At 40.8% G+C, this 137,997-nt stretch overlaps 11 protein-coding genes and 2 long non-coding RNA genes across 33 annotated transcripts in view; 7 read left to right on the forward strand and 6 right to left on the reverse strand.

Moving 5' to 3' along the window:
- Positions 1 to 682: 682 nt before the first annotated feature.
- Positions 683 to 9,636, reverse strand: slc27a2 (solute carrier family 27 member 2). Its single transcript, XM_085462113.1, has 10 exons — positions 9,092 to 9,636; positions 6,970 to 7,179; positions 4,997 to 5,155; positions 4,757 to 4,881; positions 4,473 to 4,667; positions 3,608 to 3,698; positions 3,302 to 3,500; positions 2,943 to 3,040; positions 2,727 to 2,857; positions 683 to 1,328 (listed from the first exon to the last, which is right to left on the reverse strand). The coding sequence occupies exons 1-10, from the start codon at positions 9,567 to 9,569 to the stop codon at positions 1,152 to 1,154; spliced, it is 1,863 nt and encodes a 620-aa protein (XP_085318239.1). The 5' UTR covers positions 9,570 to 9,636; the 3' UTR covers positions 683 to 1,151.
- A 5,123-nt stretch (positions 9,637 to 14,759) lies between these two features.
- On the reverse strand, positions 14,760 to 21,928 carry LOC146704763 (long-chain fatty acid transport protein 2-like). Of its 6 annotated transcripts, none has more exons than XM_085462119.1 (12): positions 21,661 to 21,925; positions 19,985 to 20,121; positions 19,261 to 19,738; positions 18,908 to 19,117; positions 18,669 to 18,824; positions 18,333 to 18,457; positions 18,042 to 18,236; positions 17,864 to 17,954; positions 17,490 to 17,688; positions 17,314 to 17,411; positions 16,198 to 16,328; positions 14,760 to 16,081 (listed from the first exon to the last, which is right to left on the reverse strand). In XM_085462119.1, the coding sequence occupies exons 3-12, from the start codon at positions 19,718 to 19,720 to the stop codon at positions 15,905 to 15,907; spliced, it is 1,842 nt and encodes a 613-aa protein (XP_085318245.1). In that variant the 5' UTR covers positions 19,721 to 19,738; positions 19,985 to 20,121; positions 21,661 to 21,925; the 3' UTR covers positions 14,760 to 15,904. The 6 variants fall into 6 exon arrangements, with proteins under 6 accessions (XP_085318245.1, XP_085318244.1, XP_085318243.1 ...); XM_085462118.1 differs by having other exon boundaries at positions 19,261 to 19,741; XM_085462117.1 differs by having other exon boundaries at positions 19,879 to 20,121.
- A 673-nt stretch (positions 21,929 to 22,601) lies between these two features.
- Positions 22,602 to 43,679, reverse strand: LOC146704764 (long-chain fatty acid transport protein 2-like). 4 transcript variants are annotated; one of them, XM_085462122.1, is made up of 11 exons: positions 43,220 to 43,553; positions 40,779 to 40,988; positions 40,540 to 40,695; positions 39,320 to 39,444; positions 39,029 to 39,223; positions 38,829 to 38,919; positions 38,366 to 38,564; positions 38,194 to 38,291; positions 27,125 to 27,323; positions 25,159 to 25,280; positions 22,602 to 22,760 (listed from the first exon to the last, which is right to left on the reverse strand). In XM_085462122.1, the coding sequence occupies exons 1-11, from the start codon at positions 43,551 to 43,553 to the stop codon at positions 22,684 to 22,686; spliced, it is 1,806 nt and encodes a 601-aa protein (XP_085318248.1). In that variant the 3' UTR covers positions 22,602 to 22,683. The 4 variants fall into 4 exon arrangements, with proteins under 4 accessions (XP_085318248.1, XP_085318249.1, XP_085318247.1 ...); XM_085462123.1 differs by lacking the exon at positions 25,159 to 25,280 and having other exon boundaries at positions 43,220 to 43,679; XM_085462121.1 differs by lacking the exons at positions 22,602 to 22,760; positions 25,159 to 25,280; positions 27,125 to 27,323 and adding exons at positions 28,992 to 29,483; positions 29,596 to 29,726 and having other exon boundaries at positions 43,220 to 43,679.
- On the forward strand, positions 30,460 to 32,585 carry LOC146704765 (uncharacterized). Its single transcript, XR_014921214.1, has 3 exons — positions 30,460 to 31,703; positions 31,790 to 31,907; positions 32,039 to 32,585. It is a non-coding gene; the product is annotated as an uncharacterized LOC146704765 (long non-coding RNA).
- LOC146704766 (uncharacterized) lies at positions 37,286 to 46,494 on the forward strand. The gene is made up of 2 exons (XR_014921215.1): positions 37,286 to 37,525; positions 43,201 to 46,494. It is a non-coding gene; the product is annotated as an uncharacterized LOC146704766 (long non-coding RNA).
- A 383-nt stretch (positions 46,495 to 46,877) lies between these two features.
- Positions 46,878 to 59,528, reverse strand: cep152 (centrosomal protein 152). Of its 5 annotated transcripts, XM_085462128.1 has the most exons (28): positions 59,463 to 59,518; positions 59,278 to 59,338; positions 58,988 to 59,150; positions 58,761 to 58,878; positions 56,719 to 56,828; positions 56,529 to 56,589; positions 56,100 to 56,387; positions 55,595 to 55,742; positions 55,149 to 55,289; positions 54,673 to 54,812; positions 54,218 to 54,418; positions 53,938 to 54,085; positions 53,746 to 53,837; positions 53,486 to 53,649; positions 53,177 to 53,378; positions 52,960 to 53,064; positions 52,744 to 52,874; positions 52,522 to 52,650; positions 52,145 to 52,445; positions 51,795 to 52,052; positions 51,115 to 51,246; positions 50,383 to 51,036; positions 49,887 to 49,962; positions 49,569 to 49,736; positions 49,380 to 49,464; positions 48,708 to 48,790; positions 48,198 to 48,545; positions 46,878 to 47,795 (listed from the first exon to the last, which is right to left on the reverse strand). In XM_085462128.1, the coding sequence occupies exons 4-28, from the start codon at positions 58,848 to 58,850 to the stop codon at positions 46,978 to 46,980; spliced, it is 5,073 nt and encodes a 1,690-aa protein (XP_085318254.1). In that variant the 5' UTR covers positions 58,851 to 58,878; positions 58,988 to 59,150; positions 59,278 to 59,338; positions 59,463 to 59,518; the 3' UTR covers positions 46,878 to 46,977. The 5 variants fall into 5 exon arrangements, with proteins under 5 accessions (XP_085318254.1, XP_085318257.1, XP_085318255.1 ...); XM_085462131.1 differs by lacking the exon at positions 59,463 to 59,518 and having other exon boundaries at positions 48,198 to 48,301; positions 48,389 to 48,545; positions 58,988 to 59,284; XM_085462129.1 differs by lacking the exons at positions 58,988 to 59,150; positions 59,278 to 59,338 and having other exon boundaries at positions 59,463 to 59,528.
- galk2 (galactokinase 2) lies at positions 59,400 to 63,715 on the forward strand. Of its 3 annotated transcripts, none has more exons than XM_085462138.1 (11): positions 59,400 to 59,465; positions 60,126 to 60,362; positions 60,442 to 60,530; positions 60,815 to 60,938; positions 61,078 to 61,171; positions 61,293 to 61,439; positions 61,652 to 61,750; positions 61,868 to 62,020; positions 62,258 to 62,468; positions 62,726 to 62,927; positions 63,433 to 63,715. In XM_085462138.1, exons 2-11 carry the CDS (start codon positions 60,313 to 60,315, stop codon positions 63,638 to 63,640), a joined length of 1,377 nt encoding a protein of 458 aa, XP_085318264.1. In that variant the 5' UTR covers positions 59,400 to 59,465; positions 60,126 to 60,312; the 3' UTR covers positions 63,641 to 63,715. The 3 variants fall into 3 exon arrangements, with proteins under 3 accessions (XP_085318264.1, XP_085318263.1, XP_085318262.1); XM_085462137.1 differs by lacking the exon at positions 59,400 to 59,465 and adding an exon at positions 59,467 to 59,531; XM_085462136.1 differs by lacking the exon at positions 59,400 to 59,465 and adding an exon at positions 59,500 to 59,555.
- Positions 63,716 to 63,934: 219 nt separating this feature from the next.
- On the reverse strand, positions 63,935 to 85,554 carry atp8b4 (ATPase phospholipid transporting 8B4). 3 transcript variants are annotated; one of them, XM_085462133.1, is made up of 29 exons: positions 85,470 to 85,554; positions 85,118 to 85,242; positions 84,728 to 84,789; positions 80,747 to 80,805; positions 80,552 to 80,665; positions 80,365 to 80,463; positions 80,208 to 80,269; positions 78,561 to 78,633; positions 78,289 to 78,359; positions 78,064 to 78,143; positions 77,777 to 77,935; positions 77,545 to 77,633; positions 77,065 to 77,261; positions 76,753 to 76,961; positions 75,878 to 75,921; positions 75,624 to 75,789; positions 75,354 to 75,542; positions 75,056 to 75,171; positions 74,771 to 74,935; positions 74,576 to 74,687; positions 74,390 to 74,495; positions 74,092 to 74,233; positions 73,530 to 73,713; positions 72,620 to 72,843; positions 71,647 to 71,730; positions 69,373 to 69,606; positions 69,122 to 69,260; positions 68,912 to 69,042; positions 63,935 to 66,681 (listed from the first exon to the last, which is right to left on the reverse strand). In XM_085462133.1, the coding sequence occupies exons 3-29, from the start codon at positions 84,759 to 84,761 to the stop codon at positions 66,370 to 66,372; spliced, it is 3,594 nt and encodes a 1,197-aa protein (XP_085318259.1). In that variant the 5' UTR covers positions 84,762 to 84,789; positions 85,118 to 85,242; positions 85,470 to 85,554; the 3' UTR covers positions 63,935 to 66,369. The 3 variants fall into 3 exon arrangements, with proteins under 3 accessions (XP_085318259.1, XP_085318258.1, XP_085318260.1); XM_085462132.1 differs by having other exon boundaries at positions 69,361 to 69,606; XM_085462134.1 differs by lacking the exon at positions 71,647 to 71,730 and having other exon boundaries at positions 69,361 to 69,606.
- Positions 85,555 to 94,962: 9,408 nt separating this feature from the next.
- On the forward strand, positions 94,963 to 102,632 carry sqor (sulfide quinone oxidoreductase). Its single transcript, XM_085462139.1, has 10 exons — positions 94,963 to 95,134; positions 95,757 to 95,961; positions 96,140 to 96,310; positions 96,443 to 96,496; positions 96,601 to 96,795; positions 96,921 to 97,130; positions 97,326 to 97,509; positions 100,751 to 100,818; positions 100,938 to 101,116; positions 101,203 to 102,632. The coding sequence occupies exons 2-10, from the start codon at positions 95,764 to 95,766 to the stop codon at positions 101,258 to 101,260; spliced, it is 1,317 nt and encodes a 438-aa protein (XP_085318265.1). The 5' UTR covers positions 94,963 to 95,134; positions 95,757 to 95,763; the 3' UTR covers positions 101,261 to 102,632.
- Positions 102,633 to 103,033: 401 nt separating this feature from the next.
- Positions 103,034 to 115,797, forward strand: ctdspl2a (CTD (carboxy-terminal domain, RNA polymerase II, polypeptide A) small phosphatase like 2a). Of its 2 annotated transcripts, none has more exons than XM_085462140.1 (13): positions 103,034 to 103,364; positions 105,381 to 105,592; positions 107,838 to 107,973; positions 108,146 to 108,292; positions 108,480 to 108,719; positions 108,862 to 108,955; positions 109,465 to 109,576; positions 109,691 to 109,777; positions 109,881 to 109,943; positions 110,041 to 110,120; positions 111,912 to 112,038; positions 112,185 to 112,280; positions 114,542 to 115,797. In XM_085462140.1, the coding sequence occupies exons 2-13, from the start codon at positions 105,404 to 105,406 to the stop codon at positions 114,605 to 114,607; spliced, it is 1,437 nt and encodes a 478-aa protein (XP_085318266.1). In that variant the 5' UTR covers positions 103,034 to 103,364; positions 105,381 to 105,403; the 3' UTR covers positions 114,608 to 115,797. The 2 variants fall into 2 exon arrangements, with proteins under 2 accessions (XP_085318266.1, XP_085318267.1); XM_085462141.1 differs by lacking the exon at positions 103,034 to 103,364 and adding an exon at positions 103,474 to 104,202.
- Positions 115,798 to 117,367: 1,570 nt separating this feature from the next.
- On the forward strand, positions 117,368 to 119,320 carry LOC146704772 (uncharacterized). The gene is made up of 4 exons (XM_085465143.1): positions 117,368 to 117,847; positions 118,410 to 118,497; positions 118,576 to 118,771; positions 118,875 to 119,320. Exons 1-4 carry the CDS (start codon positions 117,433 to 117,435, stop codon positions 118,932 to 118,934), a joined length of 759 nt encoding a protein of 252 aa, XP_085321269.1. The 5' UTR covers positions 117,368 to 117,432; the 3' UTR covers positions 118,935 to 119,320.
- Positions 119,321 to 122,624: 3,304 nt separating this feature from the next.
- parp16 (poly (ADP-ribose) polymerase family, member 16) lies at positions 122,625 to 128,920 on the reverse strand. 2 transcript variants are annotated; one of them, XM_085462143.1, is made up of 7 exons: positions 128,635 to 128,920; positions 127,757 to 127,953; positions 126,891 to 127,028; positions 126,601 to 126,807; positions 126,291 to 126,462; positions 124,316 to 124,460; positions 122,625 to 123,483 (listed from the first exon to the last, which is right to left on the reverse strand). In XM_085462143.1, exons 2-7 carry the CDS (start codon positions 127,943 to 127,945, stop codon positions 123,348 to 123,350), a joined length of 987 nt encoding a protein of 328 aa, XP_085318269.1. In that variant the 5' UTR covers positions 127,946 to 127,953; positions 128,635 to 128,920; the 3' UTR covers positions 122,625 to 123,347. The 2 variants fall into 2 exon arrangements, with proteins under 2 accessions (XP_085318269.1, XP_085318268.1); XM_085462142.1 differs by lacking the exon at positions 128,635 to 128,920 and adding an exon at positions 128,418 to 128,606.
- scamp5a (secretory carrier membrane protein 5a) overlaps positions 128,008 to 137,997 on the forward strand; it is a 12,419-nt gene continuing 2,429 nt past the window's right edge. The window contains exons 1-8 of one of the 3 annotated variants that reach the window (XM_085462145.1): positions 128,008 to 128,143; positions 130,871 to 130,953; positions 132,000 to 132,078; positions 132,181 to 132,300; positions 133,403 to 133,559; positions 133,644 to 133,745; positions 134,835 to 134,952; positions 136,930 to 137,997. The exon at positions 136,930 to 137,997 is cut by the window's right edge and continues 2,429 nt beyond it. In XM_085462145.1, coding sequence (XP_085318271.1) covers positions 132,072 to 132,078; positions 132,181 to 132,300; positions 133,403 to 133,559; positions 133,644 to 133,745; positions 134,835 to 134,952; positions 136,930 to 137,118 — 693 coding nt within the window. In that variant the 5' untranslated portion in view covers positions 128,008 to 128,143; positions 130,871 to 130,953; positions 132,000 to 132,071 and the 3' untranslated portion in view covers positions 137,119 to 137,997. The other 2 variants (XM_085462146.1, XM_085462144.1) reach the window with 2 other exon arrangements.

Below are 137,997 nucleotides of genomic sequence, written 5' to 3' on the forward strand. Positions count from 1 at the left end.
TCTATATAAATTCAACTTGAACTGAATATTACTCTGAAGGCCTGAGTGATGGAGCTGTGGAGATGGCAGGGTTTTTTTTCCTGCAGCAGTTTAGCTGCAGTCAGGATGGAGTGAACGTTTGGTCTCCTCATTCAGTCAGCTTTCTGGATCCATCATAAACAGCAAATGTGGTGCTTTCACATCGTCTCCCCCCCCCCCAACTGAAATTCCTGTTAGGGCTCTACCAAAAACCAGTTCTAGTCTGTGGTGCTCTGTTTTAAATATTTTCTGATCAGAGTATCTGGGTGGAAAAGTTCATTGACCTTCTTAGAATTGCATCATTTAAAAATCCGTATTATACAAGTGTAACTATTCCACATAAAATGTTTTTGTCATATTGCTGTAGGCCCTGTGATTTGTACAAAATAAAGGTCAATAGGATGGAATAACCAAACTTGATTTTTTTCCTGTATAAATTCGATTGGTTTAACCTTTACTCTGCAGTAGCTCAAGGGAGTCATTTAAGACAAAGTTCAGTGTCAGACAACATTTAGAAATATCTTATCAGAGTTCACTGATCTCTGCCTGTTTGTCAGGTTAGTCACCCCGCAAGCCTGCCTGGAGGTTCCTCTTATTGTGCACATATGTGGTTATAAGGGCACAACGGCAGCTGCTACATTAACACTTCAGCACTTCAGGGCAGTGTTATGCAATAAAACTGTTAATTTACAGTGTGTGTCATCAGTACACAAACAGATAACGCAGTGTCTGCTTTTACCTCTGTACAAAAGTCCAGTTAGGTAACAACAAATCCCTACATAAGAGATACAGTAGATGTTGAAAAGTCAATATCCAGACTCTGATATCGGAATGGATTAAAAGAGCTTCAGTCCAATGTAAAAACAAAGGCGATTACAGTAAAATGTGCATGTTATGGTTAACTGTCCAAAGAATTAATTAACGAATTAAGAACACAGTGAGTAGCACATACTCTCTGTATCACATAGTGTCACTGTAAGAGGTGAAGGTAGCTGTGCTAAAGATGAGAACCATCTCTCCAAACGTGACTTGACGTTTCCGAGTCCGTCCCTGAGATTAGTATCTGTTAAGATCCATTATTGTTATTTCTTTGCAAACAAAGTGGCTCAGCAGTGACTACTTTAGCTTCTGTGTTAGAGTTTGACTTCCTTCGAGACGACTGCTCTGTAGATTTCTTCGGTCAAGGGCACATAAGTCTTTTTTTCAGGATCCAGGAAGTATAGAGGATCTTTGATGTGAGCTGGGTTGAATCCTTCCTCCACCAACTTCACTTTCTTCATCTTGAAGGTTCCCGTCATCTCCAGGCAGGGCTGCAAAACACAGTTTGAAAGATGTTTTTGTGTCAAGCTTTAGTGTAGAACAAAAAGCAAAGAAAACCAAAACATAATTAAGATAAACCACCAATAACAATGCTGTCAATCAGATCAGATATCAGCTACAAACTGCAAAGCAATATTACACAGTTATTATTAGAGGACGGCAACATTAACTCAAAAGAGATAAGAGATAAGAACATGCCGGTGCTTCTATCAGTCAAAAACGGGAAACTGAAGCTATAATTCACACTGACAGATCAAAGTTCACTTAGAAGATTGGGAAAAACATCTTCTGGTCTAACGAGCGTCTTATTCTGCTGCAACAGTCAGATGGTAGGGTCACAATTTTGGTGGAAAGAGCATGTAATCATTGCTCCTTCATGCGTTGGCTCAACAGTTAAGGATAGTTTTGGTGTAATAGAGTGGGGGATATTTTCTTGGCTCACTTTGGGACCCTTAGTATCAACTGAGCATCGTTTAAACACCACAGCCTATGTGAGCATTGTTTCTAATGTCCATCCCTGTATGACCGCAGTGTATGCATCTTCTGATGGCTTCTTCCAGCAGGATAACGCACCATGCCATGAAGCTCATATGATCTCAATCGGTTTCCTGAACGTGACAGTGAGTTCACTGTACTCAGATGGCCTCCACAGTCACCAGATCTCAATTGAGTAGTGTGTTTGAGATGTGGTGGAACGGGAGCAGCAGCTGTGTGATGCTGTCAGGTCAACATGGAGCAAAGTTCCTGACAAATGTTTCACCTTGTTGAATCTATGCCACAATAAATTAAGGCAGTTTTGGGGGTAAAAGGTATATTAGAGTAATTTCCTTGGTACATAAATCCAAATATTTCATAGTTAAAGTAGCTGTAGAACGGTCCTGTACTGCACTTTCTTGGGAACTTTCTTTTTAATCATCTCCAATAATTTTATCTGGAGGGCACATCCTCTACGGTTTTACCAAGTCATGAAAATATGTTGCCAGAGTCAGCATTTCTTGCAGCTGTCCCTAACCCTGAAGGAAGTGTTAGGGTTACATCACTGCACTGCCTTCCTGTTTGGTTCAAAGGAAAAATCTGAAATCCTTAATATTTGTCTAGAAAAAACAACATTGGGACCCAATGACACATCTGATTTCTGATCTGCATTATTGGTAATCTTACACAGTAAAAACTCGGGCTCAGACTCTGATCCACACACCGCTTCAGCCATCTGGATTTCAGACACCAAGCGTTTAGCACGTTTAGCCTTTGAGCATGCACTAATTAAAGGTGGAAAGGATGAACTCCGTGAGTACAGCAGAATCAGACCACAAATTAAAACAATATCTTTAAGCCATAGCGGCCCGTCTGGTCTGGATGTGCATGTATTATTTATTTATATTTATTACCTGAATCCTGATGAATCTGGGTCTCGCGTAAGCTGGGAGGTAGTTGACGACCTGCGTGTACGTGGCCGAGCAGTCGAACTTTTGTCCTTCTTCCAAAGTGAGAGCTGCCATGCCGACTCGCCCTTCATGACCTTGATTGAAAAATGAGAGAAATATGAAATGCAAAGTGCAGACAGCTCTGTAAGGTTTTAATATTTATGACCCGAGTGCGTTTACCTTCAACTTTCACACCGTAAACATTCGCCTCTAATATGCAGTGAACCATTGTGAGAATGTCTGCAACCTCCGATGTGGCGACATTCTCTCCTTTCCACCTGAAACAAAAAACACGAAAAGACTCCAATGAACAATTTCTGCAGCACAGTTTGAACCTGATCTGCAAGTAAACACCTGCACAAAAGAAAAAAAGCCATTTTCACACACACTATTCTAACCAGCTGTTAATTGCATATTTTTATACTTTTAATAGCTGAGAACTAAACCAGACCAAACGGTGACTCAGTCTAGACTCGATCATCTGGGCAGAACCACAAAAACAAAGCGACAGGTCAACACAAAAATGAGTCACAACTTGCCTGAAAGTGTCGCCGACTCGATCTTGAAAGTACACAAAGTTCTCTTTGTCGAACCGAAGCAAATCGCCGGTGTTGAAGTACAGGTCGCCCTTTTTCAGGACGTCTCGAAGCCGCTTCTTCTCCGTCTGCTCCTTGTTACCAGCGTAGCCAACAAAGGGGGACCTCTTTGTTACCCTTCCCACTAAAAGTCCCGTTTCACCTGGTAGAGACATCAGGAAACAAAATAAATCAAAACTCCTTTTTAATTTCACTTCTATCAAACTAAAACTCCTTTAAATTGAACCCGATTTCTCTTTACAGACTCACCTACGGCTGCTTGGATGCACAGACCCTGCGAGTCCCTGACAGGTTCCTCCTTCTCAATGTCAAACTTGATCAAAGTGTAGGGGAAGAAAAACTGGAAAAGGAAGAAGGAAAGAAAACCCACCAGTTAAAATTTTTAAAAGTAGTGGAACAGCCAGCATGGCAGCAACTCTGTGAGGACGCACAAACATCAACATGCTTGTTTCAGGATTTGATAAAAAAAATAGGATTTAGGCTTATCCATGTAACTTTTCTAAGTATTGCAAAGTTGGTTCACTTATTACAGGGTTACATCACCACTCTGACTTACACTATAAACCAAATCTGCTCTGGAACAGGTTATGAGATAAAGTCAGATATGTCCTGTGTATGCTGATCTTGCTTCATAGTACAAGGCCTATCTCTATCTGAGGTCCAGGTAAGTGATTGCGCCAAGAAATGAGGGTGATTTTTAACAGATAAAGTTTTAGAATGTAAAGTGCTTAGCCAAGAGAAGTGATTTGAATGATCTGATCATTTAAAAACACTGTACACATAATGGCCTTCATCATTTGTGTGTACAGAGAGTCTGAGACTCTTCTTCATGGGGGACAAACACAGTCAAGTTTTGCTTAAAATATCTGTATGCACTGTTTGTCCAATCAAACGGCCACCACAACTTTAAATGTAGTCGCCCTTTGCCCGTTTATCATTTTGTATCCAAGAATGCATGTGTGGGTGTTTATTTTCAAATTCAACTCACTCCTGTAGCTGTTGATGACATTTTGCTCCAATTTAATTTAGATGTGATCGACCAATGTAAGCTCCAGATATTAACACAGACATTGCACCACACTGTGAAAACATGCGACTTGCTTCCTTTTCCTACCCGGTGCACAAAGTTGACTCGTCCGACTGCGCCGATCTTGGACGTGTAGTTGATGAAGCCGATGTTTCCCTCTGTGGCAGCGTACAGCTCTCTAACTTTAATGTCTCCAAAGCGATGAAGAAACTCGGACCAAACGTCCGTTCGGACACCGTTGCCGATTGCAATTCTCACTTTGTGGTTCTTCTCATCGTCTTTCTGCCAAGAGCGGGATGGACACGGAGATATTCCACCATCAGGACAGCGGCTGACTGACGTAGCTGCAGACTGATTAGGTTTCCTCTTACCTTGGGCGTGTTGCAGAGATAGCGCAACGTTTCGCCGATGTGCTGCATCACCGTGATGTCATACTTCTTGCAATCATCCCAGAACTGAGAGGCAGAAAACTTTCTCTTCAGGACTATGGTAATACCTGCAAGTCAAATCATATTACACAACCTTTATCTTCCTTAACCGCTTAAGCTCCTGACCCAGGCGTGCAGATGCTTTTGCTCTTGTACTCTTGAGAGGATTAAGAGGATCATTACCTCTCTCGATGGCTCCAGTCATTCCGATCAAGAAGCCGGCGCTGTGATAGAGAGGCAGATTGATGTAGAAGATGTCCTCTGCTGTGACTCCACATATCGACTGGAGGAAGGAGGCGGCCCACACCCTCTCATGTGTGACAATGGCTGCTTTAGGCAAACCTTCTCAGGGAAAAGAATAACAGATTGTGCTTTTGAATTAAAGAGGAACAAAGTAGTATGATGCACTTCACTGTGGTTCATTCATTGATCCTGAATCTTCTAATGACTGCACAAAGCAACATTTAATCTTCTCAGCAACAAACAGTCCCAAGTAGATGGTGAATATAATGGACTCTCAGCAGCTATAGATGCTGAATTTTTCATAATGAACTGGTGCAGATAACTCTAAATGGTGAAAACTAAATAATCGATCAGGTGAATGATTCTTCTGTTTTTATCCATGCTGTGCCGAAGCCACATTTTGTTTAAATGGAAACACTGAAAAAAAGGTGTATTGAAGTCGAGGAGAAAATGACTCTACTTCTTCTTAAAGTTATGGTAAATGGACTTGTACCACGCCTTTCGACATATCTGCATAGGTTATCAGTCTAAGGAGCTACACGTAAAGGATAAAGGTCACTCTGGACTGAGAAAACAGCGCGAGCGAGGAGTGAAGAAGGACATCTATGTCCACTGTGAATGACCATCACGGAACAGCAGGTTTGGCTTGTGAAGCCAACTATTAGCAGCTTACAATTCAGCTTAAAAAAAAAAAAACAACAACAACAAAAAACATACAAAAAACTTAAAGACGTCCAGTTGCCTTCTTTTTTTCAAACTCCTGAGACCACGCCTTTTAACTCAAGTTTAGCACTCAGAGTGCTTCCTGCCACAGATCTCATTCACCCAATCACACACACATTAATACAGTGCTTTTTTCTAACATGCATACTCCACTGAATGCATCAGGAGAAACTTGGGTTCAGACCACCAGCTCCTGGTTGGTAGATGACCCACTCTACTACCTGAGGCACAGCAGGTTTATAGAGTCTATAGAGTGGTGTTCACCTTTACGATAATTGTATCTTTTAAAAGAATGAATATAAGGCAATAAAGGTAACAGAAGTTGCTAAAGAGTGGACTTATACATCCATCAGGTTTTCTGCAGATCCAAGCTTGTTCAGCACATCGTTGTAAAAGACCGTCTTAAGGACTCAACTGGGACTAAATTTTGATTTAAGCCTATTTTCCACCAGCTAAAACTAGTATACCATTTAAAATGACGGTGAATAACAGATGTTCCAGCTTGCATCATGTGCTACTCTTATCTGAAAAAGCTCTGTGGGACATACAGCATTTAATTTAGGCACATCCCTGTAATGCGCCTTGATGGAGCGAAGATCAGCAAGCCTGCATCAGAAAGAACAATTGTGCAGATTTTTTCCCCCTCACCCATTAGTCTGATCAAATTTAATTACCACAATTAAACATGTGTGCAGGCTTCACACAACCAGGACTTAAAGGTTCAGTGTTTATGTTTTCACTTGTGTTAGTGCTATGAAGTAGTGAGAGCATTCACAGTTTGTCTAAATCAGGCATGTGTAAGATGTGTAAGACACACAATCTGTCACTAACACTGGTACTGTGCCAAGACATTCTGCAGTGTGCCAATAAAGGCAGGAAAGAATAAAACTACTGGCTAGTAAACTGTGAAAACAATGCAGAGTGAGGGAAAAAAAATCCTGTAACAAGAAAACCCCAGGGTTCACTTTTTATCAGTTAGGAAGCTGTGAGTGTGTTTGCTTTTTGCCTTTCAGCAAATGTTATTGCCCACAGATGACCACGTTCAATTAACACCCCTCTCCAAGAACAGAAGGTGTGGCTGAGCACAGATCTAGTGTTTGAAGCTTGATGCACCTCATAAGCTTGACTGTTATCATTGCAATCTTATTTTGCGTGCCAGTGTTTGTTTCAGAGCAGTTTGCTGTTGTTACCTGTGGTCCCAGATGTGTAGATGTAGAGAGCGGTGCTCCTGATATGGATGTTGGCCCTGAGGTCCCGGGACAGTGGCTGATCTGAGGCCTTGGAGATCTTGTCAGACAAAGCGGTGATGCCCTGCACACTGCAGCTGTCCGACATGAGGTACACGCTGATACCCCGCTCCCTCAGCGTCGGCAGGACCTCCTCCACAGCATCCTGCAGCTCTACAATTAGACAGTAGCTTTCAGCTCAACACAGCCCGTCATAGCGCTGTGTTGCCAAATGTGGCACATGTGCACCTACACATGTCCCTGATCCCACTGGGGTGGGAAGTTCAGCTCTCATGCATGCATTTCTTAGTAAAGGCCTTTTAAGTTCTGTAATGAGAACGCAAAGAAACACGTTTGCAAGCTGAGATTGTTCTTCCGATGAAGTTGCTCTTCAGTGTGGAGCATAAAGAGCCCCCTTGTTCTTTAATCATTTCTGCTCATATGTGAAGTATTCGTTTTCCTTTTTGCAAATGTTCATCCGTTCAAAACTGCACTGCCACAGTTGGAACCACCAAAATAGCTTAAACACTGCTTCTCTTCTATGTCTAACCATTATAACCAAACACTGGCGTTCATGTAATTTGTATGAAACGTGCCGGCTCTCTCTTACCCTTTACCCGCCCCTGTTGCTTGTCTCGTGTTTCTATGGTGTATTGATAGTCATGTGCTTTTGTGCTGAGGTGTTTTTTCTTTTATCAAACTGTTCTCCCACTAGGAGCTCAGTCTGAGTGGAGTTTTTTTTCTCCCCCTCTTACCTCATGTAGTGTATTTTCGTTGTTTTTTTCCTATCAGCCTACCTTCTGACATGTCTGCCCAATGTGATGTTTGTGTAAAGTTGGTCAGAAGGTTCCTTTGTGAGTGCGCATGCGCCATTAGCGTGCTGCCTGCTGTAACCCCTAATTTCCCTCGGGATGAATAAAGTATTCTGATTCTGATTCTGATTCTGATTAATCAAGATCGTATCCCCTCCATATATGCAGATATAGAATAGCAATTAATCGATCCAGCAAAAATGCACTTCCTGCACTTTTTTTTTTAATCTATTTAAGTTTATCCTAACGTCTAACTTTTGGCCGCGACTAAAGCTGATCAATAATAACCTTTAAGCAGAGGTTATTGATTGGGACTGATCTCAAACAAACGTTTAGGTTTATGTCGCAATTTACTCAAAGACCGACTAGCTCAGTTTTTCCTTTGTGGAAGCACTGAGTTTCTAGCTGGAGGTTTTTATAATTAAGCTGGAAGTACAGCATTCATGTGGCAGGTGGTGCAAAGCAATTTATTTTTATTATTATCATCCATGCCTTCTAGTTTAATTTACAGACAAAAAAAAAAACGGGGAGAGAGTCCCTGACGCAGGTTCACCGTGCCAATAAAACTGCGATCATCTGAATAAGTGCACTTTTGTTTTGCATTATCGTTCATCACTAACAGATGATGGAAAAGGGCCAACACTGCACTGTATCTAATCTTAAGAGTGTGAGTCAGAATCTAGTCAGTCTAGTCCTTCCAGCATTTATAGACCACGTTATGATCTGATCTCATTATTGCATTATTCAACAATCATTACCTGCAAACTAAATACAGCTGTCAGAACAATCAGTGCATTTATCCATCTGCGATGCAGTGCGGAATAAAGCTTACTATAAATATAAGACACGAGGAAAGTGGCAGGACAGATGTGACGGGGTGAATTATATTGTCAAGTAGCCTGCAAAATCTGCACTGAGCAGTATCTGTTTGCATTCATTTATAGAATTAATATAAACTGTTGTTTATAAACTCTTTATTTTAACATCTTTGATGCGTAAAAGGGTTTAATTTAGGATTTTTATTCCCTGTTGGGTAAAACGCTGGAGACCCACGTTTCTCTTCTGCAATGAATTGCGTGGTCAAAATCATTTTACAAGAAGAATTAATAATATAATATCTGAGGATACTTTCCGTACTTGCACAAAAGCCGAGCATGAAGAGTTATCTCTCACTTGCTGTCGAACTTTGAACTTCGCAGTCCTGTGGGAGACGCGTCAAATAACGAGAGCCTCCTCTGGTCCGACGCAATAATTTATTTCTCGCTGTATCTCACCTGAGGAGGCGATGATCACTTTGGCCCCGCAGCAGGAGAAGCAGTGCAACAGGGACTTGGATCTGATGTTGAAGTTGAGCAGGGCAGCCGGGCAGCCCAGCTTCGCCAAACCGAGCCAAGTCCAAATGAAGCTGGGCTCGTTCGCAAGGAACAGGGCCACCGTGTCCCCCTCCTTCAGCCGGGCTTCAGCCTGCAGGGCTCGGGCCACCTTGTTGCTCTGTTTGTCCACTTCGCCATAAGTGTACGAGCGACCTTCGAAGTGTACAAAGATCCTTTTGGGGTGCCTCTTCGCTGCATCCAAGAAGCAGTCCAATATGCTGTAAAAGGGCTTGATTTTCTTGTATTTGGTTAGTCTGATGCCACATTTAATGCTCTTTAGGATGTACGCGAAATCTTCGCCAAAGTAGGGACAAAACGCGCTGATGTAAAAGAAACAGAGAAGTGCCAGTCCGGCCAAGACGCTGAAGCAGATGTACATTTTGCAGAGCGCTGAAAGAATAAGTGGGGAGAGGCAGAGGAGGCGCACACTGTGCTGCTCAGTCAAATTTGTGACAAAGTTCACCGTCTCGACCCGGGGCGGTGCTCGGATCTGCCCCGCTGACCCCTCCTTCATTTCGGGGAATATTTTTCAGTTGCTAAATCGAGAATTTCCACTTCCACTTACAACCTAACTGTTGATGTTATGTTGCATTTTCCCCCGATGTCATGAAAACGCCTTCTAGCGTGGTAAATAGTGGGAAAAGCGAGCAAACAAATCAGTTTGGCACTTTATTTTGAAGGGAGACTGAATGGATTGTGTTTCAGTACATCGGAATGATTTATGCGAATAATTTCCTCGTAATTATTTCTAAACACAAACAAGTGGGAGAAGACTGAAATCCACCCACGCATATTAACAAAAACAGTCATAAACGACGGACAGCGAGTCCGTAAATGGCAACCTTTATCATAAATCCGCAATCTGAGCGGTGGTGGGCGTGCGCCAGTGCGCCTTCTGTATTCGTCTGCTGATTTATGGGGAGGAGCTCCTCTGCGAGTTGCACAAACGCTCGCTTTTTACTCTCTGGGGGAGAAATAACACAAACATCTCGCCGCACCCTGCTACCAAGTCTGCGCTTTCGGGAAAGATTTGTGATTTTAGTGTCAGATATTACCACTGTCCTGCAGATTTGAGCGGTGTGTGAAATTGCTAAGGCTGTTTCAAAGTGTGAAACAGGGTAGTAAACAATGCTTGTTTCCAGTAACAGGCTTGTTTTTCCCAGTAAATCTCTATAATCTGTAATCTGTACTTAAAAAATAGAGAAAAGCAGCAACTCATTCAGTGAAAATAGGTCAGGCTTAAAGGGAACAAAATCTAACTTCACTTGATGTCTTTATAGTGTTTGAAACTAGAGACCGACACCAGAAATCAGAGGTGTGGACTCGAGTCACGTGACTTGGACTCGAGTCATTAATGTTATTAACATGTTATTAACAGAATAACATGCAGCTTATCTCAGAATTGTTGGTGAAAATTATTCTTGGAGCCAAGTGTAATTGAGCTGCATTTTATAGAGGTGCAATTTCACAATTTGTGTATATTTTCTAAGATCACTATTCCGTCATGTGTTGAGAAAAACAGAGATTTAAAAATCACATGGTCTAATATTTACATTTAGCATAACTGCAACATTTTATTTATTTATTTATTTTTTTAAAGACTCGAAAGGACTTGAAATTCAAAGTTTCAGACTTGTGACTTTACTCGGACTTTTACACCAGTGACTTGAGACTTGACTCTGACTTGCCTGACATTACTTGAGACTTAACTTGTGACTTGAGGGTAAAGACTTGAGACTTACTTGAGATTTGCAAGACAATGACTTGGTCCCACCTCTGCCAGAAATCCACCAGGAAAGCTTAATTTACTCATAAAATCAGACTTCTGTTAGCAACCAGAGGAGCCACCCCCTGTTGGCTATTATAAAGAATGCAGCTTTAAGGCCTTAACTTTTCAGATCTGAAGCTTCTCCATAACCAGCAATACTAGTTTGCCTGTTTGAACAGTAGTCATGGCTACTATTCATTGTGGTCAGCTTAGGTGATGTGTTTGGAAACAACAGGTATTACCAGCTGGTCTATTCAGTTACTTTCTATTTAATTCGTTTAATGTCATGTGTTGTGAAGACCCATATTTTAGCACATCCTAGCACACTCACTCACTTCACCAGATGCACCTTGTTTAGTTCTCTCACCTTTGATTGGGTGTAGTGCTTGTCCTTAATTGCACTCACCTGTCACATGTTATATAAGGACGGCATTTACTTTTGGCTCACTCTTTCTTCACTCCCACACGGGGCGGCAGCAGCGGTGAGGTTCTGTTTGGGTTTTTGATTTTATATATTGTTTAAGGTAATGAGTAACTTAAATCTCTATTTTCTTTCAGCATTGGCAGTCAATGCGTATCTTTCCTTCTTTCCTTTATTGATTTGAGAATAAAAGGAGAACTCTGTGAATGATTAGATGACTGCTTATTCTCATTCTAATCAGATGAGCCCATGATGCTGATTACTTAAACCCTGAGCCTTCCTTCATAACATCATGCAAAACAAAAATAAATAAATAACTAGTGACGTGGCCCATGTCATCCTGTCAGAAGTCACACAGATCCACACAACATTCTGCTCAGTGACGTCGCAAACTGTGCGCCAGTGCTGCTGACTACAAATGTTGATGTAGAAATAAAACACGTTTGCAAGATTATTCAGCCCCACACCCCCAGTCAGCCAGATCATCACATCAAATAAATATTGTTTGAAGTGACAACGAAAAAAATCCAGAAAATAAAATTGATATGATTGTTTTCTGAGGTTCAGGCCAGTAATGATGAAAGTGTATTATCAAATCCCAAGAAGGACCCCAAGCTCACAAAAGAAACCAACTTTTCTGATCCTCCAGCTCCAGCTGTTCCTGCTGAACTTGTGATTATTATTTCAGCACAGGGTGGCAGTCACACCACAGAGTAACATCAGGCACAGTCCTTTCCACTCTGACAGAGACGTGCCCAGGCAACAGTGCAAACTTTGCACCAGTGCCGCTCATTAGAATTGTTGATGTGACAGTGAAACACGTTTGCCTCATGTTTCAGCCTGTAAGTAAATAACTTTGACACAGTACAGCTTCTGCATCACCCCCTGCTGAAAGCTCATGCTTCACTGAGGTTCAGACCAGAGAAAATGTGATTATAATACCTAATCTGGAGAAGGACCCCTGACCCACAAAGGAAGCACTCTCTGTTATGGTTTCAGCTCCTTGTCCTCCTGTTGAACTCACAGAGCAGCCAACAACCATCTTACGCTTACTTATCCCCAGCTTAGATGAGTTCACCAAGGCCACCACAGTACAAGGCATTGCTGTGGTTTGATCTTTACTCCTCTTGAACCAGTTATCATTAATACAGATGAGAGTAGAACGAAGAAGAAAGCAAAGGGAAACTCCTCAAAACTCTGTCTATAAGAAAAAAAAATTGATTCTTAAGATCAGTTAAATTTGTACCATAACAAAGATTTTAAAACAAAATAGTCAATTACAAATAAAGATTAGTAAGTAACTGTCACGGTCGGGATGGTCGGTGTGTTTGCGGAGTGGACCCAGAGCAGACAAGGGAGAGAGAAAACTAAGGTATAACAAAAAGGGAGCCATTTATTTGGCTGATAGGGAAAAAACACAAAACAAAGGCAAGGTGAACTGGGGCAAAACTAAACTAGAAACTAAACTGGAAACAGCTAAGACTAACTATGAGAACTATGACATAAGAACATGAACATGAATCTGAGCAGGAACATGAAAAAAACAAGATTTGAGGCAGAGAAGACAAAGGCGTGAACATGAACATGGAGCAATGCAGACAATCTGACACTAAACAGAGGGAGACAGAGGACTTAAATACACAGAAGGGTAATGAGGGAAGTGGAAACACCTCGAGAAACACAGCTGACACAAATGAACGTGACGCCACAGGGGAAGCAAAATTAAACACGGTGAACATAAATAAAATCTAAATAAAAACAGGAAACATGGAGAGACAAGAGACAGAGAGAGGGAACGAGAGAGGCAGAGGGACAGAGGAGAGAGACACAAGGGGAACCTACATAGACGAGGAGATAATACGTGATAAACAGAAAACAAGGAGACATGGACGATAACATAAACCAGACTAAACTTCAACTAAGATGAACTAATAATAACCCCAGGACTCAACATTAACTCATAAGTAATCAAAAAATACAAAATAACTCAAAATGCTGGGTCACAGACTCAGCCCCCTGACAGTGACAGTATAGAAATAGAAAGCTTTCTGAAAGATCACAAGTTGTGCAAGAAGATCAGCATTTTCTTTAGGACAACCCGTCATCTAATAGGATTTTAAATCCTCTCCAACCGGTCATGGCAGATGGCTGCCCCTCCCTGATCCTGGCTCTTCTGGAGGTTTCTTCCTGTTGTAACAGGGTGTTCCCCTTCCTGCTGTTGCCAAGTGCTTGCACATAGGGGATCACCTGACTGCTGGGGTTTTCTCCCCCTCGTTCTAGTGTCCTTACCAAAAAATATAAAGTTGCTTGAGCTAACTGATACTGTGATTTGGCTTTATATTATAAGATAACTGAAATGTAATGGAATTAAACATCCTAACAACTTCTGAAATCATTTCCAGAAAAAAAATGGATAATTTGGCAAAAGTTATAGTTTAAAAAAAGTCCAAATATGAATTCTACAAACAAAAAAACAAACAAACAAATCTTTCTACACGCATTTCAGCTATTGTGTGTTTTTGCAACCTGGACACATTTGTTGTGGAAAGGAGGTCACTAAAGAAACTGTTATCTATCACAGATAATCCTGATTACCTTCTGCACCACTTACTGGACAGTTAGTGCAGGACTTTCTCCAACAGACCGGCTCAGCTTCGCTGTCACACACACAGGTTGAGGAAATCTTTCACAGCTTGTGCATTAACTCTCTACATTGTGACACTTAACAGAGAAATCTGTTCTTTCACATTAACTTTATAAATATATATTGTATATTCAGGCTGGAGCCTATCCCACCTCTCATCATTCTATAACATGGCTAAGACATAAGGACACAACCTTACATACCTATGGCCAATTTATAATCACCAGTAGAGCTAAAATCCATGTTTTGGTGGGGGTTGGGGGTGTTCGGCATTGGCTGCTTTTTATAAGGATATAAGGATATTGTGTGCTCACAGTCAGCTTTCTTAGAGTTTGGGAAGTTCATTGATCCATTTCTTAACCTGTGAAAATGTCTCCCGCATTCGCCTCCAGCTTTGGCTCTCAGATCTAAGATAATTATTTTTATGCTTTTGTCATGTCTACATTTCTGTGTGAGTGTACTATGGATGCATGGTTGTAATTATGCATCGTGTGAGTGAGTGTAAGTGCATATTTAAAAAATGGAATATTAAAATGACGTCAGCTCCTCCTGTAGCTCCAAACAATGAAGTAACTTATTTGGATCAAATAAATAAAAAATTAAAAATAATCTTTATCCAATAAAAAATTTGTGTGGAGATTTTAAAGTATTCACCTGGAAAAACTAGAGATCCGCCACCCCCCCTTCCCCCTCCACAAAAATATAGCGCAAGAGAGAGGCAAAGCACAACAGCACATCCGTCGGCACTTTTCATTTAATTATAAAATGTGATCAGATCGCTAATATTTTTTTAAAAAAGAAAGAAAAGACAGATTTGATATAAACATGTTCAAATGCCATGGTTACGTTTCTTCAAGGAGTTGAGAGTTATTACCAGCAGCAAACCAACTCTTGAGTAACCTGACATTTAACTGATGGGTGGCATCAGAAAGGAATTAATAATATAATGAATTTAAAGTGTTATACATTTTAATGCATTTCCTGGGTGTCTTACAGCTTATCTGATATGTGAGATGGAAAAAGGAGATGCTTTAAATCCTGACACTCAAATTTGAGCCAGATTCAGAACAATTGTGGTTTAATGCTGCCTAAAATGTGCGTGCATCCCTGTAAAATGCTGCACTACAGTTTGCTGTATGTTGACAAAATATCTTTCTGTGCATGTTCTCGAGGGCCGTGGTAATCCATCGACAGCAAGTCACTGGACAAAAGTGATGGATGGACTTGTGGACAGTGGCAGAAATAGCATAATATATTATACCACTGAAAGAAACATTTTTTATTCCCCCATTTATGATTCCCTTTTTAACATCAGTGACCCTGTGGTTAATGAGCTTGCTCTCCCCTGCCTGAGCTCCATGGCTTTAATCCAGGCCTCCTGAACACTACGAATCACTCAACCAGAGGGTGAAAAAAGAGCACCTACGCTGGGAGCTGGTGTGAGCTTCTGGGACATAAGACTAGATAAAGTTATTCAGGGTATACATTCTGCATGAAACCAGCTGTATGAGCTGAATTACGCCACTGAATAAATCCACTTACAAAAGCATAAACTTTTGGTGTGGAGGTTTTAAATGAATATTAAAGAGAGCAGAATGTGTGACAGAAAGATATGTTTGCTCCCACACTGCCAAAAGCCTACACGGACCAGAATGCAATGCAGGAAGGAGGTGTACAGCAATCCATTTAATAAACTAGTGAACCCATCACCACACTCACAGATTGGTACATCAAACTCAAACATGGGGGGTGTGCATGAAAGAACAAAAAATAAATTTATGCTTTACACCTTGTCATTAAAATGTGTAACCAGAAGTGACACAACAAATGATTCGCTTGTGTGTGAAAAGGTGGATTTTTTTCTTCAAAAGTAAAATCACTTTATATTTTGACGTCTCCTGCTATAATTGAATCAAATACATCTGGCGTGAGTGGAGTATAGTTCTTCTCTTTTTCATTCAGAAAGTAGAGTGGGTCTGTTATTTCATTTGGGTTGAAGCCCTGCTCCACTACTTTCGTCTTTATTAGCTTGAACGTGCCTGTAATGTCCAGTGACCTCTGTAATAAATCACAGTACAACCAATCATTAGTGGGCTAAATAAATCACTATGGCAACAAAGAGGCTTACCCACAAATGCATTTGTAAAAGTGTAAAATAACTGCAGTAAACATACTTGAATCCTCAGAAAGCGTGGCCTGGCGTAGGACGGCAGGAAGTCCTCGACATGTTTAAAAACAGCCGTGGAGTCAAACTTCAGTCCATCTCTCAAAGTAACAGCAGCCATCCCGGCTCTTCCCTCCTGGCCTGGAGACAAAAGTTAAACAGTCACAAAACAGGAGTTAACTGAAGTTCAGTATTGCTAATCTCACGATAGTGTGTCAAAAAAATCTCAGGAAGCTGGACAAGTGGAGGACAAAAGAAAAGGACAGGGCTAAGAAACCTACAGCAGATGAACAACATCTGAAAGTTATGTCCTTAAGAAATAGGAAAGTTGATCCATCTACTGTTCATAGAAGCCTCATCAGAAATCTCAATAGAAGAGTGGCTGTCAAGAAGCCATTCAAAGGATGTGAAACAGGGAGAAAAGGCTAAGGTATGCCACATTATACAAGAACTAGACTAAAAATCGGTGGTGACAGGTGTTATGGAGGGATGAATCTACATATGAAATTTCTGGTTCATGCCATCATGAACATATACGAAGGAGGTGAGGAGAGAAGCACAACATTGAGTGTTTACAGACACAATGGAGGCTGGTTTGGGGCTGCATTTCAGCCATTGTTTGGAAATTGATGGAATTATGAATGCAGAATAGTATGGTCTGATTTTAATCCACCATGCAGAAGTATTTGGAAAGCATTTGATTGACAAGAGCTTCATTTTTCTGCCTCACAATGACCCCAAACACACTGCCAATGTAGTAAAAACAAGTTGGATAGAAAAACATACAATGGATCACTATCAGTCATGAATTTGTATCCTCAGATCTTGGACTACAAAATTATTGAAGTAGTGCGGGATCATCTGGATGGAGCACAGAGCAACAAGCAGCAAACATTGCCCCCCCCCCCCCCCCCCCCTCCATATTTTGTACGGCTATATATAAAGATTCAAAGTTTGGTGAGGTTTGGTAATGCCATCTTAGAGCTCCTTTTTGTTTTAAAAAGAATTCATTTTTATGCATAGCGAAGAAAAAATGCTGGATATCATTGTTAAACAATTTGATCACTGATTCAGTAGCATGTGTTTCTTGGTTTTGGCACAAGCGCAGCAACAAAGCAACATGTACCTGGCACTTTGACTCCGTAAACATTGGCTTCTTTAATGCAGTCAGCCAGCGCGAGGATGTCGGCCACCTCAGCTGTAGCTACGTTCTCTCCTTTCCATCTGTTGGTAATTTTTGTATTTTTTCAGTGCTCTGTGTAAGCTCACATTTTTAAGCATTATTTCAAAACATGCGCTCACCTGAATGTGTCGCCAACACGATCGTGGAAGTACATGAAATTATCCTCATCGATGCACAGCAGGTCGCCAGTGTTGAAGTACAGATCACCTTTCTTGAAGACGTTACGCAGCTTCTTTTTCTCAGTTTGCTTCATGTCTCTCACATAACCAATGAATGGAGCTTTGGCTGTTATTTTAGTCACCAGAAGTCCAGGTTCACCTGATCAAAGTACAGGAGAAGTCATATTTGGGGTTGTTATATTTAAAGTCAATATTAATGAGATTTAAATAAATACTTATTTTTAAAGATGCATGGGTGAGAACTTTAGAAATATAAATAAAAGGACAGGAAACAAAGAATCTTTGGTTTTGTAAGCATCCTGCAAGTAACACACCTCTCTGAACCTCCATGCAAAAACCAGAAGAATCCCTCAAAGGTTCTTCTTTGTCTATGTTATATTTGATCACAGCATATGGAAAAAACATCTGTAAGTTTAAAAAAAAAAAGCTAAAACACTGCTTCATGAGTGACAGGTTTTACTTCTTAATGTGAGCTGAAACATGGACTTTTACCTTGTGCAGGAAGGTGTGTCGCCCAAGAGCTCCCATCTTGCTGCTATAATTCAACAGAGCAAAGTTTCCCTCAGTTGCTCCGTAAAATTCTCTGATTTGAATTTCCCCAAATCGTCTCACAAAGTCCCTCCAAACATCTGCTCTGATCCCGTTGCCTACTGCAAGTCTGACTTTGTGGTTTTTATCACTGAGTTTCTGTTTGAAGAGAAAAGAAGAGCATGCGTTTGTTAGTTTTTTAAAGCTTTCTGTGTGAGACAGTAGTATTAATGTTGGTGCTGTGTTGGCACAAACCTGTGGAGTGTTGCAGAGATAACGCATAATTTCACCTATGTACTGTATGACGGTGACATTATATTTTCTGCAGTCGTCCCAGAACTGGGAAGCAGAAAACTTACTCCTCAGAACAACAGGAATACCTGCACACAACAATAGATGACAACAGCACACTTTAAAGAGTAGCAGTGGAAGTAGTCCAAATTTTGGGTTTTTCAACAAATATGTAACATATAGTTACATATATGTAACTATGGTTTTTATATTACATTGGTTAAAAAAATAAATAAAATAAAGTCATACACCAATCATATATCTAAAAAACACAATATTATATATCCAAAGAGTTCATACCCCTCTCAATGGCCCCAGTGAAGACAAGGAAGCCGGTGCTGTGATAAAGAGGGAGGGTATCATAAATCACATCTTTGGAGTTCACTCCTGATGAAGGCAGAAGTAAAGACATGGTCCACACTCTGCCTTGAGTGATCAAAGCTGCTTTAGGGAGACCTGTTAAAGACAAGCCAGAGGCTCAGGTGGCGAATCTTCTGTTTCTTTCACTGATGCATCGTGAATCTCAGTAAGTAGTTTACCTGTTGTCCCTGAGGTGTATATGTAGGCTGCTGGACTCTGCATGGTTAAATGGGACCTTAACTCCTTGGGTATAGGCTCAGAGGAAGCCTGATTCATTTTATCAATGAAGCTTTTCACACCTGTAACTTCACATCTGTCAGCTAAGATGAAAACATTGATCTGCTGTTCGTGAAGATGGGGCAGCACCTCCTTCACTGCATCCAGCAAGTCTAGAAAATTGTTTCATACAATTGATGAACTCCAGGCCTGTCAGATTATTTATTTATGTATTTATCTGGTTATTTAATGTTGAGTAAATGAGCTCTCTACTGTCTCCATTGCTTGGAAAAGCAGACAGAAATGCAGGTACTACCTTCAGCTGCTACCAGAGTTGTGGCTCCGCTGCAGTTGAGGCAGTGTAGCAGAGACTTGGATCTGATGTTGGAGTTGAGCAAAGCTCCAGCACATCCAATCTTCACCAAACCCAACCAGAGCCACAGGAACATCGGCTGGTTCCCCAGGAACAGCGCCACCGTGTCTCCTTCTTTTACGCATCCAGCCTGCAGAAACGCTCTCGCAACTTTGTTGCTCAGGACGTCTGCGTCCCGGTAGGTGAACGTTTCATCTTTAAAATAAACGAAAGGCTTGTGCGGCTGCGTCTTCACCAGCTCTAAAAAGCGGTCCAGGATTGAGTAATTAGTCTGCACGCACTTTTTGATGAACCGCCTTACTTTTATTTTAGTGAGCACGAATTGGACATCCTGGAGGAAGGAAGAATGGCGGAGTAAAACGCCACATGCAATCAAAACCGCACACACTGTCCAGACCAACATGTTTGTCTCACAGCTGTCCTGCTGAAGACAAAGCAGAGGTATAAAAAGGCATGTGGAGCAGGAGGAGGAGCACTGAGAAATTCCAAAGGTTGAAAAGCATTTTGTATTGCTAGTGAACAACCAGATGAGCTGCATCAATGATTTACAGTATAACATACTGCTTTCACGTGTTTTAGGCCTTTCACTGGCTTTATACCGAGTGACCACTTTAGATTGTGCTAGTGGACCAAAATGAAGCCCAAACAGACAGTGAGAGGGTAGCACCTGATGACCTGAACGTGAAGACAGGCTGGAGATTGTCGGATCTCAGCTAAGCTTTTGCTGGGCTGTGTTCGCTCACACAGAAGGGCAGGTGCAAGTTAACCTTTAACTTGCAGTTTTGCCAAGAGCCACTGGTGAGTCTGTTGGGGCACAAGGCAAAAATTCAGAGGAACCCTTTAACTAGCACCAAATACTCTGACTATCAACAATAACTGTCTAGAAGGAAAGTGAAACCCTTTTCTGTGTCCGCTGCATCAGCCAGCAACATCGGGGAATTAGGCAGTCAAGGCCCCGATGTTTCTGACCTCACTGTTTATAATGAGATTACTAAGAAGACTCCTCATACCGAGACGTTTGTGCATACAAAGAGGAGTATGCACAGAGAGCCTACTCCTGGCTCTGAATGTGAGAAGCTGCAGGAAATCTGGTCGAGGCCTCTGTTTTATGACTTGAGGCAGCGCCAACAGGACAGCAGCTTTGACAGTCCCTCCTAACAGCAAAACATTCTAAACGTTATGATCCCCAGTTTATGTTTTTCCCAGTGGTCCTAAGTTTCAACTGTATAAATTCCAATTAACATGTATCTGTTGTGGAAATATTAGTAATAGTAACAAGAAGTTGTGTGCCAGAAAAGCCAGACAGCTGTTAATTATTGAGCTTCAAAGATGTCAGAGAGGATTTCGTAACCTGCTGCTGGCTGGAGTTTACATATTTACAAAGTATGTATAGAGGAGGTTCCTGATTAACTCTAGTGAATATGTATGTTTCTTACTGCTTTATTGCCTTGTGTAAACAAACGCAGGCTAAATTCCATATCAGGAGTAACACTTCAAAAGCTAAATTCAGTGCAGTTTTGGACCTCTCAGTCAGTTTTGAGTAAATCTGCTTCTGTCTAAAAGCTTTTAAGTGGTCTATTACTTTAGCAGTATAGTTTATTACTGTGTGTATGTGTGTGTATGTGTGTGTGTATGGTCAGATTTATAGTGTCACGGCTGCCGAGGCGAGCCGTGTGGTGTTGGGGGAAAGGAGGACCCAAAATGCAGGCAATGACTGATGATTCGAGTGACATTTATTTACAAGGTGGTGTAATGGCAAACAGGCAGTGAGGGATGACAAGTAACTAAAGAAACCTAAACTGGGAAAACTAAATAACAAACCTGAGAACACACGAAACGAGGTGCGGGGCAGAGAGGCGCAGTGAGAGGAACGAAACACCGTGGAACACAGACGAACCGGCAGCAGGCAGGAGAACACACAGGGCTTAAATACACACAGCAGTAATCAGGGGATGAGAAACAGGAGGGCAACACACCTGGGAGAAGTCGGAGCTGGTGGGACAGGGGAAACGTAAACTGAACACACTCACATGAGACGGGGACCTTCAGAATAAAACAGGAAACTCAGACACAGAGAACCAGATAAGACACTGAACTAAACAGACAGATTCACAAACAGACAGTGTGACACCATAGACAGACAGAACACAGACGTGGGACCAGGGCAAGCACAGAACAGAAACCTAACAAATGGCAAATCATAACAGAATACATACTCAGAATAAACAAAAGCATAAAGAGACACAAAACACTGAGTCGGCAGACTCAGGACCGTGACATATAGATGTTCAAACAAATCTTTAAACATGCATCAAAAGATTTGTTACTCTTGAGATGACTCACCCTCGAGTCAAAATTCACAAGTTGCAAACAACTTTGCACCTGTTTCAATATCTCTGCAGCAAAAAAAAGAAGAAGAAGAAAAATCAGATACAAAACAAAACAGTTTATATGTTGGGTTTATGTTATCCACAATTTATTGGAAGCTTAACTTCTGTTCACAACTTGCTGCTGTTGCCCAGGGATTACAGACGATCTCTATGGATATAGATATGGATATGGAGGGTGTGTGTATGAAATCACAGCTTTAATAAAATTATTATGAAGGCAAAGATCATTTAAAACACCTTGTCATTAAAATGTGCAGCCAGAAGTGCAACGCTGTCATCTCAATAATTTGCATCCCGGCTCTTCCCTCCTGACCTGAAGACAAAAGTTAAACAATGACAAAACATGTGAAACATGACAAACACACTACAGGACAAAGCATGATGTCATGGGCTGGGTTTTTTGACCTAGCATTTTAAATTTCATGTCCCTTTTGTATTATGATTACAGAAATGACGGAGCCAACTAATGTGTCAGAGTTGCGCAGTTTTCTGGGCATGGTGAATCAAGTGGGCAAGTTCATCCCCCATTTAGCTGAAAAAGACAAAGCCCTGCGAGATCTTCTTTCCACAAAGAATGCATGGTACTGGGGGAACTGACCAAGCGAGAGCTTTCAAAACATTAAGAGATGCCCTGACCTCACCCCCAGTGCTCGCAATGTATGACCCCAACAGAGACATTAAAGTATCAGCAGATGGTTCATCCTATGGTCTCGCAGGTGTTCTTTTGCAGCTGTAGGAAGAAGGATGGCGACCAGTGGCGTATGCATCGAGGTCCCTTTCTCCTACTGAACCACGATAGGCACAAGTAGAAAAAGAGGCACTGGCGTCTAGTCTACATGGGCGTTTGAGCGATTTCGTGATTTCCTGATTGGTAAACATTTTTGTCTCGAAACGGACCACAAACCTCTCGTTTCCTTACTGGGAGGACAAGCTCTGGATCTCTTGCCACCCAGGATCTAGCGATTCAGAATGAGACTCATGCGTTACTCGTACAATGTGCAGTACGCCCCAGGGAAATCGCTCTGGACAGCAGATACTTTGTCCCGCTCGCCTCTGAAAAAAACAGTGAACATGTCAGACAAAGAGCTAATGGAAAGCACAGACATACAGGGAGAGCAGAATTATTAGTCAAGTTGTATTTTTGAGGAATAATGTTATTATTGAACAACAACCATGTTCTCATTGAACCCAAAAAACTCATTAATATCAAAGCTGAATGTTTTTGGAAGTAGTTTTTAGTTTGTTTTTAGTTTTAGCTATTTTAGGGGGATATCTGTGTGTGCAGGTGACTATTACTGTGCATAATTATTAGGCAACTTAACAAAAAACAAATATATACCCATTTCAATTATTTATTTTTACCAGTGAAACCAATATAACATCTCCACATTCACAAATATACATTTCTGACATTCAAAAACAAAACAGCGACCAATATAGCCACCTTTCTTTGCAAGGACACTCAAAAGCCTGCCATCCATGGATTCTGTCAGTGTTTTGATCTGTTCACCATCAACATTGCGTGCAGCAGCAACCACAGCCTCCCAGACACTGTTCAGAGAGGTGTACTGTTTTCCCTCCTTGTAAATCTCACATTTGATGATGGACCACAGGTTCTCAATGGGGTTCAGATCAGGTGAACAAGGAGGCCATGTCATTAGTTTTTCTTCTTTTATACCCTTTCTTGCCAGCCACGCTGTGGAGTACTTGGACGCGTGTGATGGAGCATTGTCCTGCATGAAAATCATGTTTTTCTTGAAGGATGCAGACTTCTTCCTGTACCACTGCTTGAAGAAGGTGTCTTCCAGAAACTGGCAGTAGGACTGGGAGTTGAGCTTGACTCCATCCTCAACCCGAAAAGGCCCCACAAGCTCATCTTTGATGATACCAGCCCAAACCAGTACTCCACCTCCACCTTGCTGGCGTCTGAGTCGGACTGGAGCTCTCTGCCCTTTACCAATCCAGCCACGGGCCCATCCATCTGGCCCATCAAGACTCACTCTCATTTCATCAGTCCATAAAACCTTAGAAAAACCAGTCTTGAGATATTTCTTGGCCCAGTCTTGACGTTTCAGCTTGTGTGTCTTGTTCAGTGGTGGTCGTCTTTCAGCCTTTCTTACCTTGGCCATGTCTCTGAGTATTGCACACATTGTGCTTTTGGGCACTCCAGTGATGTTGCAGCTCTGAAATATGGCCAAACTGGTGGCAAGTGGCATCTTGGCAGCTGCACGCTTGACTTTTCTCAGTTCATGGGCAGTTATTTTGCGCCTTGGTTTTTCCACACGCTTCTTGCGACCCTGTTGACTATTTTGAATGAAACGCTTGATTGTTCGATGATCACGCTTCAGAAGCTTTGCAATTTTGAGACTGCTGCATCCCTCTGCAAGATATCTCACAATTTTTGACCTTTCTGAGCCTGTCAAGTCCTTCTTTTGACCCATTTTACCAAAGGAAAGGATGTTGCCTAATAATTATGCACACCTGATATAGGGTGTTGATGTCATTAGACCACACCCCTTCTCATTACAGAGATGCACATCACCTAATATGCTTAATTGGTAGTAGGCTTTCGAGCCTATACAGCTTGGAGTAAGACAACATGCATGAAGAGGATGATGTGGACAAAATACTCATTTGCCTAATAATTCTGCACTCCCTGTATAAGTGGACAGTATTGTAACAAACATGCCTGTCAGTTCCTCATATATGCAAACACTGAAGGAACAACTGAAAAGCGACAGTGTTTGTGCTCGCGTCATGGACATGTGCACCCAAGGCTGGCCAGAACATGCAAAACAAGAGCCTTTACTGAGAAATTACTGGCCTGACCGAGCCACGCTCACAAGACGGCCTTTTGCTAAAAGATACACGGCTTGTCATTCCTTCAGCGATGAGAAACAAGGTGCTGGAAAAACTACACGAAGGACATCAAGGTGTTGTAAAATGTAAAGCTTGTGCACGCCAAACAGTGTGGTGGCCCGGGCTGAGTCAACAAATCTCTGAGATGGTGCTCAGAAGCAGAACGTGCTGTACAGACTGTAAAAAATCTTCTGAAAAAAGCAGCTGATCCTTATCTAGCTCTTCTTGCCTATAGAGCTACACCACTCCAGGCCGGATACAGCTGACTGAGCTTTTAATGGGCAGACGTCTGCGAACCACACGGCCAACACTTCCATCGCAGCTGGAGCGTACACTGCCGGACGGCGCACTGCTTGCTCAAAAGGAAAGGGAGAAGAGGATGATGGACATGGCAATGTCTAACAGGCGCCACCGTGCAAAACCTTTATGCAGCCTGTCCCCTGGAGAGCAAGTTTGGGTGCCGATGTCAAAACTCCAGGCACTGTTATCTAAAATCACTCTATACCACGATCATACACAGTGGAGTTACCACAAGGGACTGTGAGGCGTAATCACATGCATTTGATTCCTTTAAGTTCACCAGTGCACGGACCTGCTAATGTGCCTGTGTTGCAGAAACCACAAACACCCAGTGTAATCCCTGCTACACCTGTTAACGCTGATGTTGTCTGAACCAAGTCAGGGAGGGCAATAGTTAAAGCTAAAAAGTTAGATCTATAAGAGAAAAAAAAAGGTTGTTGTTATATAACTGTGTTACAATGGTTTTGTAGAGCAGAGTAAAACAAATCAAAAAGAGTTGTCAAAAAAAGAAGAAGAGAGAAATGAAAAAAGGAAATAAAAACAAAAGGTTAAAAATGTGATGCAGTTTGTTTGCCAGATGTTTTTGTTTGGCTTTGAAAAAGAAAAAAATTATCAAAAGGTAGTCCACTCGAAGGTTCTGTCCTGAGAAAAGAAATATTCTGTTTTTGTTTAAAAGGGGAGATGTGGTGTATTCATAATTGTCCCTGGTACATTTGTTGTATGGGCAGTATGTGTTTATTGTTCGATTGTGTAATTACGTGTTACGCACTGGCAATGCATGCCAGGAGGCGGTAATACAGTGAGTAAAGAGTTGGTCTTACGGCACTCAGTGGTCCTGCATACTTATTCAGATTCAGAGTAAGAATCACACAGAAACTAGCAAGCTAACTCCCTGCTAACTTCTGACTCCGTTAAATTTCATAAATTTGGTTTTCGTGGATGCCTGGATGTTAAACTTAATTGTTACACCTGGTAGAGCAGCAACGCTGATCATTTTATTACAGATGAAAGGATTTAGACAGTTTTTAACTCCCAGTGATACTGCAGTGTTCGTTTGACTTTGGGACCTGAAGAGGAGTTTGGGCCCAAGCACGGCCAATGATGTCAGACTTAAAGACCGGATTCAGCCATCAATAAACGGCTCGCTCTTTGTTAAATCATAGATTTGGTACAAGTGTCTGCATTTGGGTCCACCTCCTCTCTCCACATGGTCTGCCAGCACAGACCCATGACAAATGGAAATGAGGTAGATGGTGCAGTTTTCTTGAATAGCCAGAAACAAGCAAGGGGGTTTGTCATAATCTATAGCAGCATTAAATTTAAAATAAAGTGAGTTTGGACCAAAAGCATTTTAACTCCGTTTAAAAATTACGGTGCTTTCAGATGTCTCATTTATTGTCACTGTCAGCTTTTATCTTCAATGTCACAATGTTGCATTCAGTCATCATGGTATGCTTTAAACTCTTTGCCTGTACACCCTTTGCCCCCTGTGATCACTGCTTCAGATAAGCTATACTGAAATATAGGGTACAATCCTCTGACTGACAAAGAAGGATAACCCTGCTGCACTCTAGTGTCACGAAGTCTAAAGTTAATAAAACTTGCGTACTTCTAAAGTCGAATCCATCAGTGAAAGTTCATGACCGCAGCACGACTTCAACTGACCTACCAAGTGCAAACACCACTGAGAAAATAGGGCAGGTTTTATGATCGATCACTACATTTCATAATCCTCTCATTGAAATTTTTAGAATGTCTGAAAATTTCTAGATTAGAACAAAAGAAGTGAATGTAGAGGAAGAGTCCAATTATTTTCTGTAGTGATATTTGGTGTAAAGCAAATATTTTTAATAAATGCACCAATATATAAAAGATTCAAAGTTTGGTGAGGTTTGTTAATACCATCTTGGAGCTAAAAGTTACCCATCTATTGAGAATGTGTTTTTACATTTTGCCAAGAAAATGCTGGAAAACATTGTGAAACAGTTTGATCATTGATTCAGTAATCAAACTAAGTGCAGTGTACTTTGATTTGAACATATGTTTCTTGGTTTTGGTGCAAGCGCAGCAACAAAGCAACATGTACCTGGCACTTTGACTCCATGAACAGTGGCTTCTTTAACGCAGTCAGTCAGCACAAGGATGTCGGCCACCTCAGCTGTAGCTATGTTCTCTCCTTTCCATTTGTTGACATTTTTTGTTTTCAGTGCTCTGTGTGAGCTCACATTTTTAAGCATTATTTCAAAACATGCGCTCACCTGAATGTGTCGTCAACACGATCGTGGAAGTACATGAAATTATCCTCATCGATGCGCAGCAGGTCGCCAGTGTTGAAGTACAGATCACCTTTCTTGAAGACGTTGTGCAGCTTCTTTTTCTCAGTTTGCTTCATGTCTCTCACATAACCAGTGAATGGAGCTTTGGCTGTTATTTCAGTCACCAGAAGTCCAGGTTCACCTGATCAAAGTACAGGAGAAGTCATATTTGGGGTTGTTATATTTTAAAGGCAAGATGCATGATACATGCTGTAAAGACATTGCATTTCTGAGTCTTTTAAACTTTCATTTTGTGCATGGTGAGGTACACTGTGGCTGAGAAAAGGAACTGTGTAGGTTTGGATTAAGGCATATAAAATGTTTATAGCATTTGAAAAGATGCATGGGTGAGAACTTGAGAAGAAAAGAGAAGAAAAAAGATATTTTGCATTATAACCTTCCTGGAAGTAACACACCTTTCTCAACCTCTATGAAGAAACCATATGAATCCCTCAAATGCTCTCCTTTGTCTTTGATCACAGCATATGGAAAAAACATCTACAAATTCAAAAGAAAAAGCTAACACACTGCTTCATACTTCACAGTGTAAGCTGAAACATGGATCTTTACCTGTCTCGCCCATGATCTCCCATTTTGCTGCTATATTTCAGAGTGCTATGCATCAACAGAGCAAATTTTCCCTCGGTTGATGCATAAAATTCACTGATTTGAATTTCTCCAAATCGTCTCACAAAGTCCCTCCAAACATCTGCTCTGATCCCGTTGCCTACTGCAAGTCTGACTTTGTGGATTTTATTACTGAGTTTCTGTTTGAAGAGAAAAAGAAGAGATAACGGATAATTTCACCTATGTACTGTATGACTGTGGCATATTTTCTGTAGTCGTCCCAGAACCGGGAAGCAGGTAATTTACTGCTCAGCAGCACCTGGCTGCCAAGTCAAACGACTGTATAGGGTCCTATGGATGTGTTCTTTTTCACATGACCATATGTCCCATTTAAGACGATGTTGCCTCTCTTGACTGTTTTCAGTCTGCCTCAATGTAGAAGATTCCTACAACTTATCCCAAAACACACGTTACTTTAAGATTAGGCTTAAAACTTTCCTTATTGCTGAAGCATATAGTTAGGGCTGGATCAGGTGACCCTGAGTCCTCCATTAGTTATGCTGCAATAGGTGTAGACTGCTGGGGGACTCCCATGATGCACTGAGTATTTCTTCTTTAATCACCTTTCTCACTCACTATGGGTTAATAGACCTCTCTGCACTGAATGATACTTGTTATTAATCTCTGTCTCTCTTCCACTGTACGTTTTTTATCCTGTCCTCCTCCTCCTCTCACCCCAGCCCATCACAGCATGGCTGCCTCTCCCTGAGCCTGGTTCTGCTGGAAGTTTCTTCCTGTTAAAAGGGAGTTTGTCCTTTCCGGTGTCGCCAAAGTCGTATTATTGTTGAGTTTTTCCTCTGTATGTATTATTGTACGGTCTACCTTACAATATAAAGGACCTTGAGGTGACTGTTGTTTTGATTTGGTGCTGCATAAATAAAATTGAATTGAAAATACTCTGACTTTGGCGTAAACAACATGAAATCGTGCATCAACAGTTCAGGCTACTGACGGTGATCCAAAGGTATGGGGGATATTTACTTTGAGCCCTTTAGTACAAAAAGACATCACTAAAGCCCGGTTACTCACTATTTATCATATTAGATGATCAGTTCCTTCGCTTGCCCATATTAATATTATTATTATTAGTATTATTGCAAATATATTGTGCACACAAAGTGCATACATAGTCTACAAACTACAATGTCCAATGATAACTACAAATAAGGCAGTGAAAGAGACATACAATATCAGTAGGTCTTTAATTAAAAAATATATATAACATGGACGGACCAGAATGCATTGAAGGAAGAAGGTGCAGAGCAATGCGTTTACTTAACTGAAACAATTCACTGAGTGAACTCACAGCTCAGTACATCCGTAGAAGGCTAAATCATTAAGGATGTGTGCATAGAATCACAGCTAAAATCAAATTATGAAGGCAAAGATATAATTTCAAACACCTTATCAACAAAATGTGCAGCCAGAAGTGCCACGCTGTCATCTCAATGATTTTCTTACAGAGGTGATTTTCTTTCCTTTAAAAAGTAAAATCACTTTATATTTTGATATTTCCTGCTACAATTGAATCAAATACATCTGGCGTGAGTGGAGTATAATTCCTCTCTTTTTCATTCAGAAAGTAGAGTGGGTCTGTTATTTCATTTGGGTTGAAGCCCTGCTCCACTGCTTTCGTCTTTATTAGCTTGAACGTGCCTGTAATGTCCAGTGACCTCTGTAATAAATCACAGTACAACCAATTATTAGTGGATAAAATAAATCATGCAAGCAACAAAGAGGCTTAACCACAAATGCAAAAAAGTGTAAAATAACTGGAGTAAACATACTTGAATCCTCAGAAAGCGTGGCCTGGCGTAGGACGGCAGGAAGTCCTCGACATGTTTAAAAACAGCCGTGGAGTCAAACTTCAGTCCATCCATCAAAGTAACAGCAGCCATCCCGGCTCTTCCCTCCTGGCCTGAAGACAAAAGTTAAACAATCACAAAACAGGAGTTAACTGAAGTTCAGTATTGCTAATTAAAAGTGTCAGTACTGAGCAAAAGTCTTGAGCCACCACTCATCTCTTCATATTTTGACTTTGTCAACTGTTCTTATGCAATAGTTTTCCAGGCTTCCTTAAGATCTGTCAAACTCTTTCTTTAGACATTGGCTGCTTTCTCATTCATTTTTAGTCCAGTTCTTATCTCTGACCATTTTAAGAGGAATGTTTTTTTTTGTTTGTTAAGCCATATGACTGTCATGGTCCTCCAGTCCTCCTGTGCTGGCTCCCCATTTCTCTCTCCACTGCCCATCTTCTATCCTTTGTGTGTGTCGCGTGCATTGTGTGTGCGCTCATGCATGAGAGAGAAAAAAAAAATACACACTTTTTGATACAGGGACAGGTCATTCCTCTGCATCCTGTCTTTTAGTCCATCATGCCTGTGATGATGAACTCACTTGTTGGTAATCCTGTAATCGGCTGGTCACTACTTAAGGAGAAGGAAGGCCTGATTGTTAAACTGGATGCAGTTTAACAATCTCTTACCTGACAAATTGTAGGGCTGCGTTTGTAAAGCTTTAGCATATTGTGTTCTCCTCTGTGCAGATTTTTGAACATTCATACCATAGCTGGACTGGCCATCAGGCATTTGCTCGGTGGGCCGATGATTTTTTTTTTTTTTGGAACGGTATAAACAATGAAAGGTGGTGGATTGGCCAGATGCTGGCCGGTGTGTAAAAATAACTCAGTTGTTTGGTGGTGGATGTGGCGGAGCTTCCACAGATTCAGTAATATTAACAAGTGGTGGAGGCCAGCAGGTGGATGAGGGACAGGGGAAGCAGGAGGAGGAGAGACCCGAGGCAGCCGATGGTCTGAGTGTCATGTGAACTGAACTTCAGGTAAGAAGTTATGACCTGCAGTCTCTCTGGGTCACATATAAACCAAATTTAGGTGGAGTTTATTTTTGTTATGCTGGCTTTTTACAGTCAGTTACAATAACTCGTACTGCGTACTAGCTAGCATGACAGAGTTTCTCTACAGCTGGGTGGGTGCTATGAATTTACTGATGTTGAACTTTATTTTGTTCATAAGGTTAGTTAGTAGAGTTGCCAACCGTCCCGTACAAAAGGAATCGTCCTGCATTCAGAGAAATTATTACGCGTTTCGTGTTGAGCTGAGAGGAGACGCAGTTTGTCTAGGATGGAAAAAGACACAAAGGTGGATTTATTCTGTCGTTACGCTGCACAGCTGCCTCTTCTTCTCTCATTCTCTCCTTCATTCTCTCATGAGTGGGAGACCAAAGATCACATTAACATGTGTGTCTCTGTATTAACAGACATGCCATATTAGCTTAGTTTATTTTTCTTATCATTGTTGTGAGGAGACCATAAATAGCATTTGTATTTTCTGTTGTACAGTCCATCTGCTGTTATGGAGTTCTTCTTATGGATAAAAAGTGTCTTTTTTTGTTTCAAAATAGCTGATAACCATTCGCTGATAGCGGCCAACATCCGCAAACAAATATAATTCTATAAAGTGGTTCTATATATTGTGTAACTGCTAATATAGATAGTGATGGGACGTTCTGTATCGAGGCTTCGGAGCGTGTGTCGAGTAATGGAGGGGGCGTTTCCGCGAAGCGCGTATCGAGGCTTGCTTCATTTATGGGAGGAGCTGAAAATGATGACGTCCGAAGCCTCGCTGCCCGGCTGTACCACGTGACTGGTTCATGAAGTGGTTCGAACTTTGCCGCGAGATATGACAGCGATATAAACCCCTCAGACTTCATTCAAAAATGTGGGTGTTTGATGGAGAGTTGCGGTTAGTGAGAGTTTGGAGACCGTTTGGAGGTTTATGAGAGTGAGGAGAGAAAGTCAGGAGAGAATGGAGCCAGCTAAGAAGAGGAGGATGTCCTCCCCTGTGTGGGAACATTTTGATCTTATTCCTCCCAACAAGGTATGTAAATTTCTACAGAAGATGTATTTTCATGATACTGATGGTGCAATACAATTTATGTTGAGCTGTCTTGACTTTTGTACAAGGTGAAGTGTTTTCTATGTGCCAGGGAGCTGGGATATAACAACAACACCTCATCCATGCTTAGGCACTACAGAGCTTTGCATGAGAATAAGGGGGACACCGATTGTGGAGCAAGACCAGGTGAGCCATCAAATGCCATGATAATATAGCATGCAGTAATGTTACTAAATGATATAACAATATTATACAACTGTTATAAGTTACGTATGTGATATTTATATTTGTGCTTTATCTTTATTGTCTTTCCTCAGGAGAACAATCTCAAATAGATGAAGACCTGGTCAGCATGGTGATTGAGGACTCCCAGCCATTTAGCATTGTGGAGGACAAAGGATTCAAAAGATTTGTTAAATCATTAAATCCTAGCTATGTTCTCCCCACTAAAAAGGTCATAAAAGCAGTGAAAATTTAGTTTTTACAGAATAAAATGTGAACAGGCAGGACTGAGGCTCAAAGCCTCAGTGTGTAGCTGTCCATACCTCAACGTTACAAAAGCACAACCACTGTCCACACCCCAACCACACCTCACCTCACAGTAAATGATCATTTCCATTTCAAGCATTTCCAAATAATCATTTCCCATACTGCCACTATAAATATACACAGTATACTGCCATCACTACAATATACATGTTTTACACACTCCTTTTGTTGTTGACATTTACAGGCTGTGTGCAAAATGCCACACTCTTCAAATTCATGCCAGCTATTATTTTTACGTCCAGTAGGTGTCCTGCTAGAGCAAATGAAGCTTCATGAAGCTTCGCGTTGGGGTGAACCAATTGGATGAAAAGCTTCAGTGCTTCATGGGGCTTCATCTGCCCATCACTAAATATAGAGCGTTATTAAATTTATTGCTAATGCAATCATATGGCACACTGACTTCTGAGGAAATTTTAAATGGCACTCGCCCTCAGAAAGGTTGCCTACCCCTGATGTAAAAGATGGATGAAGCCACTGATGTCATCCAGTGCTCTTTGGACTGTTTGTTTTATGGAGATAAATGTTTAATCTCAGTTTGCTGCTCCGTTTGGTTAACCCTCATAATGTCCTCCCGATTTTCATACACCTGTGGTCCTCAGGGACAAAAAATGACCCAAGGACAACACAATTAAAGCTTGCTTTACCTTTTCTTCAGCAGCTTCTCAAGTTGGTTATGGTCCATTACATCACAGCCGACGGCGTTTCCTGGATCGTATCATCTCCTGTCCGGTTCCCGTGGTGGGCTTAGGTGTCCAAAACCCTGCTCGCTGCTGTTTTTTTTACATCTTGGGAGTCGTGGAATAAACCTTTTTTGCGCCTATTAACCTGGGCTTTACAGACAACTTCTACTCAGGCTCCAGCTCCAACGAGGACTGCTCTAATAAATCCGCAGTCCTTAGCAAATAGAATGTACATTATAAACATTTTTTTTTCTTCCAATGAATTGAATCTCCTTTTTGTTTGGGGAAACCTGCAGTCGGCTGAGACTGAAGAAGTCACTTGGGTAAGTGATGAAACGTTTCTCCCACAAAACGCTACATCCAGATGAACAGAATCAACTTTTGGAGATTTACTTACCTGGATGATTGAGCATGCGTCAAGACATCTTGTCACTGAGTTACCGCTCTCATCAGGTAACATAGTTATTCGTACCATCATGAACCGTTTTTCCAAGGCTGTACCACTTTGTGGCCCTGTCTAAACTGCCCTCAGCTCCTGAAACAGCAGAGGTACTTGGCCAATATGTCGTCCAGCTTGACGGCTTCACATCTGACATTGTCTCCGACTGAGGACCACAATTTACCTCTTGCATCTGGAAAGAATTTTGCACCATCCTTGGGCCACGGGCCAGGTTGCTCTTCAATGCATATTTTCTTCTAACCAATCTACCTGGTGCTCCCAGTTGGTGTGGGTGAAGTATTCCCATAATTCCACAAACTCTGCAGCCACTGACCTTTTTCCTTTTAATTTCTAGCTCCGGTGAATTGACACATGGGAGTGTGTCAAAAAGGGGGGTATTCCAGGTTTAACATGAAACAATGGTTTCTATGATCATTTTTATGATATTTTTTTAGGCTGAGTATCACACTGGGACAGCAGGGTAAATGAAAAATGCTTTTTGGTCACATGTTAGAACGTGTGCAAGGAGGGAAAATGTTAGGATTTATTTTTTGATTTCTTTTACTAACATAAGCGGTTATAATCATTTTCATACACACATTGCAAATGTGCTCATGAGAGTCGGCACTCAGTCTTCTGAAGGTCATAAGCTTCGTTCGGCACGACTGTGTAGACTGATATATTGTAGGAAATGACTTAGAGTGCAGAGGGGTGACTGCAAACATGCTTACACACATAGATAATAATTAGACGAATTCTCTAGGCAGAGAGGTGTTTGCCTTTTCTGTCTTTTACAGAGGAAGGAGCAGACACCAGACGAGGTCACGGAGATATGAAGATCCTTCGCACCGAGACTGCCAAGACAGCAATTGGGGTCAAGGGTCATGCCGTTTGGGCTCCTGCTAGTCACCTCGAGAGGATCCCAGGACCACAGCAATAACCGTGAAGGGGTTGGCGGAAATCCAGAAGCACCAGACCAAGGCGGGTCTGGCCAAGAAAGGGGAACATGGCTGTGACCCCAAAAGAAACATGGATCCTGGCCAAGGGGCAAATAAATCCCCTGATCTATGCAACAAACTGAAGGGTAGTCTAACCCCTGACGTTGAAGAAAGAAGAGGAGAAGAGCACAGAGAATCGCCCGTCCCGTAAGATTAGCTGTTTAACTGTAAAGAAGGTCTAAAGCTCCTAAGACAGAGGTTCTAGTCTGAGCACAAAGGTGGAAGCAGGAAACAACCAGAATGGGAGATCTGAGAATTAGCTTTAGTAATAGTCTGTGATTTTTATGTTATGACAATTGCCCAAACACAACAGTCATCCCATATATGGTCCACCCGTTAAAGGGGGACAGAGGAACAAAGAGGGAAAAGAAGCGGGACAACCAAGACAACTGACACCTAGTGGGTAAAAAAAGGGGGGGGGGGGAGTGTAATGTCTGGAGAGATGTACTGCACTTTCATTCTTAAGAATACGACCCCAGATGGTTCTGTAACTAGAGCCCTGGGAAGATTCAGAACATCATTTAAGAAAATTAACGAATAGATAATGATAATGATAATCCGTTGGAGGAGTGGATGACGTCTGTCCTTGGGCAATGGAAGGGGTGTATTATGTCCATTAGGGTTTCCTTATCTGTTTTTACATCTGATCAGATCGAAGGAGGGACTGTTGGGATTAAATAATTTGCAGTGCCTCAATAATGCTATGTGTTTTTATTAATAAGTGTTATAAAGTTATATAGTGTAGTATTAAGTGGACACAGCCCTGTAAATAAAGGCATGAGAACATGTGTCCTAGGGGAGTAGAAAACTGCAGACTCTCGCTCATGCTTGCCTGGGAAAAATACAGATAAGAGGGGACCATCTCTAATGGAAAGTTACTGAGACACTGTTGTTTAGACTAGAATGAGGGAGCTTCTGTAATAAAACTGTCAGGGGCACGCCACCATTTTGAGATCCGTGGCAGCGTGTCATGCAGGACGCATCTCCTACTGAGCAGTGTTTTGTCTTCCATCGGATGCCTCTGAGGAATCAAAAGAACTTGGTGAAGTGTTGATATTTACACTTTCTACCTTCAAGGCATCACTTAGCTACCGAAAGTGCAGACTCAGGGAGTCAAAAAGTGCACTCAAAACAGCTTTACTGCTGAACACAAAATAATTAAACTGAAAACCCAAAATAACTTGACAAGCAAGGCAGGCAAACAAAACACAGCATGAGATGAAGGAGATTGTGACACAGACCAAGGAACATACAGGGCTTAAATACACAGAGGGAGCAATCAGGGAATGGGAGACAGGAGGGAAACACAGCTGGAATAAATCGGAGCCAACGAGACAAGGAAAGCAAAACCAGAAACAATAACATGGACACAGACTGTCAAAGTAAAACAGTAAGTGACGGGAACACACAGGCATGGGACCAGGGCAGGCACAGAGACACAGACTAGACACAAAACAGAGGGAGTATGGAAACCAAAACCAAAAACACTTGCAGGCAAAAACCATAATGGCTTTTTGGCTCTCAGCGAAGGCGGTCGCACTTTTCTCCTCTCCTTTCCCTTATCTTCCCTGCTTAGCTCCTCATGTCCTTGTCTTGTTTTGTTTTTTTTGTTTTTTACTACTTTTCCCTGGAACATCCTCTCACAGTCTGTTCTCTAAAACCTAAAAGAGGAATTATGGATTGGATCAACTGGTCCCTAAATGCAATTGACACCCCTTTCAACGAGAAGTTTGGGCTTGGGTGATCCTGAGTGCTGAAGATATCTACCTATTCAGAACCATGGTAACAGGGTTCTGGCTGATTGGAGCTGGCTTGGCCCTGACTTATCGAAGAATTAAGAAAGCGGAACCGGCTGTTCAAACTCCCCACAAGGCTGCCCGCTGGGATTGAAACGATGGGAGAGGCGTGAGTTTCTCAAAATGGGCTCATTGAGTCAGCACGGATAAGATCTTGGAGAGGCTATGGCTGCTGTGAATACTCAGAATAAGATCTGACTGCAGACTGGATACATCTCGGAAGGGCTAGCCCGGAATAACATCTCTGGGCGCAAATTGGATGACATCTCGGGGAGGCACACTGCCGTGAGTTCTCAGAAATCGTCTCCTTGAGCACAAGAAATGACAACATCACAGGACGCAAGTATGGCGAAGCTCGCGGCTCTCCAACGGGAGATTGAGAGACCAGTGTTGGACTGTAGAACTGCTTTGAAAGTCATATGAGCTGTTAGCACTAAAGTAACAATCACCATCACTTATGCGGATACCCTATTGGCGCCAACTGCAAGGCTGGAGCTGAACAACAACACCCTGATAACGACTGTGTTTAGTCTGTTCCTTCCCATTCCATGCAAGGCCACCTGGGTTGGCTGGTAGACTGTTTACTTAGCCTGGCAGGGCGAAGGACACTATCTCAGCTGAACTATGGACACGCACACTAATAAGCACACACTCATCCCCCTCCCTTTCCAAACGCCTTCGATGCTTGTTTCCTGCGGGGGAACACAGCGGGTCTGTGTGCCGCGCTGGAATGGTAGCGCTGTGCAGGGTGGCTGCTGTGTTCGCTTCGGATTACTCCTCACCCCCTACCCGACCCTGTGGCTTGTCATGTCCTTCACAATGTTGTGCTGTGGACATTTATGTGCAGAGGAGTTTTTTTGCTTCCTGTTCTCATGCTGTCCTGCCATGGAAGCACAGCATGAGTAGAGGTCTCTTTTTTTCCTCTTGTACTTTCCCATTGTAGTGTACATTTCAGTGTCTTTCTGTAATGCTATCGATCTCCGACTTGTATCCCCATGTAATGTCTGTGTTGTGTGTGTAAGGTCGGGGGGGGTGTCCCATTTCACTGCAGGGAAACCTGCAAGTGGCGAATAAAGCTTTGATTGATTGATAAAAAGTACAAAAGTCAAAACACTGGGTCGATGACGACACTGTGTACAAAAGGCCCCGTAGTTATGGTTTTATTCTGTTCAGTTGTTAGTTCACCTGTAGTTTTTAGAGTGGCCAGTAGAGGTCACCCCACCGCTTTGTATGAGAGAGACTATTTTCAGGGAGAAACGTGGGCAAAGCACCTGAGCTTTTCTGCTCCAAATTACCGGCAGAGAATTGGTTATTCAGTGAGAAGTGTGCGTTAATGAGCAACGTAAGTTGGTGATGTGTGAGGATGTGATAATAAGATGTGTTTGGGACTGTAACCAAGGTTAGGGGGGAAATGACTATGTTTCTGTCTGTGCCGCTAGCGGGTGCTAAGCTAAGCTAACTCTCCTGCCGTGTGGTTGGGTAGAACTGTGTACCTGGTTAGCTCTCTCAGTGGGTCTATGCGTGAGTCGTGGGTAATATATGGCCTATGGTATTATAGAAGATGTTAGTTTATTTCCCGCCTGTGTTTATGTTAATGTACTCTGGAGATATTGTTGTGAACACTTTAGTAATGTAGTATTGTATTTTCTTTCTGTTCCTTTCAGAGACCACACACACACACACACACACACACACAGATTTATTGCCAAGTAATATTTACCAGTATATCCCTGTATTCAGCACCAGCTGCCCGAGTAGTGTGCGAGGTGCATTCCACCATGGCACAAACTCTTTGACTGTATATCCTTTACCCCATGTGTTTACTGCTCTAAATAAGCTATATTGAAATAGAGGTACAATCTTCTGGAGAGAAAAAATAATAATAAAATAATAAAATCTTGATCTTGATTTAAAAAAAATGCTTGATTGTGGAACAATTTGATTAATGATTGACTAAACAAACTAAGTGTGGTGTACATTTTGTTCTTGATTTTGGAGCATAATATGTACCTGGCACTTTGACTCCGTAAACATTGGCTTCTTTAACACAGTCAGTCAGCACAAGGATGTCGGCCACCTCAGCTGTAGCTACGTTCTCCCCTTTCCATCTGTTGACATTTTTTGTTTTCAGTGCTCTGTGTGAGCTCACGTTTTTAAGCATTATTTCAAAACATGCGCTAACCTGAATGTGTCGCCAACACGATCGTGGAAGTACATGAAATTATCCTCATCAATGCGCAGCAGGTCGCCAGTGTTGAAGTACAGATCACCTTTCTTGAAGACGTTGTGCAGCTTCTTTTTCTCAGTTTGATTCAAGTCTGTCACATAACCAGTGAATGGAGCTTTGGCTGTTATTTCAGTCACCAGAAGTCCAGGTTCACCTAATCAAAGTACAGGAGAAATCATATTTGGGGTTGTTATATTTTAAATGCAAGATGCATGAGACATGCTGTAAAGACATTGCATTTGAGTCTTTTAAACGTTAATTTTGTGCGTGGTGAGGTACACTGTGGCTGAGAAAATGAACTGGGTAGATTTAGGATTTAGGCATATAAAATGTTTATAGCATTTGAAAAGATGCATGGGTGAGAACTTGAGAAGAAAAAAAAATCTTTGTTGTTATAACCATGCTGGAAGTAAAACACCTTTCTCAACCTCCATGCAGAAACCAGAAGAATCCCTCAAAGGCTCTCCTTTGTCTGCATCATATTTGATCACAGCATATGGAAAAAACATCTGCAAATTTAAAAAAAAAAAAAAGAAAGAAAGAAAAGAAAAAGCTAAAACACTGCTTCATGAGTGACAGGTTTTACTTCTTAATGTGAGCTGAAACATGGACTTTTACCTTGTGCAGGAAGGTGTGTCGCCCAAGAGCTCCCATCTTGCTGCTATAATTCAACAGAGCAAAGTTTCCCTCAGTTGCTCCATAAAATTCTCTGATTTGAATTTCCCCAAATCGTCTCACAAAGTCCCTCCAAACATCTGCTCTGATCCCGTTGCCTACTGCAAGTCTGACTTTGTGGTTTTTATCACTGAGTTTCTGTTTGAAGAGAAAAGAAGAGCATGCGTTTGTTAGTTTTCTAAACCTTTCTGTGTGAGACAGTAGTATTAATGTTGATGCTGTGTTGGCACAAACCTGTGGAGTGTTGCAGAGATAACGCATAATTTCACCTATGTACTGTATGACAGTGACATTATATTTTCTGCAGTCGTCCCAGAACTGGGAAGCAGAAAACTTACTCCTCAGAACAACAGGAATACCTGCACACAACAATAGATGACAACAGCACACTTTAAAGAGTAGCAGTGGAAGTAGTCAAAATTTTTACTTTATCACCAACGTCGACCTCACACTGGAGCGGTTCACAGCTGAGTGACTAACAGCAGAAATGGGTGGGGGGTCCAATCCGGGTCAGAGAATTGTTGCCCCAAGTCGAGAAGTATCTTGGGGTCTTGTTCATGAGTGAAGGGAAAGGGGAGTGGGAGTCCTGTGGTGTGGGGTGTGGCTCAGCAGCAGGGGAGGGTTGACACAGTGGGTTCAGGGAGCAGTGGTAGGGAAGTCTGTTTGGAACAGCTGACAGACAGAGATGGGTGTGTGGCAGAAGAGAAGTTGACAGCCAGGAGCTGTTGCCATATACCAGAGTTCGGCAGGCAACAGCACAAGCGTGTGTGAAATCATCAATTAAGAGTTATCCTTAATTTGAAACATTGCATCCCATGTGTGTGTTGTGAAACCAGAACATGTTACAAGAAAACCGATGATTGAGGTCACAGCTGCAGTGATGCAGATTGTCATCCAGCATGTCTCTGACTCTGGTTACCTGGTCGACCTCCAAGAGCTGTCATTTCTGGTTTTTGGACTTGTTTTGCTTGTTTATTTTGATCTCAATCAAATAGTGTGTGTTTTGGATGTGGTGGAACAAATCTGCACCAACTGTGTGATGCATTCACGTCAATATCGACCAATATCTCGGAAGAATGTTTCTAGTACCTTGTTGAATCCATGCCACAGAGAATATTGCCAGACAAAGGCATTTAACACCGTACCACAAAGATCTGCTTTATATAGTAACAAGTGTCCGTTTTTGGGGTTTTTTGTTTTTGTTTTTTTAAACAGACCCAAAGAAATTCAATATTTAGTGATGTTTAAGTCAACTGTTCTCTTAGAAATCTGTTTTTAAAAAGTGGCTATTTTCTAAATGACTTAATGAGTTGTGGATTGATTGTTGGGCACAACGCAGGGAGAACGTGGAATTGCATCTGGAGATTTTGATCTCAGCTTAAACACTGGGTTTGTTGATAAGAAAACTAAAGATTTACACAGTTAACAATAGTATATATCCAAAGAGTTCATACCTCTTTCAACAGCTCCAGTGAAGACAACGAGGCCAGTACTGTGATAAAGCGGGAGGGTATCATAAATCACATCTTTGGAGTTCACTCCTGTTGTAGCCAGAAGTAAAGAAAAGTTCCACACTTTGCTGTAAGTGACCACAGCTGCCTTAGGGAGACCTGTTAAAGACACGCCAGATGCTCAGAGGGTGAATGTGCCATTTCTTTCACTGATGCATCGTGAATCTCAGTAAGTAGTTTACCTGTTGTCCCTGACGTGTATATGTAGGCTGCTGGACTCTGCATGGTTAAATGGGACCTTAACTCCTTGGATATAGGCTCAGAGGAAGCCTGATTCATTTTATCAATGAAGCTTTCCACACCTGCAGTTTCACACCTGTCAGCTAAGATGAAAACAGTGATCTGCTGTTCATGCAGATGGGGCAGCACCTCCTTCACTGCATCCAACAACTCTAGAGTAGAAAAGAAAGAAAGAAAACACAACAAACCTTACAAAAGATGTTCCTGTATTTTAACAAAGCTCAGCTCAATCTTCCTCTGCAGCTTTATTGCTCATGAGTGATGATGAAAGATGTGCTTGAATCCTTTAGATAAAGGGAGACAAACAAACAAATACTGGAGCACAAATAAAACCTGTGTATTTGAAATATTAGGTAAAAGGTCTGTGAAGGTTCTCAGTCATCCAGGTCATCGTAGTCAAAGGAGCTTGCAAAGAAAAGCGTCTGGACTTCTTTAAGTTGCTTGAAGACGTTTCACCTCTCATCCGAGAAGCTTCTTCAGTTCTAAGGTCAAATGGTGGAGAGTCCCAGATATAAACCTAGTGGGAGTAACCCCCCCAGGTTTCACAATGAGCTCACCCGAAACTCTGGCTGATTGGGACCCACGCCCAGTTTCACACCTTGGCTCAGGCGATTAGAGGATCATCAGGGGGTCCTTTTGTCCCTCTGTGGGGGGTTACTCCCACTAGGTTTATATCTGGGACTCTCCACCATTTGACCTTAGAACTGAAGAAGCTTCTCGGATGAGAGGTGAAACGTCTTCAAGCAACTTATAGAAGTCCAGACGCTTTTCTTTGCAAGCTCCTTTGACTAGGTAAAAGGCCTTTGCAACAAGACCACTTAAAAAAAAAAAAAAAAAAAAAAAAAAAAAGCTAAGCATACAATCTACATGGATGTACATCACCCCCCCACCCCACCCCTTCCACACAAACAAGATGCACGAGCACCTAATGAAGGTAGGTTAGGGCCGGGTTGTGTGTAGAGATTTGATTGGGCAGTGACAGTAAGGAAAAATGTACGAATGGGTTTTTGTCATGGCTTGTACAGCTGGTGGACAGCAGCCCCTCAGTTGACCCACCGGGAATATGCCCAGTGTGCCAGATTACCAGTCCAGCCCTGGTCTCCCATATTGATGTGAAGGAATTTTGGCTGCCTCTGCTTTACAGGGTTTCTTCCGGTCTTTGCCTGCATTCATTGATGCGCAGCTCTCTCAAAGCCCCACCACTGCTTTTCAGTTGGGTTGGGGTCTGGACTTTGACTGGGCCATTGCAACAGTGTGATTTTTCTTCCCCTTTTTCAGCCAGTCTGTTGTAGATGGTTAACCTTTTTGGCCAAGCTATAGCTGTTTGACAGTTTTTGCCAATTTTACTTTTGTTTTTCCTTTTAACTCCTGGTAGATTCAATTATTGTGTTAACACATCTGAATGCTCCAGACAAGCAAACAGAGCTTCTGGTTTTACAGGTGCGCTCACACTTGTTGCCCACTCTATACAGTCAAAGGACTGTATAGATTGGAAATTATTTTTCACAGGACGATATGTCCCATTTAAGATATCCAATTTAATTTAAATCAAACAATCTCCCAATGAAACCCTAAAGCCACATATAATATATAAACTACGGTTCTATTAATACTGTTAATTTTTTGCATCCTCTTCAGCCATTTAGTTACTGATTGATTTATGCTGGGGAATCTTTTTTTATTTTTATTTTTTAATTCTTTGTTTCCCACTGTGACAGTTTAAGTCAGTAAATCTTTAGAGAGGCATGTTCCATTCTTGGAACTGCCTTGATGTTTTGTCACTAACAATATATGTGCTAAATGAAGGGGCAGTTTAAATAACTAAAAGTTAAGATGGACCACAAGTGCAACACATTATTTTTGTCTGCTTTGTGAAGAAGAAGATGAAGACAGCCATATGCAGTCATAAAAAGGTGTACTGCATGGTGGAGAAAGTGGTTTTCCTTCTGTTGAGTATACATGTACTCATTTCCAAATATTAAAAATTTAACTAAAGCAACAATAGGCAGTGAGAAAATGTTTAAGAAGCTTCTTATACGGTATGAAAAGTCATCCCTGTTACTGGAAAGTGACAACCATTCTTTGCATTTAATGTAAGATACTGACCCGGAAGTGAAGTAGAAGCACAATTTTAGATATGTGAATAAAGACTGATACTTTATTGTGGTGGAGTAAAAATGGAAATTCTTATATCAAACTCCATCAATAGATTACTCCATTGCAGGCAAACAGTGCATAGCCTACATTGGTGTTTTTCCCATGGCATGCCAAAGTACAGTTTGTTCTCTAATTATTTATGTATTTATTTGTTATTGAATGTTGAGTAAATGAGCTCTCTACTGTCTCCATTGCTTGGAAAAGCAGACAGAAATGCAGGTACTACCTTCAGATGCTACCAGAGTTGTGGCTCCACTGCAGTTGAGGCAGTGTAGCAGAGACTTGGATCTGATGTTGGAGTTGAGCAAAGCTCCGGGACATCCAATCTTCAGCAAACCCAACCAGAGCCACAGGAACATCGGCTGGTTCCCCAGGAACAGCGCCACCGTGTCTCCTTCTTTTACGCATCCAGCCTGCAGAAACGCTCTCGCAGCTCTGTTGCTCAGGACATCTGCTTCCCGGTACGTGAACATTTCATCTTTAAAATAAATTAAAGTCTTTTGCGGCTGCGTCTTCACCAAGTCTAAAAAGCGGTCCAGGATTGAGTAATTAGTCTGCATGCACTTTAATACAAAGCGCCTTCTTTTTATTTTCGCAAGCACGTACTGGACATCCTGGAAGAGATAAGGATGGCGGAGTAAAACACCACATACAATCAAGGCTGCACACACCGTCCAGACCAACATGTTTGTCTCACAGCTGTCCTGCTGAAGACAGAGCGGAGGTATAAAAAGGTGCAAGGAGCAGGACCACAACTTACATGTAACTACTGAACAACCAGGTGATCTACATCAAAACAGATGAGCAAGAGGGGCAGCATCCCCTCTTGCTCAATGATTGTGTAAGCCTTGTGTAAATGATTAGAAAGGACAGGAGCTGTTAACCCTCCTGTTATGTTGCGGTACAAATTGACCCAGGACCATAGTTGGTGTTCCTGGAAACCAACATAACAGGAGGGTTAATTATTAAGCTTCAGGCACCTGCAGACGATAATGGTAATGGATAATGGCGGAGACCGTGACAGCATTGCACAGTGTCTTGTGCGGTCAGAGCTGCTCTTCTGCCTTCCTTGGTAACAAGTTGTTTTTGTTTTGTTTTTTACTTACTGTTGCCTTCCTATTAGCTCAAAGCAGTTTGGTCATTCTCCTTGAAGGAAACGGTTTCCAAGGCCTACTCCGTGGATCGGCTTCCTCCGAGGCGTGGACGTCTATCAGCAGAGAATGTACCTTCACCTATCAGCAGAGAATGTCCCTTAGTCTGTAACACAGTCAAATATATTCTCAAGTAATATTCAAGCATGCCATTCAGCGTGTTAGTACGAGCTCGGGAGCAGCTTGGGAGAACAAGAAAACAGAGACCGCTTCAGGTTGTCTTCCCAAATTGACTCAACTTTATTCACAAGTACAACAGTTTATATAGAGGGTAAAATTCATGAGACAGCAGATTATCAGTTTAAACCAGTACAGACCAAGATAAGGCAGCGTCTTCCTGCCCTTGGGTGAAGAAGCATCCTTTGTGTAGTTTATCAATTCAGCTACAATTGTGATTATCTCAGCGACATATTTTCAAGGCACAAAACGAAGAGTTCTTTCATTAGTGAAATCTGAAACAAACCATTTGGCCTTCAACAGGCGTCTAAAAGATTAAGAAACTAATGTAGCTGAGGGAGTGATCTCTGTGGTATTTCAACCTTGTACCAGCCTGTGATTCTCACACATCAATTCTTGGGTCAAAGAGAAAAATAACTAAAACAAAGGGGCCTTATTGAATGACAGAGTTTTCCTGTATAATGTCACTATAAAACAATATCCAGTAAATGCTACCATGGTACTAAAATACCTAACACTCCTCTTGTATCAATAAAACATATTCATCCAGAGAACTGCTGATGGCTGGATATGTTCTTTTTCAGAACTTTCTCTGCAAGACCTAAAGACAGTTGTGATGGAAATTCCCAGTAGATCTGCAGTTTCTGAAATACTCAGATCAGCCTGTCTGGTACCAACAACCACGCCACATTCAAAGACATTTAAATCATCCTTCTTCCCCATTCTGCTCAGTTTGAACTTCTTGATTGTATCGGCATGTTTAAGTGCATGTAGATGGGCACTGCTACCATATGACTGCTATCAATAGGTAGTGGAACATGTACATGTATCAAGTTGCATGATACCGGTGTGTGGAAACAGCTAAAAGTTCGTTTTTATCTGTAATCCCTGGGAACAAGCAGCTAGCTTTGGACATGAATGGATGAATGGAGTGAGCCGGTGTAGACAAATAGACAAAAGCAAAAATCATTGTAAATTTGTAAGTCCTGCACTCGCTGATACATCTGAAAAAGGAAGAAAAAAAAAACATTGTCTAAACATGGACAATGTCTGCGTTTAATATATTAATATATGTAAATAGATTCATGTTTATTCATTTTCACATATCTACCAAATAAAGAGGAATAATAGATCAGCTGCTTTTTTGCTTGTAAGGTTTAGCTTTCATAATAAATTTGCTTCCTAGTTTTCAGTTAAATAAGATTTATTAAAGGAAGATTTCAAGCAATATACACAAACACAATATAGAAACATTTATAATTATGCTCTGCAGATCTTAAAAACATAAACATTATATATAAACATTTTTTTTTTAAAAGTAAAAAACACAAACTGACTGGTTTTAAAAAAACCTAACCCCAGACTGAGAAGATGTGACCCAGTAAGGATCCAGTATTTGACTGAGTATCTCTGATTCAGTGAACTCCTGTGTGCCAGTTACAGCCTATGACCGAAATAAATGTACAATGTGTACTAGATTATACCGTAGCACAATTATTTTCAAATGTGTGTCAAAGGTTGTTTGTTCTTCAGTCTGTGTGTGTATACTCAGATTTGTAAATGTGTAACAAATACTGTGTGCGATCTCTGGGTGCAGATTAATAAATGTGGATTTAAAAAAAAACAAAAAAAACCAAAACATTTGCAGATCTGTAAATGTTGAAATAAATTTTCCTGGAGTGCTAGAAATACAGAAACGTTTTAAAGTTACAGCACAGACAGGCCTCTTGGGTGGCTCCCATATTTTGATGTGATTTTTGCTGTAGATACAGATAATTAAAGGGACATTTAAATAAGTGTCACTTACAAAAGGAGACTTGAAAACATTTTAAACAGAAAAAAAAAAGGTCCATTGCTTCACTGGACTTTGCCATTTAAATCCTTATATGAGATGCAGCCTGCGTTTGTTTACACAATGCAATAATTCAATACTAAACATACATATTCACTTTCCGCAGAGTTAATTATGAACCTCCTCCATACGTACTTTGTAAATATGAAACGGCAGGTTGCGACATTTGTTGCGAAATTGCGAAGGTCTTCACCTGTCTGCTTTTCTGGCCCACAACTTGTCATTACTATTACTAATATTTCATCAAAAGATCACATGTTAATTGGTGAGTTTATACAGATGAGGATCAAGGCCAGATTGGAGAGGGTCATGAGTATTTTCCCCCCAGAATTAAAAAAAAAACAAACTAGAAGAAACACACCCAAAAATAAAAGAGAGTGTGTGTGTGTGTGTGTGTGTGTGTGTATGTGTATGTATATATATATATATATATATATATATATATATAATTTTATTTTTTTTATTTTTTTTTTCCCCCCCCAATGGCTAATGCCAGATCCTCTTCTGTAAGCTTCAAACATGTGAGCAGACCGATTTTGTTAAGACTTAGAGCCAAACTAACAGTTTAGTTAATTTTCAGCTGCTGTAGCTTCATACTTAAGTACAATCATCAGCCTTCACATCTTCCTCACCAAGCAAAGAAAAAAAGCTGCCAACAGATCAAACTCTGCCTAACAAATAACTCAACAAACACAAAGTTCAAGCACTTTCAGGACAAAATTTTATATAATGTAAACACTTGACACTGTAAGGCACCATTTGATGAGCTAACTGAAACTTTACCTCATGTCTGCCCTTCGCTTGTTATTTCTGTTGGTAGAAGGGACTGTCAAAACCACTGTCCTGTTGGCGCTGCCTCAACTCAGAAAACGGAGGCCTTGACCAGCCTTCCTGCAGCTTCTCACATTCAGAGCCAGGAGTAGGCTCTCTGTGCACACTCCTCTTTGCATGCACAAATGTCTCTGTGTCAGGAGTCTTCTTAGAAATCTCATTATAAACAGTGAGGTCAGAAACATCAGGGCTGTGACTGCCGAATTCCCCTATGTTGCTGGCTGATGCAGCCGACACAGAAAAGGGTTTCACTGGTTCCACTTTCCTCCCTGAGTAGGACAGTCTGGGGACTTGGAAGTCTGTGTCAGAGTCACCACTAGTCATGCTCCAGTCGTTCTGTTTCTCATCCCTGACAGGAGCCTCCTGGATGAGGACAGGTTTTCTCTGACGCTGTGAATCCAAATGGGTTTCGGCTTTCCTCGAGTCACCTCCCTGCATGTACATCTCTCTGCTCTTACACCTCACAGACACATTGACCAAATTCATGTGGGATGGAGAAACCGTTTGATGAGAGGATTTGTACGACGGCTGGGTGGTATAAACATTTTGGGGCTTCATCCCTTCATCCACAGAGGTCTCCTCCCTCCTTGATGCAAGAATGTCCAGGTGGCTCAAAAGTTTAGTTCTCACATCTGCGGTTGGATTCTGTTCTGAATCAGCACAAGTCTTTTCCCTGAGGCATCTCTCTTCTGTCCTGAAGTCAGGAAGCTCAGTGAGGGTTGGCAGGTTCTTAGTGAAACCTGCGTTTCTACCTGGAAGGCAGCCAGTGGTGGATACAGCCATTGAACATCCTGTCAATGCAAAACACAGATGCAAACCACACTGGCATGGTGAGAAAAAAATCCCAGTAAAACAGTTTAGCACAGGGGTGTCAAACTCAAATTCACAGTGGGCCAAAATTCAAAACTGGAACAAGGTCGCGGGCTAACATTAATATTTATTGGAAAAAAATCTTCCTCCAGATTTAAGAATGAATCTTTTCTTATGGACTCAAACAAGTTTTGCTGAAAAACTGAATATGGAACAAGCAAAGCTTAATACTAAACAATATATATATTAGCTGTATAATACCAGTAGGCCAGCTCTGATAATAATTTGGTATGGCTTCGCGGGCCAAATGTAATTAGGCTGCGGGCCATATTTGGCCCGCGGGCCAGAGTTTGACACCTATGGTTTAGCACATTAGCACTCACTCTGGAAACTCTGGTTCTTTGCTGATTTACTTTTGATTGGAGTCTCCAGCACTTTGGCCATGGCTGCCAGCTTGCTTGCAGCATTCATTATTTTCTTTTCAGCACTGCAGAAGACAGGAAAATCGATACAATTAACAAGAGGAGCCATGATGAACCAAGCAAACAAGTTTAGGATAATTATGGCCTCTTGCCCTGCGGTCTTTCCTCCATCTTCCAATAACTCCTGCAGACAGGTCAGATAATACCGCCTCATCTTTCTAGCAGTGTCCTGCCTCTCCCTCTGCACTTCCCTGCGGATCATCTCAGCTGAACGCTCTCGACTTTCCTGGAGGTAACGCAGCATGTCTCCTGAAAGGAAAAAACCCCAAAAAACACTGTTTTACTTAAAAATGCAACATCCAAATGAACAGAATCAACCTTTTGGGACACATGATTTAACATAAAAACAAAAACAAAAACAACAACAAACGACAAGATATGCATATTTAATCCCCCGGCACTAACGCCAACCTCTGATCTTTTCCACAGTCATCAGGTACTGCTGCTTCATCTCCTCCAGGCCTTGCTGAAGCTTTTGCTGCTGACCAGAACTTCTGCAAGCAAAACAGTCAACAATCCTGGTTAAATACATATTTTGTCTTTAATCTCTGTGTATTTTACTGTATTCAGTAAACATTTTGACACAGTGTAGCAAGTGAATTTCCCCAGTGGGGGATTAATGAAGCCATGTCTAATTATGCAGTTCAGAAATTATCAGAGTGTTAACATACAGAAGAGTCCTTGTTTCTTTTGTTTTTTAAGTTTTCTTAATATAAATCAGGTAAAGTGGTCCCACAGTAAGAAGCATTTAACAGTCCCTTGAAGTAGCTTTGAAATCTCTTATTTTCTTTATGGTTTTTTAAAATCTAAATTGTCTTGACAGATTATGATGCCAAGATAATTTAGATGCTCCAAGTTTAAAATAAACTTGGAGCATCTTGGAGCGACTTGTCTCAAGAAATTAAACTTGTAAATTAAAAGATCAAACCGAAGAAACTTGTTGAGAGGTCTAATTGAATACGTAGCTCTGAAAGGCATTAGATTTATGAAACAACTTGTTTTTGACATAACTGAAGTGCAGCAAGGCAATAGCAATTTTCACTGTACCATTAAATTAAAGGCAAAAATAAAAAAAACACAAACCCTGATGATTCTGTTGCTCTCTTCACTTCCTCTAACTGTTGCAGATGTTCCTCCTTTGCCCTCTGTAAGACGCTTTCATGCTCATCTACAACAGATAGCACTTAACCCGTCAGCACACATGCAGTTCCAGCTCATAAAAAAAAAAAAATCTTATAAAAGAATCTTAATAAGGTCTTTTAAATGCACTACCTTTGAGATGCTGTATGGCAGTTTTGTGCTCTCTAACACTGTGCTGGAGTTGTCGACAGGTTTTCTCTAAATGTCTCTGGAGCTCCTGATTCTTCTTCTGCAGCTTACTTACAGTTTCACTGCACTCCTTCCTGCAATGACACTGCTCCCTCTGCTGGGATAAGACTGCTAAAAAAAAGAAAAGAAAAAAAAAACAGAAAAAAAAAACCTTGCCATATAATATTGATACCAACCATTTCATGAAATGAACAGAGTAGGTCATGTTGATATACAAGCAGAACATTTTCATGTCCTGCTAGAGAGGAGCTCATTGCGTACTTTGCATTTTCTTTATTTCTCCTTCGTGCTGTTTCTGCGTTTCCTTCAAAGCACGGCTCAAATTCTCTTCAGTCATCTGTGGGATCAAAAATGAAAGCTTCAGATGAAAAACTTTCTAAATAAAAGACAAATCTGTAAAATAAATAAATAGTATATATATATATATATATATATATATATATATATATATATATATATATATATATATATATATATATATATATATATATATATATATATATATATATATATATATATATATATATATATATATATATGTATATATGTGTGTGTGTGTGTGTGTGTGTGTGTGTGTGTGTATATATATATACATATACACACACACGTGCTGTACAAATCATTCATAGCAGTACTTGTAATAAAAATGATGACATTTCTTACTCATCTCTCTGGCTACTCTAATCTTTTCCTTTTGCACACCAACTTAATTTATACATTTATCATTTATATATTCTTTAGAAATATAACAACTCACTGTTTTCCATTCCTTCTTAGCCTGGGCTACTGCTCTTTGGACTATGTCTCTGCATGAAGTTTGGATGATGTGTGTTATTGTAGCCTCTGATGTAGCCCCGCTGGTCCTCCGAGTGTCTTCAGTACCCTGATGATCCGTTTTGGTATTCCTGAGAAGTTGTGCCTGGACCTCTGCGAGTGCAGTCTGAAGCTCTGCTTGTAGTTCATCTCTTATCTGCTTTCCTTGGATCGTTTCCTTTTCTGCATGCTGGCATCGCCACTCCTCCTCACGAGCACTCACAGTTTGCTGAAGCTTGGCCTCCATCTGTAGGAGCAGCTCATTCTTTTGGAGATCAGCATCTTCTCTGGCTTGGAATACAGCCTGCTCCAGCTTTTTGCACTGCTCTTGCAGCTTGGCTTGATATACCTGCTCACTGCGGGCCTGGATGATGGTGATCTCCTGCTGTTTGTCTCTGTTCCAGGCTGCTCTCGCTCCTGCCAGCTCAGCTTTCAATAAGGCAGCTTGCTCTCTGGTCACTTGCTCCAGCTGGCTCTGGAGGGCTGCCAGTTCCTCTTGCAGCTCCTCCATCCTTTGTGGCCCAGAGCCGTTCTCCTCCTGCTGGTTCTTGTGCTTCCTGCGCCACTGCTCTTCCGCCTCCTTCAGGGCTTGGGACACCTAAAACATTTAAATAAATATATAAACCCAGACAACAGCAGTGACACTTTCAAATAAAGGACAAAAACTCTTTCATACCTTCTGTTGGGTGTGTTTTTCTTGCAGTTGTTCCCATTTCTCCTTCTCAGTTTGTAGAGCAGCTTGATATTCTGGCAGTGAAGTGAGATCCTCAATCCAGCGATTATAGGCTCTGGTTACTGCCCCTTCAACCTGAAACAAACACAAACGCATTTTTATGTCCATTAACTGAATCAAATAATCATGTCAAAGAGGAAAAGAACTATCATTATGATATAAACATTTTTACATAATGGTGGAAAATAACTTAACCAAGTCTTGTGAGTAATATACACTAAAATTGATGGTTTAAATCTCTGTACCTAAAATAGATGAAGTTGACTTTAAGGGTCTGAAATGTCATATTCCGCACTCTGGTGATTTTTTTTTTTTTTTTAATGCGTCGATATCTGGTGAAATGTTTAATTATTTACCAAAGTCTTGGTCTGTACGGGATGCTAGTCCAAATCAGTCTATCAGCCTGTGATCGTAGCACAAAAACAAAGCCAAAGACCTCAAACTGCGTTGCTGGTGGGGTTTTTGTTTGGTTACAGCCCAATCACTTGACAGTCATCAAGCCTTTTCAAATTAAAGTAGGTCTACTTTAATAATTCAAAACACATGCACATGTATTTTGATGACCATTAAAATATGTTTAATATTTCTCTTAAAATACAATCATAAAACAAAAACGCACTGACTTGTTTAGCCATGTCGTCCAGGTGTTTCTCCTGCAGCTCTCTCTGGACTCGTTTCCTGGCTTCCTCCACAGCTTTCCTTCTGACATTTTCAGATTCCAGTTGCAGCTGCTGTCTCTGGGCACTGAGCCTGGAGTCCAACTCCTCAGCAGAAATTGTCCAACTGACCTCATTCTCATCCGTCTGACAGCTTGTCTCAGCAACCTCTTGATGTTCCTCTCTTGTAGCCTCCTCCAACCTCTGGGCCCAGGTCTTCTCCATCTGTATAAAAAGTAGAACAGAAGAAAATAAGTGTTGTATGAAACCAATATTAGTCGAATGAGGGAGATAGGAATACATTTTAATAGTCATACCTTTTGCAACTCCTCCTTCCATGCAGCCTCAGTGGAAGCTAAATGAGAAGTCAGTGTTTGCTGGAACTCAGCCTCTTTCTCTTTGGACCAGACAGCTTTCAGCTCCATAACTGAGGCCTGATGCTGAGCCTCAAGCTCACTTCTCAGCTTCTGCATAGCTGTGCCACTCTCCTCTCTGATCAACTTCTCCTCCTTCTCTCTGCTGCGGATGCTTTCTTCAAGCAAGTCCTTCTCCTTGCAGACAGATATGTAACATTCTTGTACCGCCAGCATCTTATCATTAGCTTCAGAGAGCTGGCTTCTGTGGAAAAAATAGAAAAATATCCACAAAAGTCTGAAATCAACTATATTTTTAGCATGAGATGCAGGAGACTTACTGTAACTGCTGAAGCTGCTGCTGGTGCTGTGTCGTCAGCCGCTCTACCTGAGCATCGTGTTCCAGCATGAGTTCTGTTCTGATCCTGTTAACCACATCATTCCTGTACTGCTGATGAATCCGCTCAGATCTAAGCAAAAGAAGCACATATACTTATAAATACACATAACAGGAAAATACACGTGCCCCAAGAAAGAGGAGGAAGAGAAAGAGTCAACTTTACCTCTCAGCAGCTTCTTGCTTTTCTTGGTCGAGCTCCTGGATCATTTCCCTCATTTTGGTGCACAACTCAGAATTGGCAGACTTCAGTTTTTCCTCGTTTTCTTTCAGCTCCTGATTCTTCTTTTCTAGCAGCTGCAGTTTGGAGAAGACAACAGTCTTTTGTGACTTAGCCAAAAAACTAAGAACATGATTAGTCTGGCAACAAACGTCAACCCACCTCCACTTGTTCCTGCAAGTGTGTTTTGTCCTCCTGTAACCTCATCAACTCTTTTTGAGAGTCTCCAGTCATGTCTTGATGTTTCTTCTGGCTGGTTTCTTTCATCTGGGTAAATCAAAAATGTCTGCATCAGTCACCTAATCCCACCCACTTTTAGTCCTTTTATAAAATTAACCAAAGTTTAGAAAAGTAACAATTTTCAGGAGTCAGCGCTCACCTCAGAGTTAAGTTTTTTTTCATCTAATTCAATCTGCATTTCATTCACTCGACGCTGACACTGCTGGAGCTCCTCCTGCAGCTGGTTGATCTTCTGCCGCTTCCCCTTTAAACTACCCAGGCAGCGCTGCATCTCTACTCGTAGCAACCTTAAAGCCTCATCCTTAGGCAGCTTAGAGTCTGACAGGTGAGCCAAAGCAGTACTGACAAAACAACAGAAAGATGTGTTTCCAAAGGTTACTCTGGAGAGTTCAGCCCAAGAGGGGAAGAGATACAGATCACAATGACTGGTCTGTATTCACACGGTTACCTATTAAGTGTGCCATTTTTCCTGTTTGTTTTCTTCAACCCCAAATCCACACAGGATTCAGACAGCTGGTTCTCCGAGTTGCTGCTTAGGTCTATCACAATGACACCGTGCTTCACTGCAGATTCATACAGAGCGATCTGCTCCTTGAGATCAGCCATATCCTCCTTTAGGGTGAAAATGGAAAAACACAAAACATTTGTGCAGCTTGTTCATCAGAAGTCACAGAAGTAGTTGTGCTTTAGAAAAATCTGAGGACAAACCTGTAAAACTTTGTTCATGTTCTCACTCAGGGCCTTGGCTGACAGTGCCTGCTGTAGTTTGATTTGCATTTGACTCATCTCTTGCACTGAATCTGAAAATAAAAAACAGATAATTAGATCAATTAAATGTGAGCAAGAATAAGGTAATGTGGGTGTCAGCTGCTCAGTAATGTTCATGTGGAGTTCACACACTTGTCTGCAGCAGCTTGGCACATTGTTGTTGACTCTCTTCCAGACGCTGAGTGAGTGCATTCACCACTCTGGCTCTCTCCAGCTGCTCTTCTTCTCTCTGGCGCTCCAACAGCTTCACATGCTCCCGTAACTTCTGACCAATATCAAGCTGGAAGCCACAAAACAAAAAACACACCCTGACTTAACAATAATAATATGATCAAAATTTGTCTGATGACAAACAATGGACTTATGGTTAACTTGTTCCATTTTCTAATACTATGTCAATAAAACTCCAGACCTGTTCATTCAAAGCCTGAGAGGTAGAGTCCAGCTTCTGTTGCAGGGCTAACAGAGCAGCCTCATGCTTCTCCTTTATGACGGCAAGGTCTCTGTCATGCTGTTCCCACGCTCTGGACAGCGTGTCAGAACGGCGAAGCTCCAACATCTGTTGCTTCATGCTGTCTACCGCAGCATCTGCCACCCTCTGTTTCTTCATGTTCTGCAAACAAAAGAAAACCTTTGCTGTATACACTAAAAAGAAGCATTCTCATACAAAGGTTTCAGTCATGCATCATGTTTCAGTAAGCAGAGCTGGTTTAGACACATTTGTATGCAAAATTTCATATTAAATTCTTAAATCTGTAAACGCATGTTTATTTAATAGTTATACTTAAATATTATTACTGTCTTAAATTTAGCATTAAATAACTAAGAAAATAGAATGAAAACGGTGTTTGTCAGCACAGAACACACCTCGTGGTCTCTCTCAGTGAGGATCTGTATTTGCTGCTCCATTGCCTTCAGCTTGTTTTGCATTTGGACCTCTCTTTCCTTGGCTTCTTCAATCAATCGACTCGCTTCCCTTAAACTTACTGCTAGGCCGTCCTTTTCATCTATGGACAATATTTTTTAAAAGGACCATCAGTACATCTGGCAAGAAGTGCTACATCACTAACAGCCACAAGGGGGCAGACGTTTTAACCAACTAAAGAAAAACTTACATTTCCTTCTACTAATCTCAGTTATATAAACTGACAATCCCTCTCAAGTCCCAAGTGCCCAAGGTTTTGAGTGGATTATTATTATTATTATTATTATGATGCTTGTAAAAAAAATTAAGTACCAACATTAAATGTTCTTCCTGAAAGTATTAAAGAAATCTCCAAAATCACATCACTGTTCAAGTACTGCAACAAAGTGAGATGTCCCTCATTTAAAGTTGAACATACCTTTGACGATTACAAACTGATGCTCGAGGTATCTCATGTTACGCCGTGAATCCTCAAGTTTTCGCTCCAAGTCTTCAATTTGCCTCTGTTGAGCTTTGTTCAAAATCTGCACCTGGGCAAGCTGCTCCCGGTCAGCATTTTCTGAAACAAAGATCATTTAGTGTTTAATTTTAGTCATTTTTAATTGTGAAGACATTTTCAATTTAAGCAATGTCGTTTTATGTTTGTTTGTTTTTTAAAACCACTGGCGATACAAATTACACCTTTCTGCAGTACAGCTAGACTATGCATACAACTAGAAGAAAAAAAAAATGCCTTGTAACAGATTAAGCTACTTGATAATCTCCACCTGCAGTCCCGAAACAGGCACACATCTCATCAAATAGTTTATATTTACATGTCAGTGTACTCAGTTATATTATTTAGTCAATGAAAGTAAGACTTACGTTGTGTCGAGTCAAGGAAATCTCTCTGCAGATGGTCAAACTGACCTTGCGGAGCAGCCTGTGGCTTAAACATGTTTGGCTGATGGGCAGGATGATGAGGATTGTAGCTCACCTTGTACTGATTTGCACCTCTGTCACATACTTCAGACTTTAAACATAGAAACATAGTATGAAAGTAGTGAAAATGTTGCTGTATTTAAAAAAAAACACAAAATACACAAACAAAACATACAAACATAAAAAAAATAAAAATGCACAAACTACAAATTGCCAGATAACAAGATGTTAATTTAAAATGACATTTGAGGAAACTTCATACACACAAGTAATGTATGATTCTTTTGGAATAAAATGCTGCTTTTTTAAAAACAATACTAGAAACCCTTTCATGTTACTATTTATTCAAATGATTTGGAGGCATTAAGACCTAAAACTTTAAAGGAAAGAACAGCACAATAACAGTTACGACCTTCTGGACGCTTTTGAAATTAAATGGTCCACTCACTTGAAATTGGTGGTTTTGCTTGTCTATGTATCCTCTTTCTCCATTATATTCCACATGATTACTGGCACCCTGAGGGTATGGTTTAGACTCAAACTCGGTGGAAAAATCACTGGTCTCTGTCATTTTGTCTGTGCCCATGCTTGTGCATGTATAATCTGCTTGTGTGAACTGATGATCCTGGTTCCAGGTGTGAGGCAGTGGTTGACTTTGAGGAGGACTCCGATGTCCATTAATACGAGCAGCTCCGTCCTTATATGCATACTCATTGTTCAACCCTTCGTCATAGTTCTTTAGAGAGACAATAACAGAGAGTGATTCTTTCCCTTTTGAACTTTTTTTGTATGCACCATTTATGAGTTGTATTTTTTTTAAATGGCAAAAGTATTCTAGGCCCCTAAATCTACTACTGAACATAAACTAACACTCTACCTGTGTATGAGGGGCTGGCCTTGGATGATCAGACCATTGCCGAGTCCAGCTGGACTGTGGGCTAAGTAGAGAAAGCACAACAAATGATAACTAATGTTGCAGTGACAACAAATCTGCTTGTCTTGAACCACACCCAGAGTTCTCGAAATGTGACATTACCAATAGTGTCATCAGCAGCAACATGTGTTACCTGTTGCCAGTGTTTTTATTACTGCAGGCAGTGTAATCCAGCTCTGGGGAGGAAGAGTCAATGCTGTCCTCAAGCATGTCATCAGGCAGGTCTGTGAGCAGCTTGTGCAGCTGCGAGAAAGGAAAAAAAAAAAAAAAAAAAAAAAAAGAAAGAGAGAAAATAGCACATGGAAATGAGTCACCATGGTTGCTTCGCAACTGAGTTATAAAGTAACAAAGATAGAGGAAAAAAACACCAGAGCTAAGCAATCACTGACAGCTTAAAAGGCTGTAAAAGTCTTATGCAGTGTGTTTTTATTATTTAGCTGCAGTTTTGAGAAATACTTGTTATATTAAATATCATTACATTATGCTGTGCAGATTTACTAAATCAAAATGACTCAGGCTATACCTTAAAACACTTTCAGAAGCTTTTTGTGTTTGCATATGAGATTTAAGGATAAACTTTGATTAAATGATTAATCATGGAAGTATTTGCACTCTCCGACTGTATTTTGCACAGCACTGCACAGTGTAGCCCAATCTTTATATGGCCAAAAAACGTCTACTATTTAAATATTTGCACATTGTGCTCATATGGCAGTATTTGTATTTTGTGACCTAAATGGGTGAATTTACTCCTATGTTAATCACTGGTTTAGAACCCATATGTGTAAATTTACTTTGACATAAAACTGATTCTCATTAAGGCTTTTCAAATGTACCCTTGTTTAATATTTTGACTCTTACAAATAAAATGACACAAAAAACCCAAACTCTTCAGTAACAGACTAACCAAAGTTACATAACAAACAGCCATGTGTGTTGAAACAAGCAGAGCCAGCTGGACTTACTTCCCATAAGGACCGCTGAATACTCCTCAGATCCTCCACTGTGTCCACAACCAAAGGACCCATATTATCCCACTTACACAGTCAACAAAATTTGAAAAGGCATTTCTACTTTAGCTGTGAAACCACGAGATAACCCCCAGCCTAATCTGCCTGTAGAGAAGGCCTTCTGTGTAAAACATCCAAAATGTGCCTGGCATGTTGTCGGCTCCCTGTGGTATTGTCTTGTTTGCCTCCCAAAGACCTCCATTGTTTAGACAAAACATATAGCGAAGTTAACTGGAGCAGAAACATTCCAGTTACTGCTGGCAGACATTATCCATAACGAGCTAGTGTATTATAAGTAGGTTATAGCCTAAAAAAAGAAAAAAAAAAAGAATAAATAAAAATAAATGAAATGAAAATCAATTTAATTAATACTATTTAAAGCCCATTATGCTGAGCTCTATAAGATCAGCAAATGCTTCTTCACTCTCTCTCCTGAAGCCAAGTAACCCAAATAGAAAGTGGGGAAGCCAAAGGGCTGAGCTGGTTTCAGTGTGACACACCTGGAAGGAGGCCTTTTCCTTGAGCCAATAATAGCTCAAGCTCACAGCACAACAGATTGTAGTTGTGAGTAATAACAGTGAGTAACTGTGAAGCAGGCAGTGCTTGTGAAATTCAAACAATGCACTTGTCAATGATTCCCCAGACAGCACTACAAACTCACAAAGAGAAATGTAAGATTAACAGTAGTAGTCCAATTTGGTAAACATACAATCACTGTACACAGTGACAGTAAATGTAAAGTAAGCTGAGATAAATAATGGCTTCTTATCATTTTGTAATTTTAGCATTAGCTGGACATGATGTTGTGTTCTTGCATGTTGAATAACATGCACAGGCTTTCTACTGTGTTGACTGATATCAGCAACTATGATGGCTGTAGCCAATGCGCGATGAAACAAGCAGAGTCAGCTGGCTAAATATGTTTAAAGACAATTAGATGAAGAGCCGAAAGACAAATCGTGTTTTCACAATATGCTTTCTCAGTTAGCTAAGTGGGCACTAAATAACAAAGTAAATAAATAATATCCATCAAATTGTTATTGTAAATATCCTAAGAAATTCAGGGTGCATGCCGAATGTGAACTCAGTCCAACAACTGGATGCACAACTATCAGACAGATGTTATCTGAATAATTCTGAAAAGCTGTAGATCTGAGTGTTGCACCTCTTGCTCTCTGGCGTAGTCCTCTTGGTCGTATTCCTCTTCATCGTGTTGGGTTTGAAGAGCAGCACTGTCAAAATCAATAGACATCATGCACACCCTCCTGGTCGTTTAGGGGATCCTAGGAAAACAGGAACAACAAAACTTAATTTATCTTTGACAGCAGTTAAAAACTCAAGTTAACTAAAATTACGCATTGATATCAGCTAGAAATATATATCAAAGCTTACCCGTTAGTTAAAAGACGCCAGATGTCTCCTTTGCTGAACTGCGTAACCCTTTATTGAGTATTAGCTTTAACTGTTAGCCATGCTGCACTGTTTATTACAAAACAGTGAGGCTTTTTAGCCAGCGGTAAACCCGGACATGCCAAACAAACGATCCAGCCGAGCTCTGGAAACATATGCCCAACACGTTTAATAAGACACGCAGGTTTAATGCCAAATTATAGGCCAGTTTACGAACATTTAAGATGGAAGCTAACTTTGTAGCGAACAAAGCTAACTCCTGCTAGCCGTACCTTGTTAGACTCGCCCACTTTGAAAACTCGCGCGCGTTAGCAGCGCCAAACCACTGAGGCTCTTTGAGACAGAGCAGATTTAAGAATCTGATTGCACACAGACTTACTCATTATCACCACAACTGACGCTAATTCACCGACACGAAAATATTAATTTAAATGCTTTTTGGCGTAACAAAACATACCAGGTGAAGCTATTTACAAGATTTCTTTTCTTGCTGAGAACCCCGGAGCTAGTTAACCCCGTGTCCATGGTAACAAAGTCGTTAGAATTATGGGTAATGTAGTTATCGAGAATATTTGGAAATTATATATAAAATGTTATGTTTGTTGTTGCTCTTTCATGTTATTTTTTGTTTTTCTTTCCTCCTTTTTTATTCATGGTCAACATGTATTAATTTTTAAGTGCAAACAAAGCCACACTTTTAAGAAAACTTCGTCATCGCTGGCATTTTTAAAAAGCAATCTGATGTTCCCATCGTGTGGTTAAACAGTGACATAGCAACTAATTTCAAGATAACCGTGAACAGGGTTACTAAATAGATATTATAATCAGGTTAGTCGAACCTGGGAATTTGATCACAAAAATATGGCATTACATTTCTGTTATTTTAATTACCTTTTTTTGTTTTTGTTTATTTTTTTACTGACGTTAACATTAAAGCTAATTAATTTAAAGTAGGCTACTGTAAAAAAAAAAAAAAAGAAAGAAACTTTGTGCATCAAATTTATGAATGACCGTTCTCATCAGTATATGGAGTTACTCCGTTCAGATTTGTGGACGTCGACTCATAAGACCCGCCTCCTTTCCGTCTATTAACTTCCGCATTTTGCCTCTGCTGCCTCAGCTGCTTCAGAGTCAGCTCTTCCTTTGTAGACAGACGCTAAACTCAGCTGAGCTCCGACCAGAGTTCAGCATTTTGGTATCCGGGAGCCTCTTGTGACAGTCAGCTGATCTAAACCCGGATATGTGAAAGCTCTGAGCTCTCCTGTCTGACAACAAGTGGACTCACAATTACTTTAAAACGGGTAGAAATGGCCACAAACCCGCCCAAGTTAAAGACAAAGATAGCTGCTAACGAGAGGTGAGAAGCAACGAGGTTACGCAGTGATTCTCAGAGTATGATATTATGATACTTAATTGCTTTTCTTGTCATTTTGCAGGATGAAAAACTTAAAAGAAACCTTTGAGTCAAAGTATGGGGAATCTCCTCTCTTCTATGCATTTGCACCTGGAAGGGTAAACCTAATAGGTAATTTCATACTTTGTGTGGCATGTGTTGTATACTGATTGCATTATTGTATATGCTCCATCTATTTTGTATCTGTTGAATAAATACAGTGTATACCCATATATCCTCTGGAGATAATAGTAGTTCTGCCAGTGGGTGTTCTTAATATTTTGACCTTGTTTCAAAGTAAAACATTTGTGGTAATATTATGATTTTGTTTGCAGCTTTTATCCAGGAATTTTTTTAGTGGTACCAGTCAAACACGGTCTGTCACATACGTTTTTTCATATTTGTCACATTAACAGGTGAACATATTGATTACTGTGGCTATTCTGTGCTTCCAATGGCCATCGAGCAGAATATCCTCACAGCTGTGTCACTGAACGATTCAGGGAAGATCCAGCTGGCCAACGCAAATCCTAAATACAAGTGAGATGTGAACACTTATAGTAACGGCCCCAAATATATATTTTTTGTTTGTTTGTTTTTGGCCTGTGTAATTTATTCAATGGTAGCTGTACATTATGAGTGTGTGTTCTCAGAAAGCTTGTTGTTTGTCATTATACAGGGATTTCAGTGTGTCGTGTTCAGAGGAAATTGCCATAGATAGAGACGATCCACAGTGGTATTATTATTTTCTCTGTGGGGTTAAAGGTATTCAGGTAAGCTTTGTGATGAGTTCTATACTCTTAAATTATGGAATGGCAAAAAATGAACACTATAACATGTACTAAATGTGTCATAAGTCGTAACATGATACATTTAGATTTTTTTTTCTTTCAGGAGAAGTTTGGGCTAAACAATTTAGCGGGGATGTCCTGTGTCGTAGATGGAACGATCCCTCCGAGCTCCGGCCTGTCCAGTTCTAGTGCCTTAGTTTGTTGTTCTGGCCTCGTAACAATGGAGGCAAACCAAAAGTCCCTCTCCAAGGTGAAGCTTCTTTGTAACCAAACCAAAAACATGTATTCATTTCTTTTGTTAATAGTCAAAAATGATGCTTTCAACAGGTAATGAACAATTAATCACAAAGAATATGACTCCTAATCCATATTGTCTTTTAATTTGTTATAATGTGAATCCTCATGAGTTAGACATTCTCCTGGATTTGTTGCTTAAACAAGGAAAACTTTGTATTTCATCAGGTGGCTCTTGCGGAGATTTGTGCCAAAAGCGAGCGATACATTGGCACAGAGGGAGGAGGCATGGACCAGTCAATTTCATTCCTGGCAGAGGCAGGGACTGTATGTAGCCCGACCGCCATTGACCTGTGTTTAACGAATATGGCACATCTAAAATACACTAAATAAACAAATTATAACTTCAGTATTGCTGGCTAAACTTTTTGAATTGTCTGCCAGGCAAAGCTGATCGAGTTCCAGCCCCTGCGTGCTACCGATGTCAAACTCCCTGATGGTGCCGTGTTTGTGATTTCCAACTGCTGCGTGGAGATGAACAAAGCTGCTTCTTCTCACTACAACATCCGTGTGGTGGAGTGTCGGATTGCCACAAAGGTGCTATTTGTTGCCATGATGCATTCCTGAAATATCTGTTATATATGTTGTTTTGTTTCCCGAGGTTCAATTTAATATTGAATTTAGTTTGACTCGTGTGCTCTTTCAAAGGCAACGGAGCACAACATTTAACCCAAGAACACAGCGATGAACAGCCTCACGCTTCGCTTTAAACTTTAAACATGTGTGATAAGTTTGTAATATTCAAAGTTAACATCACGGTGGATGTGTACTCAGATGCTGGCCCAGGCGCGGGGTGTGGACTCGAGCAGGCTGTTGAAGCTGGCTCATGTTCAGATGGAGCTGAAGGCCTCCCTGGAGGAGATGCTGGCTCTGGTGGCCGAGGTGCTGCATCCTGAGCCTTACAGCCGAGAGGAGATATGCAAGGTGCTGGGCATCACCTCGGAGCAGTTTTCAACAGAGCTGCTCAGTGCTAATACTCAGGACAGTAAGTAAAACCTTTATTTAGGTGAACTAAATTTCCAGCCAACCAAATTCTTCTACCCGAGTGAAATGAGCTACATTTCTTTCTTTCAGAACATTTTTCTTGTAAATACTAAGCAACTCTTAATATAGTATTTTCTGCTGATAGTCAAGTATTTGGTTATTCCATCACATTAGATTTTTTTTTTTCATTTCCAGTTTCATGAAAACAGGTTAAGATTAAGGGTTTTGCTGGAACACTTTTCCTGTTATTTTTCTCAGTGACGCAGTTCAAGCTTCACCAACGAGCCAAACATGTGTACGGGGAAGCTGCACGAGTCCTGCAGTTTAAGAGCGTGTGTGACTCTGAACCCACCGATGCCACGCGGCTACTGGGAGAGCTGATGAACCAAAGCCACGCAAGCTGCAGAGACCTCTACGAGTGCAGCTGCCCTGAACTGGACCAATTAGTTGATATCTGCCTGTGAGTACTGCAAACTAACCCACTACTGCACAGCCTGGGAGAGAAACCTGGATGTTATCCAATGAATGTTTAGAGGTATTTAGGTTCATTTACCAAAAAAAAGATCTCAATTAATAAAAATGCACAATGCAAACTATAATATAATAACTATAACTATAATCTAGTTTGCATACAGTCTCTCATGTGTCCCAGTTCTAATTATAAAAGACAATCAATTAATCAAGTGCATCAGAATAGCAGAACCAGGCTGCTACTTGCCCTCTCAGTTCCTTTGGAAGCAGTAAGGATGGACTTAGTCATTCAAGGGCTGTATGATTTCTACTCGTGTTAGCATTAGCTCTTTGCTGAGTGCTTACAGTAAGTAGAACCTCACACCACTAGCATGACTGTAGATGTACGTGCAACTCCTTCCTCACATCTTTCCTAGAGGAATAATAGTATTAAAGTGTCATACTTAGCACTATACTGAAATATGTTGTCTTTTTGTTTTTTCTCGTGGTTGCAGGAAGTCAGGGGCTGTGGGTTCCCGCCTGACAGGAGCAGGGTGGGGAGGCTGTGCCGTTTCCATGGTTCCCAGTAAAAAGGTGGAGTCTTTCTTACAAGCTGTTAGAGAAGAATACTACCTCCCTGATCCACGCAGGGCAGCGATGGAAAAACAAAGTCTGTTTGTGTCAAAGCCAGGTGGTGGAGCTGCAATTTTCCTCGAGGAGTGATCTTCATAATCCATTTCTGATTTTATACTGCAGTCATTCAGTTTCAGTTTCAGAAATAAATGGGTTTTTCTTGCACTTGTGACTAATGATATGATGACTGATAAATTTACCTTTTTCTTCTATATAGATCATGCTGGAAAATAAGGGCCAAAATTTGCTTCCGGGGTGCATTCAAACATGTTCTTTTTTTTATTATGTTCTAATGTAAGATTTTGTTGAGAAGTCATTGTCTGTCTGCACATTTTTCTCATAAACAAAAAGAAAGCAAATGTGAGAACAACAACCAAAACAAACTTGTGCTGTATAAAATTCATCTATATTAAATTTTCAGACACTAACATTAAAAGGCAAACAAAACCCTCTCTCCATGTGCATCAATGGAAACGCAGACTGTTGGGGTTGTAAGTGTATTAAAGATATTCAAAAGGCTCAAATGCTGGATGTTAACTTCTGCACAGTAACATTTTTTACTTCACAAAAGAGCAGTGATTGTTGGAGGCTTAGAGGTCTATGCATCATATATCATATGCAAAAGAAATGGGGGGGGGGGGGTGTTTCGTAGGACATAAAAGTGGCCCCTTTTACATGTTATTCGTGTAAAATGATAATAAAAAATTAAGTATGAATCAAGTAAATGGTTAAAATGCAAATCCAAATAAGTTTGTGAGCGAGGCAAGAGATGGTTTGGAGATGTGGAGGAGAGAGTGGTTATTTTATAATATGAAGCTGCCAGGCAGGAGGAAACGAGGGAGCAGGTTCATGGATGTGGTGGAGGAGGACATGCAGGGGGGTTGGTGTGACAGAGGAAGATATTAAGGATAGGCTGAGATGGAGGCAGATAATCTGTGGTGACCCCTAATGAAAGCAGTCGAAAGAAGAAGAACACTATGTGAGGGTTTTCAGCTAGGGGTATATCTCATTCTTTCCTTATGAATCCATCAATGGCAAAATGCTCAAACGCCTTTATTATATCATATTTTACCTGGCCTGTGTTTGCATCTCTTTTATGAACTACTTCAAAAAACCGATGGTTTAAGTAATTTTTTACATTTAAAACTTCTCCACTTATTCGATGTTTCTTTGACGTATGATCAAACCTCCCTTATTTCCATATGTCTTACTCAAGCCATGCATTTCAGTTTTACTTTGTCCTTAAATATACTCAGGCCAAATCAGAGATGAAATATTAAATAGAAAAGAACCGTCTTTAACAGAAATTATTAAAGGCACAGCACAGGGCAATGGATCTCAGAGCAGTGTCATTGTGGCATGCTATATGCCACAAACTGTAAAATATATTAAAAGTTTAAAATCTGTAATTTATTGTGCTTATCATCCTATTCAGCAGCATTAGTTCAGCATTTACAATACTTATTTTTTAAGTATTGGATGTATGTTAAGACGAAAGTGTGTTTCAGTGCATAGTTTTTAAAGATGATGCTTTTTGTACTTGTGGCCAGGGCGATCTTCCCTTTTGTAATTTACAAGCCCAGCCCTAAAAGAGTTGGGGCATTGTGTAAGATGTAAATAAAAACAGAATGCGATGATCTGCGAATCTCACAAACCCACACGATAAAACCTAGAAAGCATGTCAAATGATTAAACTGAGACATTTTACTGTTTGATGAAAAACATTGTTTCAATTTGATGACAGCAACATATTTCAGAAAAGTTGGGGCAACAAAAGTGTGGCTAATTAGGTTGAATAAGATGATTGGATATGAAAAAAACTGTATACAAATTGTGGAAAATTTTCAGGATAATGTTCCTTGATGTAATATCGCAAAGACTTTGAATGTCTCATCATCTACAGTACATTATATCATCAAAAGATTCAGAGAATCTGGAGAAATCTCTGTGCGCAGGGGGTGAGGCCAAAAATTCTGCCACAGAAATCACTGCACAGTTTCAGAAATCATTGTGTGAGAACACAGTTCACTGTGCCATCGATAAATGTGAACACGATCTAGAAACGCTGCCATCTCCTCTGGGATATATTAAACTAGAGTGGGACAATATCCCAAAAGTTCAGCAGCTGGTCAGTTCCCAGATGTTTAAGGACAGATGCTACATTGTGATAAAGATGGCCATGTCCCAGCTTTTTTGAGATGTGTTGATGGCATCAAATTGAAAATCAAATGTTTTTCTTCAAATGTTTCCTGAGTTTAAACATCTGATAAGTTTTCTGTGGTGTATTGTGAATACACTATGGGCGTGTGAGATTTGCAAGTGATTGCCATTCTGCCGTTGTTTACATTTTATACATCGTTCTGACTTTTTGGGGAACTGGGTTTGTTTTTATTGCACAAAGGTTTGTTTGGTAACAGCTAAAAGTACTGAAAGGTCTTTATTAATCAGAAGAGGACATGCCATTATAATGGTACAAAACTGAGGTCAAACTGGGTTATTTCTGAGCAACTATAAATGTTTCTTTAACTTTCGCAATTCATGCAAATATTGTCATGAGTGTCAGAGTGAGAGTTTGCCAGTTTCTTTGTTCGTTTGGGAGTGGTTCCTTCGTTTAATTATGTTTTGGCTGGCATTTATAACATTCAGTGTTCGCACAACTCACACTTTAAAAAACAAAAATAACTGAGGTACATTTGTGTAGCTGATTTGAGCAAAGATTCACCCAAAATTGTGCTTGGTCTGCAGGATCCATGCATACGGTACCCTTTACTCTATGCAGCGTCTTAAACGTCGAGTTCAGTCTCCGTGCTTTTTTTGCTTCAAGTCTGTATTGCACTGTTGCTGCTTTCTGGTGCTCCACCTTCACTTTCAGGTGAGGCACAGGAAACTTCATTTTTCCTCTTTAACATGCTTTCTATCCAGCTGGAGCTGTGGCTTTGTGCTGTTCTTTCAGGGGAGCAAAGTGAAGAGACTGTGCTCCTCCTCATGTTTTTGCCTGAGGTAATCAGCTCGCCGAAGCCTTGTTGGTGGGAGAAGGCGTAGGCAGAGCGGCGGGAGCTTGTCCTGCGTACTCGCCTCAGGTTCTGTTCCTGAGGTCCTTGTTTCTTCCTGGACTGTTGGAGACGACGAACCTGCGGAAATACATCATGGAAAAGTGTGTAAATACACAACACGTGTATTAAATATAAAAAGTCCCCAATGTATAAAGCAAAGACCTAAATCTAATTTAGAACGTACAAAATATTTATTACCAAAGTATACACTATATTGCCAAAAGGAGGGATTAATATGATGTCACTTCACCCTTCTCAGCTATAACAGCTTGAACTATCTGGGAAGACTGTCCACAAGGTTTAGCGATGTTTATGGGAATCTTTGGCCATTCTTCCAGATGCACATTTGTAAGGTCAGACATTGATGTTTGAGAAGAAAGCTTGGCTCACAGTTTCCACTCTAATTCATCCCAAACATGTTATGTCAGGTGGAGGTGCAGGCCAGTCAAGTTATTCCACACCAAACTGGATCATCCATGTCTTTATAAAACTGCTTTGTGCACTGGCATGCAGTCATGTTGTAACAGGAAGGGGCCGTCTCCAAACGGTTCCCACAAAGTTGGGAGCGTGAAATTGCCCAAAATGTCTTTGTGTGCTGAAGCATTAAGAGTTCCTTTAACTGGAACTAAAGGGCTGAGCCCAACACCAAACTTTATACTTAAATTTATACCCTCAGATAAGTGCTGTTCTCCTGGCAACAGCATCAAGCATCACCCCAGTGTGTGTTACACCACTGCCTTTCACAAGGGTCTAAAAACTGTCCTTAAGCAAATCTGAAGGCAACATGAAGCTTGGAGGTCTGTAGCGATTGATTCTGCAGAAAGTTGGTGACATCTGCGCAGTATGTGCCTCTGCATCCGCTGACCCTGCTCCGTTTTACGTGGCCTAGCTCTTTGTGGCTGAGTTGCTGTTTCCATCACTTCCACTTTGTTATAAAATTATATAACATGTATAACATTATAACATTAACTTTGTTAGAACTAACAGATGAAGGTACTGTGTAATGTTTAATAGCGGCAAAATTTAATGATTGGACCTATCACAGTACCATGTTGGACTTCACTGAGCTCCTGAGGGCGACCCATTCTTTCCCAAATATTTGTAGAAGCAGTCTGCATGCCTAGGCGCTTGATTTTATACACCTGTGGCCGTGGAAGTGATTGCACTCTTGAATTCAATGATTTAGTTCGGTGAGTAAATATTTTTGACAATATATTGTATGTAAAAGTGCTAATTCTGCAGAAACTCATATGATAAGTATAAGGTTACCAATACTGTAAACAGCATTTTACTGCTGCAGTTGGTTTGATTCTTAAGTCTACTTGTTTTAGTCGTAGAGGCTGGTTTACAGATTAATTTAAGGAGTCTAGAGAGGATATAGGGAGGATATGCTTCACTGATTTCTATTTATTATTTGGAATTTCCCTTAGTTATTACTTTTTATGAACAACCGGATAATTGTCAGTAGGCTTGTTTTGGGGTTTTTTGTAAAAAATCTTAATCCGGAGAGTTACTATTAACTACTGCTGTCAGATAAATATAGTGAAGTACTATTTGCCTATTAAATTTAGTTGAAGTATGAAGCTTCATACTTTACTATACTGACATAGTTACTTCCACCAAGTGTTCATTGTCTTGCTCAAACTTGCAGTTGCTGTAACTTCAGCTCCCTCTGAAGGCCTTAAATCCACATGGGGAGAAGAGTTGGGTATATCTATGTCAGATGACATTTGGTAAATTCCACACCACTCTGCGTTCACCACTCCCTATTAAAATTTAAAGTAGTTCATAGGGCCCATTTATCTAAATCCAAATTATCTAAGATTCATCCTGGCTTAGACCCTCGCTGTAATAGGTGTGGGTCTGATGATGCCAATCACACCCACATGTTTTGGACCTGCCCTGCCTTCGCACATTTTCGGGAGGAGTTTTTTGTACTCTGAACAAGGCTACTGACCTGAAACGGGCTCTTAACCCCCTATTTGCTCTCTTTGCTACAGTGGGGGAGGATGATAAGTATGTTATCGGGGCAAAACATCATTTGCTGTCCTCTGGTTGCCTCTCGGTTAGACGTGCCATTTTGGTAAGGTGGAAGGCTGCTGCCCCGCCCACCCATGTTCAGTGGCTTGCTGATCTCATGTTGTGTCTTAGTCTTAAAAAGATCCACTGCTCCATCCAGAATCATGGTGGCAAATTTGATCAAATCTGGGGTCTTTTTCTGACAAACTTCTCTTGCGTTAACCTTTTTTTTGTAAACTATCTACAATGTCTCAATAAAGTATTTTGAGTAAACTTGCAGTTGCTGTACCTTGTCTGTCAACGTCGGGAAAAGATCCACTCTGAGGAACTTGACGACTAAGCCAGGCATAACACACACCACAGTGGTGAGCAGAACAACCAACCACACACTCTTCTCTGACAGACAGTTACGAGCCGTGCCTGAGGAGGAATAAAAGGAAATGCAATTTTCTCGTATCAACGTAATTTTCTTGCGCGGGCCACACTGAACCAGACTCACCGATAAATGGGAAGCTGCTCGGAAAAATGCCAAATAAGCCGTCGCTCTGCATTGCAAATAATATGGCAAAGTACACCATCAGGCTCCCCCATATGAAGAGGTGATTGACGGCAGTCCAGTAGTGCGTGTCGAGTCCGATCTTGGAGCAGACGTACATCAAACCATAATAATAAAAATAAGACCCTCTTTTCATTTAGCAGTCCTGTTTTGGCAGTATTTTGTGATATTTACAGTCTCACCTGAACACTTACAACAATGACCAAGGACGTTGCTATGGTGACGGCGAACGCCTGTTGGTCTGAAAAGGAGGAGCCGTCTTCTTTCACCATGAGAGGGAAAGCCCCGTAGGGAATGAAGAAAAGCAGGAATGACGTGGCAACCCCCTGCAGGGTGCACAGGAAAAACTGACGCTTGTTGAAGAGAAGGTTTTGCTGGCCGGGTTTGTACAGACTTGGGTAGCGAAGGCTGTTCTGGTCATTGACGTCCTTTAGAAAACAAACAAAGCATGAGTATGATATTATAGACTCTTTTGTTTATTTTAATAAGAAATAAATGATGGGAGGATAATGGGGGAAATGTTCTGCAGCAGTTTTATGACAAATGGTCAGTTAAAGCGGATGAGTGTAAAGTATACAGTGGCTTGCAAAAGTATTCCACATTTTGTCACATTACAGCCACAAACAGGAATCAATTTATTGGAATTCCACGTGAATGACCAATACAAAGTGGTGCACACGTGAGAAGTGGAACGAAAATCATACATGATTCCAAACATTTTTTACAAATAAATAACTGAAAAGTGGGGTGTGTGTAATTATTCAGCCCCCTGAGTCAATACTTTGTAGAACCACCTTTTGCTGCGATTACAGCTGCCAGTCTTTTAGGGTCTGTCTCTACCAGCTTTGCACATCTACAGACTGAAATCTTTGCCCATTCTTCTTTGCAAAACAGCTCCAGCTCAGTCAGATTAGATGGACAGCGTTTGTGAACAGCAGTTTTCAGATCTTGCCACAGATTCTCGATTGGATTTAGATCTGGACTTTGACTGGGCCATTCTAACACATGGATATGTTTTGTTTTAAACCATCCCATTGTTGCCCTGGCTTTATGTTTAGGGTAGTTGTCCTGCTAGAAGGTGAACCTCTGCCCCAGTCTCAAGTCTTTTGCAGACTCCAAGAGGTTTTCTTCCAAGATTACCCTGTATTTGGCTTCATCCATCTTCCCATCAACTATGACCAGCTTCCCTGTCCCTGCTGAAGATAAGCACCCCCAGAGCATGATGCTGCCACCACCATATTTGACAGTGGGGATGGCGTTCAGAGTGATGTGCAGTGTTAGTTTTCCACCACACATAGCGTTTTGCATTTTGGTCTCATCTGACCAGAGCACTTTCTTCCACATGTTTGCTGTGTCCCCCACATGGCTTGTGGCAAACTGCAAACGGGACTTCTTATGGTTTTCTGTTAACAATGGCTTTCTTCTTGCCACTCTTCCATAAAGGCCAACTTTGTGCAGTGCACGACTAATAGTTGTCCTGTGGACAGATTCCCCCACCTGAGCTGTAGATCTCTGCAGCTCGTCCAGAGTCACCATGGGCCTCTTGGCTGCATTTCTGATCAGCGCTCTTCTTGTTCGGCCTGTGAGTTTAGGTGGACGGCCTTGTCTTGGTAGGTTTACAGTTGTGCCATACTCCTTCCATTTCTGAATGATCGCTTGAACAGCGCTCCGTGGGATGTTCAATGCTTGGGAAATCTTTTTGTAGTCTAAGCCTGCTTTAAATTTCTCAATAACTTTATCCCTGACCTGTCTGGTGTGTTCTTTGGACTTCATGGTGTTGTTGCTCCCAATATTCTCTTAGACAACCTCTGAGGCCGTCACAGAGCAGCTGTATTTGTACTGACATTAGATTACACACAGGTGCACTCTGTTTAGTCATTAGCACTCATCAGGCAATGTCTATGGGTAACTGACTGAACTCAGACCAAAGGGGGCTGAATAATAACGCACACCCCACTTTGCAGTTATTTATTTGTAAAAAATGTTTGGAATCATGTATGATTTTTGTTCCACTTCTCACGTGTACACCACTTTGTATTGGTCTTTCAGGTGGAATTCCAATATATTGATTCATGTTTGTGGCTGTAATGTGATAAAATGTGGGAAAGTTCAAGGGGGCCGAATACTTTTGCAAGCCACTGTAAATTGGGATTAGGAACGCTAATCGCATGGGTTAAATTTAAGCTACAACCTACTGTAGGGTTAGACTTTTAGGTACGTCTGATGGGTTTATCAATCATGACACAGTGAAAGAGGTCAACAGTAATAAAATATTCACCTGAATGACTTGACAGTATCTTGAAAAGAAGAAACAAAATTAAACTATGAAACGGCTCTGGAGCTTACCATTAGAGAGAGATTACTGAAATAAGAAAAAGTTCGATTTTTGTGCAAATTTTTTAAATATGCATAGCCACATTGAAATAAAACTTAAGTATGCTTTAACTTTGTACAAGAGCTATTATCACCTGATCAAAAAGTCCCATCGCTAGTACTGGCAGCGATGTATAGACAATGTTGAAGAGGGTGATGAACCACTGGTCATACACAGTCTATGGAAAGTGGACATTTTGTTAGAGCAGGGTTTTTTCCAACCATACAGCACAAACATTCAGAAGAGCGAGAGGTCTCGTGCATGAAAATTTCTTTCAGCTCAATATCGGAGAGAACAAAGGGAAGATCAGAGCAGAGAGGAGGACAGATGCATCAAGGAAAACAAGACTGAACACAAGCTGGAAGAACATGGATGAAAGTCAGTGACATGGAATAGCTCACTGGTTTCACCTTATTTAGAGTCTATGGTACAATAAGTATAAAAGTACATAACATTCACTTTTTATTCTAAACAAAGGCAGTCTGAATCAAGTACAGTAGCAGTCTGAGCCTATACATTCATGACTACAGGATCACCTGAAACATCCCTAATTTTAAGAGCTATGTAAAAGTTTTAAAAGAAACCTTAAAAGCAGAGAGGGTGTCTGCCTGACAAAGTGCATAGTTGTGCCTGATAGCTGAAGGCTCTGCCTCTTCTACTTTTGAAAACTCTACACAGGTAAGCCTGTCTGTGCTGGTGTACCAGGAGAAGGTTTGACAGACTGTATTGTCCCCGGTTGTGAAGACTGTCCTCCAGCAGGGAACACTTAGATTATTTCTTCTGCTCACCACTCTTCCTTCCAGACAAAGTGAACACATCTCCTTCAACTTTAGTCTATTAGGAACAAAATGGACTAGGTCTGTTCCTAAATTAGATAAAAGACACTCCTGACAGGCCTTGTGGCTTCTACAGAGTCAGAAGGAGACACATTTACTCCAGTGGTCCTGAGGTCAGCCTCCGTGACCTCACCACAAAACCAGACCTGACAGTTGGCATGCATAATTGATTTAACACAAACATAAAAAAAGCTTCAAATATGCTTGAAGGCTTCATTACAGTTTTCTTACCTGAGCTGAGAAGCCGCAGAAGAAACCGTACCAGAAGTGCACCAGGGTGAAGGCGAAGTTCTTGTAGAAGAAATATCCCAGAAAATTACACATGCGGAAGTAAGACCAGCGTCCGTGAACCAACAAGAGCCTCTGCAGGTACCGGAACTGGGCAAAGGAGTAATCTGAGGCCAGAACAGCCTGCATCCCCTCCTGTCCGCTGATCCCAACACCGATGTGAGCAGCTGAGTAAGACACACAGTGTGTGAAGCAATGCCCTTCATAACTGAAATATTTGTCATTACAAACAGCTGACAAGATTCTGGAAATATATTCACAAACATCGTTAAATAACAGTCTGGACTGAGTTTTTTTTTTATAAATGAAGAAATGTTTTTACAACCAGCCTCTTACGCAGTGTGTGGCTGGTTGTAAGGTGTTGGGGTAAGGGAGGTAATTTCACTATTGTATCGTATACCCCAAAAAAATCTGTTAAGCAGAAAATATGAACAAACTGAGTAAGTACTCAGCAGTTTGACTGCTTAATTCATATAATATGATTCACAAAGTTTATAAAAATCTTTCATTGATCCTTGTGCCCTGTGGATGTGGGCATTCTCATCCTGCAAGAGAGTGCTCCCTGTGATCTTTAACCATGCCAGCAAAATTTCCCTCCAAAGCATAACAGAATTTCCAGCTCCCCTCAGGTTTTTCCTTTAATTTGTCACCTCTGGCAAGGCTGAAAATTCCCTCTACACACACGTGAACGGAGTCCTTGGATGCAGAAGAGTGTGCATCCACATCAGTTTGTGATATTTTCTTGAGAATTCCTGATATTTCTTTTCAAGTGTTTACTTGTAAATGTTATACTTCACTTTGTAATAGTAATACATACTACATGCACGCCACACGTGGATGATCTGAAACTTACTCTTGATCATGCTGACATCATTGGCTCCGTCTCCTATGGCCAAGGTGACAGCTCTCTTGTGCCTCTTCACCAGCTCCACCACCTGAGCTTTCTGCATCGGCGTGACGCGGCAGCAGATCACCGTTTTACATAGACAGGCCAAATCCAACAGGATGTGCTCCAGCTGGGGCTCCAGAGCGTGAGCCTGAAGGGCAGAGTACCCACACCACACCTATTAAATCTATCATTACCGCGGTGTAACATCAACCCCCTGCGGAGGGGACACTAAGCAACATCCCTGTGTGCATCACGCACTCTGCCCTGGGCACAGCAAGAGAGCAGCTCGCGTGCAAAATGATGTTAATAAAATCCTGTAATAGAGCCGAGGGCAGAGCTTATTGTAGACTTTGTTCAGTTGGCAGCAGGCACAGACGCAGCAGACTCATCAAAGAACATCGGAGCCATTTAGCAAACAGTGTGAAACCAACGGGCATCAGTAACAAAACAAAAACAAGTGCAGAAGTAAAAATGAGCATTTAATTAAAGGCAATCTCCGTGAAACCACTTTTCATTGTTATCTTACCAGACTGTGTCCATTGATAACTAAGGCATACTCTGCAATTATAGCTTCTTCAAACACAGAATCGTCTGCAAACGCATCCGTCTTCTCAACATGTCCTGCACTGCTCACGCAACTCAGGCCGAGGATGTGCTCTTTGGCGCTCCTGAGGATAGATGCAAGGCAGTAAAAGTGAATCACACCAGAATTCTCTTCAAGAAGGCTTTTTAGCATTTTAAATCCACAGACTTTCTATAAATGGGACATTTAATATTCAAAGAATACCACCCTGAATGTGAATTAAATGCAAAAAATGTGTCACCTGAGCTGCTGCTGCACATCCTGCAGGGTGTGGCCGGAGATAACAAACACCTCATTCATGTCATCTCGCAGCATGTTGCAGGAGTAGCCAATGTTCATTGCTGTCTCTAATGAAATTAAACAGTTTACAGTCGTGTATCTTTCCACAGACAATCCAGCCAATATTAAAGTCATCATTCACAGGTACCTAGTTTATCTCCTGTAAGGACCCAGATTTTAATGTCAGCTAGATTTAGGCAGGCGATGGTCTCTGGAACTCCCTCCTGAAGTTTGTCTTCAATCGCCGTGGCTCCTAGAAGCTTCAACAAAGTCAGCAGTGAGTCATCAGGACTAAATGCGATCGATTGCTTTAGGAGTGTAAACAAAAGCATGTCAATTTTACCTTCATGCCCAGTTCGATCTCGTCGTAAAGGACAGCAAGCTGATCTTCGCGATTCTCTATTACAGTGCTGGCAAAGAGAAGCCTCTTCATCCAAACTTTAAAATAATCTTCATCGAGGTCTTTGTAGGACAGAGCCAATGTTCGAAGCCCTTCCCCAGCAAATTCCTGCATGAAAAACGATGGAAAAATAAACATCTGACTAAGAGAATAAATCATTAAATCTGCAATCCACAGCGCAATTATTTACAAAGGAGACATTATGTTATCCACTGCGATAACACCTACACTAAGGTGTTCTGAGGTAGTGTACATGAGGTTTTCACAGGATGGATCCAGACGTTCGAAAATAATCGTGTCAGCGCCTTTGGAGTAGAGTTTAATCTGGCCTTCTGGGCTTCTCACTATCAAACAAGACAAAGCACAGCAAGAGGAAAAATAAAACATGGATTATTTGGCTGTCAACTAAATTGTCAGTAGATACAAAATAATCAGACATGTTGCCTCGTGCTGCTATTTCGTAATTATTGTCCACAGAGTTTCATGATGACTACTTGTGTGTTGCTTTTATAAGTGAAGACCTAACCAATGACACTCATTCTCTTGCGCACGTTGTTGAAGTCCAGTATGGCCAGAAGCTGGTAGGTGACGGTTCGTCCCATCTCACACAGCGTGACGGTTTCTGGGGTTCGCGCCCGGAAGACAAACCCAAAGTTTCGCGCCGCAGTGACCAGCGCTCCCTCATCAGGTGACTGTGCCTGGTACACCAAATTTCCTTCATTTGAACATAAACACATCAGTGAATCAGAGTTATTTGAATTATTACAGCTACAGTTTCTGGATCATGTATGTTTACCTTCACTCTTCTCCTCTGGCATGACAGTGTGACACAAAGCCAGCAGCCTGAAAAACTCCTGCACTGCAGGATCCTCCATTTTGATGGCTTCAACCAAGCTGCTGTCGTAAAACTTGAACCTTCTGTCGCAGAGAGGGTTGAAGGAAAAATCCACGCAGGCTGTTTTCTGAGACATTAAAGCACCAGCGCAATGATTGTGTCACATCTGTTTCACTAGAAAGAGAAAGAATTTCTGCTTTTTTCAATCTGCTCACCTCAGTAATTTCCACCTTCTGGTCAAATTCATCATAGACATCACCTAAAAACATAAAAGTAACAATGGCAGTTTTATTTATATAGCACATTTGATTATAAGTGAACACAGTGTGCTTAACAAAGAAGAGAAAAACATAAAAACCTCTGCAGGTTTACAATTCCCCCTAACCCCTTAAAGCCTGAACCATGAAATAATTGCCAGAAAATTCAAGTTTTTAAAAAATGTTGTTATTTATTGCTGAAAAACATATCATGCAATCTATTTCTTTTCAAGGGAGGGGAGGGAAGATCTCACTCACTAATGATGTAGAAGTCTCAAAAACCCATGTTTCAAATATGATAGGCGTTAAGGGGTTAAAGCACAAGCACTCAGCTATTGACTGAAGGCCTGTGTGGAAAAAAAGGCTTTGAGCCTGTTTTTGAATGTAGCCGCAGATGTGATTGATCACTGATCAGCAGGTAGCTGGTTCCAAAGAACAGGAGCGCGGTAAACGAAAGCAGCCTCAGTGCACTTGGATCTGATTCTAGGAACACTTAAAGGGAGATAGCTCTAACTGGGTTATAAACACCGAACAAGTCGGAGATGTGGTGGGAAAGGCGAACAATCGAGAGCTTTATCATTAATTATTTTGTCAAAGATTAAGAAGTAATTGCCTCTGTAGTTGGACCTGGCTCCCAGCATTACCCCCGAAGTCTTCTACAGTAAATTTGACCAAACAATTTTAACATTTTAGGGTGAACAAACTAAACAAAGCAAAAAACATTTAGGTCCCATGCTTAACTGTTCAGCAGTTTTTGTTGAAGAGTAGCCCAATTTAACTGAGAGGCTAATTAGCCCAGTGTTTTAACCCGATGTAGTACTAAAGCTCCATACCATACATCTGTCCATTAATGGAGCACTTGCTGAAGACCATGATGTTCTGGGTGAGCGTGCCTGTCTTGTCAGAGAAGATGAACTCCACTTGGCCCAGCTCCTCATTCAGGGTGGTGGTGCGAGCTTGGGCTGCAGTGCCCATCGGGCTGTGGTACATCTTCCGGTCCCAGTTAATGAAGTGACTGTGACCAAGTCGCAGGACTTCCACACTGATGAAGTTTTATTGAGCAATACAACTATTTACCAACTTCCTAGTCAGTGTGACGGGCTTAATTTGAAAATGACTTTTACAACGACTGCATAGGTGCTTACCTGACATACAGCGAGATGGGCACAACAGTGTTGAGGATGATGATGTAGGACCAGAAGGTGAGGAATCCAGAGAACACAGCGCTAATCTGGAACGTGTCCCACGGCAAAAACACTCTGAAGTTTGTGCCGACATACGTTTCCCAAATAGTGTGTCCAACTGCCAAAATAACTCCCATACAAATAAGGAAGGCGAAAATCTGAAAAAAAGACAAGAGTACATATTTTTGTTCCCAAAGATGCATCAAATAAAGTGGTATGTTTTATATGCTTATATGAGCATATCTGTAGTAAAAGGCACAAAATGTGACATTTAAAACCAGTGAATGTAACTCTGGACTGCCAGCTTTTAAAGAGAAATTTATCATTTATGCAATTTATTTACAACTAGAACAGCTGCCTATAAAATAGCCAACTAAGCCACAATCATCAGCCCATGCTAGCATCGTAAAATGCAAAGCAGAGTTACAAAAATCAGCCTACCCACAAAACCAGAGTGTTCATGAGTTTGTCGATACTGGTCCTTTTCAGTTTCGTCCTTCCACAGTTCTGCATCAGTTTGGTTTGTGAGCCTGTTGGGCAGATGTGCAAACAACTGTCAGTGTTGAAAGAATATTAATAAGACTGTCCGTGACCTTTCCATCGAGGCAAAGAAGAAAAATATAGACGCAGCTAATGGATGTGGAGAATAAAACCATTAAAAAGCAACTATTACCAGCAAATATGACCATTCCAAAGCACCACTCAGTGTTTCTGAGTACACAGCCCCGCAGAAGCATTTTTTCATTATCCAGAGGATATTTATTGCCTTTCCAGTATAATGTTCCAGTAAACCTATCCAGCTTGTTGTTTGGAGGCTCACAAATGACTTCCCCTGAGGAACAAAGGAAGAAAAAGAAAAAGATTCGTCAGCCATGACTGATCAAACCGTCGCAAATAATTAGATATAAGTAGACAAAAATGAGAGAAAATGTGAAAATAAAAACTTTGGCATCATCTCACCATCAAAGTCCATCAGTTTAGAAATGTCTCCTAAATCTGAGGTAACGGTTAAAGCCTGACGGACTTTTAGATTGGTCTCTCTGGAGGGAAGAAAAAGGAAGACAAAGAAAAGTTGGCTATTTTTGCTAAACGTCAAATTAAATATACGCATGCACTTTTTGTGCTCATATGAATGTCTTGTGCAATTGCTCCCATCTTACTTTTCATACCTTGCGCAGAACTTACCCATCTAGCTCTGCAGTCTCAACATAGCACAGACCATAAGGCTCACTGCTACAGAGAAGGAGGATGTCTGCCTGTGTGTGAATCCAATACAAAATACTCAGCAGTGGAAAAAAAGGCAATAAATCAATTTCTGCATCACTGAACCTGCAACAGCACTTAACTGGCCCCATTTCTCCCAAAAGAACCTATTTTCTTTACTATATGTTAATCTAAAAGGCTGATATTACAGTCTAGCATGTAGTGTGACAGTGTCGTAGCAATGCTTTACTCACAGCAACAAACTGATTGTTCTCTAGTTTGATGATATCCCCTACTCGAACGTTCATCCATTTTTCATTCTGCAAACTTGAAAAACAGGAAACACAAAAGGTTAGGAATAGCTGTAAATGTAGCCTCTGCAGGAAAGCATCTACAAATCCAATTCCAGAGTTGAGTTGGGACGCTGCCCAAAATGTAAATAATCACAGAATGCAATGATTCCAAAATGGGAAGTGCACATGGTAAAATCTAAGCAGACCTGATTTTTCCTGTCCATGTTAAGACAGCAGTCCATTATTAATGTCTCATATTACCACGATACACCAAATCCCCCCATAAAGCATGTCTTCTCTTCATTCTGAAACAGTTTGACTTTTGTCTCCAGCAGAAACAGTAACAGAGTTACAGTTATTTAATAAGTGCTCAAAGGTGCCCATGGTAAATAAAGGATTGACTGAAACATTTTTGTATTTCATGAAAAATATTAGCTTCTTTGGAATTCAGTGTCAGCAACACGTCTTTAAAAAACTTAAGATGTGATCAACAAAGGCCAGAGAGGTAAGTGGTGCTAAACTGAAATAGCTGGAGGAAGATTTTGATTTGGCAGCAAGTCAGTAACATGAAAAGACATCTTAGAGAGGCAGAGTTTCTCAGAAGTAAAGACAGGCGGAGGTTGACCAAAGTACAAAAATAACAAAAAACTTAAAAATAATGTTCCTCCACATAAAGTTGTGAAGACTTTAACATCATCTACACACATAATATCATCAAAAGATTCAGAGTATCTGGAGAAATCTCCAGGCCACAGATCAATACTGTATGTCTGAGATCTATAGGCCTTCAGATGCCACTGCATTAAAACAGGTGTGATTCTCTCATGGAGGTCACTGTGTGGGCTCAGAAACACTTCCAGAAATCACTGTCTATGAACACAGTTCACCGTATCACCCACAAATGCAGGTTAAAGCTCGATCACACGAAGCAGACACGCCTCTGTCTCTTGGAGGCAAATCTCATTCAAAATGGACTGAAGCAAAGTGGAAAACTATTCTTTGGTCAAATGAATCAAAAATGGAAATTATTTTTGGAAAACACGGACGCCACATCCTTTGGTCTAAAGAGCAGAGGGACCATCCGGCTTGTTATCACTGAGTTCAAAAGCATGCATCTCTGATGGCAGCGCATCAGTGCCTATAGAACTGGCAGCTTTCACATCTGGAAAGGCAACAGAAGGACTGAAAGATACATAAAGGTCTGCTGCAACAGCATGACATCATAATAGAAGAGTCTGGGTTGCTTTCACTAATTTCATATATTTGGCGCATTATGAATTGAAAAATACAACAAAGCTGACAAGAATGGGATATTCCTCTCCCGAAAGTCCATCAGCTGGACTCCTCACTTCCCAGACATTTATGAACTGTTGTTAACAGAAGAGTGGATGCTACACAGTTGTAAACACAGCCCGTCATAACCTTTTTATCCTTGTTGCTGTCATCAAATTCGACACCGTCTTGTTTTGTTTTCTTAAAGTTTCCTCTTAAATATTTTCTCAGCTGAAACATTTGATCGGTTTTTATTGCATTCTGTTTATTTACATTTTACATACACATCCCAACTTTTTCAGAACTGGGTGTGTAAATGACAACGTCATAGAGTACCTTCCTCTGATGAGAACCTGTGACTGCCGGTTGTTGACTTGTTGGTCGCTCTTGTATCGGAACTGAAATTTTTAAAAAAGGGGGTTACAAATTTGAAGAAGAGACGTAAAAAGAATAGCATTCAAACAAATTGTAAGAGATAAACAATGAAACTAACATAGTCATCTGTGGCGTCCTTAACAGCCGTGATCACGAGCACAAAAACCAAAGGCACGATGGTTGTGAACCAGGACAGGGAGGATATTTCTGGAATTAGCTGTGAACAAAGTTTGCATTAGCCCTCTTTGTTTCCTACATCAATCAAATTATAGTTTAATGACACAATCAGTAGCACTTTTTCCTACCTGCAGTATTAAGAGCACTGAGAAGTAAGCGTTTGCCACCCTCTGGAACTGCTCAAACAAGTTGATGGGCAGGAAGGTGAAGATATTGTACTTTGAGGTTTTGATGCGATTATCCTGAAGATTCACATCATTAGAAACAGCGCCGATGAAACCCCACAGCCAACACTTAAAGCAAATTTAATGCAGGTAACTTACGGCATAAGAGAACCTGTCATTGTAGTCCCACGCGTTGGCTTTCACGCGGCGCTCTTTCTCTACAGAGAAGACAACACAGAGGAAAGGAGAACTTAAAGTAAGAGCTCCTTATTCTAAAGTCTGCCTCTCACACACATAGCAGAACAAATTTAACATCAATATGAGATTTTGACCATTTGCCTATATTTCTTTCCGTTTAAAATCCTAAAATACTTTTTTTCCTTTCAGACTGCCCTAACATTTATTTTCCTTCCAAATCACCTCTTGAAATGAGAGCAAAATCCTAAAGAAAGCTTAGTTAGCTTAGGGTAAAGTTTCATAACTGTGTATTTTATCTTTCTTTTTTTTTTTTATTCTCAAGATGAACACAGTAATTTGTCTTAGATTGATTTTTTTTCTTTTGCTCTTTATTTATTGTAAGAGAAGGGACACAGAGGTCTCGGTTCACTTATCTGCAAATAAAAGGATGATTTATTTATGAAGAGACAAAGTAAAAGACTGTTTCAAGCACCAGCATGTTCCTCTGGTGTGGTGATTATTGAAGATAAGGATGATGAAACCTTTTCCTACATTGCAGTATTTCACAAAGTATTACATGATCAAGCCAGCAAACCCCGTGATGTTGCAATGTCCCACTTTTAGTTAAGCTTTAGTAAGCTTGACTGTGGTTGATAAAACCTCCTTTTAAAAAAAAGTTTGACTATATTTACAATGGAGAGCTCACTCTCACGCTGGTACAAGAAGAGGTCATTCTTTGATTAGCACATATTTTTTAATTATTTCTCCATTAAATTGTTAGCAACTTCTTTGATTACTATATCTACATAAGGTTCTAAGTCTTATTTCCTAAACTTTGAATAAGAGCTTCATTGAGGGATAAAGATGGAGACAGATCTTTAATTCATATCTTTATATGTATTAAAACAGACATCCTTATTTTTAGCTCCAAATAAATCTTGTACTTGTAAGAAATTTTATAGGCTGAATGGAGCACCCCCACCAAATTGTGGGTAAATTTGTGTTTGGTTGATTCAAACACACCTTCTTTGTTGAAAAAAAAAATTTGCTCTGGGAAATCGATTTTATATTATTGGAAAGGCTGTTTATTCCCCTTTAAATAGTGCCACATTTGTAAAGAACAAGCTGGGTTGAGCAGCAGAGTTGAGTATGTGGGTTGTGCCCATTAAAAACTTGCCAGTTCTTCTTTGCCAATGCCAAACAGCTTATTCTGCTATTGATTCTCAGCAGCCTCAGTAGCATGATGTGGAAGGACACAGCCACAACAGCCTGGCACCTTCTCCTCACACTGTAGGATGGAAGTCTATTCTTCAACCAACATTTTTCACAAGTCAGCCAGTGTGGTTGTGTTGGTCACTCTGGGATGAAGCGCACACCCAAGCTGATCCCACAATGGAGTTGAAGTCAGGACTGCAGACAGGTAATTTCATCCTCTCCACTCACAAATTCTGGAGGTAGTCTCTGTTAAACCCCAATCTGTGGGAGACCCATTATCATCTTGAAGGACAGACTTCAGTCCCAGACTGTGGAGATATGAGATTGCCACTAGTTGCACGATTTCAACTTGATATCTCTCTGCATTGAGAATGCCTCCAAGGATGGCAAGCCTTGTTTTTCTAGTAGTGAGGTCTTTTCCAGATTGTCCGGGTAGAGACCTTTAACCATATAGTCCTGAAAACCTTGATTGCAAATCTGTGGAAGACTGCCAACAGGGTGCTGACAGGGTGAGGAAACAGTCTTCTTATGTTCTTGGGAAGCCCACTTCCAGCTTGTCACATTCCCTATTATATAGAACTGGGTCATAAATTTGAAGGGCTCACTCCAAATAATGGTGCAACTTGTTTTTGTGGAACACCGGCTTGAAATTGTCCAGTGGCACGGGCGCTATGCACATCAGTCAATCATGGCATGCTTGCAGCAGACACCAACTGACCCCTGTAGCAGGATCTATGCTCCTGTACCAGAAGCTCAAAACAAGAGTCAATAGCAGAATAAGCTGTTTGGCATAGGCAGAGAAGATGTGGCAAGTTTTTCGTGGGCACAACCCACACATTCAACTCTGCTGCTCAACCCGCAAATACAAATCTGGCAATAAACAGGCTTCCCAATGATATAAGATTTATTGACAAGAAGCAGAATTGTAACAACAAAGAAATAATTGACCAAACACAAATTTCCCTACTTTTTGTGCAAAGTTTAGTTCAAAAACTCCTTTGCAAAAATTCAGCTACTCCAACACACTTGGAAACTGTAAAGTGAGAAGACTAGAAAGGCTCTTGTAAGTTAATGTAAAACTCGCTAGCGGTTCACTTAGCTTCACACTGATGGTGGAAACGAGAAAAGGGAAGCCTTTACTTTGACAAAATGAAATAAAATCCTACCAGCCCCTCAAAAGCTCATCAGTCAACATGATACAACATGTTTAACTAATCTATCAAATTAAAGTGCACACCCTTTTTTCTCAGAAGCTCAAAAAACCCTTCTCTACCACTTCTTAGTGAAATTGTCATGCAGTTTCACTCATCTTTTCATCCTGCGTTCCATGCTTCTCATGAGCAAGACTTGTGACATCTATAGAGGGATAAAGGGATTAACCATGGCATATTAAAAAAGGCTGACTTCGTAAAAGCTACTTTCAGTTGCTCCCTTATTCACAAGGGGTCACAGCAGCAGGTAGCTCTACATATTTGATTTGGCAGCATTTTAATGTCTGATGTCCTTCCTGACCCACCCCAAAGGGATTTGCGTCTCCGCCCAGGATCGAGCACTTGCCAAGTGAAACTACAAACCTCTAAACTTGATAAAGTTTCAAATGATGCCTTTTTGCGTGCGTCTACTTCAAACACACCTTGTCTTGGCCTGCCCGTCTTACCCAACAGCTGAAGACTTCATTTCCCAACTTTGACATTCTTCTCATGGCTCATACATAAACACAATGCATTAAGGGTCATTAATATGTCTGGTCACCCTTTCTAATCAGTCTCGATGTGAAAAATGTTGACTCTCAAACAAGAGCCGGTGTATTTCCCGCAAATGCTGAGATCATTTATCAGAGCATTTTAACTTTTCACACAAAGCCGCTCCCGAAAGAGCATGTACGCTGACAGATCTGCTGTTTCCAAACAAGGTTAAAACATTGTTGAATTATGCATAACGCACCCGCACAGAGCTGCAAAAGGATAGAGCATCTACCACGACAGCTGGGATCATCCTGCTATCACTTACTATGATACTTAATTATTAAGGGAGGCCACTATTGTTCAAACCATTTGGTCTGCTTAAGCATATAATTAGGGAAATATTTCAATTTTATTTTCAGGGAATTTCAGTGGACTTAAAGAGAGATGCAAGTCTGAACAGCTTACAGTGAAATGATTCAGGAAATATTTCAGGTAGTCAGTCACTCTGAGGACTCTAACAGTAATACGGGAAGCATTAAGATGAGCTGTCTCGCTAGCAATGCCACATCTTTCTTCCTAAAAGGATAATTACACCTATTGTTGAGGAATTGAAATCCCATCTAAAGTGCAAGGAGCATAAGGTCACCTTGCGTTATGTGTGTAATGTTGCGCTCAAGGATGCCGCAGATGACAAACATGCAATCTGCATACACAGAGCACATGAAGAGCACAGATAGCGTAGGCGCACACCAGCACAGAGAAAGAGACAAGTTATATTAAAGTGCACACTCTTTTTTTCCTCAGATTTCATCTTTCCCATCTTTCCAAAGCAGCACTGCACCATAGAGAACATCTGCGAAGTGAGGAAGGCACAAGCTCCGCCTTCTGCTTTTAAAAGTAAAAAAAAAACAACACTTATGTGAAAAAAAAAATATGTGCAACTCGCCTGCCTGAAACCTCACAGTTTAACTGCATTTTTGTCCTACTTTTAAGACATCCTCACTGTGGAATGTATTGTAATGTTGTTATAAAGAAATCAATTACAACTACAAATCAGTCTTACCAACATGAGGTTTTCTTCTCCAGAATGTCTCCATCTTCTCCTGGGACCTCCCGAGGATTTCCCTGAAAGGCAGATGGAGGACCCAGGCTTAACAAACAATAAACCCTGCACTGGCAGAGGTGTAGGAAAGAGCAATAAATGCACCATAATGGCATTACATGTGACTGTTTATCAAGGCGCTTTTAAACTGCAGGTGCAAGCAGCAGAAGGCAAATCCTCAGTGGACTGTGTCTCCTTGGGGTTTCCAGGTGAGGTGTAACCCCTGGCTGAAGTGCACATCTAGGCTCTTTGTTTTCAAAAGAAGGGGCCTGTCTTTATGGAAGTTTTCTCTATCTGTGCGTAGAATAAAACACAAACGGTGAAGTGTGACCGCATTTATCCACTTCTTACCTTGCACAGGTTTCTCACAGGCGCAGACTTGTGTTATCTCCATGTATCCTGTTATTTACCCGCGACCATTTATTTCAAGTAGCGCCTTCCGCTGATTTTTTCGAAGCAGACCCTATCGCCTCTTCCTGAACAGAAATCATCAGAGATAAAAACACACACACAAAAAAGCAGTTCAGCTGTGGTGATGGTGCTGATGTCGCTGTTGCGGTTAGAAGCTTGCTAATAATAATAAAGAAAACAGGACGTGGGCTGTGAGGATGGTGCAGGCAGGCAACCATCAGCAGCCCCGCTCTTCTGAAACAAATGAGCGGAGAAATAACGAGGCAGCAGGAATCAGCCGACGATCACTCACCAAGAACCGCGACATGGTGATGAAGCTGCAGCCCTCTTCTTCTGGGAGAAGTAGAAGTGAGTGAGTGTGCGCTGCAATGAACACCTCTTTCTCTCCCCCTCTCTCTTACTCAGCCCAGTCTCTTGGCAAATAGAAAAAAAGAAGTATGTTTACTGTGTGGCGCAGGTACGCTTTTCAGACGTGCCACCTTGGCAACCAAGTGAAAAAGAGCTAAACAGGAAGGTAACAACCTTTTTCCAAACTTAGCCAACAATAATAAGTGCTATTGTTGTTTAACACTAGCCTCGTTTTAATTATCTAAATCTAATCTAAGATGCTTTTATTGCCTTTACCACCTTTGCATTTTTTCCAGTAGTTAGTAGTACGAAGGAAAGCACTTACACAGAGCACTTAAAAGAAACAACATAGTTGACAAAAGTGCTTTCCAGTTAAAGGACAGTAATAACACACAGAAAATACACGTTAAACGAGAAGAAATACCAGTTTTTAAAAGGTCAGTAAAATACATAAAAAAAGATGAATACAATGGACAATAAATAAACCTAGCAATAAAGAAATGAAAAAAGATTAAAAGTGACTGTTTAAAAAAAATCTCAAGTCATACTTTGCATTATATTTTTAGTTTATTGTCCAACTTCATCTCATTGTTTTTAATACCTAATTATTTTTAAGACCTAACATTACAGTTGCATTTAAAAAAAAATCAGTTTCTTTCTTCTTTTTATTGTAATAATAAAATTTAGCAGGTTTTAGTAAACAGGCTTTGTGTCAAGTTTATTTCCTGTTTTGTAAGTATCTTTCTGACTCTGTGTTATTGTATCTTCTCTGGGATCTAAAGTACCGTTTTTCTCAATCACTTTGATGCAATCCTCACAGCAGAAAAGTCATTCTCACCACTCTTTATGCAGTTCTCAGCACAGAAGTCCCCCACCTACGTTAGCCGTTCTCATTGTTTTTAAAAACACGCTGTTTTCAATAAAAATACCTCAAACATTTTTCATATATGTAAGAACAATACACTTTAATGCTCTGTCAGAGGCACCAGTGAAACTGTCCTTCAGCTGAAATATAGCAAATATAGATACGTTCTCAGATGAGGGTTAGTTGCAACAAACAGAGTTCAGTACTACCAGTCTTATGTCACAGGTGCGTGTCATGGCATGTCATGCTAGTACAAGGTTGAATCCCCTATTGCCTTCAGAGTTGCCTTAGATTCAACAAGATGCTGGAAACATTCCCCAGACATCACACGGTTGCTGCAGATTTGTCAGCTCTGCTGAGATCTGTTGACTGTGGAAGCCATTGAAGCTCTTCTGCATACCTTGTTTGTAACGAGCGCTTGACTGAATTACTTTTGCCTTCCTATCATCAGCTTAAAGTAGGTTGGCCATTATCATCTGACCTCTGACATTAAGAGGCAGAGATAATTGTGCTGGATACTTCCCCCAAAGGTCAACAGTTTGTAAAATACTCAAACCAGTCTGTCTGGCATCAAAACGATGCCACGTTGAGTCACCTTTCTTTCTTCTGACGCTCTGTCTTTACCGTATTAAATGAAGCGCCTTGAGGCGACTTTTGTTGTGATTTGGCACTATATAAATAAAATTGAATTGAATACCGTATCCGTGTGCCTAAACCCCAACCTAACCTTTTGAGTTGCTGACATATGTGCATAACTGAGCAGTTGAACAGGTGTACCTAATAAAGTGGCCACTGAATGTTTGTCGTTGGATTTTACTGGACTATGTCCTCAGATTGTATGTATATTTTCTTTGTCAGTTTTCTGATGCGTATACATTCATATACACATTTTTGCTTTTCTTAATTTCAACAGTTCTGTAAAGTTTCAATAAATCCTTCACATTTTAATTTTTAGTGTCTGAACACTTTTTACTCCAACAGGGAGAAAGTCAGTAATGTTGTGATAAAAGTGAAATGGTTGTGAGCTTTATTCATTGCTCACAGAGATGAAGTGACTGACTTGTGTTCTGACAAATGTCAGAAGCTCTGTATCCTGATAGAACTGTTATCTTATATTTGTCTCAATATCCGTTGCTGTCTTAGCCAGATCTCAGTTGGAAAAAGACTTAATCTCAGAGAGACTTTTTAACTGGTAAAATAAAAGACATGTAAAAGTGAATTTGCCAAAACTGATTTCAGCTTCTACCTCATGACAGGAATGTTCTTTCTAACTCACAATGACTTCATTTCTTCTACATGAACTCGAGTCATTAAATATGAAATGCTGTGTGCAGCAAGACAAAGAAATTTGTAACCAGAATCACAAATCAATAGTTTAAAAGTTGTGACTTTAAGACAGTTATTCAATTATTCATTCATGGGTGAATGAACTATACAGATAAATCAGTTTAATCCAGACTTTAGTTTGCTGGAGAGGTTGCAGTTGTTTACAGAGTGTATTCTTTGTTGGAGTGCCCCTCTCTGGTGCGTTGGTAAAAGCTCCTGCACTAAGCTGATGTCATTTCTTATTGTCAGGGTTTCTGTGAGTCAGCTTTGATACTGGTTGGTGCTGTTGGGCTGATTGTGCTGCGGCTGCCATCTGGAGCAAAGAAAGCGAAATTCAAGCTCAAAACAAACAAGCCATAAAAAATAAATTATACAGAGAGGTGGCACTATTGCACCTGCTTCATCCTCTAAATGGCATCTAGTAGTCCAGTATGTTTGCCATACTGACGGTTATCTTATCTGAAAGATAAAATAACTGTTAGCCATCTTTCAATTTGTCTGCTAATGTAGCACATACATGTTATGTTTGCACTGTTACCATAAATCTCTAAAATTACTGTAAAAGACATAATTACATACAAAGCTCAAAGGACATTGTCACAGTCTGGGGTTGCAGACCGTGGGGATATGGGAAAGTAGAACCCAAAATGCAGGACTAGTGCGATGCAAAGGTGTCTTTATTTACAGTTAAGTAAAAAATAAAAGGCAAACAAAAAATCCCCTTGTGCTCCCGACTCCCGTTTCGTGTCTTCTCCCTGCGCCCGTGCTCCGTGTCTCTGTTCCCTGTGTACAATCTGTTCGCTGCTTCCTCCTTTCCGATAATCCTCCTGGGAAACGCACACAAAGGCACCCGTGAGTACTGGTGTTCTGGGAATCCATTCTACCTGACAAACCATCCTACCCCTTGTTTCTACGCATACAACACGAAATTCAGTGGCGAACCGACCTTTGTAAATATAAGCTACAAACATACTCTGACGGGTAAAATTAAGTGCCAAACCATCCTACCTTTGTAAATGTGACCTACAAGCATACTTTAACGGGTAAAATGAAGTGGCAAACCGTCCTGGCTTTATGAATGTGAGCTACAAGCATACTCACTCTGATGGGCAAAGTTACGTGGCAAACCGTCATACCTAGTTACATTTGTGCTGGAATTACTCTGTGACAGCAGAAATGTGCATAAACTACTTACGATAGGACGTTTTGTCAGAACACCGTTACACAGCAGCAGAGTAGAATAGAATAGAATAGAATAGAATAGAATAGAATAGAATGCCTTTATTGTCACTATACAGTTGTACAATGAGATACAGAGCATCTCCTACTCAGTGTAAACATGCTGGGGGGGGGGGTGCAGTTCTGCAGCGCTATGTACATATGGACAGTATTAACATAGGGAAAAACATATATATATATATATATAAAATGTACAATATACAAGACGTAAGTAACATGTAATAAATAGTGTTATGTATATACAGTTGAGTTATTGCACATAGAATTGGTATTGCACAGTGGTGGTCCATAGAGGAAGTGGGAAGTGGGGGGCTGTGTTATCTGTGCATGTGTGAGTTCAGGGTGGTTATCGCTTTGGGGAAGAAACTGTTTTTGAGTCTGTGGGTTTTTGTGTTGATGCACCTGTAGCGCTTCCCTGAGGGAAGCAGGCTGAACATGTTGAAGCCAGGGTGGGAGCTGTCCTTGATAATGTTTGCTGCTCTGCTGAGGCAGCGGGAGGAATAAATGTCCATCAGGGAGGGGAGAGGGCAGCCGATGATCTTTTGTGCTGTCTTGACCACACTCTGAAGCCTCACTCTATCTGCTTTGGTGCAGCTGCCATACCATACCGTGATGCAGTAGGTTAGCAGGCTCTCAATGGACGAGCGGTAGAAGGTCAACAGCAGGTTGGAGTTCAGCTTGTACTTCCTGAGGACTCTCAGGAAGTGCAGCCGCTGTTGGGCCTTCTTGATGACCGCTGAGATGTTTCCTGTCCAGGAGATGTCAGCAGAGATGAGGACACCAAGGAACCGGAAAGTGTGGACCCTCTCCACACACTCCCCGTTGATGTAGAGGGGGGCCAAGTCGGTGTTGTGTCTCCTGAAGTCAACAATGAGCTCTTTGGTTTTCTTAGTGTTCAGTGCCAGGTTGTTTTCTGAACACCATGCTGCCAGCTTGAGGACTTCCTCTCTGTACTCTGCCTCGTCTCCCTTCGAGATGAGTCCGACTACCGTGGTGTCATCAGCAAACTTGATGATGAGAGTGTTGTTGTGGGTCGAACTGCAGTCGTGGGTGTAGAGAGAATACAAGAGGGGGCTCAGCACACAGCCCTGTGGGGAGCCGGTGCTCAGTGTGCGAGTGGAGGAGAGATGAGGGCCGAGTCTTACAGTCTGGGGCCGGTTTGTGAGGAAATCCTTTATCCAGGCACATGTGAGAGGAGGGAGGCCAAGAGTGACCAGTTTGGTGATGAGGCTGTCCGGGATGATTGTATTAAAGGCTGAGCTGTAGTCCACAAAGAGCATTCGGACGTAGCTTTGCCGCTGCTCTAGGTGACTCAGCACAGCGTGGAGAGCTGTGGCGATGGCGTCTTCTGTGGATCTGTTTGCACGGTATGCAAACTGGTGGGGGTCGAATTCTGGGGGGAGGTAATCCTTGATGTGCTGAAGGACTAGTCTCTCAAAGCATTTCATGACTACCGGTGTGAGGGCCACAGGTAGTACTTACTTCACACAGTAGCTGAGAAACTGACGGGAAGTCACGCAACAATCCACCATCGAGCGCTCAGCCACACTGCTATGTAGTGCCCCCGACGATCCAGATCAGCTGCAGGTGTGTCATCCTCCTCCTTGGGTGTGGCCAGCCTTCCAACAGGAACAACCCTCCAGGCCTGGTGTGCCAGGAAAACCAGGACACCCCCAACACACACACACACACACACACACCAGTACACAGGGAAACAAGGGACAGCAGCACCAAACACACACCGTCAAACATTAACAAGTCCATAGACTGCTCACGAACCCTGGGTCTGACAGGTATAAATTCATGAAAACACAATAATAATAATAGAAAATTTATAAATTTGAGCTTTTCACCTTTCGGTTTCAAAATAAAATATTAGCTGACAAAATAATTATGTCTAAATACTGATTGTTTTTAAGTATTTGGTATAGGCCATGAAAATACCATATGCACTTGGCACTCAGCTAAAGTAATTATTTTGATCATCATGAAAACAAATAGGGTGGCCAAAATATTAGGAAAACCTCTCAACATTACGGACTGCAGCCATTTCAAAACAATTAAACATGGCAAATTTGTAATACTGTATTAATTTAGCAATGCCTACATGTGAGCAGTGAGTGACTACTGATAAACTACCGAGTGTCTGATGTCTGTGAGCAACACTTTTAAAACAGAATAACAGCCAAATCTACCAATAAACACTAAAAAAAATGTGTCTTCATAATGAAATGCCAAGGTAACTGTATGGGAAAGTATGTTTTTATAGGATAAAGTTCCAGCGGCAGGAAACATTATACAATGCATTCAAAGGACTTTTAAAAAGTAATGTTAATGCAACTGTAATCCTTTTTTTTCTTCACACATTACACAGAAAGATTTTAAATTGGGCATGCGTGCTGTTGTGGATATAAACTTTGTAAACTGATCCCCCACAACCACGTAGTTAATCCCATATTAAGATGGAGGGGAAGAGGACAAAGGTCAGAACGACTTTTTTAAGAGCACAGTCCAGATGAATTGCAGGAAATAAAAAAATAAATGTCCTTTACAGTTAACACAGACAACTGGGAGGACAGTAGTGTTTGCTAATCATGTGGGTTAATGCTGAGTTGTGTAGGTCAGGTGACTATTTATCTGTTGGATTGTTAGTTTAGGCAGACCAACTATAACCACTCTAGATTAGATTTAAACATTTGTGACATTGCTGATTAGTAGGGATGGGTAATGGACATAAACGGTAGTAACCAGACCGAAAAGCAGCGCACATTTCGGTGCTTTTTTTTCCTAAAACGTCATACACTTTGGATTCTAGCCAATCATTTCACCTTTGCAAGCGCAGGCGGGCCCAAGTAGGTACGTACGTTCTTTTAGAGCAGAGCTACAGATTAAAAATGCCCAAGGTAAAGCGGTCAAAGTCTGGCTGTACTTCACAGCAAAAGATGCAAACTCAGCAGCCTGCAACAAGTGCTTTAAGGTGATACTGTGCAAAGGAGGTAACTCCTCGAAACTGATGAAACACCTGGCGACGTATAGCATTTTGTTAAAAGTCGCTTGCTGCGAGACCTCACACCGAGCACATCTACTGCGGGTGTGGTGCCTGTTATCGGACCCGGAGTTAGCAGCATCCCCCAAAAACCCGAAGAGGAGAGTCCTGGCCCCTAGCCCTGCCAGTGTAGCAGGGCTAGGGGCGTAGTTACATGGCTGTCTTCTTGTTTGATGGCAGATACTTCCTTCACCCTGGCCAAAAAGGCTAAAATGACGAAAGAAAATCATCCCTACTGATTAGGAAATAATGGTTTTTTTTGTCATTTAGAGAACAGGGTTGGGCAGTTTAAGAGTCACACCATTATCTCAACATTAGACTTTCTACACTAACGCAAGCCGTGAGCTTCCAGACACCACTCCTGTTTTAATCAAGCAATATTTCTAAAGGTGTAAACTGAAGTGCCACTTGGCACCTCGCCCAAATGCTGTCTCGTTTACTGAGGACTTCTTTATTAGAACATGAATGCATGGCAAACTACAGCACAATGAGTGCAACACAGAGGTGCACCCTCTGTTGCATCAACCTTTCAAATAAAGCAAAACAGACTAAATGCTAGAAAGCACAAGCTCCGGTTAAATAATACTCTACGTAAGTAATGTGAAACTGTTTTAACAGTCATTGTCTTCACCGCTGAACATCTTTAGTTTTTAAAACGATATCACACCATATGTGCACTGCTTAAAACACAGTGTTCCTGTACTGCATAACACAAAACAGGTGTGCAGAAGGCGAGGTCGACCCTACAGGGACTAAAAGCACCTGATGCTCTCATTAGAAAGGGATCAAGGAGCTCGGAGAGACATAACCAAGGTTATTACAGTGGCAAATTTTGCGTAGTGTAGGTTGAATGTATGTCAGTCATGTAAATTTCCTTTATCCAGATTCCATTAAATGTATGTTTCTTTTATATTGTACTTATTTAACAAAATTACTTGTAATAAAATTACTTACAGTCAGCATTCGGGTCATAAATATTTGTTTGAGTGAAGGGTGACACAGTGGTGTGGTGTTTAGCACTCACAGCAAGATGTTCCTGGGTTACAATCCAGGCTGGGGCCTTTCTGTGTTTAGTTTGCATGTTCTCCCCGTGTCTGCGTGGGTTCAAGTTCTCTGGCTTCCTACCACAGTTCAAAGGGAGTGCATGGGAGTTAGGTTAATTGGGGATTCTAAAAACTGACTGTAGGTATAAACGCCAGCGCGAATGGTTGTCGGTCTATGTGTTGGCACTGCACCAGACAAGCGACCTGTCCAGGGTGTACTCTGTCTCTCACAATATAACAGTCGGGATAGGCTCCAGCCTGCGAGGTGACTGTGTGGTGATAAAAACTCAACTAAAGCTAAACATTTTCAGACAACTAAAGCATTTTAGTCAAGTAGAATACAAATGAAAACTAAAGTTTGGAAAAAATATATTATATTATGTAATATACAGTATGTTTCAAACTAAGCAGCTCAATCTCTTCCGCTTGATAACGTTTTCTTTAAAGATTTAACAATTTGGGATCAACTTTAAAGAAAGGCAGGTGTGAAACATAAAAGTGAGGTCAGAGGTCAAATGTTACGTGATATTTAGAATCTCCATATATATCATTTCTTATATGCTTGTTGTCAATACAAACAATGGCAGTAAGAAAATTTAATTGAAGTTGCTCTATAGCATTATTATCACTTTGACCTTCAGACCAGTCGACTGACCTTGAAGGAGAGGTCAGAGGTAAAATGTGACATGATCATTTAGATCTTTATATGGTACTCTCTAGGTTACACTCATTGTTGATTCCAAAAACTGACTATAGGTGTGAATGTCAGCGTGTCTCTCTGTTTGTGCTGGCCCTGTACCAGACTGGTCACCTGTCCAGGGTGTACTCTGTCTCTTGCCCCATGACAGCTGAGATTGGCTCCAGCCCCATACCCCATCCTGAATTGGAGAATGGATGGATGGATGAAAAACCTTAGTTATAGCATTTGTTAAATGTGTAAAAATCTATTATTCTTGCTTGAAGAGGCTTTGATGGATGTGTTTACTGAGACTCTGGATGTCTGCTAAGACTATGTGTCAACTGCTTTCAAAAAGTTTGTTTTTATTGCAATATGTGTACTGACACGTCTAAATCCCACCTGTAGCATATGAACTCCATACAACACTCCTTAAAAGAGTGAAGCGAACGCTGAAAATTACAAGTGAACTTTCATCATTTAAACTTTGGACTGGTTTATAGACACATGGTCCAAAAGCAGATGGTACATGGGGGTGACATCTGAAGCAGTAAAACCAGTTTGATGAATACAAAACAAGCACAGTCATGATGATAATGCTGAAAACTTTTCGTTGTAGGCTTTTTGCACCAAATTTAACCTTTATATAAACATAACCCTCCAGCTTATACGTTTTATCTGCTGAGCAGTTTACGTGATAAGAATCTGCGGGCGTGCACACAGGAAAATGACCAGCCATAAACAACAAACCTACAGCATGTTGATGGTTTAAAGGGCAAACTCGTATAGTACTACTAGAAGCCTACAGTAACAGAGATGTCACAGATGACTTTATTAATAATAAAAGCATTCTCGCACATCACGTAACAAATACATTGCTGGTCCATCACCGGCTCAACGGGTAGCACGTACAAGTCACAGTTTGTACCGTAAATAGTGCTTTCCCGGCCGACTACGTGCAGGCGGGGCGGGCATGTCCCCAACCCGCCCACACTGAGGTGCTTTCAGGCCAAAGTTAGTAAAGTAGAGTGTCAGATTTCGACAGCACAGGAAAACAATGTAACACTTAAAAAAAGTCTAAACTTTTGGGATATACGTTACCCCGTTTGCCAAAATACCCACAATAATCTATTCTGATGCATTTAGTTTAATTAGGCTACAGTGGCTGTAGAAGCTAACACTAGAGTTTTAAACTGACGGTTAAAAAAAGTCGATTGTGATTGGTGACTCGCCTGGAGTGGGCGGGACCGGAGGTGCCAACTGCAATTGGGCAGCGGGTAGGGCTTGAAAGCGGCACTGGTACCTTCTTCACTGAGAGGAAATTAGAAATTAGGTCAGACGGACTTGTTCCCAGCCTAAGAGCATTCCGCCTAAACGGACATTAACACGGAAGGTTGACAGCGCTCCTGCTGAGGTAGGCCTGTGCTTATTGACGTACTTGTGTACCTGAGCACCACGTTATCAGCTCTCTGTCTGTGTTGGTATGATTGTGCGGGTGCCAGCTTGTTACGCAGCATGCAACAGCAGCAGCACTGCCTTGAGTTCAGACTGTGCTTGGACCCGGATAGATGACACCTGTGTTCACGTTTGTTTTGGCGTAACAGCTCTGAGGTGGTGGTGCAGTGTACAGCTTCTTTGGACCTGTTACTTTAAAGCACCGTTAAATGTTATGGTATCGCACACTGTGTGGGGTTTTTTGTTTGTTTGTTTGTTTATGTTTGTTTGTGTGGCCTGGTGGGCTCCTGTGTTACAATACTTGTGGGTAGAACCACAGATAAAACCCACAAAATCAAAATCATGACCTCACACTAGATATTTGGGCTGATTAGCAAATAACAAATAATGATCAGACATGTGATGAGAGTTTGAAATCCTGCTTGTTTTATTTCCACCAGCCATTCCTGTATCCGGCTAAGCTCTTTATTTTCTAGCTAATGGGAAACAGCAAAGCAGAAAGTAGAGATTGTCATGTTTTTGCACTAACCCCAGACAGTGTAGCTGAGGCTGATCTAAAACGACCTGTGTTTATGGTTCAGACACAGGATGGCTGCACTGCGTCATCTCAAGCAGTGCCACCCGAGGGGCATTGCTATCTCTCAGTTTCACACAAGCAGCCCTGCCTCTGCCAAACAGCATTACAAAATGCTTGTGCTGGGAGGAGGAACTGGCGGTATCGCAATGAGCTCCCGGATGAAGAGGCTGGTGGGAGCAGAGAATGTAGCTTTGGTGGAGCCCAGCGAGGTAAGGACACACTAGAGGATCACAGTAACCCAGCACCCACTGCAGATTTAGGCTTTCATTCATTTCATCCGTGACTTCCTGTTTACATTTCTGTGCTTCAAACCTTGAAAGGAAACTTGCACGCAAGCTTGTGTCAACAAAGTTTTTTTTTTTATTAAAAAAAAAAAGTGTTTTTCAGATCCACTACTATCAGCCAATATGGACCCTGGTTGGTGCTGGTGCAAAGACTGTAGCGTCCTCAAGCCGTCCCACTGCGAGTCTTATGCCATCTGGAGTGAAATGGGTGAAATCTAAGGTTCAGGAAATTAACCCAGAGACAAATACTGTACGCACAGCTGACGGGACTGAAGTAAGTTTGCAACAGGAAACTGTAAAGTTATAAAATGGCTTAAAAACACGTGATCTGTCTCTGTGTGTGTAAGAGAGAGAGAAGCTGAATATTATTTTAAAGACCTGACATAAACTCGTTTTCTCCCTACAGATCTCGTATGAATATTTGATTGTGGCGCTTGGTTTAGAGCTCCATTATGAGAAGGTGAAATCACAGGGTTTTTTTTCCCATTTGTTTAATCAGCCTCTGCCAATTTACATCTTAAGAGATTTATACTCATACTTTTTTGCTGTTGTTTTTACTTGTAGATCAAAGGACTCCCAGAGGGGTTTGAGCACCCAAAAATTGGCTCTAACTACTCTGTCCAAACTGTGGAGAAAACGTGGAAAGCATTGCAGGATTTCAAAGAGGGCAATGCTGTGTTCACTTTCCCAAATACTCCTGTGAAATGTGCTGGAGCGCCACAAAAGATCATGTACCTGTCAGACGCCTACCTCAGGAAGGTACTTGAATCTTTGAGATCTATTCAAGAGACAAAAAATCAAATGTGATTTTTTTTTTTTTTTTTTTTTTTTCCCCCCAAATTTGATGAGTGGTTTTTGTTTTGTTTTTTCTGCTTCAACTGAAGACGGGCAAAAGGGCAAAAGCCAATGTGATCTATAACACATCATTGCCTGTGATCTTTGGGGTAAAGAAATACGCTGACTCACTGTGGGAGATTGTGAAAAAGCGTGACCTACAGATTAACCTGAGGCACAACCTGATTGAAGTGCGCGCAGATAAGCAAGAAGCTGTGTTTGAAAATCTTGACAAACCAGGGGAAACCAAAGTTATCGAGGTAACTGTAACAGCAACTTTCACTTTTGTTTCATGTATAAATGTTCTTTTTAAGTACTGATAAAAAGGGTGTTTGTTTGGGGGGGTTACAACCTTTTAGGCTACACATTTTCTCTTTTTGCATCTTAATATATAAAATATTTGAAAAAGAAACCCCAGAATAACCAGAATTTTTTTAAATTAATTTTTTTTTAAGTATGAAATGCTTCATGTTACACCACCAATGGGACCCAGCTCGGTGATTAAAGGCAGTCCGCTGGCCGACGAGATCGGCTGGTTGGATCTGAACAAAGAAACTCTCCAACATACCAAGTATCCAAACGTGTTTGGGATCGGAGACTGCACCAACCTTCCCACATCCAAAACCGGAGCGGCTGTCGGTAAGTGTGTTGTGCACTTAGGTTGATCGTTGCGCCGAGTGAAGTCTGGAAAACTCTGCTCATTCATTCCACAGCTTCCTCTTGTGTGACCTGCTTGGACTTTTGGTTGGGTTTTTGCATTTTTATTATTTTTTTTTAAAGCTACTATCTGCTGTATTACACAATCATTTGTTGGAACAAGACTATAAAACACCACCACACCCAGTGAATTTGTTTCTGTGGGGACATTGCTTGTTTTAGTAGGTTGGTCAGTGTGTCAGGTATCGTTTTGTGAGTTTGATTGGATCCTTACATTTCACAAAGAAGGTTTTCTTTTTTGTTTTGTTTTTTTGGTTGTATTTGGCATGAACAGATAGTACAAGCTTTAATCCTGCACAGTTGGCTAATTTTGGATTTCCTGTGTCGTTGCAGCCAGTGCAATCATTGTTAATAATAAACTACATTTCAAGCAATTCAGCGCAGACTTTAGATCATCCTGCCACGGTCACACGCGATAAAAGGATTACGTGAACAGATGTTCTCGGGTGTTTTAAGCCCACGTTTGGACTGGACTAATCAGGCAGAGTCGGACATGTCCTGAAGCCACTCCAGATTTGTCTTGTTTGTATCATTCAGGGCATTGTCGTGCAGAAACTTGACTCTTCATCTTAGTGTTCGGTTGCTGTGCTCTGGAACTGGTTTTGGCTGCTTTCCTTCCTTCAGCTCCAACCAGGCTGAGACGTGCTGGCATTAAGGCTGATATGAGTCGGTGATGAGCAGCGGCCGAGTGTTAAATACATGGTCTGTTCACTTCTGACTGGATAGTTCAGTTTGGAGTTCTTTAAAAGCTCTATGGCATACTTTACAAAGCTGTCTAATGGCTTTTTACTGAGAGTCACTTCTGTGTAGCTGGGGTACTATACTGTTGTCCTTCTGGAAGGTTTTCCTGTGAAGAGCATTTCTGTTAAAGTGATGTTTGAATCCATAACAGAGGAGTGTCCTGCTTTGTTGCTCAGCCAACTTTACCAATAGAGTTCTACAAAGAGTTCCTCTGTTTTTGTCGTGTGTGTGTGTGTGTGTGTGTGTGTGTGTGTGTGTGTGTGTGTGTGTGTGTGTGTGTGTGTGTGTGTGTGTGTGTGTAAAACATGTTTTTGCTTAGTCATGGTGGGGTATGCAGCCTGAAGCGAGTGTATACCTTTGTAAATGTATCGCTCACTGCTTTTCTTTTTTCAGTCTAGAGGATGTGGCTGTTTTTAGCCCCTCTAACAGTTGTAGTGTTGACATTATCTGCCGGTCAGTCCATCTGTCTGTCCTTGGGTGAAGTTTGATCTGGAGGGAAGTGTGTCGGTAAAATGCTACACAAGGTGAACAAGTTTCATATTTATAGTTAAATCTTAGGTTCAGAGCCACTGCGTTTCTGGGAACGTGATCTAGTGAATATGAATCTACTCTATGCTGTCTTCTGGGTGTACAGGTCGAAGGCATACACAATGGACGCACTTGAACAACAGATCACTAACTATAAATGCTTCAGATTTTGCTGTAGTCTTCTTTAGGATAAGAGCTCAAAACTTTCATCGCTGTTTGCTTAATTTGGAACAGTAACTGCTGTAAGCATCTCTGGCTTCTGATTGGTTCAGATGTTTTAACAAGCTGCCTGAACTTGTTAAATTTAGTTGAGGCTAATGAAGTCAGAGAGCACAGTAGCCTTACATGCTGCTTGCTATGTTTGAAATCTTTTATTCTTCTGCCACATTTCTTATTTTGTAACAAAGACCTCCGAACGCCTCAGAGTTGAGACTTTGACTCGTGGCCTGCCCACTTTGCATCGCCACAGGTCATTATGCCTTGATGTCAACTAAATGTTCTTGACTCTCTGATGTAATCACTTCCTGTGTGTACTTCACTTCAGGCTTTAATTCCCATTTAAGAAATGGACCCACCCTCAAGTTGCTTAATAGCTGAATAGTCCCCGTATATCGTTCCCTATAAGCTTCTATGGCAGTAAGAAACATAGTTTTAAATGGTTCTTTGTAGTATTATCACTTTGACTTTCAGATCAAACTATTAAGGAGAGGTCAAAAGTGACATATTTTAAGTCTTTATACAGTAGGGTTCTATATATCAATAATGCACACCAAATTGTAAGAATCATAGATTCTAGATTTTAAGGCATTTTATCAATTTTCAACCAATAAATCACTGAGAACCTTCACAGACAATAAATCATTAAGTTGACCTTAGTGGATGGAAGCAAAATTTTAATGGTTTGTTAACATGACCCCACTCTACACCCCTACAAAGTTTTATCAGAATACATTCAAAACCTTTCTGAGCTAATGTGTTTACAGACAGACTGATAACACGCAAAGGTTCTACCGAGAAAAATAACCTCATTGATGAAGGTAAAAACCAAGAGTAAAACTCACAGCTATGTTTAACAGTCAGGGTAAAAGCATTTCCACACACAAAGTGTAACGCAAAATCAAGCGATTCTGACTAAATGGCTGTGTAGCTTTAAGAAAACCACGTATGACTGGGGGACCTTCAGTTTGCAAATCAGAATAGAGGTTGGACTCTAGAGCAATGGGCAAGGCCCAGGTGGTCTGAACTGGATTTGCCCTGATCCAGAGCAACAGGTATGACAGGGTAAGGAGATCGGTGGATGAAGTGATTCACTTATCTTGTTTGGTGCCTGCTGTAAAAGTCCGTGGGGGCAGTGTGGTGATCTGGGGTTGCTTCAGTTGGTCAGTTTCAGCAACATTGTGTGTCCCAAAGTAAAGACTGAATGACCAGGCTTTTCCATCAATGGCATATTTTCTTCTACATACTTAAAAATGGAAACAATTTATTTGGCTCAAATTGTAGAACAGTGGTTGAGGGAGCATGAGACATTGTTTGCCCTGGATTGGCCACAACAAAGTCTAGATGTTCAGGATGTGCTGGAGAACAGTTTAATCCCATCATCAATGGAAGCTCTTTACAAAAAAAGGAATGTAACTCTGGATGGAAATGAATGTTGTGGTGTTGCACAAGCTTATCAGAGCTAAAGATAGTCCAACAAAATGTGACTTTTGTTTTTGGTTGAGCTTTGTATTTGTCAGTATGTGCAGGTCACCTCAATGATGGTGTGCATTTTAGGACCTACAACAGCTTCCAGCAAACTTGACCAAGATAAACATGCTGGTGTAATTCAGTTTATCGAATAAGGACCTGTTGGATATAAGCAGAATTTAAACTCTTTTTGTTTGTTTGTTTTTAGCGGCACAGTCTGCCGTCTTGAGCCGAACTATCAGCAAAATATTGAAAAAAGAAAAACCAGATAAGAAGGTAAGTGTGACAGCTATGATTCATGTGTTTAATTTTCTATATGGTAAAGCTGCTTCTTAGGAAATACGTCTACTGAAAAACACACAAACTGATAATCTGTCCTTTTCTTGTTTATTTAGTATGATGGGTATACTTCATGTCCCTTGGTCACAAGCTACAACACAGTAATCCTGGCAGAGTTCGACTACAACGGACAACCGCTGGAAACGTTCCCCTTCAACCAAGCCAAGGAGAGGCGATTAATGTACCACATGAAAACAGATGTGATGCCTCACCTCTATTGGCATGGGCTTCTTAGGTATGTTTACAGTTAATTAACAGCAGTTAATTAGCAGCAGTTAAGCCGCTACAACAACAGCTTTGTCTTTATTTGTCTCACGACAGGGGGCTGTGGGGCGGACCGGGACCTTACAGGAAAATCATGCATCTTGGGATGAAATGAAACCTCATCTTCAGTTTGAATCTGAAAGGAAATTCATTGTGTAATCATCTACCCAAGGGTGCACACGCATATGGATAAAGGAGTAATGTGAATGTTTTGAACATCATGATTAATCGGTCTCACAGAAAAGCTCATTTAAGTAGCGTTTTTGATATTACTGTGGAATTAAACGACTGGAATGATGGAGTGGGTCTAAACTGCTCATAGATCAGCTGTTTTTTTGTTGTTGTTTTTTTTTGTGGGTTTTTTTGTTTGTTTTTTGGGGTTTTTTGTTTTGGGGTTTGTTTGTTTTTTTTGTTTATTGGTACTTTTGACAGCCCAATGAATGGCCGGTCGAGATGCTTTCATAAGCCAGAGATGGGGCTTTTATAGGGACCGAGAACAAAAGTTTGTAGAACACTCTTACTCCACACCTCTGGTGTTTTGTTTTGTTGTTGTTTTGTTTTTTTCAGTTATAGTTGGTCGGCATTGGCAAATTTTATATAGTGACATTAAAAAACCAACTCTAAATTCAGATTATTTCAGGGTAGCCTTTAAGCACAGCATATAAATATTACTCTTTCCTAGATTGCTACATTTAAAACCGTGCACATGTGTACAGTTTAGTCATTGTGCGTGAGATGTGTTCAAGTCTTTGGCTTTATTTAGAGTTTTAAACTAATCAAGCTACCACACATTGTGTAGGATTTGCCATTTGGGGTGTTTGAACATTAACATGCAGGCTACAACAAGTGCTTTTTCTTGCATTTAGACGTCAGTGTCTGAAGTAGAGTTTTGTACATGATGATGATATTTTTTTATTTTTTTTATTTTTTTATTTTTTTTTTTTTAATTAGTTCTCAACTGAGGCGAAAACATCTTGGTGGCTGTACAGTCAACGCTAGCTTCATTGTATTAAAACAAAAAAAAAAAATCCTATAATCATTAAAATGACTGAAGCTTATGAAACCTCACGTCAGACTGTTATTGCAGGATAATATGAAACAACAAATGAATTGTTTTGTTATTGCATTAATTATTACTTTATAAAATTACAGTATTGGACTTTAATGAGCAGCTTTGATTTGAAATGGTTAAATCTGAAAAGCGGTTTTCAGACACGGGAGGGAGGCCAAAATTTAATTGCACACTTGTGTAAAATTGCCCGTATGTCCTCTGAAATAAGAATATGATAGGCTCTCAGAGGAAGACACTTTCGATAGCACTTTTGCATAATCTGAATCATCTGTTTTACCTGATCACTATCAATAGACTTTGATGTGTACTTGTATAAAAGTTGGATTTAATTTGCAAAATCCAGAGACCTGGGTCACTGGATTCAAACAGACTACTCTTTATTCTTCTCTCTGCATATTAAAGGTCATCAGCAGGACTACACTTGTTATTGCAAACTGGCAGAATATGTCTTCAGTTCGTGATCACCTTTCCAGCAGCAGTTTAATGTCAACGTTAAAAACATCAATAAATGTCGGAAACCTGCAGGGATATTTAAATGACTGTCTCGGATTTGGTTAAATGCTAAGTTTAATTCACTTTCATCCCCCCCCCCCCCCCCCCCCAAACAAGAGATGATCTAAATTTGACTAAAAGCTGAGCCTGCTTTTAGTCCAATTATACAGTATAATGTGGAGAAGCTGCTTTTGTTTTGAGATTTTGTTTTTTGCTTGCAAGATTTTTGAAAGTCTTAAAACGTCTGAACCATCCTGGCCACTGTCCTACAAAAAATGCCAATTTGCAGTCCAAACGTTCAGATTCGGCTTAATTAATACAGGATTCTTGCAGTCGCACAACAGCACCAGCAGGGATAAAATGTGACGGAGAGCCCGGGTCCAGCTGCGCACATACTAAAGCCATTTTCCTGTTGACTGCGCTCGCCACGTTGGTTCACCTACGTGTGTGTCACATTCTTCTGCGCACCGCAACGTTATGTTTGTGATGAGGCGGGAAATGGCGTCCGCAGACATGGTCGATCTGTGACTAGCTACTGAGCGACGGACACAGCTGGCGGCAACAACCACGGCCCGATCTTTGTCCGTGGCCGCCACGGTCGTGGCCGAGAGCTGACAACGCTGCGGGACGTTTTGAAGAGCTTCCTAGATCATCGGTAAGCATCGAACAACGTCAACATGTAAACAAAAAGGCTTGTCCCCCCCCCGTGAAAGCCCGACTCCTGCTAGCTAGCAGCTAACGTTGGCTACCGAAGGGGGCGTAGTCTCAATTGCTAAAGATGGTTACGGGAGCGAACAAAATGACGCGTTAGCCACAGCGAAGTTTGCTTTAATTACCTTTATTTCACTGAAGGATTAAAGAGTAATTTCCATATTACCTATAGATATGCTGTCGGAAGACACACTAGAGGAGTTTTTTGAAGCGGAGGGAGTAATGTCACGAAATGGCTTTTGCTGCCTTTGGCGTTTTGTTAGCTTGCAAGCTAACTATAGTTTGGTTAACGTTAGCCACAGAACCCACTGACAGACAGCGCCTGTTTTATGCTAGCATTAACAACAGTTCTGTTAAGCCTACAGGTGTCAGTTCTGACTACGTAAAGTCGGCGGTGGGCCAAATAATGCGGGGCATCAGCGTCAGAGCGGTGTTGTCTGTGTAGTATTGATGCTAAATGTCAGCGGTTGGCTAACGTTAGCGGTAGCTGACGTCGTTGGCGTTAAGGCAGCCCGTCTGATGTTACATAACGTTAGACAGCGGTGCTGTTTGCTGTCAGATCTCATTCAGCAACAACTTGGCAAACATATATAAACACAAAGCCTATCCTCTAAGCAGCAGCTAACCTCGGATAACTCGAAAGCTTCATATTTTTGCTAACTTCTGCTGTTTACCACCCACTCCGCTGACCGGTCCGGCTTACACGAATTTTTTGTTTTCATAACTTTTCTTTCATTTATACCGGAGTCGAGTGGCCGTGACAGCTAAAAAAAAAGGCAAAGGTATGTGTTTCATCTGAACTAATTTGATGAGCTTCCTTAAGTTACTCAATTGTCTGCACACATTTTGACTAGATTGGTGGTGAAGTGTCCATAAATCGTGGGTTTTCGTTGCACAGCTTTAGCACGCCAATAAAAACGCATTTGACTGTATCTGCGAAGGGAGACAGAATGAGGATGTGAAAACTGTAAACATAAATAAATACAACTTTAGGAACTTGCTTCTTTGCTATAGTAAACTAGAACCACACACAGTCATGTCAACGTATGTGACCTGTATTTACACGTATTTCATAAAACAAGAATTTGCGTTGGAAACTGAGGGGAATTTAGAAGCTGCATCAGTGTTTTTCGTGCATTTAAAAAAAAAAAAAAAACCAAAAAAAAAACCTGAAACACATTAAAGAGGTTTTTGGGTAGAGCTTAAAAAAGATGGTTAGCTTTGTGGTGTATTTTTATTTTTTTAGTATTATTTTGTTTAGAAAATAAGCAAGAAAGAACATAGATGAAGTAACTCAGTCTTAGCCCTTGCTGTACTTGCATAGTAACGCCCAAAGGCCAATTTTTTTTATTTTTTTTTTTATTTTTAAGCCAGGAAAAACCCTGACACAGTTTGTCTGCCGAAGAGAGAAGTTGCTATATCCTGCTCAGCACAAGTCCTTGTCAGGATAAGAAATGTTTGCTTTGTGTTTATGTAAAAAGTCTTGTCTTGTATGATATTGGCTGGGCAGCAGATCTGAAAACCTATCAGGATTTTTAGGCACATGGTTGGAGAGGAACTTGTGCAATTTCCTGCTGTTTCTGACCTTTTGGTAAACAAAAGCCCTTTTGATACTCAAGTAAATTAAAACACCTTTTTTACAAATTAAAAAAACAATTTAAAATAGTGATAATTTTTATGTTTTTATCACAGTCTAGGTTTTTTGAGGGGGTTTTCTTGGGGGGGGGGGGGGGGTAGAGTTTCATGTACTTGAGTGTAACTTGCATTTTTGGTCATAAGTAATGGGGACATGCACGATTCCTGTCAGAGCGGCAAAGCACTTTTTTTTTTTTTTTTACCATTTATGGATGGATTGTGTTTACTGTTATAACACAAAGGATTGAGTGTCTACCCTTTGTGTTTGAAGTGCAGTGTCAAAACCGCTCAGTCGACTTAACTCCATCTTTTCCTTCCTTGTCAGATTTTTCTATGTGACGTTGGTACATGATGAAGCTGAGAGTGCGTAAAGCTCCTCAGCAGCCGAGCGTAGGCCATCAAACCCACCCGTCCCAGGCCAAAAGGAAACACTGTGAAGTGGAGCCATCGCCGGTGAGAGGTCGAGGCAAAATGCAGAAGAATGAGACAGGCCTGTTCTCCACTATCAAGAAATTCATTCGTGGAAATGCAGTCAAGGTAAGCACAGCTTTTTTTTTTTTTTTTTTTTTTTTTTTTTATGTGCTTCATTCTGTGCTTCATAGTACGGCGCAAGAACACACACAGCTACTTAAAAAAACAAACCAAAAAGCTGATAAAGGGAAGCTGTGTCACGCATGTAACTGTTAGTAGTGTTTTTAGACATCGAAACAGCAGGTTTACAATTATTTTAAGTCTGACTCAAATTACTGATGTCCACACAAAAGTTAGATATTTTTGTCTTAGACTGCCGAAACCTCCTATAGGCTTCAGTGGGTTCGTTAATTTTTTCCACGTTGTTTAGTTTTACAGTTTCCACATAGTGCTAGTTTGCTTGGTTTTTATTTGTTTTTTTTAGTTTTCATTGTAAATTTTTGTTAATATAACACAGGTGATGAATGTCAGGGGCAAGATCTAAAAAGTTCAGAATAGGGATTATAATACAAGCACAGCGTTCATGCTATGCAGGCATGTCAGCCTTAATAAACACATACACTAATGCATCCTAAGGTGTATATTAGTTCTACACAGCCAGGTTTTCTTTGTGTCTGCTGGCTTAACAATACCTTAAACCCCAATCAGAGATAAACTTAAGCTTTCTGCTTGCACGCTCACGTAAAAGGGGCGGCGTTTGCCCACATCGTTTGACTCTTCTGCACAAAAATGGTTCGATTTAGCACCACTCATTCCAATCAGAGACATTTTACTCTGTAAAAAAACATGACAATATCACAGTAAAATGCAACACTGCTGCTTACAGGAATACAAGAAAATGCAATGCTGCAGAAAATCCCCAGATCTACTGAGTTCATGATCATTATTAGCATACTGTGGAGTAAAGTAAACATGTTAATATCTTTGCTGTTTTTTTATTTCCGACCAAGCAGCCACACATTAGAGCTTGAAACCTTTAAAATGCATCTATTAAAGCATCAGAGGTTACTCTGTGTGTTTGACTCTGACTCTGTCTCACAACCTAATAAATTAGACTTGGAAATCAGTTTAGTTTGCCACCAGATTAAAGTGAAATCAATTTTATTGATTGAATAGATATCCTGTTTGATAAACGGCCTAATAATGTAACCATAATCAGTTTTCTGGTCTGTGTTCTAGTAACTGAAGTTCCAGCAGTGTAAAACAGGTAGAACAGAATGTAAAAAAAAAAAAAACATGTAGACATTTTCTGCATCACCAGCTGCATGCAAATGCAGTGACAATGTCACACATTCATTTCAAAGGAGGGCTTCATTTAGTGGTGTTGGGACAGTTTGACTTAACAAGTTGCATTGAGTTGAGTGTTCTCCTTTTTCCTGTCAGTCAAAGCACTTTGCACACTCTGTTTTTACCCCTCAGCCATAAAAAGGTCCATGGGGTTTTGTTGTCTCCCTACTTGGCAGACAAAACTCTGTGTGTGGCATGTGCTCACGCAGGTTTGTGAAAGTGATAACTTGATAATGTGCCATTCATACCATAGGTGCATCTACTATGTTTGAATTTCAGTGATCTCAACCTCAAGGTCAGAGGTCACTGGGAGTTTGATTTATAAGTGCATCTACTAGGAAGCTGAGGGGTAGCACTGGCAGCTGCCAGTATTGTTATCATTGTTATGTCCTTAGAGGGGTACTACAAAGCAAGTTTAGTGGGTTAGTGAGGTATGTCAGTGCACTGACTTTTAACAGATCATCCTTCAGTTTTCTTCCATTTATTTGATTCATAGTGGTGAGGCAGACTTGAGGCTATCGTAGAGGTCATGGGGTAGAGATGGAGTGTACTCTCGACAGGTTGCCTGTCTATTGCAGGGTTGACCCACACAACCATTGACAGTCACACTCAAACCTGCAGCCAATTTGGAATCACCATTTAACCTAACATGAATGTTTTTGGATTGTGGGGGGAGGCTAGAGTACCCCGAGAGAGCCCACGCAGACACAGAAAAGGCCCCGGGCGGCCAGTGGATTCAAATCTAGAACCTTCTTGTTACGAGGTGGCAGTGCTAACCACTGAGCACCGTTCCGCCCCAGAACAGAAGTCACATTTTTAATCAAATGTCATCACATGCTTGTAAAACATCCACATTGAGAAATTAAAGATGCGCTTTCTGTGGTAATGTCATGGCAACTGCTTTCAGTGCTGCTAAATATATTTTGCATTGCAACATGTTAGCGATTTGCACACTGAAGAAGTTAAAGCTGTGGAAAAATGTCAATTATGTACATTTGTAACTGTGTGTGTCGTTTCTTTTTAGGTGGAGCAGGATATTCCTGCCAAGCGGAGTCGTATTGATTGTAATCCCGACGGTGATCTCATTACTTCAACACCACAGACTAGAGGCCTCTCTAATAAATCCGTATCCAGAGTTTGCCGGAAAAGTCCAAATAAAGGTATGACAGACCAGTCTATAGAAGCTGACCATAACAATTCGCATATCTTTCATGTATATTCTGCAGTTTTATAGCTCTGTCTTAAGAACCCTAAAAATTTTACAATAGTGTCAACAAACTAAAACCATGTCCTTTTTCCCCCTCCTTTTTTTTTTCTTCTTTTCTTCAAAAGACACCATGACCTGCCATAGTAAACCAATTAAACCAAATGGTAAACTGGAGGCCCCCGTCGACTCAACGAGCAGCCCACCACGCACCACCCTCCTTGGAACCATCTTCTCCCCAGTCTTCAACTTTTTCTCACCAGCAACTAAAACTGGTAAGAAAGTCCACAAGTATTCTGTAGCCGATCCACAGGTAATTTAGGCTGAATTAATAAATAATAAATAAATGATAACAAACAATCATGCTGAAATATCATAAACTGAATGGTTTTAGGGGTTTTTTCTGAAGAACCAGCGATATATGACTGAAAGCCACATCTTATTTGTATTCCCTCTGTTAAGCCACTCCTGGCTCTGATTCTCCCGGCCAAGCCATGGAGGCAGAGGAAATCATGAAACAGCTGGACATCGAGCAGGCTGAAGAGATGCCGAGCAGCACTCTCACATCCACCCTCACATCCACCGAGGGCATCGCTCCGTGTCACACTGCTCCGATTTTACCACAGAGGCTCCACATTACCTCCGATACAACCATAGAAGAAGGAGAGATCGTCACTGAAACTGACATGCCCCCATTAACAGGTACGACCACGCACGTTAGGCCTAATCCTCCTTGAATTTAAAACTTAATTCACATAAACAAGGACAACTTCACAGTAGAGGCTTGTTATTTCTCAGAATCATTGCATTTGAATTTCTCTTAAATCTTATGTGTCTCTGTCAGCTCCTGGGTGTATGCCAGATGGCAGCTATCCACACTCATTACCTGCAGTTCCAGCAGAACCCTCATACGATGAGGACTGGGAAGTTTTCGACCCGTAAGTTAATCAATTTTTTTTTTCTTTTTTTAAAACAAACTCTAAATTTAATATAAATCCTTTCAGTGTTAATTAAGTAAACATTAATAGACTTGGTGCTAATAGAATAAGTGCTGCATTGTTGTTAAATTTGAGCTTGCACTTTGCGCAGCAAACCCTGTCTTTGTTGAGTTTTGTGGTGTGATTCCACTTGAAATCACATTCAAGGTGACTTTGTATGCTGGTGTTGAGCTTGTTGTGAAACTTTCAGCCACCAGGTGGCAGCAAAACCACACTTTTAAGTCTGTGCATCGCTCTGCGTTTACTTCACTGGAGGATACTGTTTGCTCATCCCCGATTCCCCCAGTGAAGATTAAATATTCTCTTTGTTTTCCTTTATTTTTTTTATCCAACATCTATAAAAGAAACAGTAAATAAGTTATATTACTATCAAAGGTTCAACTGGGACATTTAAATACTTGTGATTTTTGACTGTTGATATATTTCCTTTTGGTTTCTTTAAATTCGAGGTACTTCTTCATCAAGCACGTGCCTCCGCTGACAGAAGAGCAGTTAACACGCAAACCGGCGCTGCCTTTAAAAACACGCAGCACACCAGAGTTTTCTCTTGTCCTTGATCTGGTAAGCAGCAAAATGTCCCTTATGCTTTCATCTCAAAATAAAATAAAAAAAAGACTCAAATTAAAGACAACAATAAAATAAAAATAATTTGTTTTTTTCTTCTCTTGCTTCCAGGATGAAACTCTGGTTCATTGTAGTTTGAATGAGCTCGAAGATGCAGCTCTGACATTCCCCGTGCTTTTTCAAGATGTAATATACCAGGTACAGGTTCAGCATCATTCCCCAGTTTAAGAGACTCACTTTTTATGGCTGTTCCTAAACCTTCTGTCTCTTGATCTATTTTTTCTTTTTTTCAAACCTGCAGGTGTATGTTCGGTTGAGGCCCTTTTTCAGAGAGTTTCTCGAGCGCATGTCTCAGTTGTACGAGGTAAGAGGCATCTTTTGTTAGAGTGCGTACGTTTGTTTAGTCTGGCCTCCTCTCAGATTCAGTATTAGTCATTTATTGCTGTCCATTAAAATTTCAGATTATTCTCTTCACTGCTTCAAAGAAGGTCTATGCTGACAAGTTGCTCAACATCCTGGATCCGAAAAAACAGTTAGTAAGGTCAGTGGGAACGTGCATCCAAAGATGAACTCTGCCTGCTTTGTAAGATGTCTGGTAGCTGTAGAGTAAGAGAGGAAATGAACAGGATACAAACCTGTATTCATTCCATCAGAGTTCACCAGCTTTATTCTGTAGTCATCCTTAGGAGAAGATCCAAGATGAACATTTAAAATATCGCTCTTGACACAGGGAAAAAAAAAAAGGAACTTCCTTGATTTTTATACCAGGTGTACTATCCAGTATTCAAGTTCTTCGTGTTTCCTTTTCCAGTAAAACTAACAGCAGGTTTTCTTTACTGGAAAAGCCATAAAGCTCCTCCCCCTTCCTGATTGTGTTGATTTTGTAAACAAATCCTTTGAAGATTTGTGTTTGGACTTCTCAGCAAGCTCCGTTGTTGTTTAGAAGAGGTTCAGTTTATCAGGCAACCAGCTTGGTTGTGTGTCGCTCCTAAGCAGAGCCTATGCACAGCTCTGGAGAGTCATGAGGGGGAAAAAATCAGTATTCCCCAACTAGTAAGGCTTCTGGCTGTTTCGTGTGTCTGAACGGCAGCAAAACTTTGAGCTCCGATCTTTACATCCTCTAATTGCACCTACACCGCAGCTAAAGCCACTCTTTTATTAGCACTTGCTCCGACCCAGCCAGTCAGGATGCTGATTAAACAAGGACCTAAACCTAAAAAAGCCAGAAAGGATGTATCAGATGACGATGTTAGCAACGAACTCCAAACCGAGAAGATGGAAGAAGCTAGCGCCCAACAGACCAAGACTAGTGTTCTGACTGCAATTGAGTTGCAAGTGATTATTGGGGTTGCTGGTAGTCGCTGGAAAAACAGTTGCTTAAGGTCCAGTCACACAGGTTTGCAGAGTGGTTAGTAACTCCCTGGCAACAACCTGTTGCTAGCATAAATGTGCATTCCCCAACTGATTGGCAAAACCCTCTTTGTGATTGCTTTGGCAGCTGCAGTTGTAGTTTGCATGGAAGTTATGGACCTCTCTACAAATGCTGTTCAGCAGCTCTGCTGGCTGTAGTGAAGCTGTGAAAAGTGTAACACAAACCAGAAATTGAGATCATGTTGCCTTCAAAATAAAAGTTTGAAGGCAATGTTGCCTGTAGCACTGAGCCACAAATCATATTTTAAAGACTTTCTCCAATTCTAGTTAGTGTTGCACTTTTCACCATTTTGCTATTGCTGGACTTGCTTGGACTAAATCTCTTTTTTGCAAATATTATGTATCAAAATAGTGTCTTGTCAATCACGAGTTGTTAGCCAGTAAGCATGCAGTTTCCCAGTCATACCCACCTTGCATTGGTATTTTGGCAAACTGATGGTGGGTGTCATTCATTTATTTATTTATGATTAATATTTGAAGGTCATCACTTGCACATAAACATGCAGCTTATATCATTTTTCTCACTCATTCAAGCACAACCAGCATTACTGATTTGGTCCTCTCAGCGTGTCCAGTGTTTCATGAATATATTATTCTGAAAGCACCATTCACTCCCTTTTCATTGTTTCAAACAAACCAATCTGAAATGCCTGTCGGGACGCTTGCATTTGTTTTTGGGGTTTTTTGGGTTGTTTTTTTTTTTCATGAAACATTTATTAATTTCTTTTCCTTCTGTCACCTTACCGCCAACCTCGGGACAAATGCACAGTGTAAATCATTTGACCCTTTGAATTTTTCTGTAAGCATCATTAACTTCACCAGAGCTCTTCTTCCTTTGGTGTTATTTTCTCGGAATAAATCTGTCATGCTGCATTTTTCTTTTTTGCTTTCTTTCTTTTAGACATAGACTATTTCGTGAGCACTGTGTGTGCGTTCAAGGAAATTACATTAAAGACCTAAACATTCTCGGGCGGGATCTTTCCAAAACTGTAATAATCGACAACTCACCCCAAGCCTTTGCTTATCAGGTAAAGTTCTTACACCAGAAATTATTTTATTATTAGTTGTTTATTTGTTTTTTGTTTTTTTTAAATGAATGAATTCATTTTAAACTGCACTTTTATCCATGATTTTGTGTCACATTGATCTAAACACGCGTTTTTGTTTCTTTCAGCTTTCCAATGGAATCCCCATTGAGAGCTGGTTTGTGGATAGAAATGACAACGAGCTTCTAAAGCTTATTCCTTTCCTCGAGAAACTTGTGGAGCTGGTATGTACTTGGACTTGTAAATATTTGCATCTGTGCATTCACACCAGTGGAAAATAACCACAGCTGGCAGTCTGCTGTCACTGTTCCACCCACTCTTCACCACACGCAGAGTTAGCTGTGTAATAAACTTACCAGTTTTATATTTAGTGTTGCTAATAGAGAACATATAAACAAATATGTGTAAATTATTTAAACAAACCAGTTAAGTTTCTTACTTTGCTACTGATTCATTTAACTGAGTTTCAGTCTGTATATCTGCATTGGTTCATGGTTTGAAAACCACTGCACTGTACCAACAAAATGCTGCGTATGGCTGCTGAAATCGCAAATTTTGATTGGCTAGAAAGCTGTAGTCTAACTCTTGGTTAGATAACAGCTGTCAGTCAGCTGTCAATGGCTTAATTTGGTGCCAGGTTTAGTTTTGTGACCAATGCATTTAACCACAAAAAAGGGAAGTGTCAACTCAGTCAACAACGCTCACATTTTAATATTAGATTTTTTTTCAAAGCTTTGTAAGTGTATAAACCCAGTCAGCAAAGAGAAGGTGGTCTGAGAGGAAGTGCAACCAAAAAAGAGCAGAAAGTAAAATGGTGCAGAGAAGTTTTAGGTAATGTGAGTAAAGCAGAGGAAGACAGACGTGAGAGGCAAACATTGCTATTAACACAGCACTGTGTAACATTAACTCTGCTGGATTGACATGCTCAGTAATATCATGATTAGAGCTGGGCAATAAAACGATAACATTATCATGCAAAAGGTTTACTCAATAGTGATATCAAACATGGTCGGTATAAAATCGATAGAGCTCACTCCATCCATGTTTTGACGGACAACACAAAAGGCCATTGACAATAAGTAGTGCCAAGACAGTCATGTGGGTAGAATAACATCAAAGCCACACAGGTTGGGTTGACGTACACGGGGTAGGAGAGACAGCCGGCAGCAGCACATGAGCTTATATTTGGGCTGCTACACGCATTGCGCTAAAAGCTCGGGCAAGGTAAAAGACGACATGGCAACAGAAAATGAAAACTCAGAACAGAGTAGTGTGCGCTCCAACACTGCAAACTGTGTTGAAAGCAGGTTTCCACAAAGGCCAGGTGACAAGGCATGATGCCAGTAAGCAGAGTCGAAAATGTCAGATTTAAGAAGCTGATTAGAGAAACTGAGCCTGTTACCAACTTCGTGGCTATAAACGTTTCTCTCAGACGACTTTATCCTGCTACATGTGGAGAGAAGAGGGAGAGATGAACAGCTTTTTACTACCACAGCGGATTAGTGGTGGAACGAGTCACACATCTGATCCATGACTGAGGTCTAAGGAGCTTGGAAAGAAAAAAGTGTCTGGACTTCTTTAAGTTGCTTGAAGACGTTTCACCTAGCCCCACCTTATCCTGTAATTTACTGAGGTCAGATGGCCCAGGCTGTGAGTGGGCATTAAAGCGTCTGGCGTCTCATTAGGGGGTCCATTGTCCCTCTTCAGGGGGACACTCCCACAGGGCTTAAATCTGGGACTCTCCACCATTTGACCCTAGAACTGAAGAAGCTTCTTGGATGAGAGGTGAAACGTCTTCAAGCAACTTAAAGAACTCCAGACGCTTTTTTCTTTCCAAGCTCCTTAGACTACAATGACCTGGATGACTGAGAAGCTTCACAGACATCCATGACTGAGACTCCCATTGATACAAAAGTAGAACACAATTGAGTGTTAGTTTTGCTTATGTTCTCCTTTTATGTATATTTGAAAGTTTTTAAAAATTTGTACTGATATGTTTAGTATTTTCTGTTTGTGGAGTTAAAATGCTTTACCTCTATACTGTATTTATTAAATTTTTTGTTGTAATAGCTGCTTTATTTTTTTGGACCTGACCAAAGAATTTAGTGTTGCAGTTCGTTTTTGTTCTTCTGTAACACTTGAAGGTTTTTCCTTGTCAGAAAACCCATGTCACATATTTAAAATACAATTGCACAATGTAGCAGCGCATTTATCATGTTCAACGGCTCAACCGTAAATTTTAACATCTCATTTTGGTGTAAAAGGGAACCTTTGAACTTTACGGAAGTAGGGATTTTAATTTTAACGTGATATCAGTATCAACTGAAAATATTAGCAGCCCAGCTCTAAACACATTGCATTTAGTGAAAGTTTGTCTTTACTTGTTTCTCGTGCAGAGAAGAAGACATCCTGAATGTGTGATCAAAATGAAATTTTAATAATTTACAGTTTTTAAATCAGTCTCACCTTGTCTGTCTCGTCCCAGAATGAAGACGTCAGACCGCACATCCGAGAGCGGTTTCGTTTGCACGACCTCCTCCCTCCAGACTGAGGTGCTAATGTTCATTTACAAGATCGCAGTGGAAGAAGGAAAAAAAACAAACGGACTCATAGAAGGATGTCTTCAGTGGATTCAGCTCTGAATGGCAGTGTTACATACACAACATTGCCATTATTATAATTTTTTTAAGTCGTACAAAAAAAAAAGAAAAAATGAAAATTATGCTCGAGTCCACAAAAAAAGTCCTGGATGTTTCTCCACACACACACACACACGCACACACAGTGAAGGCAGACTCAGAGCAGAGGTTTCTTAGCTCACTTGTTTTCAGTGCGACCTTGCAGACGGCCTCCTGGAAGGTATTTTGTCATTTGACAAAACTGAATGTCACAGTGTTGGATTACAAGGACATTGTTGGTTTCCTCCTGACCTCCAGTGGCCAGTCAAACCTGTAAAATATTCACTCTATTTGCCTGTAAATATATGTACATAATTGTTTTGTTTTTTTGTTTGTTTGTTTTTCTCTGAGGTTTTTAAGTCCTTTTAGTTTCACTTCAGATTTTAGTATGTACTCTGACTCGGTTGCTTTTTTCTTTTTTAACTGATAAAATGTTGTTTTGTTTGAACTTGTTGATAAGCAGCTGCTTTTCTGTTGTATGCCTGCATAATTCCTGTGATGCTTTACTCCATTACATGCAGTCGTCTCTTATAAGGTGCAGTTTAAAAAAAAAAAAAGAAGAAGAAGAAAAGAAATGAGTGTCTTTGGGAGGAAAAATTTTTCTGAAATAATATTTTAAAGCTATGAAATGTAAGATAGACTAGGGTCTCAAATGAATACCAACCCATAATGGCAGAATCTTAATTTTGGAGATTTTTATTTAAGAGTCCGCTTCTGGTTGCGACATTTTGATCGTCCTCTTTGACAGGAGGGGTGGGTGGGAGGGTGGGGTTCAGGCATCTTGCACTTTGACATCCAGCCCTTTGTAAGTTGATGTAAACTCTTGTCACTTTTCTACACAGATGTGTATCGCCTAAATTTGTTATGTGGGGGAAAAATGAAATTGTAGCACCAGCAAATTGCCAACATGTTTGCTTTGAATCTTCTTTTCCAAGACGTCTTGTATGTGGGATCTTTGATGTAGGAGTCACGAGTTTTATTGACTTATTGAATGATCACTCCTGGTGTATTCAGTGTTACTCAATGGTTTCCTTGAAAATAAATACATTTTTATACGACACAAGGCTTCCTAGCAGTAACTGAGATTTTAGTTTGTTCAGCAACACTTTTTTTTTAAAGATTTATTTTTAAAGTGAAGACAGCTTGCAGGATTATGCAAATTGATACAGAGGTGGACGAGTGAATGTGGAGATGCTCCTCTGGGATCAGTGCAACAGGAAAGAGGAGCAGGAGTTCTTTGGTTTGCTTTTTCTGATCAAAGCATCATTTTGATACTTAAAACTTTTTTCTTTTTTTTAATTTAAACTTTATTTTGTTTCCTAGACCTCATCAGATGACATAACCTTCAATGTTTTTGAAGGTTATGGGGACTAGACGGGGCATATTTATCCTATATGGGCTTCTCTCCTTTGGCTATGTCAACGACTAAGCAGTAGGACATGAGGACTAATGTGTAAAAAGATTTAATTGAATAATTAAAATTAAGTGAGAGAATAGCAGCTAACGTTAGCTAGCTGGCGTATTATTTAAAGAGGAAGAATAAAATTATTAGTATTATTAAAAATAATAAACCTGTGGCTCTCTTTCACTTTTGTCCTGTCTTCCTCCCCTCGTCCCCAACTGGTCTCTCAGATGGCCACCCCTCCCCGATCCTGGTTCTGCCAGAGGTTTCTTATTGTTAGAAGGGATTTTTTTTTTTCCTTCCCACTGTCTCCAAATGCTTGCTCATAGGGGGGTCATCTGATTGCTGGGGTTTTATCTGCATTACTGTAGGGTCTTTACCTTCCTTTTGTAATGTACCTTGTGTGCATTATGTCTAGCCTCTTCATATTTTTTTTAATTGTAGTTTTATCTTCCTTTATTAAATTGTTTCTCTGCACTCAGTAAACCTGGACGTGTTTCCAATTCGCTATGTTTCTCGTTTGTGGACCATCATACTAACAGTTCGTATGGATCCAAATGAACATAGAGCATATTAAGAGCCAAAGCTAAAGAAATCCTTTTCTGTCCTCCAGGATTTTACACAGAACATTTCCTCAAAGTAAAGTCATTAAATATCTCTTGTGGCTGGGGTTATTGTGGGCCTTTTTTTCATTCAAAAATTGAATAAAAAGTAATGCAAAACGGGTTTAATATCCAAAGCGGCTAATTTTAATATGTTAACTGCAGCATAAACTACAATAACACAAAACAATTTACCTTTTTGTGACTTGCCGAGGACTAAGTATGTTTCTGCAGCAGTTTGTCCTACTTTTAAGCAGATGTTTCCCTCTTCAAAAGGAAAGAAATGACATACAGCAGCTGCAATGTCAACTGACAGACACCCAGTGAGTGCGGCCATATTTTACTGGCATGCACACAACCTGCGAGATTTTTCATTCAGCTAAGAACCTTGTGAGGCGTCCGGATGAGATAACCTGCTGATTTGTTAAACCTTTTGTTCTTTTGGGAAATGGGACATTATCTGATTACAGGTGCACACCGAATTGCCCCTTTCAGAGGTCATGTGACTCCGAATTCACCTTCATCCGAGTTTATCTAACAATGTTCGGACGGAAGACTTGTTTCAAAACAAAATCGCACTGTTGATAGCGTGGAGATAAGACGTGGGGATAATTAACCGTATATTTTAGACTAAATCCATCCATCTATTGGCTGGTGGTGGTGGGAGGAGGTTGTGGCTCATAAACTACGAAGCATGTGGTGTGACAATGCCGGGGTGCCCGGGGATATAAAAGGTGCAGACAGGCGCTCTCCCCTCAGGATAACGTCAGGTCTATCAACGATGCGGATGCTGCTATTTCTCAGTGCGCTGTTGGGGGTGTTCGGGTTGGAGAAAGCGTCCCCCGTGGACACCCAGCAGCTTCGGGCCCTTCAGTGCCCGCCCTGCGAGCGGATACACTGCTCTTCCCGGCGGGCGCTGAAGCTCCAGTGTAAAGGGGGCGTGACGACGGGTGTCTGCGGATGCTGCCCCGTGTGCGCCAAGACGGAGGGGGAGACCTGCGGGGGGACGTGGGACTACCTGGGGAAGTGCGACGAGGGGCTGGTGTGCGTTTTTCAGGACTCGGCAGCTGCCAAACCAGACGCAGAACGCAAAGGGATCTGCAAAGCAGGTGAGATTGTAACCATTACTCTAAAATGATGACAAGCAGCCACTGCGCATCAGATCCACGGGTGATGCTTTAATCACTCGTGAAATGCAATAGTGGGGAAATGAAAAGTTTTACAGCAGCACAAAAAAGTTATCGAGTTGTTCTGATTTATTCACATGTACAGAAACCATCATGCTAATTAAAAGAAGGCTCTGTAAGCAAGAATGCAATATTTAACTCTTCCTTCTGGAAATAAAGTTGGCGGGAACTACAAAGGCGCTAAAATCTTCTCTAAACGCGTAAAATGCACTTGGTGAGATTCTTTGACTGTAAGTCTGTGTAGTGGGAATGGTGCTGGTGCGGTAAAATCTGGTTTATGAGCTGTGAAGACTGATAGTGTGGTCAAGGCTTCCTTTGAATCAAAGGTTCCTCAGCCATAATTACTCATCTTATCTGTCCCCGATGAAAAGAAGTGTCACCGTTATCAATACGATATCAGACCTTTTACAGTTTTCCTGTCTTTTTTTAAAGTCTGACTCCACAATGCGGGACTCTCATTCGTAATTTCTTTAAATCTGTGCAGTGATTGAACAGCTGGATGCAGAGAGCTGCCAACCAGAGTGCACCAAGGAGTACTGCCAGGCCAACCCCTCTGCAATCTGCTCTGCCAGGTGAGCCCCCTCTCCATCCTCTTAATGCCACGTTGTTTTTGTTGTTTTTAGCAATAATCAGAATTTCCTCGTCTGTAGGTCTACATCTCTGCAGAATAAAGAGTGCCAGGGCTCCTGCCAGCACACGTCCTGCTCCAGCTGTCTGCTGCTGAAGCGTCCATCGTGCTCTCAGACCTGCGCCCCGTCCGATTCCACCTGTCTGCAACACTTTGGGAAGTGTGTGCACAATCACCTGACTGCACCTCACAGTCCCATATGCCACAACAACCTCCAGGTAAGGAAAAACAATAATAATAAAAACCAAACTTTTCCCTGTTTTTTCTTTTTTTTTCTTCATTGCGCTCTGAATCCAACACGGTCTTTTTTTCTCTTTGCAGAGTAACTGCGAGGGGCATTTTGTGTGCTTGATCCCGGACTGTCCGAGCTCATCCAGCTAAGAAGAAACCAAGAGGAACACTTGTAGCAAAACGTGAAGAAAGGCAGCTATGTTTAAACCCTGTGAATATCTCAAAACTACTTAATCAACAATTACTTTTCGCCCCCTGCAATTTAAATCAAGATTAAAACCTTCTACTTTTTTAAATTCTATACCATCATGTATTGACTTTGCTCTATTTATTTATGGGGATTACCAGGCTGGATCTGCACTACTCTAGCTGTTAATTAATGCTGTCCAGTGATGTGCATTGCTTTATATGACGTTAGACAGTTGGCATAATCACTGTTTGTTTTTACGTGTTTTCTTGTATCTTATATGAACTTGTGTGTCACCATAAGTGTTTAATTCATGTACCACAACATGAAAACCTACCTGCTAAGTAAACATATGTCAGATTCTCTCTGTCACCTGTGTGTCAATTATTTAATTAGATCTCAAATTACTGGATATCATTACCAGTGATTGAATATTCTAATCCATATTCTTACAGTTTCAGCTATAAAATACAAATGCAGTAAACACATTATTTATAAAACACAAACTAACACAATACTTTACAAACAACCTGCAGTTTTTGGCCAGACCAGTAAATCCACTGCATAAAAAGAGCCCACAAACATGTGATAGATCTGTATCAGTCAGTCTACTGCCATAAAATATACTGACCAGCCACTTTATTAGGTACACTATACTAATACTGCTTTGGACCCACTTTTAGTTAATACCAATTTAATTCTTTATAGCACAGATTTGACAAGATGCTGCAATTATTCCTGAACTCATTGTCATGCTCTTAAGCAGTTTGAGATGATGTGAGGTTTCTGAAATGGAGCTTTATTATGTTGGAAAGAGCCATCAGGAGATTGGTGCACTGTGATTATAAAGGGATGGACATGAGCAGCAGGAGTACCTGGTACGCTATGGCATTTAAAAATGCTCAAAGTGTGCTGAGAAAACATCAAATCACCACCAGCTTCAACTGTTGATCCAACTCAGGATGGATTCATGATTCATTTGTGCAGTTTATGCCAAATTTTGACCCCACCATATGAGCGCTGAGATACTCAGAGCAAATTCACTTCCTCCTTCTAACGCTTGATTTGAACTTTAGCAGGTCATCTTGACCAAGCAGGGTAAAGACAACCTGCTCCATGTGGTTGGTGTCATGTGATTGGCTGATTAGATATTGGTGTTAACGAGCAGCTGAACAAGTATACCTAATGAAGTAGGCAATGAATGTACATTGCAATCAACAGATAAAAGCAAAAATAACAACAAAAAGAGATTTTACTTCTTTATCAAACAAGTTTCTGAGGTGTTTGAATGCTTTCCACACCTTTTCACTTGTGTGTAGCAATGCTTGCAGCAAGGCATCATGTATAGCAAAACATTTTATATAAGACATCATTATTTTCCTGCTTTGCAAAACCATCCAGTGGACTGTGTTGAACGTTTAAATCACGCTTAAAAACTCGCCTGTTCCATCTAGCTTTTGAAGCAAATTAGTTTGGACTTCCACCTGGTCTGCATTTGTGCTATGTAACTGTAACTGTCACTGTAACTATAATTGTTTTAACTGTTTTTGTTGCCTTTTGTTGTAATCTGCTTGGCTACCTTGTAGGAAGCACTTTGATGGACACTGACCTTTTTAAATGTGCTATAGAAATATAATATTGATTGATTGATTGTACTCTCTGACAGGTCTGCTCTGGCCTCGATCTGTAAGTGAGGGTTTTGGAGTTTTGGAGCAAATGTTGGCAAAGATAACAAACATCATACCTGACTGCAGACCTGCCTCAAGTTCAGTCCTGCACAATACACGTCTTTTACAGGGAAATATTAAATTGTTAATCCATGAATTTTTTTTATGAAGAAAACAAAGTGTGAGGCACAAACATTTAGTGGAATAATACAGATTCCCTTTCTTCTGATTGCTTCTCATTTTGGGAGTTTTTTCCTGATAAACAAGTTGAGCTCCCTCTACGGCTGCCGCCCCCCTCACAGTTGATGGTTATTGAATAACAGACAGTTTATGAGGCAGCAATAATGAAGCCTGTACATAAAGGGAATAAAGTGTGGACCAACAATGGGCAGTTTGTTCTGTGGCCTTCAAATGTGAGCCATTTCTGATGAACAGAAGCAGTTTATCTGAAGGATTTCGCAAGACGGGAATGGTTTTTAAACCAAAACAATGGCCTGCAATGTCTTTCATCTTCTTTCAAACTTGTTAGTAAGCTGCATCCGTGACGTAACGAGACATCGGAATAATATCTGATGTTTAATTAAAGTACAGAGATTTGTGCAGCATAACAAGTACACCTGAGGAAACGAAAACTAAGACTGAAAGCACTGTGCCATCGGTTATTTATGAGTAAATGAAATTATTTATTGACACAAAGTGTTCTCCTGGTTGTCTTCATTTCTTAATGAGAACCCCGATTTAAGCTAAAGTCTTGCTTTACATCGTTGCTCCACAAAACCAAACAAAAAAATTCTCTTTTGCGCGTTTCTCGGGCTGTTAATACACACACATCAGCACATCGGGTATCTATTAGGAAAACAGGATCGGTCACCAAAGCAGGCCGCCTGTGTTATCAAACCCATATATCACTCTCACTTTTTTCTTACTGATAAAGTACCACAGTTAAAAGAGGACTGTCTGTGTGCCAGCAGTAATAAATTTGCCCCTGTTAGAGGTAACCCATGTTTGAATGCAACACGAAAAGCTGAGAACAATAGAAACGACGCACTGTTCGAAAGAGGTGCCTCGCACTGTAAACACTGTTTACATTAGAGATGTTAGTATTTCAAATTCATTTTAACCTGATGCTTTAACACTTTTTTTATGCTGTATGGAAAAAAAAGCATGTGCACTGTGAAAGATTTTGAGCCACCCCTCACTTTTTTATATTTTGTTATCAATATGGGACATAAGTGCAATCATTTATCAAAATGTGCAAAAATACATAGATGTACAGCACCAAGACACAGGGAATAAAAGTCATTATTTCCTGGGCCACCTTTATAGTTAGCTCAGTCCATGACTGATAGTGCTTTATTGTACGTTTTTCTATCCAGGTGCGCTGTTACTGCAGTGGCACTGCGTTTGTGATCGATGTCATGCTGAAGAAATGAGACACACTCCAGATGGTGGATCAAATCTGGTTTCAATTTAGAAATTTTAACAAGACCTCCAACAACACTGGCTGAAATGCAGCCGTGACAGAGCCGCTGCCGTGTCTTACAGATAGCTGAAACTCACGGTTGTACCTTTCTACTGACCTCCATACATACTGACAATGATTTGAACCAAGCCGCTGATTTTCAGTCCACCTCTTGTGTAATTTAACGTCCCCATTTTCCTTCCTTCAGAATGGCCTCATGACAGCCAACCTTCCACTGAGAGTATTTCTGATCAGGCTTCAATGAACAGTAGATGGATCAGCTGAAGGGCCAGTTGCATCTCTCAGATCCTGTGTCTGGTCTTTGCTGGAATTGTTTCATATTTCTTAAGGACATGACTCTCAGATACTGTTCATCTGCATTAGAGGGTTTGTTTGTTTGTTTTTTAGGTCTGCCACTTCTTCTTTTGTCATCCACATCTCCAGTTTCCTCAAATTTTTAAGAACATATATCGAAAGATTCCAAGTTTTTAGCTACTGTAGACATGAAACTGTCATTCCACGAGTTAGGTACCTTTTTTTAAATGTTTTGATGATTCAGAGATCAGTGGTTTTAGATGACAACCCTGAATATCTACTGATCCATACTACAACGCCGCAGTCCCCAAAACCGAATGTATACATTAAAATAAAAACCACTATATTTGATCTACACTTAAAAACAAAAGATTTAAAAACATCCCAATTTATTAATTTCCAAAATACAGACAATGACAATCTTAAGAATTTAAAAGTGGAATTTCAGTTTATCATTAAGGCCAGAAAAACTGATTAGTGATAATAATGGCTCAGTTAACGAGGAGTTCGCTGCACATCAAACCAGAGAGAGAAAATCAAAACACACTGATTATTTAAACAGGATGATCTCCATCGTTGTGTCCTCGGAGGACTGAAACAACACAGTAACAGAGATTAACTATAAAACTGATTATTTACTGAATCATTCAAACTCAAGGAGCAACACTGCAATTGTCTTAAAATCAACAAAGATCTTCATACAGATTTCATTAAAATCAATATATAACAAGATTCCCATCTGAAACGATATGTTATCTTGCACTTACAGTAATGATGACTATATTACATTACATATTGCAAACAAAGCAAAGAACTATAAGAGAAAACAGTAGAAAGGTGCATAAAACTCTTCTTCTCATGCCTTCAGCCAACATCTTGGCAGGAAGGCACTGTGGATTAGAAACATCCATGCCATGTGTCCTGTTGTCGTTTCACCTGAATAGTCTGTTCCAAAAGGATACAAAGGTGTTGGAGTTTAAGGCACCGATGAATACAAGCAGCAGAAGGTAGAGACTCATCATGATGGCAAAATGGTGTCTGAGGAGCCACGAGCGGCTGCGGGAATGTCTGAGGAAAAAAAACAGAAAAGCACGGTGACCATCAGCACAGAAGAGCGAGCTATCAAACCTCGGGATGAAAACAAGTAAACATTTTCATTTTCTTTCATGCTATTGATTATTTATCTGTCAGTTCTCTTAACCACTCATTAAATGAGGGTCACAGCGGAGCTGGAGCCAATCTGACATTGGGCAAGAGGTAAAGTACACCTTGGATCTGGACCCTGTTTTATTTTATTTTATTTTATTTCAAGTGGCTACTCGCGTCCATCCAGCTCTGGGTTTAAGAAGAGATGCCTACACCACTCCTGGTCCAGCCACCTCCTCTAGCTCTGTGGCATTCCCAAGACAGCCAATAGAAAAAATACTGCCAGAATGTCCTGGGTCCATCCTGGGATTGCCTCCTGGGTAGACATGCCTGAAACACCTCACATAGGAGGCACCCAGGAAGCATCCACCACATCAACTGGAGGAGTAGCAGCTCTACACTGAAGTTCACTCTAAGGCCAAGCCCAGATACTCTTCAAAGGAAAGTTGTCTCTACTCAACACTATACTCTCTTTTATTTAATCTGAATTAGTAAATGAATGAGTAAAATAGATAAAAACAAGTTTAAAAAATTGTATTCTGCTTCTCTTCTTTGCTCTTAGTGGGCTGTAATCAGATTACTGAGACTGCGTGCTGGAGGACATTCAAATAAATGTGACCTTTCCACAACTTTCACATTGAATTTCTGATTTGTCAGCCAATCCTGTTCTGTATGAAAGCATTTTTAGGTCTAATGTTGCCTATTCACCAGTACACAAAAGCAAACTGCATCATTTGTCCCAGAAAAGTCTTACCTGGACAGGTGCCTCTGCTGAGAGTAAACAAGCAGGTACTTGACTCGTAAAAGCTGATTATTGGTGACTACAAAGTATTTATGTGGTACATCCCCTCCTTCACTGTTCTTTGCCCTCGAGCGCTGGCGGTCTACAACTTCAGAATCTGAAATGAAAAATGAGCGGAAGGCTTTAATAGGTTCTGATTTAAAGAGCAATAAGCAGGTAGAACATTCCTGGAAAGATTTATGCAGTTACTGAGTGTTTTGAGAGGCATAAAGGTCCGAAATAAATTCAAGACAAAGTGTAGGCCACTTTGTTTTTACCCACAACGTGTCATATTACATCATATAAGAGCATTATCGCTGCCACGAGTACTCTCTGCAGTACTTTGTGACTCCCTGAATTGGTATTTTTGGCAACAGTGAATTTTTCTGTTTCCCTAACTCTAGCCTGTCTGGACATTAAGTCCTCACTCTTCCTGATAAGTGGAGGTCAGCTGTGAATCAGGAGAGCAGATTGCATGCATACTCCAGTGGGCTGGTCCAAGTGTCCCTGTCCAAGATACTGGACAAAGTGCATCCACGTGAGTGTTTGTAAGAGGTAAAAAGTGTTTAAAAGACAAGAGAATAAAGCAGTGCATTAATGTGTGTGTGAATGAATGAAAGTGACTTGTAAGTGTTTTGAGGGCTAAGTTAGAGTAAATGGAAAAAGTGTACTCCGGGTCAGGGACAGGTTCCTGCCCCAAGTTGGAGGAGTTTGGTCTTGTTCATGAGTGACGGGAGAAGGAAGCGGTAGATCGACAGACGGATTGGTGCAGTGTACTGGTCTGTTGTGGTGAAGAGAGAGCTGAGTGTAAAAGCGAAGCTCTCAATTTACCAGTTGATCTACGTCCCTACCCTCACCTATGGTCACGAGCTGTGGGTAGTGACCGAAAGAACGAGATCGCGAATACAAGAGGTGGATATGGGCTTCCTCTGAAGGGTGGCTGGCCTCTCCCTTAGACATAGGTTGATAAGTTCGGCCATTCGGGAGGGGCTTAGAGTAGAGCCGCTGCTCCTCCACATTGAAAGGAGCCAGTTGAGGTGGTTCGGGCATCTGACAAGGATGCCTCCTGGGCGCCTCCTGGGTGAGGTGTCCTGGGCATGTCCCACTGGGAAGAGGCCCCAGGGCAGACCCATATCACACTGGAGAGATTATATCCCTCGGCTGGCCTGGGAACGCCTTGGTGTTCCTCTGGACAAGCTGGAGGAGGTGGCTGGGGAGAGGGAGGTCTGGGCTTCTCTGCTTGGGCTGCCGCCTCCACGACCCGACCCCAGATAAGCGGAAGAAAATGGATGGATGGATGGATGGATGGAAGTGTATATAGGTATTTAAGCAATAAAAGTACCTTGTTTTAACCAAGTTAGCACAGGAGCCTTGGTGGATCTTATGCAAGCAAAGAGACTTAAAAACATCACTGTGCATCGTCTACATGATCATTAGTGCAGGCTTGGTACCCACAGCTGTTTTGGTCCCATCAGCACCACCCAGATCCCCATCACCTTTCTCTTTCTCCATCTTATGCTGGCTGATCGTTAGGTATTATTATCTGCTATGTGAAGTATCACGACTCAAGTATCAAACAACAAATACTAATTCTGTTACAGCCTTGTTACATGACGTGTCATTCGAAGTTATCCCTATCTAACATCACTCACCCATCAAGTCCCTCGCCCATTTCTGCTCTGGTTCTGCTCACTCCACCGAATTATGTCTCCCATTATTTGCTCTGTTCCTTTTCTCTTCCCAGTCTCTCTGATTCACTCTTATTTAAAAACTGTGACCCGTCATATATGTACAAATGCACACATTTTTGACCTCTTTACTCCATATGTCTTATTGCTAATTGTTGACAGCTCAGGTGTTTTCATAAACTGTCACTTTTTTGTTGCCTCCTCATAGCTTTGGAATCCATGTTGAAGACATACTGCTTTTACCCGACTGTTAAACATACCTTTTTTCTTCACCTGGCATTTAACATCTGGATGATCAATGACTTCACACAAGGCGACACAGCTCAGCAGTGGACCTAGAATGCTTTCTCTCCAGCCGCTGCTGTGGGGACTGTAGAGGACAGCCATACTGAGGTCACTAGTGAGGTAGGTCCCCTCTCCAAACACCGAGTTCTGCAATGAAAAATGTCCATGTAAGCCCAATGTATCACTCTGATTTACACTCCAGCCCTTCAGCATCCTCTTAAACTTGCCTTGCTCCTCATGATCTGTAAAAAAACAATTTTTTAAATAAGGTTTCGGTACACTGACCTTGTTGAGGTGACAGTGTAGGCCGTTGTGAATAATCGAATGAAAGTTCTCCAAGCGGCTCCCGTGGAAAGCATAGAAAACATCTCGTCCTTCCCTCGTCCTCTCAAACCTCGCGTTCATCTGATCAGAGTACTCCAGCTCAAAGAGGAAGTCTGGCACGGGTGCAGACATCCCTTCATTTTCCGTCAGGCTGCAGAGTTTGGCGTACTAGTGAAGATCGGAGAAACACGCTTGAGCAAAGAAGAAAGCTGTGCAAGTTTGTGGTTTATCTCTCTATGCCTGTAACATACCTCTTCCTTCTGTAGTGTCTTTACAGCAAAGCTCTTTGAAGACAGAATCCAGTGTGCGAGGGCCAAATGATGATCTGCTTCTCCAGGTCGTAGTCTCACCAGCTCTCTCACACCAGGCAACGAGTTCACATCTGCCAGCTGGAGAAGGAAAAACTCCTTTCTTTTATCATATTACCACAAACAGATTCAAATGTCTCTTTTACACACGTCTCTCAAAGTGAGAAGACACCAAAGACATGAAATGATCACAAATTCATCTATGAGTAATAATTGGCATGAAGCTACCATTAACAGCACATCACTGCCACCGAGTGGATATATATCATGTTACATTTGATCAGTTCTCTCAATTATCTTAGCAGACCATATCGCAACTGAAAATAAACAATTCTTGTTTCTTCCCACTCATTCAACACAGGATCATAGGTCAGCCTATATGAGTGGTAGTGGATTTGAGAGTTGATACCGATTACTTGCTGGGAATTTTTCTGAAGTAGCTACATTTTATGTTCTACTGTTGAGTCTGCCATCCCTCTGTCTTCCCCTTTTGTGTAGATGTGTGCATGTATGTTATTTTTTCTAGTTGCCATGTAAAGCTCTGTATCACTTTTCATGTTAATGAGTGTCCTTGTGCTAGGATACCTCTGTCCATAGGCTTGGTGATCATTCTGATCAGTCACCTGAGTGAATGAATATATGGCTGAACTACAGAGGCGCTGCTGCTGTTGGTTTGGTGATCTTGACCCTACCCCTGAGGCTGGTTAAAGCTTGTATGATTAAACTGAGGAGCACTTAGGCAAGCATAGGCTACCAGTGACTATAATCTAGGATCTTCAAGAGGTTTTGACAATCACTTTAGCACTCACCAACTCCTCAAACTCCTTATTGTCACCACTTAAGTAACGAGGAGGGAATGGTCTAAGCAAAGAGTCTCTCTTGTAGTTCTGAGTGGCAGCAACGAAGAGGCTGCATCGCAGGTCTGCTGCTACGGGGTCTCTTTGCAGGCAAGAGCACACCAGCTCTCTGACTGCTTCAGGTGGCAGCGGTGGCTGCATTCCCAGCACTGTGTACAAAGAGATAAGATAGCACACGGCCAAGGTCTAGGTTTCCGCTTTATGCAAGTCTGCAGTCAATAATGACTAAGTTTTTAATCCTCACACATTGAAATATTTCAACTATCAAGGCTCTTGTAGTTTATTTCACTCAAATCCTCACATCAAAGAGGATGCTATAATTTAACATTTAGCTTTTTGGTGAGTATTGTGGCAGTGTGGGATCTCGCTGCCTTTTTTCTTTTACTTTGAAAGATGTTCTGCTTGGGATGCAAACGCTGACATTACACCTCACCCTTGGTTTGCTAAACTAGGACACTAGCTAAATTCAGCTCATCTACTGGAACAATTACATACTTTAGCTTTTGCTAAGTTAGATTGTTTTGGTTTAATACAATCTTTATAAAGTCAATATTAGGACAAAAATGACAGTTCAATTATAGTTACTAATGCTGATTTGTAATGTTAGTCTTACCTTTCTGTATTTGGTTACTAATATTATGCAAAGAAAGCGACGTCTGAGTAGCTAACATTAGCTGAGCCACTACAAGAGAGCATAACTGCCGCTCTTCACTAAATAAAGCCTTGTCGGACTACTGCAGGTCCCCGTATGTATTGGGAATACATCACTGTGGCACTCGTATGAGTTAAATTTGACAGACCTTGTTTAGAAATATAATTTTTGCCCTTACCTTCAGTCTTGCTTAACTCATAGCACTGAAGGGAAAGCTAGCGTTAGCTTCAGGCACTGCTGCGTTCAAGCACAGTTCTGCCTTTTGGAAACCGTATACGAAACACATCAGACAGATGTGCAGCTGAGAAAGCGTGTGAGCCGTGCTATCGAGGCAGTCTGAGACAAAGACGGAGCACAAAATTAATTTCCGCATAAACGCCAATGTGTATTCGGTCTGCTGTTTTAAAACGTTTATTCTACCTGGAGTCTAACATTGCACAGGGCACGCGAAGGCAGGATTCATGAGACCAACTGTACCGATGTTTCAGAGAGCCATCTAATGTTTGACAGTAGCAACTAAACAGTGCTTCAGCTGCTGGTGTGGCACGATAGACAGTCTTAGGCCATTCATATCTTTGTATTTTATTAGGCACACCGATTTAGTGAGATATATGCAAACATACAGTACATTGAAGTACAGAAAAAAAAAGATTTTGGACCATTCTAATACGTTTGAAAGTCAATATTTGATATAAACATATCAGTTTTTCACCACACCCTGAACGCTCTTTGATAAGCTTTCTTATCATTTCTTTAAGCAGACTTCAGAAATAGTTCTCCAGGTTTCTTGAAGGGCATTCAGAGGTCTTTTTTGAATGTTCGCTGCCTTTTGTTCCACTCTTTCTCAAGATCTTCCCACACTGCTTCAGTAATGATGAGGTCCAGGCGCTGGGAAGGCCAGTCTATGACTAATAGTGATCCACTGTTTGATTTGAATCACATGTTTTCCAGATGGTAATATGTGGTGGATCAAAATCTGATGGTATTTTTTGTGTTCCTTATTCCATCAATTTGCGAAGATCCCAAACACCACTGTGTTTTCCAGGTGGCTGTCTGCTATACCTCTCTCTCCTGACCTGTTGCCACTGTTCTACAGTCCAGTTCTTGTGTAGTTGGGCATACCTCAGCCTTTTCTTTCTGTTTCCCTTCCTTCAAATCTGTTTTCAAAGACATGTTATATCCATCAATTACTCTTAAATAGAATTAAATAATCTACCAGACCAATTCCTTCAAGAAAACCAAACATTTCCTGTGGAATAGACTACTGTCTTTTGGTCTTTCCGTAGATTTTTATACAACAAACACTAAACTCAGAAATATTTGTGGGTGTTTTCTTGTTTGTTTGTTTTTTGTACTACTTGAACACTAAAGTGGTCCTCACATGAGATGACAGTGCCAGCAGTGGCCCACAGCGCATTTAAGTTTGAAACCCCTGTTCAAGTTAGCAGAATATTTACTTTGAATAAAAGAAATCCCTTGGTTGCTTATGGTTTCTCAGTTTCTAATAATACTAATCAAGTCACATGAGGGAATTGTTTCGCAGCCTGGTATAAAAGTGATCAATAAGTCATTTATAAATAATTTACTACTCCTTAGTATCTTTTCAGCTTGATAAGTATTTTAATTGCACACAGCAATTTCAGCCATGCTGATTATGTGGTTTCTTTGGAATAAACTTAACTTACTGTGAAGCAAATTTGTAGTCAAGCATAGGAGAAAAGCACAAGAGAATTGATCCAGTCCATATTAACTTGTTGTACCTCAGGTAAAGGTACTATAATACTATTGTTTTTGGATGAAAATATTTTGCAGCTGGTGCCCGAAGTCTAGAATTTATAACCAAATGCTGCACTTCCTCCCTTGAGAGGATTTGCCAGCTGTTTAATGAGTGTCTCCTTTGCTTGCAGCGACATCTTTTTAGACTTCGTATTGAGCATGTCAGTGCACTGCTACTAAATGCACGGAATAACGAGGGAACAGACCTCATCTAATCATCAAATAACTTGTTGTATAATTGTACATGTTTCGACCCTCTGAAAATAGGGGGTACATATAAAAAGTTCCTGAATCAATTGAATTGAAATCCATTATCTTGGTGTACAGATGCAAAATTACAAAAAAAGTAATTCTACTTATCAAGTGTGTTTTTATTTATTTTGTTTTGTTTTATTTTGTTTTATTTTATTGCACTTGTATATATATTAAAAACTACTACTACTACTACTACTACCACTACTGGGAAAAGAGTTGTACATTGAAATGTATTTATACTACTAGTAAAGCGGTATCTTTATTATGGAAGTAGCTGATAACAGGCAGCCAATCAGGTCAGGTTGTGTAATGCCTCCTCTGATTTTTAACACTGTCAACCTATTGGTTAAGAGCTAAAATATTTCTCCTTTGTGATTGGTCAGGTCAGGTCAGCAACAAATCCATTGTTTTTCCAGGGCCCTGGTCCTACCCGGCCGGGCACAACCCAGCGTCGAGGAGGGGGCCGGTATGTACGTAATGAAAAGACCATACGTCACGTGCCCGCCTCTTACTCCCAACCCCATCATTTAAGGAAATACGCGACATTTTCGTGTGATTAGCGCCAGATCTAGCTGTTTCGGCCACTGTATTTTAATACAGATGAAATCGTAGGATGCAATTTAAACGGACGGAGGTATTCTAGCGACATTCACGGACTGAACCGGAGGTAGGACATCGCATTTTCATTCATTGGTCTCCAGCTAGAGAGGGAGGGAAAATATTGGATTTTTTTTATTTTATTTTATTTTATTTTAGCGGATTCTAGCTTCGGTAAAACCTCGAAATTTGTAGGCCGGGCTGTTTACTGCGAGGAGTTTGTGCTCGACTTGCTCGACGTCCGGATGATGAACAAGAGCCCCGATGCAGCAGCCTGTCGCGCAGGCTGAAGGACGCTTCTCCATCGCCTGTAATCTCAATGCACTACCCCACTGCAGCATCACTGCCGCCAGCCGAACGAAATACACGTCTAAGACAGCCGGCGATTCACAATGAATAAAAGCAACTTCAGCCAGACAGCATTTTCGTGGCATAGATTGGTTTATCTGTGCCAGAAAGATGCCCTTCAATACACCATGCGTCCACCATGACGTGCGCTACAAATATGATTTTCTAACACAGTTAAATATGGAAGGTAGTTGATTATGGCCTGCTTAGCAAGGAGAACGCGATAAACAGAGAGTAACGTCTATATAATCCAGCCTTTAAGCTCAATAGGCCTTTCAAACGCCTATTTTGAATCCCAAAGGATATGCATTCGAGATCACGACAAGGCCACACTGTGTCCTGGAGCGCGCATTACACCGCTAAAATATGTGACCAAGAAAACAGGTTCATCTCAGTCTATCTGATGCTCCTCTGGAGGCTGGGTACCACCATGGGTACCTCCTCTCTCCAAATCGTGTCAGGATGTCAAAGACTCCTATTGCAGTGATTGTGGCCTGTTGCTTACAAGCAGGGCCGGGATAGTAAGTGATGTTGCACTTAATCATGCACTTCTCTCCTTTTCTGCAGTTTGCTTTTCAAGGGAGCTGAGATTGAAGAACTCTGTGTGCCTGGTTTACAAGTGGCGGAAAGCAGTGAATCATGGCAGGTGAGCTTCCCCCTTTTATAAAGGTTGAATAAAAGCTCATGCACCTCTCTTGACTTGATTTCTTCTTGATGTGAAGCACTGAATCATGTCTCTGTGTCCTAGAAAACAACTTCCCTCCCCTTCCTCGCTTCATCCCCCTTAAGCCATGTTTTTACCAAGACTTCAACGAGATCCCAGACCAACACCGCACTATGTGCAAGAGGCTCTACTACCTCTGGATCTGTGAGTGTACCTGCAGGAAATGCTTTTTATTTTCTTTGCATTTGGAAGCAGTCGGTATTTGCATGCATCTAGCTGTAACCCGTTAACCTGTCTACTTCTCTTCCTCCTCATGCCGGGCTGCTTTGTTTTACCCAAAATATTATGAGAACTAAAGAGTGCAAACACTCCGTGCAGCTGGGAAACTAGATTGGCCGGTCTCACATTATGTCACAGAGCCAGATAACCACCGTTTTCATTTTACCGTGGTTTTTATTTTGAGGGGTAAAGTTCGAAAATGATTTAGCTCACAGATTTACTTTGTGGTTTGTGATTTGACTGACAAACTGTTTACAAATCTGAAGCCCAATTGAAGTCCCACGGGCAGAAAATGAGGACTTCAGCTATATTTTTTTAATTTCCCAAGAAAATAATTTATTTACACAAATCAGTGGGGTACAAAATGAAAAATGGTACATCGTGAAACAAAGTTACAATCCAATACCAATATTTGATAGTATTGATACTTGGATTGTTCCATTCACCTCTAATGTATGCTATAACTCTTAGAATATACGTAATACAGAAGTATGTGTGTGCAATCTTAGGCTTGACAGGTGTCACCTGTCACAGAAAGAGGAGTTATTGTACAGTTTTATAGTGAACGATAGGAATAATTTCCAAAAACATTTATGCTCTTTGTTTATTCCCCACTATTATCTGAGATCCACTAACTCTTAACTCATTAATGAAGAACATAATTTGTACATAATTACAGTCACATGAGTATTATGGTATGTTTTTCATTATCACATAGGTGCTGCTATTTAAAGCAAAAATGTAAGTCTGGTGAAAAGAGTTTAGAGTATATGTTATGTTGGGTGGAAATGGTGTGCTGAATAAAATGCACCTCTATATCATATTTTATTATTGTAGTTTAAGTCTTGAATGTAGAACTGGAAATATGGCAGTGTGTAGTTGTTGGTCTTCATAGTGATTAAATCCTGCTGAGTTATGAGTAATGATGGAGCCTGCGGGGTGTTTGCTGTAGCGTTTTTTTTGTTTGTTTGTTTGTTTCCTCACTCTTTTATGTTTTTGTCATTCTTCCTCTCTGTGACGCTGATAGTGCATAGTGCCACGCTAGCTGTTAATCTGATTGGTTGCCTGGCATGGATGTGTGGAGGCGGTGGAGCTACCAACTTTGGCATGGCTATCCTGTGGCTCATCCTCTTCACCCCTTGTTCCTACGTGTGCTGGTTCAGGCCCATCTACAAGGCCTTGAAGTAAGCGTGTTTCCCTCTGAGTTACACTTCTTCCTGCTGTTCCGCTGAATCAGATCGTTTCTGACGATTAGTCTCTCCACGCAGGACAGACAGCTCATTCAACTTCATGGCTTTCTTCTTCGTCTTCATGGCCCAGGTGGTGATCAGTATTATCCAGACTGTTGGCATTCCAGGCTGGGGAGTGTGGTAAGAGTTTGTACTGGTTTATTAAAAGTAATGTGTACAGATGAAATGGAAATTAACTGGCATGTATAGAGTTTATTTCTTGTCTTATATTGTTGTTAAAGATGATTCTAGAAGCACCTGAATCAAGGGGTATACTTTGTAATCTAATCTAAAGCATACACTTTCATTCAAAAAATAATTTTTTTCTAAACCAATGAGGCTTTAAAGAGGTTCATTATCCTTCTGAGGTCTAAGCCATCAAACTTTAACTCCTAATTCTTAAATCATTTTTTTGGTGATAAAATATGATTAACTTTGATGCATGGTTGTTTTCTTTGTTCCCTGATTGCCAAGATATGGGAAAATAATTTAATAAATGAAATAACTATATTCCCATCACCTAGGTTTAGAGTTAGTGTTTGGGTTTTCCACCACCACATAAGTATACTGTAATATACTCAACCTCTCTTTAACGTTAATGTACTGAAGAGAAATGGGAAATATTAAAAAGCAGGTATACAAGCAGTTTTTTACCCCTTGTAAATCCTTTTTGTTCGAACCACCATTAGCAGACGGCCTGCTATACCTCCTGAGCTACAGCAACCCCAGGAGACACCCTTTAGGAAAACACAGAGTTTGTCCAGCACAAGGCTCTCTACAACTTCCATTTTGATCAGGCTGTTTTGAACTCCACAAACACAACAACCAGCTGATCCGAACAGAATCATGCCTGAATTATTCTTCGGCAGGAAATCTATGCTGTAGCTTTCGTTGTAACTGAAAACTCTTTTTAACTCTACACTGTAACCTGACATTCAGCTTTTAAGAAATGTATCTATATGCTGGCTCAATGGCATGGAGGGTTGCGATGTAGGGTTAAGAGGGGTTTCTGGTTGTAAAGTTAGGATGTAGATTTTCTGCAGAAGTCTACATCAGGCTTTAGGCACAGCATAGATTAGTAATTCACAGCTTCTAACAATAGTCTCTAAATATTTTGGTATCAATCTTAAAAATCCAATATCAGAATTATCTAGAATTATCAAGCTTAATGTATTATTTAAATATGGCGTATTGTGAGCATATGATGATTCTTCTGTGCTTCTTCTTCAGCGGTTGGCTGGCCACCATCACCTTCTTCAGCACCAACATTGGCTCAGCTGTGGTCATGCTGATTCCCACCATCATGTTCACTGCAGTGGCTGTTTTATCCTTCATCGCCCTCTCAAAGGTGAGTGACAGATTTCTACCTGGTCACAGAAATTATTAGATCAATCAGTGCTGGTATTATCAAGTGAAAGATAGCAATCCAGTCCAAGTAGCATTGAATAATTAGCTTGTATTATAATGCCAGCGCCGTTTCCCACTTAAAGGGAAGCAGTGATAACATGACATTTGATCCATTTGCACTAGCAACAGAAATTTTTGGAGGTGATATTTATTTATTTCAGGCTGTTTTTAAATCCCTTTTTGGTGAATGCAAGGAATCCATGAGGGGCCCAAGTACTTATTAGAACTTGGTGATCAGAGGTTATTGTGGCTGTTTTTTTTGTTTTTGTTTTGTTTGTTTTGTTTGGGGGGGGGGGGGTGTTTCTATAACTCTGTATTTGACAACATATTACAGTAAGGTTTAATAGGATAACATTATGACGTTTTCTATACAAAATGTCGAAGGTTGACTTCACTATGACATCAGAGTGTTCTGCAAAAACATTTGAAGCCACAACTCTTGAAAAGAAGAGGGGATTGTGACCATATTTCATGATTGGTGGCATCTAAGTTGATGATGCTAATCCCGAGTTCTAACGTTAAAGCTTTGGTCAAGGTGTGACTGTTTTGTGCTGCAGGATTAAAGATGTGTGTGAAGCATCCACCTTTTAGAATCTGTTGTTTCTTTAAGGCTATTATTCTAGTGTTTTAACTATACCTGCTAAGTCATTGTGGCAATTTCTTACCATGGGAATGCTGTCCATCTATCACCACACCCTCATATATCAATCAGCGGTATTCTTTGCTCTCATTGGTAGTTGCTTCACTTTGTGGATCCCAAGTTAACGGGTCCCAAAATAGCAACACCAGGAGTTATTTTGTCTTGATGTCACTTATTGTCATTGAGGGTCCGATGCCCCTTTGGCTGTGCCTGCCCACATGGACATTACATAAATCAATCGGTAGTCATGACTAGGTGGCATAAACACACAGCTCTGGATCTGCACTCAGCTCTTTTGTCCAATAAACTGTGACAAAAAACTAGATGATTGTGAAAACTATCTTTTTGATTTTAGTAAAGCACAGCAAAGCAAAGATATTACAAGAGGGGCCTCAGGAACGACAGAAATTCAGTTTGAAATTACTTGCAAGTATGTACCATTACATATTTATATAAATTTATTATTCATATAAAAAGTGAAGTAAAAACGGTAATAACAGTTGGTTATGTTGTGATAGTGCTCATTACTCTGACCTGAATTTACCGCTCCTGTATTAAAGTTTGTGTCCCAGGCAGGCGGGTCACAGATTGGCCTTAACACTTTGCTTAAGACTGGGTAGGATTAGCAATGAATAGCCAACAGCCTGTGTTTATGTTTTTAATACATTTTTCAGAGAAATACATCAGTTTGCCTTGTGTTTCGATCAGAAGATCTAAGATCGGGTGGGCTTCATGGGATTTTCTGGTTTTTAAGTGGGCCGCAGCATAGTGATGATTTTTCATCCACTTCATTATTGTTTTTTCATATTGGTATAAATTCAACAAAAACAAGATATTAGTGTATTTAAAATGCAACATTAAAGTAGTAAATAATCATAAATATCCCACTGCAGAATTGTCACATACTTAACAAGGTGCGTCAACTTCATTAAGAACGTCATTAAGATATAGGATGATATCATTTAGTATTATAAGCTGGGAATTTCTTGCGTTACAGCAGGTATAACATTATTTAAACATGACAAGCATTGGGAGTGTAAGTCTCAAATATATCTTTTTCGGTCTAGAATTGCTTAGGAACAGCTCTTTGGAAAGTAAATGTTGCCAATAATGTGGTCATGACACAAAAAAATGAGGTGCCACTACAGACAAATAATAAAATTCACCTTTTCTTTATGGTAATTTGGTCAATTTTACAAATTTAAAAAAGTAAAAGTCATACTTGATAGAGAGTAAAATTCATGTTGAATCCCATTTCTCCTTTCTGTCTTTTTTTAGGTGCATAACTTCTACCGCGGCAGTGGTGGCAGCCTGGGTAAAGCCCAGGAGGAGTGGGCTACGGGTGCCTGGAAGAACCCCCATGTCCAGCAGGCAGCCCAGCAGGCCGCCATGGGGGCTGCTCAAGGCGCCATGCAGCAGAATCAGTACTCAGCAGCTCCCACCTACAACTACGACGAACCCATGTAGGACAGAGGAGTAGGCCAGGCGGCTGAGTGGGAGAACTAAAAAGGGATCAATTAAGAACACAATTCAGAATTAGGTGCCCGTCATTATAACACTGTAATGCTGAACTCAAACAGAACAATGTAAAAGTCATGTTTTTGGTGCAAATGTACTGGGATTTCATTATTTTACTCGGTTCACATTTAAATCAACAGTTATTTTAAAAAGCAAAAAATGTTGCTGTTGTTTTATGCTGCTCAGTTGTAGCTGGTCGGTGTTGTTTTCCAACAGAGACACATAGCCTAAAATAGGTAGACCCAGTCCCCTGAGCATCTTCAGTTTATTTGAGTAGGTGGTCTCCAATGTCACTCTGTAAATTTTCTAATGATCTTTAATGTGATATTTAAGGGACTGAAACAGCTATATTGTTAAGGGTCTTTACTTTTATTAGCCTTGAAGATCACCAATGCTGAAACAGTTATTTCTCAGCTGATGTAATGGACTAGCTGTTTGGCTAAATTCTTATATACAAATGTCAAGAATTTTTTATTTCCCATTAAAGGAATAGTTTGACCATCTTGGGAAACACCTTAATTCACTCTCTTGCTTCAGGGTTATATATAGGGTATTATAAAATTAATCTTTGCTAGTAGCCAGTTAGCTTGAATTAGCAAAAAGACCAGAAACTAAAGCTGAAACAGATAGTTTGGCTTTATCCAAGGATATTAAAATCTTCTTAGCAATTATAGCTAGCAGTATAGCTCTAATAATCTGACTAGCTCGTTATATGTCACTTAAGAGCTCTTAGAGGCAGATTTTATTTCATTTTGACAAAGTCATGCAAGCTGTTTCTCACAGATGTGAAAGATCCACAGATCGCAAGGGGAAAATATGTACTCTCCA

Source organism: Copadichromis virginalis, linkage group LG7 (assembly GCF_057382275.1).
Source record: "Copadichromis virginalis isolate Kocher_CV1m ecotype Utaka linkage group LG7, C_Virginalis_male_GT1.1, whole genome shotgun sequence".
Taxonomy (NCBI): Eukaryota; Metazoa; Chordata; class Actinopteri; order Cichliformes; family Cichlidae; genus Copadichromis; species Copadichromis virginalis.

Excerpts from the sequence above, each read along its gene's own strand:
- slc27a2 (XM_085462113.1), bottom strand. The coding sequence starts at position 9,569 with ATGTACATCTGCTTCAGCGTCTTGGCCGGACTGGCACTTCTCTGTTTC. Across the intron at positions 4,882-4,996 it reads GACTGGAGCCATCGAGAGAG|GTATTACCATAGTCCTGAAG; the intron begins GTAATGATCCTC and ends TTTGACTTGCAG. Across the intron at positions 3,041-3,301 it reads CGAGTCGGCGACACTTTCAG|GTGGAAAGGAGAGAATGTCG; the intron begins GCAAGTTGTGAC and ends TTTTTGTTTCAG.
- LOC146704763 (XM_085462114.1), bottom strand. The coding sequence starts at position 19,876 with ATGTTATACTGTAAATCATTGATGCAGCTCATCTGGTTGTTCACTAGC. Across the intron at positions 17,955-18,041 it reads GACACACCTTCCTGCACAAG|ATGTTTTTTCCATATGCTGT; the intron begins GTAAAAGTCCAT and ends TTAAACTTACAG. Across the intron at positions 17,689-17,863 it reads TTGCATGGAGGTTCAGAGAG|GTGAACCTGGACTTCTGGTG; the intron begins GTGTGTTACTTG and ends TACTTTGATCAG.
- LOC146704764 (XM_085462121.1), bottom strand. The coding sequence starts at position 43,679 with ATGTTGGTCTGGACGGTGTGTGCAGCCTTGATTGTATGTGGTGTTTTA. Across the intron at positions 38,565-38,828 it reads CTGCATGGAGGTTGAGAAAG|GTGAACCTGGACTTCTGGTG; the intron begins GTGTTTTACTTC and ends TACTTTGATTAG. Across the intron at positions 29,484-29,595 it reads CACGCTTTCTGAGGATTCAA|AGGTCACTGGACATTACAGG; the intron begins GTATGTTTACTC and ends GATTTATTACAG.
- cep152 (XM_085462129.1), bottom strand. The coding sequence starts at position 58,850 with ATGATGTCTATTGATTTTGACAGTGCTGCTCTTCAAACCCAACACGAT. Across the intron at positions 56,829-58,760 it reads ACTACGCCAGAGAGCAAGAG|CTGCACAAGCTGCTCACAGA; the intron begins GTGCAACACTCA and ends CCTTTCTCGCAG. Across the intron at positions 55,743-56,099 it reads AGCAAAACCACCAATTTCAA|TCTGAAGTATGTGACAGAGG; the intron begins GTGAGTGGACCA and ends CTATGTTTAAAG.
- galk2 (XM_085462138.1), top strand. The coding sequence starts at position 60,313 with ATGGCCACAAACCCGCCCAAGTTAAAGACAAAGATAGCTGCTAACGAG. Across the intron at positions 60,363-60,441 it reads AAGATAGCTGCTAACGAGAG|GATGAAAAACTTAAAAGAAA; the intron begins GTGAGAAGCAAC and ends GTCATTTTGCAG. Across the intron at positions 61,440-61,651 it reads ACCAAAAGTCCCTCTCCAAG|GTGGCTCTTGCGGAGATTTG; the intron begins GTGAAGCTTCTT and ends GTATTTCATCAG.
- atp8b4 (XM_085462132.1), bottom strand. The coding sequence starts at position 84,761 with ATGGAGACATTCTGGAGAAGAAAACCTCATGTTG. Across the intron at positions 75,543-75,623 it reads GCCAGAGGAGAAGAGTGAAG|GAAATTTGGTGTACCAGGCA; the intron begins GTAAACATACAT and ends GTTCAAATGAAG. Across the intron at positions 66,682-68,911 it reads TCCCGACGTTGACAGACAAG|GTTCGTCGTCTCCAACAGTC; the intron begins GTACAGCAACTG and ends GTATTTCCGCAG.
- sqor (XM_085462139.1), top strand. The coding sequence starts at position 95,764 with ATGGCTGCACTGCGTCATCTCAAGCAGTGCCACCCGAGGGGCATTGCT. Across the intron at positions 100,819-100,937 it reads AAGAAAAACCAGATAAGAAG|TATGATGGGTATACTTCATG; the intron begins GTAAGTGTGACA and ends TTGTTTATTTAG. Across the intron at positions 101,117-101,202 it reads TATTGGCATGGGCTTCTTAG|GGGGCTGTGGGGCGGACCGG; the intron begins GTATGTTTACAG and ends GTCTCACGACAG.
- ctdspl2a (XM_085462140.1), top strand. The coding sequence starts at position 105,404 with ATGATGAAGCTGAGAGTGCGTAAAGCTCCTCAGCAGCCGAGCGTAGGC. Across the intron at positions 109,778-109,880 it reads TTCAAGATGTAATATACCAG|GTGTATGTTCGGTTGAGGCC; the intron begins GTACAGGTTCAG and ends TCAAACCTGCAG. Across the intron at positions 112,281-114,541 it reads TCGAGAAACTTGTGGAGCTG|AATGAAGACGTCAGACCGCA; the intron begins GTATGTACTTGG and ends GTCTCGTCCCAG.
- LOC146704772 (XM_085465143.1), top strand. The coding sequence starts at position 117,433 with ATGTGGTGTGACAATGCCGGGGTGCCCGGGGATATAAAAGGTGCAGAC. Across the intron at positions 118,498-118,575 it reads TCTGCAATCTGCTCTGCCAG|GTCTACATCTCTGCAGAATA; the intron begins GTGAGCCCCCTC and ends CCTCGTCTGTAG. Across the intron at positions 118,772-118,874 it reads TATGCCACAACAACCTCCAG|AGTAACTGCGAGGGGCATTT; the intron begins GTAAGGAAAAAC and ends TTCTCTTTGCAG.
- parp16 (XM_085462142.1), bottom strand. The coding sequence starts at position 128,475 with ATGTTAGCTACTCAGACGTCGCTTTCTTTGCATAATATTAGTAACCAA. Across the intron at positions 126,463-126,600 it reads TACACTGTCACCTCAACAAG|AACTCGGTGTTTGGAGAGGG; the intron begins GTCAGTGTACCG and ends TTTTCATTGCAG. Across the intron at positions 123,484-124,315 it reads CAGCAGAGGCACCTGTCCAG|ACATTCCCGCAGCCGCTCGT; the intron begins GTAAGACTTTTC and ends TTTTTTCCTCAG.